General features: G+C 47.4%; 4 protein-coding genes and 1 pseudogene across 9 annotated transcripts; 3 read left to right on the top strand and 2 right to left on the bottom strand.

Annotated features, from left to right (window-relative positions):
- The first annotated feature begins 3018 nt into the window (after positions 1–3018).
- LOC144737506 (proto-oncogene tyrosine-protein kinase LCK-like) lies at positions 3019–42844 on the top strand. Of its 2 annotated transcripts, XM_078620226.1 has the most exons (11): positions 3019–4055; positions 11455–11652; positions 15611–15706; positions 17923–18159; positions 22978–23107; positions 25604–25732; positions 35150–35323; positions 37639–37712; positions 38631–38784; positions 41012–41143; positions 41646–42844. In XM_078620226.1, exons 1-11 carry the CDS (start codon positions 3939–3941, stop codon positions 41819–41821), a joined length of 1617 nt encoding a protein of 538 aa, XP_078476352.1. In that variant the 5' UTR covers positions 3019–3938; the 3' UTR covers positions 41822–42844. The 2 variants fall into 2 exon arrangements, with proteins under 2 accessions (XP_078476352.1, XP_078476360.1); XM_078620234.1 differs by lacking the exon at positions 17923–18159.
- Positions 9776–9941, bottom strand: LOC144717385 (U2 spliceosomal RNA; annotated as a pseudogene).
- Positions 42845–49301: 6457 nt separating the features above from the next.
- LOC144717355 (dual specificity tyrosine-phosphorylation-regulated kinase 4-like) lies at positions 49302–63903 on the bottom strand. The gene is made up of 11 exons (XM_078592827.1): positions 63855–63903; positions 63231–63379; positions 62097–62233; positions 61184–61324; positions 59430–59562; positions 58874–58955; positions 57429–57598; positions 56865–56925; positions 55348–55465; positions 54100–54363; positions 49302–49643 (listed from the first exon to the last, which is right to left on the bottom strand). Exons 1-11 carry the CDS (start codon positions 63901–63903, stop codon positions 49475–49477), a joined length of 1473 nt encoding a protein of 490 aa, XP_078448953.1. The 3' UTR covers positions 49302–49474.
- Positions 63904–79939: 16036 nt separating this feature from the next.
- Positions 79940–103202, top strand: PES1 (pescadillo ribosomal biogenesis factor 1). Of its 2 annotated transcripts, XM_078620217.1 has the most exons (15): positions 79940–80085; positions 82898–82977; positions 83419–83572; positions 84397–84506; positions 85090–85261; positions 85856–85945; positions 87218–87334; positions 87804–87869; positions 89629–89733; positions 91915–92045; positions 93583–93708; positions 95263–95438; positions 96190–96335; positions 99152–99316; positions 101385–103202. In XM_078620217.1, exons 1-15 carry the CDS (start codon positions 80062–80064, stop codon positions 101463–101465), a joined length of 1743 nt encoding a protein of 580 aa, XP_078476343.1. In that variant the 5' UTR covers positions 79940–80061; the 3' UTR covers positions 101466–103202. The 2 variants fall into 2 exon arrangements, with proteins under 2 accessions (XP_078476343.1, XP_078476335.1); XM_078620209.1 differs by lacking the exons at positions 99152–99316; positions 101385–103202 and adding an exon at positions 98927–98977 and having other exon boundaries at positions 79941–80085.
- A 4506-nt stretch (positions 103203–107708) lies between these two features.
- Positions 107709–119253, top strand: NDUFS8 (NADH:ubiquinone oxidoreductase core subunit S8). Of its 4 annotated transcripts, none has more exons than XM_078620184.1 (7): positions 107709–107770; positions 109128–109179; positions 110044–110106; positions 111495–111584; positions 112790–112962; positions 116688–116816; positions 118415–119253. In XM_078620184.1, the coding sequence occupies exons 2-7, from the start codon at positions 109140–109142 to the stop codon at positions 118544–118546; spliced, it is 627 nt and encodes a 208-aa protein (XP_078476310.1). In that variant the 5' UTR covers positions 107709–107770; positions 109128–109139; the 3' UTR covers positions 118547–119253. The 4 variants fall into 4 exon arrangements, with proteins under 4 accessions (XP_078476310.1, XP_078476319.1, XP_078476315.1 ...); XM_078620193.1 differs by having other exon boundaries at positions 107757–107977; XM_078620189.1 differs by having other exon boundaries at positions 107767–107829.
- The last annotated feature ends 5705 nt before the right edge of the window (positions 119254–124958 follow it).

Here is a 124958-nt window from a genome sequence, read left to right as displayed (position 1 = left end):
AAAGAGAGTTTTGCAACATTTATGCAATCCACCCAACCCTCGCTGCCTCTGCAGGATGTCAAAAACTTAACAAAAAAAATTAGGGGGGTTAAATAATTAGCGGTCACAGACATCTGGACCAATTAAGGGGCGTGCATGGTCACCACCGCGTGGCTAATGAGAGGTTTGGGTGCTTGTCAGAATGTGAATATGTATTTATACTGTAGGAATCCGATGAGCTATTAAGATGTTTTCACAGATGTCCAGTAGCTTGTGGGAAGGAAACGAAAAGGAAACGGGGGGGGGGGGGTGGGGAGATCGAACTTGGGAGGAAAAAAAACCCCACCAGGAAAAAGGGGGGGGGGGGGGTGATACTTAAAGCTCCTTGAGAGATGCAATAATCCATCGCGTCTCTGGGTCACCTGGACCGCAGCCAGCCTCCTCACCCACCGAATCCAACAAGGACCCGCTGCTATTCACGATCAGCACTTACCCTGCCAAGTACACGAACCAGGTTATACCTCTGCTGGCAATTGCCAATTCGGAGGGGGTTGAGTTACATTTACTTCCCCCTGGGGGTATCTACAAGGGAGATGATAACACATTCCTGCGGAGGGAGCTGGTAGGAACGTTGGGTTGCTCGCTCAATGGCCAGGGTCAACGGCGGCGTGGTGTATTCCGCAAATATGCCCGACTGTGAGGGCGGGCACAAGCCGGCGTGAGTAGGTTAAACGTTGAGTTTTGTAAGGGCACCACGGGGTGACCAGCCCCTCCCCACCCAGCCCCACCCCTCCCACCCCCCATCCAGCCCCACCCTCCCCACCTAGCCCCTCCCCACCCTCCCCACCCAGCCCCTCCCCACCCAGCCCCTCCCCACCCTCCCCTCTCCACCCAGCCACACCCCTCCCATTTTTGGATTCACGACGGACGGACGGACACAATAATCCCCTATAGGCTGGTGGAACCAGGTGGTTCCTACCAGTATTACGTCCTTGAGTTGGATGCACCAACTCAAGGCCATAGCTATGGAGTCAACATTAAGGGGGACCAAATATTCCAGGGGGTCTGGTGGTCGTCGTCTCCCCCCCCCCCCCCAGCCAGAAAAAAAAAATCTAAATTTGAAAACTAATTTCCTGCATAAAATATTTTTAAAAATTCACTAACACAAGAGATTGAGTTTTTATTAATTTTTTACAATGTCTACTAGTATATTGTACTAGCAGAAGTACCCGGCGTTGCCCGAGTGAAAAATATATTTCTTAATAACCTTACATATATACACAGATGGGCTGCTACCCCCCCCCCCCAGCCACGATCTCCTCGGCCGCTGTGCAGTAATATGTACGGCCTATAGTGTGGTGGGGTGTCGAGGCCTAGTACCGTGCAGAGCCTCCGGCCTCGCCTAAATGGCCCACCCGGCTGAGGCTGGGTACTGGGGCCGTTACCCCCCCCCCCCCCGCGCTACAATAATACTGTCTAATCGCTATAATTTTATTATCTACCGACCCTATAATAGTAATTGCACACATTGGGGTGGGGGGGGGAGTGAAGAGGACGTGAAACTTTGATGAATTTACCTCAGAGTCGCGTGTTAATGCGTGCGCATATTTTTAACGGGAATTAAAAATGGCGTCCACCCCGCAGCGAATGCGTCGCTACCCGTTGCCAGGAGCAACCGTCGTGGTCCGCGCCGGTCGTCCAATGAAACTGCGTATGGTCCGGCGACACACAGACAGACAGACAGACACACACACAGACAGACAGACAGATTTGCGATTTTATATATATAGATTACAACCATAACCACAATCATATGAACATAAATCTATGCATTGTTATCTGAAGACAAGTCCAGATATTGTGGCCAAGGTTTAGCAAATTGTTATTTTAATTTACATAGCATCGCAATTATTATTTAAAAAATCTTTTTACGGCAATATATTGGGGGGAGGGGGGACATTTTGAGCATATTTCATTATTGGGGGGGATGTGTCCCCCCCAAATTTTATTATAATTACGGCCTTGCACCAACTCCACCCGCATCCATCACTGACAAATGCGCCAACCAACTCCACCCGCATTCTCCTAATCGCTCTCATTCATCAACAAGCACGCCGCCGTGTCCGTCCGTCCGACGTGCATCCAAAAGTGGGAGGGGTGGGGCTGGGTGGAGAGGGGAGGGTGGGGAGGGGCTGGGTGGGGAGGGGCTGGGTGGGGAAGGTGGGGCTGGGTGGAGGGTGGGAGGGGTGGGGCTGGGTGGGGAGGGGCTGGTCACCTCGTGGTGCCCTTATAAAACTCAACGTTTAACCTACTCACGACGGCTTGTGCCCCCCCTCACAGTCGGGCATATTTGCGGAATACACTACGCCGCTGTTGACCCTGGCCATTGACCGAGCAACCCAACGTTCCTACCAGCTCCCTCCGCAGGAATGTGTTTACAGACCAAATCAGATCTTATTGGTCACCCCGTGCCCTTATAAATCTCAACGTTCATCCTGCAAAGTCCCATCACGAGAGAGAAACACAAACAAATAGACAAAAACATTGAAAATATTAAAACGGCTTTACGCCGTATGGACCTGAAAAATAAATTTCCCTGTACAAGAATACGGGTAAGGGGCCGTCCATAAATGACGTCACGCGCCTATGGGGGGGGGGTCAGACATTTGTGACGATGTGTGACAAGGGGGGGTGGGGGGGTTGAGAAATGTGACGTCACATCAAAATGCGCAACTTTAAATAAATATAAACAACACGTTCTACTTAATTAAATAGACTTCTTAATAAATGTTTTCTCCTACAACATCAGAGTGCAGCGCCACATTAAATACGCACTGCAATGACAATAGTTTAAAGCGATTTGAAGCATGTTTTATTTTGGGGGGGGGGCAGAGCTTTGTGGCGTCATATTTGAGGGGGGGGGTCTGACTTTTTGTGACGCCGTGTGACTAGGGGGGGGGGGGTCAAAAATCTTCAAAATCGCGTGACGTCATTCATGGACGGCCCCTAAACCGTCCAGGAGAGATTTCCCCCACAAATTCCACGCCTATGTGTGTGTGTGCATACAGATGCGTCGTCTATTGTGCGTGTACATGACATTGAGAATTTATTTCCGCATATACATTCTTAAGCAAATTTGTCGTGAAACAAGGAGGGGAAGAGAGGGGGGGTCGATTTTGGTGTTTCATGAAGGAGGAATGAGGAAACTGCGTCGTTCCTTAAGCGGTGCGACAGAGCGAGCTCGTGATCTGTCTGCAAGGGTCGCGCGCGTGGTGTAGAACTATTGGCTTTAGTAGAACTATTGGGTTGTTCCGACAGGCTAAAGGGGAGACGACAGAGCGAGGGAGGGTGGGATCGAGTTGATCGCAAGGCAAAGCCAGGGGTTACAGAGGTGGGGGAACAGATACACTCAGAGACGCGCATCAATTGAGGAGAAGAAAAAATCCGATGCGCACGGTTGGCCGCGTACGGTGCGAAAGAAGTTCAACGTAGCGCACTGATATAGCGCAGAGGCACGGGGTAATAATCGAGAGATAGAGAGAGATAGCGACGGAGATAGGAGGACAGCGTTTTGTTGTCAACACAAATTGAATAAGAGAACAGAGAGAGAGACGGAGAACCGGGTGGAGACAGGTAACGGGGGTAGTTGGGGGGGGGTAGAACAAAGCGGCAAAGTGAGACAGAACCAGGCAATTGTCAAGCAAGAGACAGAAGGACAACAAGGGAGAGACACGGGGAGAGCCATAGAGAGAGAGAGGGAAAGATAGAGAGAGACACACGGAAAGCGAGAGAGAAAAAAATAAAAAATTAAGAAACAAGAAAAGAGAGAGAGAGAGAATTCGAGAGAGACGTAGGCACACGGTCCGAGCAAGCGAGACTTGGCAGAGAGACACAGAAGCAGCAGGGACCCAGAGAGACACAGAAGCAGACCCCAGAGAGACAAAGTCCGGGCGGAAGCGATGGAAGGAGCTGTCCCGTGCGATTACTGCATCGGAGGATCAGCAGCAGCAGCTGCCGTGAAAACCTGCCTCACCTGCTTGACCTCGTTTTGCGAGGAGCACCTGAGACCACACAAGGTAGGGGAGGACATGCAGCAGTCACTTCATTTGAGGCTGAGTCGACCTCGACGAGGAACGGTGTTGGGGCGTGAGCGGGGATCGAACTCGGGCGCCAGCCCGGTTCGTAGCGCTGCGCGCAAATCGTTGCACCACCGCTCCTCACTCACGCACGCACGTACGCACAATCACCAGCTTTGGATTATCATCATCGGTAAGTCAAGTATTCATACTCTTAGGTTTTTTCGGTAAAGTCACGTAGGAAAAATAATAATAATAAAAATAAATAATAAAACGTAGTAGGGGGGAAATGTGTATTTATTCTTGTATTAATATTATTTTTCTATTATTTTTATTATTATTTATTTTTATTATTTATTTTTTACCTTCGTGACTTTACCGAAAAAACCTAAGAGTATGAATCCTTGCAGTCACGAAAGCTTCAAATCTAGAAAGGTAAGTCAAGTGTTTATTCAGTATTTCTACTACTATTCATTGTCTATGAATGTTTTTTTTTCAAACATATATAGGGGTTTTTCACGCGACTATTTAAAAAAATTGTTTGTAGCTTTCATTTGGCATCGATTAAAGTTCTGATTTCAATTGCGAATTGAGGCTAGTTGTAAATGACTGGCGAAGCGTCGTGCACAGATTGTAAATGTCTGTGGCTTTGCTATCCAACACACCGGTTAGTGCTGTACTAGTGACGAATTGACACGTTTCGTTTACGTGGCAAAGCTTACTCAACGGCTGTATCGGGTGGCGGCGGGTTTGACGACACATTTACATATTTACACGATCTAACCCCTTCCCCCCCCAAAAAAACCAACTGTGTTATGGATTCAATTGCGATGTTGTCTATTCTTACTCTGCTTCTTTCGGTAAAGTCACGTAGGTAGAAAAATAAAAAAAATAAAACATATATTTTTAGTTTTATTTTAAAAATATTATTTTTTTGTTTTATTTTAACAAAACAAAAATATATAATTTCTAGTTGTATTTTTCTACCTACTACCGAAAGAACCAAAGAGGATGGATTCCTGCAGTCACGAAAGCTTAAAATCTTGATAGTCTATTCTTGTTTGCCGTGCGACCCAACCCCATTACACTGGTCAAAACAAAAAAATGTTTTTTTATGGCCTGGACTTTTGCAGCTGTTTTAGACTAATTTCAGGGTGCTGATTCCAAATCTGATCTCAGATTTGCTCTATCACATCTCATTTTATGCTATCGGCATACCCCATTTTCATTGATTTTACCCGAAATGAACTCTGTCACTTATGATTGCAAGTTGTTGCGAGTCAGTGACTGTTCTTTGGTTCTTTCGGTTAAGTCACGTCTAAAGATAAAATAATAAATTAAATAATAGCATATTACGACGTTTCGATTGCAACACGTGACTTAACCGAAAGAACCAAAGAATAATTCCTGCAGTCACGTAAGCTCCAAAATTAAGATAGTCAGTGACTGCTTTAGTGTTAAAATATGGTGCTGTATTTTTAGGATAGTGTGTTTATAATATCATTTTATGTAGATATGCACATTTATTTAATATTTTTCTTCCGCAGTTTTTATTGAAAATGCAATCTTTGATATCTCAAAAATCACCTGATGTGATAGACAAAAACTGATGCCAGATTTGGAATCAGCACCTCTAAATTACCTTAAAACCGTTGGAATACCTCATGCCAGAAAAAGTGTGTTGACCAGTGTAATTATTTATAGAAAACTTAAGAAGGCCCTCCGGCCATAGTCCTGGCAAAGACCCAGTGGGCCGGTCTGTGTCAGGACATATCAAATAGAATCAAAGGAATTTAAATAAAACATTTAAATTAAGTACTGTATTAGGGGCCGTCCATAAATGACATCACGCACCTAGGGGGAGGGAGGGGGGGTCAGACATTTGTGACGATGTGTGACGATGTGGGGGGGGGGGTTTGAGAAATGTGACGTCACATCAAAATGCGCAACTTTAAATAAATATAGACAACACGTTCTACTTAATTAAATAGACTTAAATAGACTTCTTTATAAATGTTTCCTCCTACAACATCAGAGTGCAGCGCCACATTAAATACGCACTACAATGACAATAGTTTAAGGCAATTTGAAGCAAGTTTTATATTTTTTAGGGGGGGGGCAGAGCTTTGTGACGTCATATTTGAGGGGGGGGGCAGAGCTTTGTGACGTCATATTTGAGGGGGGGGGGGCAGAGCTTTGTGACGTCATATTTGAGGGGGGGGGGTCTGACTTTTTGTAACGCCGTGTGACGAAGGGGGGGGGGGGGTCAAAAATCGTCCAAAAAAATCGCGTGACGTCATTTATGGACGGCCCCTTACCTCTGATATGTCCGCCTCATTGCTTATGTAAGCTCTCAGTTTGACCCATGACAGATCGCACGGAAATTTGGGCCACTGCGTGTGTGTGTTTCACAAATGCCTGGTGGGCATTTATCGCGTTTTTGGCTTTTGGGGCACCTTCTAAAAACGTTTTAACAACCCTCGCGATATTCAAGGATTACTTGCATTGTCATCGTCGCTAACAGTGGCAGAAGCGCCGTCATCCAATACGTCAATGCACCAAATTCCATCCGCATCCATCACTGACAATGCACCAACCAACTCCACCCGCATTCTCCGAATCGTTCTCATGTATCAACAAGCACGCCGCCGTGGTCTAAAGCAGTGGTTCCCAACCTTGCTTTTGGCTACTCTACCGTACCTGTCAACCCCTGATCAATGTCCTACCTGATTATAGACCAATTCAGACGGTATTGGTCACGCCGTGCACCTGATGAATCTCAATGCTCATCCTACAAAGTAACAGAGGTGGGACAAAGTCATTGTTATGCAAGTCCAAGTCGAGTCGCAAGTCATCAAATTCATGACTCGAGTCTGACTCGAGTCCAAGTCACATGACTCGAGTCCACATCTCATAGGTGGGACAAAGTCATTGTTATGCAAGTCCAAGTCGAGTCGCAAGTCATCAAAATCATGACTCGAGTCTGACTCGAGTCCAAGTCACATGACTCGAGTCCACACCTCTGCAAAGTAACCTTCACAAGGGAGAAACACGAACAAATAGACACCACTAGTATACTCATCACTACACTCACCACTAGTACACTCACCACTAGTACACTCACCACTACACTCACCACTACTATACTCATCACCACTACACTCACCACTACACTCACCACTAGTACATTCATCACCAATACACTCACCACTACACTCACCACTACTATACTCATCACCACTACACTCGCCACTAGTACACTCATCACTACACTCACCACTACACTCACCACTAGTACACTCATCACCAATACACTCACCACTACACTCACCACTACTACACTCACCACTAGTACACTCACCACTACACTCACCACTAGTACACTCATCACCACGACACTCACCACTACACTCACCACTACTACACTCACCACTACACTCACCACTGCACTCACCACTAGTACACTCACCACTACACTCACCACTAGTACACTCATCACTACACTCACCACTACACTCACCACTAGTACACTCACCACTACACTCACCACTAGTACACTCATCACTACTACACTCACTACTACTACACTCACCCCTAGTACACTCACCACTAGTACACTCATCACCACTACACTCACCACTACACACACCATTAGTACCCTCATCACCACTACACTCACCACTACACTCACAACTAGTACACTCATCACCACTACACTCACCACTACACTCACCATTAGTACCCTCATCACCACTACACTCACCACTACACTCACCACTACACTCACCACTAGTACACTCATCACCACTACACTCACCACTACACTGACTATTAGTACACTCATAACCACTACACTCACCACTACACTGACTACTAGTACACTCATCACCACTACAATCACCACTACACTCACCACTAGTACACTCATCACCACTACACTCATCACTAGTACACTCATCACCACAACACTCACCACTACACTCACCACTAGTACACTCATCACCACTACACTCATCACTAGTACACTCATCACCACAACACTCACCACTACACTCACCACTACTACACTCACCACTACACTCACCACAAGTACACTCATCACCAATACACTCACCACTGCACTCACCACTAGTACACTCACCACTACACTCACCACTAGTACACTCATCACTACACTCACCACTACACTCACCATTAGTACCCTCATCACCACTACACTCACCACTAGTACACTCACCACTACACTTACCACTAGTACAATCATCACTACTACACTCACCACTATTACACTCACCACTACACTCACCACTAGTACACTCACCACTACTACACTCACCACTAGTACACTCATCACCACTACACTCACCACTACACTCACCATTAGTACCCTCATCACCACTACACTCACCACTACACTCACCATTAGTACCCTCATCACCACTACACTCACCACTACACTCACCACTAGTACACTCATCACCACTACACTCACCACTACACTCACAACTAGTACACTCACCACTAGTACACTCATCACCACTACACTCACCACTACACTCACCATTAGTACCCTCATCACCACTACACTCACCACTACACTCACAACTAGTACACTCATCACCACTACACTCACCACTACACTCACCATTAGTACCCTCATCACCACTACACTCACCACTACACTCACCACTACACTCACCACTAGTACACTCATCACCACTACACTCACCACTACACTGACTACTAGTACACTCATCACCACTACAATCACCACTACACTCACCATTAGTACCCTCATCACCACTACACTCACCACTACACTCACCACTACACTCACCACTAGTACACTCATCACCACTACACTCACCACTAAACTCACCACTAGTACACTCATCACCACTACACTCACCACTACACTCACCACTAGTACACTCATCACCACTACACTCACCACTAGTACATTCACCACTACAGCCGCGTATGGACCTGAAAACTCAATTTCCCTGTACAAGAATAGGGGGTAAGGGGCCGTCCATAAATGACGTCACGCACCTGGGTGGGGGGGGGGTCAGACATTTGTGACGATATGTGACGAGGGGGGAGGGGGGGTTTGAGAAATGTGACGTCACATCAAAATGCGCAACTTTAAATAAATATAGACAACACGTTCTACTTAATTAAATAGACTTTTTAAATGCATGTTTTCTCCTACAACATCAGAGTGCAGCGCCACATTAAATACGCACTACAATGACAATAGTTTAAAGCGATTTGAAGCATGTTTTATTATTTTGGGGGGGGGAGAGCTTTGTGACGTCATATTTGAGGAGGGGGGGGGTCTGACTTTTTGTGTGACGTCGTTTGACGAGGTGGGGGGGAGTAAAAAAATCGAGACTTTTGACTTTTAAAAACAACTTTTATTGCCGCCGGCAGCAACAGCACTGGAGGCGATTCCGATATAAAACACACCAAGTCACCAGCAACACAAACGAATAAACGCTACAAATTCACGCGCTGTGGCGCTAAATGCACCGCGCACAACACGAAAGAAAAGTCACGTGGTGGTGGTGTTGGTGGTGTTCATCGCGCACGCCACGGTGACGAGCGAGCGCCTCAGAAGGTGAACACGAGGGTGCTGTCCACGCTGGTACAGAGGGCTTTTCCGGCTCCCCAGCGTTCGAAGAAGTAGAGAGAGAAAGAGACAGAGAAGAGAGAGATGAGAGAGAGACAAGAGGAGAGAGAAACTGCAATACCGGGTTGATGCGCGGGGTGGACGGAGCAAGCCCCTATTCCATCTCCCTGTCCCAAAAATCTATTTAATATAAAGTAGCACAATGTGGTACGTATCAGATATTAAACGGATAAGAACAGGAGAGAGAGAGAGAACCATTCGGACGCGCCAGGAAAAACCACAGACACGCGGCTCAAAGCAGCCACGCGGTTAAGCCGGCGTCAACAATTGCCCAAGGTCTGCGGTCCTCTTTCTATGAAGGTGTTGTCGGCCAATGATATTGAGCATATCAACGTGTGGGAGGGAGGAAGCCGGAGCTGTCACAAGTGCGAGGGGTGGGGAAACGTTCCATACTGAGAAACATCCTCCTAAGGTTCAGCCTCCACTTCTCCCCGACGGTCCTCATCTTTGGATACCCGAAGGGCGACGGACCCCAACATCTTCAGGGGCCGGTCAACGTGCTCGTCGGCTATACCAAGCTCGCCATTTACAGGGCGAGGAAGGTGGCCCTGGAGGGGAAACGTCCGGCCAGCAGCCTGGGCATCTTCCGCGCTCTGGTCGGTGCCAGGGTGTGGCTGGAGTTCCGCCATGCGGCGCGGCTGACCCACACCGTGCGGGCCTTCAAGGAGCAGTGGGCGATGGAGGAGGCCGTGTGCTCGGTGGCAGATGACGGGGAGCTCTGCATGCTGATATGAGCTACCCGTCGGAGGCCGTCGGACTGCGAGAAGGGCTGCGTGCAGAACGAGAGAGAGCGAGAGTGAGCGAGAAGGGGGGTGGGGGGGTTACATAAATCAAAGTAAAAAAAATACGAAATGATGAACGAAGCAAAGTGCCGACTACACCGAGCATCTTCTTGTTTCCACTGATCGTAAAAAAAAGATGGACCAGGCAGAATCGATATTGTTGCTGTTCACGTCACTCAGAGGCAGCACCACGGATCATTTGGCTGTATCTCTGGGCATTGTTCATGTTCATATCTCAGCTCATGCTCACGTCACTTGTCATTTGAACACGTAGGCTTTCGCGACCAATATGAGTTAAATGATGACGTCACCCTGCTGCTGCTGCTCTATTTAATACCGGGAGCAAGAGCAGAGCCTCACCATTCTGGCGGAATTGCCCGACGATGCTGGATGCAATTACCAGCAAAACGTCGTACTACTGAAACAGTAAATTTCGATTTAAAGCTTTCGTGACTGCAGGGATTCATTTTCTTGGTTCTTTCGGTAAAGTCACGTAGAAGGGAAGTAATAAAATAATAAAAATAAAACATAATAAAATAATTCTCACGACGTTTCGGCCACAACGCAAGCAGCCGTCCTGCTTGCGTTGTGGCCGAAACGTCGTGAGAATTATTTTATTATGTTTTATTTTTATTATTTTATTACTTCCCTTCTACGTGACTTTACTGAAACATTGTAAATGTTGTGGTCTCACGCTTCAACACACCGGCGGGCTAAAGCAGTGAACTATTTCGTATTTTGTCAACGTGACACTTTTTTGCCGATTGGCCGTGTCGGGTGGTGGAGAGTTACGACACATTTATAAATAACGCGATCTAACCCACGCTTGTGTATCAGCTCATGTTCATGTCTCAGCTCATGTTCGTGTTCCCGATCACGCTCACGACCGCGTGTCTCCCCCCTCTGCCCTCGGCCGCCGTGACAGGAGAACGCTCTGCTACGCACGCACCAGCTGATAGAGGCGACGCGCAACGTAGCGGAGAAGCTTTGCCCGACTCACGCCCGAGTCCTCGACTTCTTCTGCGAGCGCGAGCAGCGGCCCCTGTGCCACGAGTGCTCCCTTGGCTCCGAGCACCGAACGCACCGGCACACGGCGCTGGAGGAGGCGTGCAGGGCCAAGCGGGTGAGCGGGTGTTCCACCGGCTCTGAAACACTCGACGAAAACACAGTCACCGACTCTGACACGCTCACCGACTCCGATATTGGCTCACCATACGCTCACCGACTCTGATACACTCACCCACTCTGATGCACTGACTAAATCTGATACACTCACCCACTCTGATTCAATCACCATACACTCATCAACTCCGAGAGGCTCATACTCTTTGGTTTTTCGGTAAAGTCACGTAGGTAAAAAATAATATAAATAATAATAGAAATAAAATAATAAATCACGACGTTTCGGAGGCAACGCAAGCCTCCGTCATCAGGTGGGACCGTCACAGCCAGATTTACTGTCTCAAGTGACTTTACCGAAAAACCTAAGAGTATGAATCCTTGCAGTCACGAAAGCTTCAAATCCGAGAGGCTCACCGACTCCGATCCGCTCACCATACGCTCACCAACTCCGATGCACTCAGCAACTCCGACATGTTCACCGTACACCCACCAGCTTCTATACGCTTACTGTACACTGCTAGCTACTATACACTCACCAAATCCTTTGCACTCATACGCACGTGATGGCAGCAGTATGTTGAGGAGCTAATTTCTGAATTCTCATGTCGAAGGCTTCTAGCTGCGAGGAGAGGGCTTCGGGAGTTAGAGTTCGTGCATTTTTTCTGTTCCTCTTCCATTGAAGGAGCACAGGCTGCAGTGATAATACGGTGTTTTTTCTTATTAGATCGCGTAAATATAAATATGTCGTTAAACCCACCACCACCCGACACAGCCAATTTGTAAGGTTTGTCACGTGAACAGAACATGTCAATTCCTTACTAGTACAGCGCGCTGGTGTGTTGGAGAGTTAAATCCACAACATTTGCAATCTGAGTACGATGTTCCGCCAGTAATTACAACCAGCATCATCAGGCGACAGCCAGATTTGGCTGTCGCCTGATGCTAATTCACACTCAAATTGTAAATGTTGTGGGTTTACTCTACAACATATTGGTGTTCCGAAGTAGTCACTAATTGGTATGTTTTGTTCACATGATTAACCTTTGGAACCTCATTTGCCAGAAGAAAAAATATGATAATTGTTTTTTTACCCTTTTATCTGGCAACAAAAGTGAGACCTTTTTTTACAAGGAGTCATGTTTGCATAGACCACACTACCTGCAGTCATAATGCAAAAAAAACATAACTCTGAAAATGTATGCACTGTTCTTGAAAATGAGGTTCCAATGGTGTAAATGCTTACCCCGAGCTCTCATACTCTGATGGTGCATTGTCTTTCAGTTGTGCGCCTTTTGGCGTCATCTGGTCCAACACCATGTGAGACTAGGCTCTAAGGAAAGCTGTCTCGGGTGTGGACCAATCAACTTCAAGGACAGTGCATACATTATCAGAGTTATGTTTTTTGTTTGCATTATGACTGCAGGTATTGTGGTCTATGCAAACATGACTCCTTGTAAAAAAGGTGTCAGTTTTGTTGCCAGATAAAAGGGTAAAAAACCAATTATCATGATTAACCTTACTTATTGGTTGTGTCAGGTGGGGGTGGGTTAGCGACACATTTATATATATACGTGATCAAACCCAAAACAACCTCTAATGAATAATGTTGGTCGCAAAAGCCTTCGTGTTCAACTGGGCTTCAACTGGGCTACACTGCCGCAGAGCAATGGAATAGCTGGGATGAGATACGATGTTTGGCATGTGATGGGATTTTGAGGTCTATGAACACCACGTGAATCACTCTTTGGTTCTTTCGGTAAAGTCACGTAGAAATAAAATTTAATTTAATAATAGAATACGACGTTTCGATTGCAACACAAGCAACCATCATCAGGTACAAATGAATGAGAAAACAAACATAGTGAACTTGGAAATATAATGCAATACAACACAGAGAGTTCTTCCAAAGATTGCTAATTTTGAGAGAGAGACAAAACATAGACACGGAGACACACAGACAGACACACAAGCAGAGAGAGACTCGCACAGAGACACACAGAGAGAGACACACACATAGGCACACAGAAAGACAACGTCTCTGTGTAGAGGCCTTAAATAGAGAGAGGGGGGTTGGGACAGAGGGGGAGTTGTGTGGAATTACTGCCCATAGCGGCCGGAGGAGAGAATGAACTTAAAAACAAGCACGGTAGAAAGCAAATTTAGTAAAATTAGGAAGTGTAATGCAATGCAACACAGAGAGTCGGTGAACACACAGTTAACGCATAGCCTGGTTGATTACGTTCTTCCAAAGACTGCTAAATTAGAAGTTAAGTGTGAAACAAACAAGCACGGCAAACCCTCCCCGTAATCCTCATTCTGTCTATCTGCTCAGCTACGCACTGCACTGGCAACAATGTACATGCACAGTCCAGGTTGTACTTTGATGTCATCTACATGTGACCGCAAAACAACACACTGTGGAAGAATTGGTTTTACTGGTAGGAACCTCCTGGTTACACCAGCCCACAGGGTATTATTGTGTCCGTCCGTCCGTCGTGCAGGGAGGGGCTGGGTGGGAAGGAGAGGGTGGGGAGGGTGGGGAGGGTGGGGAGGGACTGGGTGGGGAGGGTGGGGAGGGGCTTGGTGGGGAGGGACTGGGTGGGGAGGGTGGGGAGGGGCTGGGTGGGGAGGATGGGGTGGGGCTGGGTGGGGAGGGTGGGGCTGGGTGGGGAGTGGGAGGGGTGGGGCTGGGTGGGGAGGGGCTGGTCACCCCGTGGTGCCCTTATAAAACTCAACGTTTAACCTACTCACGCCGGCTTGTGCCCGCCCTCACAGTCGGCCATATTTGCGGAATACACCACGCCGCCGTTGACCCTGGCCATTGACCGAGCAACCCAACGTTCCTACCAGCTCCCTCCGCAGGAATGTGTTACCCGTTCTGGGAATAAAACAGGTGTTGAGATGTTAAAACATCAAACGGAAACCTTTTGTAAGGAATCATGTCTGCATTGACCACACATTTGTGGTGAACATGCAAACAAAAACATGCTCCGGTAATATATGCATTGTCTTTGAAACTGATTGGTCCACACCAGAGACAGCTTTCTTTAGAGCCTCGTCTCAAACGGTGTTAGACCAGAGAACGCAAACAGGCGTATGGCACAAAGAAAATACCACTATCACGGCATTCATAGCTGTGCACAAACGGTGGCCATGTGTATTGGGTGAGAGAGGTAGTCAGTCAGTCATAGGCAGGGAGGAATTGCGCAAATGGAGGGATGACATCCCGCACCGTTCGCATATACGTGGGAAGAGAACGAGAACTGGGAACCCAAGTCCAAGTTTTCGCACACTCTCTTTGCCAGTGTAACGTCAGAGTTCTTGAGGCGCACACTCAAAGAGTGGGCCTGCTCGCTCATTCAACTTACACCGACGACCCGTTTAATATGTCCACCCGTGTAAAACTTGTGTTGCACACTCGAAATGAAGGACGTGGGCAGGTGCTCCAAATCGAGGGCAGACACATTTATTGTGGTGAATAGCAATCTTGTGAAGAACAGCACCGTCACTCTGTAAAATGCAACAGCACGTGTTTTACAACCAGCATTGCTCCCGAGTCGCCATTAACCATGTGACTGGTATATCCGCGCGGTCATTCAATAACCCTGCCAGCCACCTACAGGCCCGACTCAATCATCACAAGCTGCTGTACACACATGCATTTATACACTGCACAGCACATCAGGACTTTCACAGAACCACACTTTACTCCCTTGCTGCACAAGGACATAATTAAAAGAGTAATCCATTCCTAATGTGCCACACTTGGAGTAGCCCGCACGAAACCCAGATTTGAACGCAAAATCTCAGTGGTGGCAGCTCACAGTTCTGCACCCACAACCAACCAGTCACCGAAACCCTTCAGGTTTTAAACATCACGTCGCCTCGTTGAGCGTTTCAGCTCCCAAGTTTCAGGCTCGTAGGTTATAATCCGTGTTCTGCGCGCCGTGTGGATTCAGGTGCTCGTGGAGGCAAGGGTGAGACTGGTGGATAATACTTCTGGTCTCCTGCAGCAGGAGACAGCCACGTTGAGCGAGGACCACACACACATCGTGGTATGGAACTCCCTCCAAGCCTGCGACTCGTGGGCTTGTCTGTCTTCCCACCATTCAGTTTTCAGTTTCATTTATTAGGTATAGCCCTCTTCTTGGTTCTTTCGGTAAAGTTACGTAGAAGGGAAATCATAAAATAATAAAAATAAAACATAATAAAATAATTCTCACGACGTTTCAGCAACAACGCAAGCAGCCGTCCTCAGGTGAAGAACAGGTCTGTCGGAAAGACAGCGTCTGAATGAACACCACCAGGCTTGGCAGCGTATATTTAAGCTGGGTTGGAGGGGGAAGAGCGCCTTGACAAAGGAATTTGCATATCATAGCCCTGTGAGCCATTCGGCTCTTGAATCGGGTGCAACCGCAGCAAACAAAAACATGAACAAGAAAACATCTTAAAGCGACTACGAGCAGCAGAAAAATTCCAGGAAAAAACAGCGAAATCTTCCAGAAAAAATGGCCATGTTATCTCAATAGGGTTTCATCCTTTGGGACGATAATGCTGGAGGCGGTGATGATGATCTTCGTTGTGTGAATGTTGGTAGTGTGGAGGATCGTGATTGCGATGGTGTGGATCGGTGGTTCTCAAAGTGTGGTTCCCTGGGTCACCAGTGGTCCGTGACGGTCCTCCAGGTGGTCCACGAGGCTGTGATGCAAACGCAGGTTGATTCCTTAAATAGTGACGATTCTTATACCTTCTTGGTTCTTTCGGTAAAGTCATGTAGAATGGAAATAATAAAATAATAAAAATAGAACATAATAAAATAATTCTCACGACGTTTCGGCCACAACGCAAGCAGCCGTCCTCAGGTGACAGACCTGTTCTTCACGACGTTTCGGCCACAACGCAAGCAGCCGTCCTCAGGTGACAGACCTGTTCTTCACCTGAGGACGGCTGCTTGCGTTGTGGCCGAAACGTCGTGAGAATTATTTTATTATGTTTAATCTTTATTATTTTATTATTTCCATTCTACGTGACTTTACCGAAAGAACCAAGAAGATGAATCCCTGCAGTCACGAAAGCTTTACATCGAAAGATTCTTATACCGTTTGATTCAGACGTTCATATTTTACTTTGGATATAAAAATTTTAAATCGAGTTAGGTAAACTATCCTGATTAAATTACCATAACCATAAGATCTAACCCCCCCCCCCCCCCCTGAATAAAACAACTTATAGCTGGGTTAAAAAAAAAGTGTGTGTGTTTCAGTCATATTAATAATTTTGTTTGACTGGTATTTAAACAGGGAAGTGAATGCGTTTTGTCACCAGGGGTGGGGGGGGCAGGGGGTTGGGTGGAAATGTTTGTATCGGCCGAGTGGTCCACGGGGCAAAACAGTTTGAGAAACACCGGTGTAAGCTAAGATGGTTTTCCATGATGTAGTTGATGTCCCAGGTTGAGTATTTTCGGTTGATGGGTGACCGAGCTTTTTCCTACGTAGCCCCCCCCCCCCCAGACTCTGGCACTCTCTTACACGAGATGCCAGGATTTATCCGAGTCTGTAGACAAACATCAAACTCGTCTTAACACGCATCTATACACCCCCAGTTTATTAAACTTTTAGCTCGTTAAAAAAATAGCTTTAGCACTCATTTGTATTATTTCATGAGTGTCTGCAGCTGTGTCTTGTGCAGTGCTTGGGATTTATTGATGAAAACTCTTTGTTTTTTTCGGTAAAGTCACGTAGGTCAAAAAAAAATTAAATCAAATAAAAATGAAAACAACTAATTTAAATCACAAAAATAAAATAAAAATGAAAACAACTAAATTAAATCACGACGTTTCGGAAACAACACAAGCCTCCGTCTTCAGGTGGAACCGCCACAGCAAAATTACTGCAGTGAATAAAGAGAGCTGTTAGAGACACGTGCTTATATAGGGTAAGTTGTTTTAATTTAAATGTTTTCACCTACGTGACTTTACCGAAAAAACCAAAGAGTATGCTTCCTTGCAGTGACGAGAACTTCAAATCTAAAATTCTTGATGAAAAGCACTTTAAAACCAGAATTACCATCATTATTATTAGCTCGTGGTCTAGAGCAGCCACGCTTTACGAAACGTTTTCAAATATTTTTTCGTGTGTTTAGTTTTCTTGTCACCCCCCCGCCCGCACCTCCAATTTAGCACAGTTGGCTACGTACGGTGCGAAAGAAGTTCAACATACACACAAACACGCCCAGATGCACTTTAACCGGCGTCCGTGACCTCTTCACGTAGAACCTCTCGGACCGGTACTCATCTAAGTTGTTGAGGGCGTTTGACGAGGCTCGGGCGAAGCTGTCTCGGCAAGAGGACGAGGTGATGGAGGAGCTGCGGAACGAGGCCCAGCTAGCCCTCTCCCCCATCGAGGCGGCAATGGAGGAGCACGTGTCGAGCATCGAGCGTCTCTCCTGCGTCAAGAACAGTCTCCAGGCTCTGCTCGCCTCGGAGGTTGACCCCCTCTCGTTCCTCAAGGCGAGTCGGCGAGCGTGTGTGTGAGGTCGCGTTGGGCTACTCGAGCGTGCTCTGTTCTAGATTTGAAGTTTTCGTGACTGCGAGGATTCGTGTACTCTTTGTTTTTTTCGGTAAAGTCACGTGGGTGCAAAAAGGTTTAGTGTCTAACTGTGTTGTTGGCCGACTGGTTTGCATCGCATTAGTATAGTAATTCATGCAGTCACGAAAGCTTCAATTCTAGATTAGTCTGTCACAGTTAACGCAGTCTCACTTTGCTACTCACTAATTTTCTCATTCATCTACTCACTCACCCATTTACTACTCATCCATTCACTCATTCATTCATTAATTCACTCACCTCTTGTTCACTCATATCTACTTCCTTGTCTGATCTCTCCCTCCTTTTTTTTATCAGAAGACACAGAACAATGCTCGGTGATTCAGCGCTTTGCTTCGTTCATCGTGTCGTTTTTTTGTGGATTTCATGGCCCTTTTTTGGAAATACAACCAATATAACATGAACACCATTGTGTACTCTATTCCTCGGCACAACAACACCCCCCCCCCCCCAAAAAAAAAAACCTCTCCTAAATCCCCTGCGTCAGTAACGTAAACACAGAGCAGCCTACTCTTTGGTTTTTTCGGTAAAGTCACGTAGGTGAAAACAAAATAAAAATAAAACAACTAAATTCAATCGCGACGTTTCGGAAGCAACGCGAGTATCCGTCATCAGGTTGTGACTGCTCCAGAAAAATTACTGTAGCGTATGAAGAGAGCTATTAATACCTCTCTTCATAATCTTTTCTGGAGCAGTCACAACCTGATGACGGATGCTTGTGTTGCTTCCGAAACGTCGTGATTGAATTTAATTGTTTTATTTTTATTTTATTTTGTTTTCACCTGCGTGACTTTACCGAAAAAATGATCAGTCTATAATTGTAATGGTAGGTTATTTGAACAGTGAGAGACGGAATAACAACAACAAAATCCAGAAAAACGCATGGCAAAAATGTTATAAATTGATTTGCATTTTAATGAGGGAAATGCTCTGTGTTTACGTTACTGACGCAGGGGATTAGGAAGGGTTTTTTTTTTTGGGGGGGGGGGGGTTGTTGTTGTACCTATGAATAGAGTGCACAGTGGCGTTCATGTTATATTGCTTGTATGTCCAAAAAAGGGCCATGAAATCCACAAAAAAACGACACGATAAACGAAGCAAAGTGCTGAATCACCGAGCATTGTTCCGTGTCTTCTGATAAAAAAAATGAGGGAGGGATCAGACAAGGAAGTAGATATGAGTGAACAAGAGGTGAGTGAATGAATGAATGGATGAGTGAATGGATGAGTAGTAAATGGGTGAGTGAGTAGATGAATGAGAAAATTAGTGAGTAGCAAAGTGAGACTGTGTTAACTGTCACAAACTAATCTAGAATTGAAGCTTTCATGACTGCATGAATTACTATACTAATGCGATGCAAACCAGTCGGCCAACAATACAGTTAGACACTAAACCTGGTTGACCACGCATTTCAAAAGACTGCTACATTTTGTGTTCATCTTCTGGGCTGAACACACCAACGTGAAACAGAGGATAAGGACTCGTGAACAGACACGAGGTACAAGGTAGCAGAGATACGTGATTAATTAAAATTACATTTTATTTGTGATTTATTTAAATGTTATTTTATTTCTACATACGTGACTTTACCGAAAGAACCAGTGAGCATGTTACAGACATTTTGACTGCTTGTGTTGTGGTTATTGCAAACATGATGCCTTATGTAAAGGTGTCAGTTTTTGTACCAGTTGAAAGGGTAAAAACCTATTACTATGTTACAGACTAGTTGAGTGTATCACTGCGATGTCTGCTTCGTATTTGTGGATCAGGCATTACGTCGTTAAATGTTGTATGATCTGTTCTGGATAACCACAGTCGCACACTGGAGTTTATTTTTTTTCTCATATATGCCAATTGATTTGGTTACTCTGCAAACACCGGAGGAATGTTGAACAGCAAGCACATCTTTTACAATGTTGTATGACGTTTCGCTCGAGATTGCATCCAGCATCATCAGCAGGTGCTAACAAGGCTCAGCTCTCGAGAGCTGCTTTGCTGAAACGCCAAATCAATTGGCACGTTTACTGCCACGTGACACATTTATTTGAGTGGCTCTGTTGGGTGGTGGGGAGTTTTAGTAAAACATAATTACTATACCTAAACGATATAACCCAAAAGAAAAACAAATGTTATTCACGGGAACAAAATACATAATTAAACGATAAGAACAGCCTCTGTACAGGGAATTAATGCACAAATTCGCCGATAATTAAAAAAATAAAATTACATGCATGGATCTCCCTGTCCAAGGTTTCCCATTTCCCCTTCATCCAGCCTGGTCCCCAGCCGCACTTTGATCTCTCTCCCCGTTACAAAGTCTCACCATGGCTAACTGGGGCATGTTTTCACCAACTCAGTTAAATTGGCGCCTTCACATCACACGATCTCCCCTGTCTAGGACCAGATCAGACGTGGCTTGCAACCTATTCTAGCCATGGCCAGGAATCAGACTCTGGTTTTGGGGTTCGTAGCGAAATTTGCTAACAGCTGCTGTGCCACGTGAATGGTGAGCGAGTGAACAAGAAAAGAGATATTGTTGTTTTTTCGGTAAAGTCACGTAGAAGGGAAATCATAAAATAATAAAAATATAAAACAATAACATTCTCACGACGTTTCGATTGAAACACAAGCAACCATCATCAGGTGTAAAAACCACAGCAAGAAAAAAAAACCGCCACTTTTAAAAATAAAAAAAATATTGCTGTGGTTTTCACACCTGATGATGATTGCTTTTGTTGCAATCGAAACGTCGTGAGAATTTTATTGTTTTATATTTTTATTATTTTATTATGTCCCTTCTACGTGACTTTAGCGAAAGAACCAAGAATATGAATCCCTGCAGTCACGAAAGCTTTACATCGAAAACGAAGAGAGATGCATCCTTGGAAGTACGATGGGAGTCAGAAAGATGAACAGATGAATTACAGATCATTCTAACTCATGGGCTTTCACAGGAGACACGTCGCTCAAAGAGGTTACGACCGGAGATCTAGAATAATGCCTGGAGCTCGAGACTACTCTACGGGGCGTCTGGCAAAAAAACCCATTACCAAGCTGTAGCATGTACAAAACACGTTCCTTCGAACTTGATAGGACAGCGCATTCGTGCATGACAGACAAATATGCACGACAGACAGACAAATAATCCCTGGTGGGCAGTGTGGAACCTGTTGTTCCTACCTGTAATATTTTGGCACATGTTGTGACGGGTACTGCAAGATCCGACTATGTCCAGCCAGTGCTTGCCGAGCTGCCTTGGCTTCCGATTGCCGAATGAAGACATTACGAGGTCGCACTCATTACACACAAAGTACTTGTCACAAATGAATCACAATACCTTGCTCATCTCGGCAAGGAGCATAAACCATCACGTGAACTTCAGTCATCCTCGCAGCGGCTTTTGGCTGGCCATCGAACAAAGATGGTCACCGCATCGCACGCTTCCAGACGCGCTTCCCTGGCCGTCTGGAACGTTCCTTCCTTCCGATTTTCGGAGCTATGCACTTCTAAATCGAGATGATTGAAAACTCACTTCTTTAAGACTGTTTTTCGTGTTTAGTTTGTTGTCCTTTCCCCGCACCTCCGTATGGCGCCGAGGAAGATCAACATAGAGACATATAATAACGACGGCGTGGCAGCCAAATGGAGGGAATACAGTGAGGGAAATAAGTATTTGATCCCCTGCTGATTTTGTACGTTTGCCCACTGACAAATAAATGATCAGTCTATAATTTTAATGGTAGGTTTATTTGAACAGTGAGAGACACCTGGGAGCCAGAAGTCTTTCTGATTGAGAGGGGGTCAAATACTTATTTCCCTCCTTAAAATGCGAATCAATTCATAACATTTTTGACATGCGTTTTTCTGGATTTTGTTGTTGTTATTCTGTTTCTCACTTTTCAAATAAACCTACCATTAAAATTATAGACTGATCATTTCTTTGTCAGTGGGCAAACATACAAAATCAGCAGGGGATCAAATACTTTTTCCCTCACTGTACGACCTGGAAGACTGACGAGGGAAAACAATGAATTCTAGATTTGAAGCTTTCGTGACTGCAAGGATTCATACTATTAGGTTTTTTCGGTAAAGTCACGTAGGTAAAACATTTTAATTAATGAAAGTAAAATAAAAATAAAATAAAAATCACGACGTTTCGGAAGCAACACAAGCTTCCGTCTTCAGGTGGAACCGTCACAGCACGATAGCTGTCTTACTTGATACTTTTATTGATTACATTTTTTTACCTACGTGACTTTACCGAAAAAACCTAAGAGTTTGAGAGCAATGAAATTGATTTGTTAGCGGGTGCCAGGTGGATCATTGCATTGCAGGACTTTGAGAGATGGTGATTACTTGGAGAGACCTTTGGGGCCGTCCATAAATGACGTCACGCGATTTTGGACGATATTTGACCCCCCCCCCCCATCGTCACACGGCGTCACAAAAAGTCAGACCCGCCCCCTCAAGTATGACGTCACGAAACTCTGCCCCCCCCCCCAAAATATATAAAACATGCTTCAAATCGCTTTAAACTATCGTTATTGTAGTGCGTATTGAATGTGGCGCTGCACTCTGATGTTGTAGGAGAAAACATTTATTAAGAAGTATATTTAATTAAGTAGAACGTGTTGTCTATATTTATTTAAGGGAATCGACGATATAGTTATTGAAATGTTTAAATATATAACGAATGATTGAGTGCCCTTTATTAATTGCAGATGCTGAAAGATCAAGATTTGAATGAGAGCCTGCAGACCGGCGGTACTTTCAAGAGGAGTGAGAACATTGACACAACCTTGAAGCTGATTGTGGAAAGGACACTTTCATCGCTGAACACAGTGACAGAAGGTGAGACGAGCCGGCCCGGGGCACAGGCACGGTCATTAGGAACCTTCTAAGATTCATCCAGTCCCAGTGCTACAACACAGAACCTCAGAGGGACAGCCCCAGGACTCTGACATGGCCATTGATGTACCTTCTAAGATTCATCCAGTCCCAGTGCTTCAACACAGAACCTCAGAGGTACAGCCCCAGGACTCTGGCATGGCCATTATGAACCTCCTAAGATTCATCCAGTCCCAGTGCTACAACACAACCTCAGAAGTACAGCACCCAGGACTCTGACACGGTCATTATGAACCTTCTAAGATTCATCCAGTCCCAGTGCTACAGCACAGAACCTCAGAGGGACAGCCCCCAGGACTCTGGCAAGGCCATTATGAACCTTATTAGAGTCATCCAGTCCCAGTGCTTCAACACAACCTCAGAGGGGCAGCACCTATGACTCTGACATGGCCATTAGGAACCTCATAAGATTCATCCAGTCCCAGTTCTTCAACACAAGACCTCAGAGGGACAGCCCCAGAACTCTGACATGTCATTATGAACCTTATTAGAGTCATCCAGTCCCAGTGCTTCAACACAACCTCAGAGGGGCAGCACCTAGGACTCTGAGATGGCCATTAGGAAGCTCATAAGATTCATCCAGTCCCAGTTCTACAACACAACCTCAGAGGGACAGCACCTAGGACTCTGACATGGCCATTATGAACCTCATAAGATTCATCCAGTCCCAGTGCCACAACACAGGGCCTCAGAGGTACAGCCCACAGAACTCTGACATGGCCATTAGGAATTTTCTAAGATTCATCCAGTCCCAGTGCTTCAACACAAAACCTCAGAGGTACAGCACCCAGGACTCTGACACGGTCATTATGAACCTCCTAAGATTCATCCAGTCCCAGTGCTACAACACAGCACCTCAGAGGTACAGCCCCCAGGACTCTGACATGGCCATTATGAACCTTCTAAGATTCATCCAGTCCCAGTGCTACAACACAGAACCTCAGAGGGACAGCCCCAGGACTCTGACACGGTCATTATGAACCTCCTAAGATTCATCCAGTCCCAGTGCTACAACACAAAACCTCAGAGGGATAGCCCCAGAACTCTGACATGGTCATTAGGAACCTTCTAAGATTCATCCAGTCCCAGTGCTACAACACAACCTCAGAGGGACAGCACCTAGGACTCTGACACGGCCATTGATGAACCTCATAAGATTCATTCAGTCCCAGTGCTACAACACAGGGCCTCAGAGGTACAGCCCCCAGGACTCTGATATGGCCATTATGAACCATCTAAGATTCATCCAGTCCCAGTGCTACAGCACAAAACCTCAGAGGCACAGCCCCCAGGACTCTGGCATGGCCATTATGAACCATATAAGAGTCATTCAATCCCAGTGCTACAACACAGAACCTCAGAGGGACAGCCCCAGGACTCTGACATGGCCATTATGAACCTTCTAAGATTCATCCAGGCCCAGTGCTACAACACAGAACCTCAGAAGTACAGCACCCAGGACTCTTGGCCAATATGAACCTCATGAGAGATATTATATGGTTCTTTCGGTACTACATCATGGGACCTTTTTTGCCAGCACCAAAATATGATAATAGGTATTTCCCCTTTTTTTCTGGCAACAAAACAGGTGTTAAGATTCTAGATTTGAAGCTTTCGTGACTGTAAGGATTCGTACTCTTTGGTTTTTTTCGGTAAAGTCACGTAGGTAAAAAATAAAATTATAATAATAAATGAAAATAACTAAATTAAATCACGACGTTTCGGAGGCAACAGAAGCTTCCGTCTTCAGGTGGAACCGTTACAGCCAAAATCACTGTAGTAAGTGAAGAGAGCTAATAGAGAAACGTGACTATATAGGGTAAGAGGGGGGGGGGGGCAAGGTGGGGGGAGGGGGCGTGCCGTGTGGAGTCGGGGGGGGGATGCTAAGCTGAGTTAAGCCGATTGATAACATCTATTCATTATGCAGGAGAGGTGGGGGTATTGGGGTACCATGAACAAAGGGACGGAAGTTGAATTGATGAATAGGAACGCGAAGGTAAGCTGACATGTGCTGGCTCACACTCAGTTAAGAAACTATAACACTAAACTATTTATATTTTTTTAAACTAAACAATTTTAAATTTTACCAGATAGCTATACATCTCTTTTTTTTAAAGTGACCTGGCCTAACGAAGTGGCTTATCAGGCCTACATTTATAGCAGCCCAATTCTCTGAATGCGTGTTTCTAAATGCGGAGGAAAAAACTATCGGGAAAACACGCAAACTCTAAATAGACAGGAGTAAGGGTTGGGATCAAACCCACGACCTCCTGTATACCAGGCAAGGCAGTAAACATCTCGCCACCGCGGCGCCCCAAGAGTTGGAACTAAAGCATTAACAGTAATTGTCTCAGTGCCTCGGACCATTATCAATCCTCTGAGTAAGAGTCACAAGTCCCAGTGCATGAACCCAGGTTTTTCTCACCCGTTTGCCTACAGACAGGCCCATTTCGACTCCACCCTCATCAACCAGTGACGTTACTCCTGCACCGATCCCGATGGTCCCACAGACATCTCTCACCGTACAGGACCTCCTCAAAATCGGAGCCTTCACCGACATCCACAAAGGTCAGTAGAAGGTTCACCCCCTGCCCTTGTGATCTGGAACTCTCTCTCTCTCTTCCTCCCAGCAATTCATGCTTTGGACTTAACATCCATGGGTGGATTTTTCTCCTGGTCCTCCGGTGTTTCCCTACACATTTAGAAACATGCGTTTAGAGGTATTTGGCTGCTATAACTTTCTGCATTCTAAGCCACTTCTTTGAGCTATCATTTGTGGCCAGGTCACTTCTGAAAAAAGAGCTATAGCTCAGTGGGCCTCCTCATAAAATAAATAAATTGTTTAGTTTTAAATATTTAGCCTAGGCTCAAGACCTTCCTCTACTTCCCTGCATATGTCTCTTCATGCTTAAAAAAATTGCCAATGGAAGTATCAATCTATGCCCCCTTTCTATCAGCAAACCGCCTCATCCTACGTATTCATTATATAGGTTTTGGGTCAGATGGCGTTATTTATAAATGTGTCATAACCCTCCACCACCCGACATGGCCAAACAGTAAAAAATGTGTCACGTTTTTCAAAGGACAAAATAATTCACTTCTTTAGCCCACCGGTGTATTCAAGAGAGAATCAACAGCATTTTAAAATTTGAGTACGACGTTTTGCTGATAAGACCGGAAGCAACAGGAGAGCTTCACCATTCTTGCCCGATGAAGCTGATTGTAATTACCAGCGAAACGTCGTACTCAAATTTTAAAATGCTGTTGATTCACTCTTCAACACAACGGTGGGCCAAAGAAGTGAATGATTTAGTCCGTTGATAAACGTGACACATGTTTTTACTGTTTGGCCGTGTCGGGTGGTGGAGGGTTACGACACATTTATAAATAACACCATCTGACCCAAAAACCTATATTATGAATAATATTGGTCGCGAAAGCCTACGTGTTAAATCATCCTAAGTAGTGTATCCAATAATTTGCTCATTGTACTCAGAACCGGGACTGCCTTGGCTGAGCGGCATTTCTTTGTGGTTGTGTAATGTAGTAACTCCACGGGAGACGACTTCACGGGTAACACACTCTTTATTTTATCAAACTTGGTTACAGGTGACTAACACCCACTTTGTATCTCGGGTGACAAACACCCACTTAGCTACTTGGCGACTAACGCCCACTGAGCTACTCGGATGACCAACATCCACTTAGTACTCGGGTGACAAACACCCACTTAGCTACTTGGCGACTAACGCCCACTGAGTTACTCGGATGACCAACATCCTCTTAGCTACTTGGCGACTAACGCCACTGAGCTACTCGGATGACCAACATCCACTTAGTACTCGGGTGACAAACACCCACTTAGCTACTTGGCGACTAACGCCCACTGAGCTACTCGGATGACCAACATCCACTTAGCTACTCGGCGACTAACGCCACTGAGCTACTCGGATGACCAACATCCACTTAGCTACTCGGCGACTAACGCCACTGAGCTACTCGGCTTCACTAGGTCTTCAGCTCCGTCTTCGGGTCTTCAACTGGGTAACTCTCCCCGAGTGCTCTCGCGCGTCCCCCTTTATACCCCACCTGCGGACGTCGCTGCGAGCACCCACTTATTCGACCAATCGCCGGGCGCTGGCTACGATCCTCTTTTCCCACATCTCATCGTGCCTCACCACTCACTCCGCGCCGCCTCGTCATCTGTCACTCCCGGCGCGCGCGTCCACACCACGCCCACAACGCGTGCCCAACCCCGCACCCCGCGCCGCCCCGTGATCCATCACTGTCACAGTCGGCGCACGTCAATACCACCACTACATCACCCCCTACCACATAGCTCGCAGCCGCCCCGGCTGCTACAAAAATATACAAACCCTCCCTGTGTGCCCCGTAACACAACACAACAACAAGAACAACAACTAAGCTAACAACACAACACGACGCGAACACCACCATCCGCAACCCTCAACCAATGCCACCGCGACAATAGAACAATATATACAAACCGGCGAGTGACAATAGCAATGTGTATACAAAAAAAAAAAAATGGAAATTTTTTTTTTTTCTTTCGACTCGTGCAGTGTCCCCTTTTCTTCCGAGCGTCCCTACAACGGGACATTACCCCGGCAGAGGGGAACACCGGGCGAGCTCGGTGTAGAGCACAAAAAAACCGTCCTCATGAAAATTGTTGAGACCTAGCCCGAGTCCGCCTTGCCGGTCCGTCGTACGGCACCAGACGCGGTTGAACGTCCGGTGGTGCCGGCGGTTCAGGAAGACATCGGCCAGGCATCGAGGACTCGTGCGTGCCCCGGGGTTCAGGCTCTCGACGGTCAGCAGCCGTCAAGCCCGAGGCACCTGGGGGTGGGTCAGGTGGAGACACGTGAGGATCAGCCTGCGACACCTCCCTCCCCGAGTCGACGGTCACATCACACGCCCGGTCGTCACGGCACAGAACGGGGTCACACGGTGCCGCATAGGGCTTCAGTCGGGAGGGGTGCACATACCAACGGCGTTTCCCCCATTTAATCTGTATACTCTGGGGCCGTGCAACCCGCACAATTTCCACCGGTCCCCTCCAAGGTCTCAACAACTTGGGGGACGTAGCCAACGGTGCATGTGGACAATGCAGCCAGGCCTTATCGCCTGGTTTCCAATCATGCGTATGCACCCTCCGCTCATGCAATTTCTCGTTTGCAATTTGCCGCGACCGCGAATTCAACCTTGCCCCCTCCCACGCTTCAGTCAATTTGGCGATATTAAATTTGATGTGGTCTGCCAATTTAGATTTTGCACGTGGCTGGGAAATCCCCAGTTGGACGTCCATGGCCGGATCGGCCTCCCGCCCATACATAAGAAAAAATGGGGAAAACCCTGTCGCCGCATGAGGGGCCATTCGATAGGCCGCGAGTACCCCCGGCACCTGTAAGTCCCAATCAACCTGATCGTCGCAGACCTGTTGGCACAACATAGACGTAATCGTTCTGTTCAGACGCTCAACCATCCCGTCAGTCTGCGGGTGGTAGGGGGAAGTACGCACTTTCTTTGTACCCAACAGGTCGCACACCTCGCGCAACAAAACGCTCGAAAAATTCTTCCCTTGATCCGTCAGCAAGCGTTCGGGGGCGCCCTTGTCCAACACATAACCCTGGACAAAGGCGTCCGCCACCGCCGCAGCCGACTGGTTGGCGAGCGGCCATGCCATAGGCCATCGGGTGAAGTATTCCACGCCAACCAGCAGGAACCTATTTCCCCTTGGTGTAACCGGAAAGGGCCCCAAGATGTCCAACGCTACCAATTCGTTTATACGCGAAACCTGAATGGATTGCAGCGGTGGATTAGCTGCCAATGGTGGCGGTTTCCTTTTGGCGCACCCTACGCATCCCTTAAGAATATTCGCCACGTCGTTACCCATCCCCGGCCAATAATAGTCTCGCTGGATTAGGGCGAGCGTTTTGTGAAAACCCAGATGCATGAGCCGTTCATGAGCTGCCAGAACAACCCTACCCCGCATAGCAACAGGCACAACGAGCACGTGACGCCGGGACATGTTGTCCCACCTCATCAACAGGCCCTGTCTGCACACCCAGGAACCGACCCGCGCCTCCCCTTGTTCGGGAGCGCCAACTTTCCGACGCAGCGTAAGTAGGGAGCTGTCGGACATCTGGAGGCGGCCCCACTCAATGAGGGGCAACGACAACAGCGAATCCCTCCCCGTGGGGGCGTCCTCTCCCGGGGTGTCAGTGGCGGCGAGCGCAACTCCCGGGGTGCCGGCGACCGGGGGTTTGCACCGCGCTGATCCCAACAAACATGTGCAGTCCGTGCACGGCGGCAACCGCGACAAGGCGTCCGCGTTTGAGTGCCGCAACCCCTTGCGGTAAATCGTCGTGAATTGGTAGTCTTGAAGGACCTCCAACCATCGGGACAATTGGCCCGATGGCTGCGCCACGCGCATAGCGTATTGTAGAGCCGCATGGTCCGTCCGGACCGTAAAATGACGGCCGTAAAGATACGGCCTGAATTGCTGTGTAAAAAACACAATGGCTAACAATTCACGACGAGTTACACAATAGCGTTGTTCTGCGGGGGAAAGAACCCTACTACCGTAGGCGACCACCCGTTCAACCCCCCCGACCAACTGTGAGAGCACCCCCCCGATACCCGTATTGCTGGCGTCCGTGTCAAGCAAAAACGGTTGTGTGAAATCGGGGTAACACAAGGGGGGAGCCTGCACCAAAGCGTCACGGAGGGAGCAGAACGCATCCTCCTCCTCTGCCCCCCAGTGAAACCTCACACCCTTAGCCGTCAAAGCGTGCAGGGGCTTGGCTATGGTGGCAAATTGCTTGACAAAACGACGGTAATAGGAGGCAAAACCAATGAAACTACGAACCTCCGTGACCGAGGTTGGCGTTGGCCATGAGCTGACGCAATGCGTCTTAGCAGGGTCCGTCGAGATCCCTGAACGACTCACGATATGGCCCAAATACCTGACCGATTCCCGAAGCAGAAAACATTTAGCCGGTTTAAATTTTAGCTTAGCGGAACGCATCCTGAGGAACACCGCTCTCAGTCGCTGGAGGTGCTCCTCGAAAGTCCGACTAAAGACGATAATATCGTCAAGATAAATCAAACAGGTATCCCATTGGAGGCCCGACAAAACCAATTCCATGAGTCTCTGGAACGTGGCGGGAGCGGAATGTAAGCCCATGGGCAAACGGTTGAATTCAAAAAGGCCCCCAGGTGTCCGGAAAGCAGTTTTAGGTTTAGACTCGTTATCGAGTGGCAATTGCCAAAATCCAGAAAGCAGATCGAGTGTGGAAAAAAACTGCGCTCCCGCCAAGGCATCCAGCGACTCATCCATCCTGGGGAGCGGATACGCATCCGCCATCGAGATTTTGTTTAAGCGGCGGAAATCGACACAAAACCGCAAGGACCCGTCCTGTTTCTTTACTAGGACAATAGGAGCACCCCACGGACTAGAAGAGGGCGAAATGATATCGGCCGCCAACATATCATTAACCGCCGATTGCACATGTTCCTTCTCGGCCGGGCTGAGCCGGAAGGGATTCTGACGAATAGGGGCCGCGTCCCCTGTAGCTATGTGGTGGCGCAACAGGTCAGTGCAGCCGATATCGTACTTATGTTTGCTGAACACGTCAGCAAACTCGATGAGCAAACCCCTCAATGCTCCCAATTGCACCCCGGACAAGTTAGCAGAACCCGCACACAGCGAGTCCAACCACTCAGTCCCCTCATCACTTTGAGGATGCGACTCGACAGTAAAATCTGCTTGAGCCACGAGCCGTTCCTCAACGGGCAGCGGCGCGGCGTGAGCCAGCACCGTTCCCTGCGCAATTACGGCCGGCCGCGACCCCGTATTCAGGACCATTACGAACGGCTCACTGTCCCCTCTCACCACGGTTTGAGCAACCGCTAAGTCGAGGCCCTTACTGGCTCTGTTTGACGGCCCCAACAGCACCCCCTGTGCCTCCGCACCCACCTCGAGTGGCTTCCTGAACCGAAGGGGTACTAACATTTGCGATCCCGGGGGTACCCGTACAGTGTGAGTCGCCAGCGCCTGCACCGTCGCACAAACCGTGCGCACTTTGATAGGGCTCGACAAGAAGGCAACCCGCCGACCTGACGGAAGCTCTATGCAGGCCTGATCAATAAGAATTTTGATGGGCATTTTTGACAAAAAGTCCGTACCTAGCAAACAGGGAACGGCCAGCGATGATGATACAAAAATAGGGCCCGCTAATTTAATGTCCCCAATGCAAATAGTCGCCCGAATCTGGCCGATGATCCCCAGGGATCCCCCATTCGCCGCATAAAATGGCACGTCTACTGGCAGAAGGGGTCTACTTTGGACGGGAAGAATGTTATAAATAAGGTCCGAGATGATGGTGGCCGACGCACCCGTGTCAACAAGCACCCGGACCTCAACCCCGTCAATGAACCCCGTTACCACGGACGACCCGGCTGACGCAGCCACGATCCTGTGGGCCAATTCGGACCACTCGACTGCTTGCGGGCCGCGTACGGACCCCCCTCGCCGAATTGAACCCCCGGCACCCAGCCGCGAACCCCCCACCGCGAAGCGGCGACCCGAATGTGCCGTGTTTGTGGACCGAACGTGTGAGGTGCCGCGACTTGCCGGGTTTTGTTGGGATGACTTGTGGCCCTGGTCGTCGTCCCGACGTGGTCCTGCGGCGCGCGGACGCGGGGCCCGGCACCCGGCTGCGACGTGACCCCGAAGGCCGCAGTTGTAGCAGACGACGGACGTCGTAGGTTTCGGTTGCTCCAGCTTGCGGGGCGAACGTGTGGGCGAACGACCTCCCGTTCTCCACTCCCCCGGACACGATGCAGCGAAGCCCCGCTCCTGCACCGCAGCTGGCTGAGGTTCGGCGATCGTGGCGGCCAGTGCCGCATTCCCCGGCCATTTGCAGACGACCCCCGGCTTGCGTTTGAGGACCTCGTACGCGTGAATGCTCGTGGCGATCGCCAGGGAGCAGATCTCCATCTCGTCTGCCACGTTGATGGGGACCCCCAACTCGTGGGCCAACACCAGCAGCTGCTCCGTCACCATGGCGTCCTTCCCCTCCTTATCCATGCGGGGAAAAGCCGCGTCCGCCAAGGCGAGCAGTGCCGTGCGGTAGGCTAGCGTCGTTTCCCCAGCCACCTTCCGCCGATCGTAGAACTGGTGGCGGCACGTGGAGGGCGGCCCGAACACCTTCGCCATCAGGTGTAGTGCGGCCTGGAGCGTAGAGCGGGACGACCTTGCAGCAGATGTGAAGGCTGCAAGCGCGTCGTCGTCAAGCATCGCTGGCAACGCACGCAGGGCAGTGGTGTCGGACCACCCCGACATCTCCTGATGAGCGAGGAACCTTCGTTGGAAGGCTCCCCAGTCGCCCCCATCCGCCTTGAACGCCGACAGCGCGGGCAATCTTTGCTGGAGGACCCGATCGTCGTCGACGTCGGAGAGATTTTCCCGCGCTCCGCTGGAGTTGTGTAAAATGTCGGCTCGGTTGTCAGGCGCAAAATGGAGGGCTCCGGCGCGCGCCGATGACGTGGGCTGCGCTGCGCGGAGGTGTCCGGCCACGTGGCGTCCGTCTTTCCCGCCAATCGGTGGCGGCCCCCCAAAAACGGCGGCAACTTCCAGGCTTTTGGCGCGAAGCGCCCTTTGGCGGGAATCCTCCACCGTCGCTTCCTCCACGACCCCCGCAGCCGTTTTTCCGCTCGCCGGAACGGAGATGTCGGCCAAGACAGCGGCGGCGGCGAGTAGCAACTCCGCCAAGCGGGCGTGCGCGTCCTGGAGGCCGGTGTCGGAGGCAAGCGGAGCGTCGGCCATCACCGCGAAGTGCTGCATCGGCGGCAACTCCTCGTCCTCTACTCCCGAGGTCGGTGTCCCCGGTACGCCGTCGTCATCCCGACCTCGCTCGTGGGTACGGGTAGTCTTCCTTGTGTCCATACTTCTTGAAGACAGGTTTACTTCTGACGCCAGTTGTAATGTAGTAACTCCACGGGAGACGACTTCACGGGTAACACACTCTTTATTTTATCAAACTTGGTTACAGGTGACTAACACCCACTTTGTATCTCGGGTGACAAACACCCACTTAGCTACTTGGCGACTAACGCCCACTGAGCTACTCGGATGACCAACATCCACTTAGTACTCGGGTGACAAACACCCACTTAGCTACTTGGCGACTAACGCCCACTGAGTTACTCGGATGACCAACATCCTCTTAGCTACTTGGCGACTAACGCCACTGAGCTACTCGGATGACCAACATCCACTTAGTACTCGGGTGACAAACACCCACTTAGCTACTTGGCGACTAACGCCCACTGAGCTACTCGGATGACCAACATCCACTTAGCTACTCGGCGACTAACGCCACTGAGCTACTCGGATGACCAACATCCACTTAGCTACTCGGCGACTAACGCCACTGAGCTACTCGGCTTCACTAGGTCTTCAGCTCCGTCTTCGGGTCTTCAACTGGGTAACTCTCCCCGAGTGCTCTCGCGCGTCCCCCTTTATACCCCACCTGCGGACGTCGCTGCGAGCACCCACTTATTCGACCAATCGCCGGGCGCTGGCTACGATCCTCTTTTCCCACATCTCATCGTGCCTCACCACTCACTCCGCGCCGCCTCGTCATCTGTCACTCCCGGCGCGCGCGTCCACACCACGCCCACAACGCGTGCCCAACCCCGCACCCCGCGCCGCCCCGTGATCCATCACTGTCACAGTCGGCGCACGTCAATACCACCACTACAGTTGCACAGGCAGCCATCTGAAACTCTCTCTCCCAGCACCATCATCCACCTCGAAGCAGCAAGCTCAAGACTCACCTGTTCAGCCTCTCACTTGTCCAGGCTCTCACCAGTACAACTCTCACCTGTGCAGATGCTCACCTGCCCAGGCTGTCACCTGCTGAGGCCCTCACCCATTCAGGCTCTCACCTCTTCAGGTTTTCACCTATCCAGGCTCTCACCCGTTCAGGTTTTCACCTTATTCACATGCTCACCTATCCAGGCTTTCACCTGTCCAGGCTGTCATTCAAACTGCTTTCCCTAAAACCTTCTGCTACTAGACCCCCCAGATTATATGGTCTTTCTAAAATCCATCGTTTCCACGATCAACTCACCTACCTACAAACTGGCCCGTTTTCTGTCCGATACCTTGCTTCCATTCACGGGCAAGACTACCTCAGCAGTACTTAACTCAGCTCACTTGGTCTCTCTAATCAAAGGCATTTCACTGTTCTCAGATGATTTGCTCGTCAGCTTTGATGTAGTAGTTTCTCTGTTCACAAAGGTTCCTGTACCTGACACCTTAGCAATAATTGAAGACTTAGTCCAACATGGACTGAATCCTGATGTACCTACCCTGGTTAGGCACTGCCTTACCAACACTTACTTCACCTGGAATGGTACTTGATTCAAACAAAATGAAGGTACCCCTATGGGTTCCCCCTTATCACCAGTGATAGCCAATGTTTTCATGGAGAAATTTGAAACAGATGCCATCCGGACATCCACCCTACGTCCTTCCTTGTGGAAGAGATATATAGATGACACTTTCGTAATTTGGCCACATGGCCTGCCCTATTATTATATTTTGGTACTGGCAAAGGAGGTCTAATGATTCTATATTTGAAGCTTTCGTGACTGAAAGGATTCATACTCTTGGGTTTTGTCGGTAAAGTCACGTAGGTAAAAAAATAAAAAATAATAGAAATAAAATAATAATAAATGAAAATAAATCAATTAAATCACGACGTTGCGGAGGCAACACAAGTCTCCGTCTTCAGGTGGGACCGTCACAGCTATTACTGTATCACTTGATACAGTATGAGGTCTAATGAAATGGATTGATGTGGTCACTTATCAACTGACACGTTCATCCATCCATCCACTTACTGACTCATTCACCCACTCTGTCTGGTCGACCCCCTCCCCCCACCCCCGCAGGACTGTATGAAAACCGCCAAGTGGCCATCAAGATTCGCAAAGACGGTATCACCAACGAGCAGCTGCTTGAGGAGGGGCGAATGATGGGCACCTTGCGGCACGAGCGGCTGCTTAACCTCCTTGCCATGGTCTCCGAGTCTCCTGCCACCCTCATCATGGAGTTCATGAGCAACGGTGAATGAGCAGAGCTGAAAAACGTGGTAGGGGTGGGGGGATTTCAGTGAGAGACTGCAATCAAATGCACATAAAGACAAAGATCTCCCACATAGCCTTTGCTGGATGTTGCATTTGTCTCCCCACTGCTGATATTTAATCACGACCCTAGGAGAGGCACTGGACTGGTTTGGATCTTCGCCACTGGCGTTAGACGAAAGCGGGATTCGAACCCGCTGGATTCCCTAGCTCAGTGCACGCACGACCATGCTACTGGTAATGGGAGCAGTGCAGTGCGCTAGCCGCTACACTAACCGCTCCCCTAAAAAAAAAACAAAGATCCCCTGTATAGCTTGTTACCAGACTGTAGGGGTAAGTGATGTTAGCGAGCACCTATGAAGGCCCCCAACACACACACACAAACTGCATTTCCACAACCAAACTGAGAAAATAGTATCGGCCTTTGATTCTATTACAGTCGTGTTGAGCCAAGTTAGCACCAACCGGACTGTGTGGTTCGCTGGTAGTGGGCTGCGTGGTGTACTTTGAGAAGGGAGCTGTATGGGAGCTGTATAACAAAAGGCGGTTTAATTCTAGCTTGCTTATCTACTTCTGCCATCTACATCACAAAGCTCCAGGCGTGTCCGCAGCTGCAGCGCCAGGCGTTTTCTCACTAGCTTACACCCCCCCCCCATGGCCCATCCTGGCTCCTCCCCCTCCCCTTAACCAGTATTTAAGGTCGTGTCTCTAAGAACTCTCTTCACTTGATACAGTAATTTTGCTGTGACGGTTCCACCTGAAGATGGAAGCTTGTGTTGCCTCCAAAACGTCGTGATTTAATTTTATTTATTTTCTTTTTTTTCACCTACGCGACTTTACCGAAAAAAACAAAGAGCATGGATCCTTGCAGTCACGAAAACTTCAAATCTAGAAGCTGTATGCTTGTTTGCATTCCCTATAAATTAATTGTGACATCGTGGGATCAACGTCAAAATGAAATGTGCATTGTCAGTGGCATCTCGCTCAGCTTGATACGAGGCCCATGCTTTTTCCTTAAAACTAGAATTTCTGCGCCTATTGCCGTCACCCCCACTGATGTCCTCTTTACCCCCCCCCCCCTCAATGTGTGCAGATACTACTTACTTTATTGTATGTAGGGTGTGTAGGGGGGGGGTTCACCTTCTATAACTTTTTGATTCAGGCCTTTTGAAAGGCTCTCATAATTTAGTTGACCGACAAACGGAACACCGGGCTTTTATAATAAATTGCACCACGGAAAATTTTACAAAAATTATCGAATTTGGCTTGGGATATTCCACACTAACCCTGCTACTCCAGGCATTGATTAATTGTTGTTGAGAATTGGAGGTGGTTAGGTGGTGCATCGAGGCAAAAAAAACTAGTCAGGCCCTGTCACCGTGCTCCAGTGATGTTACAGAGCCGATGTATTCAAATTTATGGAAGTGATCTGGCAGTGACATCGCTGGACAGCTATCTTGCTCTTATCTTCTTGGTTCTTTCGGTAAAGTCACGTAGAATGGAAATAATAAAATAATAAAAACAAAATAGATATCTCGCTCTTAATCTTATACTTTAAAAGTCTTGATTCTCATTAATGGAGTATCAAACTCGTGCTGGAAAGCCCAGGACACATAGGCTGGTTTGAAATCTTGGTTTCATCCTGCATTTGCGGATATCAGCCGCCTGTGATTAAACCGGGTTCTCAAGTGTTAGCGAATGTCTGTACACAAAAAAAATCCTCAAATCATCACGTTTCATTTAGTTCAGGGATTTTTTTGGAGGGTGAAATGCCAGTTGTGAGATTTACATTTTAGTTTTAACTTGCAAAGTGACAAACATTTTTTTTTACATAGCAAGGCGTTTTTTTTTTAATGGGCAGCAACTCGCACGTGTAGATAATAGGTCGCTTGAAGGGATTTCTGAAGTAGTTCTATAACATCTCCTTCCACGGGTCGTTCTCTATATATACACACATCCAAATGGATGCTTAACCTCATAACGAGACGCCAAAAGCACAGTCGAGGCACACTTTTCATCACTGCTAGCTATGAATATTTAATATCTCTCCTGATGGCAATACCGATAGTGCAATTGGGAAGGGTTAATCATTAGTTGATCAGCATGTGCTCATGTCACGTGCTTTGTGTATCCATGTATTTATTCACGTCTTTCTGTTCTCACGTCTCATTCTGTGTTTTCATATTTCTGTCTTCATATAGATGTGTATTCATATCTCTGTGACTTCATTTTTCTCCGTTCTGTATTGATGTCTCTGTGCACCCATGTCCCTCTATACTCATATCCCTGTGCAACAGGAAATCTCCTGGCCTTCCTCGAGAAGAAATCTTCCTCCAACCGTGACCGTTACTACCTCAAAATGGCTGCCGAGGTACCCTTCATTTTCTTTTTTCTTACGGCCGAGTGGACGTAGTGGCAGGACAGCTGCGATGGCCTACGCAGAAAGTCGACGCCTCAACCCAGCACGAGACGACGGTCACATCCATAGTCGGTGGTCCCAAGCCATTGGTGGAAATTCCAGATTCCCATGACGGGATGCAATGGCATTGGTGCACGTCGCCCACGTGGTAGACGTTGGGAAGCCCTCCTCAAATAACCCAGAGGGGTTTTATCAGATGATACGTAAGAAGGAATGTATGTACGTTGAACTTATTTCGCACCGTACACAGCCAACCGTGCTAATCGGAGGTGCGGGAAAAGGACAACAATCTAAACACAAAAAGCACTTCTAATAAAATGAGTTTTCAATCTAGATTTGAAAGTGCATAGCTCCAATGGCTTCCTAATATCGGGAGGAAGAGTGTTTTAGATGGCCGCAGAAAAGCATCTGAATGTGCGTGATGCAGTGACCGTCTTTGTTTGATGGTCAAGCCAAAAGCTGCTGCGAGGATGACCGGAGTTTTGCGTGATGGTTTATGCTCCTTGATGAGATCAGCCAAGGTGTTGTGGTTCGTTTGTGGCGAGCACTTTGTGTGTCATGAGTGCAACCTCAATCTATTCTTCAGCATCCGGAATTCAATCGACTGTATGTAGGAGAAGGGAAACTCCGATGTCACATTGGAGCAGACAAAGCTCGCACAATCTTTTACAGGCAGTGTCTTGTCTGGAAGTGAATCTACAATTACCAATCTGATGCTTCACTGCCATCTCCTGACCACCTCGTGTCCCACCCCTTCAACGCCTCGTGTTCCCAGGGGTATCCCAACCAAGTCCTGCTGACGAGATCGAGTGTGTTCACGCTGATTTGGTGGTGGTAGTTGGTGAGGTGATATTTTTTATGCCCTTCGAGGTGGCCGAGGGAATGCGCTTCCTGGAGGAGGAGGGCTGCGTGCACCTCGATCTTCGTGCGGCCAACATTCTTCTCGACGACGGCTTCGGCTGCAAGATCGCGGGATTCCAGCTCGTCCGCAAGCTCGTGGGCGAGGTGTATTACATCAGTGAAGGTGACGACTCAGTCCTTGTGATCATCATCATCATCGTCGTCGTCGTCGGTAGCAGCATTGCGTCGTTGCTCTGTAGATCAGGAGATTGATGAATGATCGGTCGCCATTATGACCAAAATTCCCACCGTTACCGGCACCACTATCGGCATCAGCGGCACGATCATTTGTATCTTCACAAAAACACCGCCGCCATCATCATTGTCGTCACCATCAGCAGCAGCAGCAGCAGCTGCATTAAGGGTGAATGAGTCTTTTGTTATCATTCACGGTCGCAATTTCATTCGAGAATTGTCAAAACTGTGGGGAGCGTAGTGGCCTCTAGTGGCTGCAGGGGTCACGTGGCACGATTTGATACAACAAACGAATTGGAAAAATATACTGAAAGAACCAAAGAGTAATTCCTGCAATCACAAAAGCTCCAAATCAAGTTTGGAAAAATATAGCTATGATGTACTAATCTTTAGCTTAAATAATCGATAGTAATTGATTAGTATACTCGTCTTTACACCTATTATTAATCACCAGCGTCATCATCATCAGCGGTAGCAAGCAGCATCACTGGCATCATCACAAACATCGCCACCGCGATCATCACCATTGGCCTCTGTGTGCGAGAACTTGGCATGTAACGAAGCATCAGTCAGTCTATACGGGTTCTTCAGTTACTTCCTGTGGCTACTTCCCATTCATCATCAGCAATGATCGATCCGCTGCTGGATGAAGACCTGCCTAAGCTCTTGAAACCGCGATGTACACTTTTCCCTGGTTATTCGCGAGGGATGCGTTCCGCAGATGCTCGCGAATAGCAATAAATACGTAAATAAGCTATTAAATACATGAACATTATCTAAATAACACAATAAAATAAAATAAAACGTAAAGTAAATACAAAATTATTATTAAAGTGTTAATAATACTTTCAAAATGAACTCACTTTAAATTACGATGTTGCATTACATTCTCTCTCGTCACTTGATTTCACCACTTGCTTTCTTTCTCTCTCTCTCTCGATATCATCACGTAGAGTTCCAGATGCGATTCGTGGATAGCCAAAAATCGCTATTTTACTTTACTTTTCCGAGTGTTAACATCCCCAGTTATTTTTTGGCAGTGCTCTCTTCATTGTTCAGCCAGCATTGGTATAAACATGGGCATTTTCGTTCTTTTGTCTATCATGTGTATCAGACCTCCCCTCCCCCCTCTCTGTCCATTGTGTTGGCGTGTGCAGCAGCAACCGCGCCCAAGCCGTTCGTCCATTGTTTTGGCCCCGCCCCCCTCCCTCCCACTCCCGATGCGTTGTGCTTGGCGCTCCGTGCTGTCTTTGAGCCCCGCCCCCCTCCCTCCCGATACGTTCCATTCATTGGCTACCACATTCTGATGAACTCCCCCCCCCTCTCCTCCCCCCTTCAACTTGCTTATAAGGGATTACTTCTTGAATCATTGCCTCACTTGATGCAGCTAATTCGGCTGTGACGGTCCCACCTGATGACGGAGACTTGTGTTGCCTCCGAAACGTCGTGATTTTTGTTTTTATTTTATTTTCATTAATTTTGATGTTTTACCTACGTGACTTTACCGAAAAAACCTAAGAATATGACTAAGAATATAAAAATCGCGGAACAGCAGGTTCGTGAATAACTAGGGAATAATACAATCTATGCAAAAACTGTTCCATCGCTGCTCCATCTCCACGGTAGACACCCTCTCAGCCGCGTCCCCAGTCATTTGGTGGCCGGAGTAGGTGTACGGGGAGGGATATCATCCAAAGATCTGAGGATAGATTGCAAATCTACTCGCCAGAGATCGCAAACGGGTTTTGATTCCTTACCCGTACCCGGCCGCACCAAGGTCGCAAACGGGTACCCGTACCCGGCCGTACCCGTACCCTACCCGTACCCGGCCGGGTATCGGGTAGGGTACGGGTATCGGGTACCTGATTGCGACCTCTGGGATGAAGCCATGTTGCAAGCGCGGGTGGGTTGATTCTAGGAACTTGAATTGTGAGAAGAGACAAGACGTTGGGAAATGAGTGACAAACAGTTACTCACCAGTGACTCACGGCCTACCCGTACCCGTACCCGGCCGCACCAGGGTCGCAAACGGGTATCCGTACCCGTACCCGGCCGGGTACGGGTAGCCGGGTATCGGGTAGGGTACGGGTATCGGGTACCTGATTGTGACCTCTGCTACTCGCTGCGCTACCCCTTACCTGTGTGTGTGTGTGCAGGAGACATGCTGCCCGCACGCTGGTGTGCCATCGAGACGTTCACGACCAAAGTCTGGACGTGCAAGTGTGACTCCTGGTCTTTCGGGGTGCTGCTCTTTGAGATTTACTCCGACGGCGCCCTCCCTTACAGAGGTTCAAACGGCCTGCACCGATTCACCCCCCCCCCCCCACCCCCACACTGCCATTTGAATGATCGTCGCGTTTTAGAATCATGGTTTGCCGCCGCGATTAATTACGTCATCTGAAAATTTCATCGCGTCTTTTGTCGTTTCATGTTTTTGTTTTTACCTCCCATCTCTGCACTGTTACTCCATCATGTTGAAGGTATAATTAGCGTATAACGTGCATAATTATTGATTTACACGTAATTAATATTTCACGAGCGTACAAATCGATTTCGCTACTTGCCTGACTGTTTGTTTGCCGAACTGTGGAGTGTTGTTGTCCTGCCCCCACACCTCCGATTAGCACGGTTGACTATATGTATGGTGCGAAAGAAGTTCAACATACACCTCATGAGCGCGAAATTTTGTAATAACCGTGCCTGCGACGGGAATAAAACTGTGACGACGTCTGCTTCGTGTCTCCCACCCCCCCAAACCCCCGCTCCCCCCCCACCCCCCACCCCCTGTAGGGATGACGCACAGGGAGATGCTGGAGCTGCTGAAGCAGGGAACCCGCCTAACGCGTCCAAGGGTCTGCCCTGATGCCGTGCACAGCATCATGGCCTCCTGCTGGCATGAGGACCCACTCACGCGTCCCGACTTTGACGAGATGTCCACCTCCCTGAGCTCCCTCATCCGGGCCTAAGCTCCACTTTAGGGTCGCCAACTTTTCCACTGTAATCCAAGCCTCGTATACAGGAGGCCGTGTGTTTAATTCCGACTGTGATGCCTTTATATTTGAAGTTTGCACGTACTCTCTTTCCCCGCGCTCACGTGAATTTTTCTCTGGGTCCTGTGGTTTTTCCCTCCACATTTAAAACCATGTGTTTGGAGTACTTACCTGCTATGGATTTCCACGTGACAAGCCACTTCGTTGAACTGTCAAATGTGGCCAGGTCATTTCTGGAAAAAAGAGCTATACAGCTCAGTGGGCCCTACCTGATAAAATAAAATAAAAATTTAAATAGTTTTTAATAGATGCTGGGTTTCATACCGGGTTTCATGATTAAATCAGGGTCCCAAGTCCTCTTCTTGCATTTGTTATCAGAGGTCAATATCCAAATTGCCTGACTGCTTTATTTTTGTACAGGAGCGAGTTTAAGTGATTTCCGTGAGCATTGCATGTTGAGATCGCATATACGTTAAGATGGCGTACATGATTAACAGGGGATAGAATAAGCGGCGCGTTTTCAAAACAACGTTACTGATGCAGGTGCATGCTACCCCAGAAGGAGGGGGCATTCTTCGTGGATGATTTAGAGTTCATCGCGTTACTTTAAGGCGGGTGATCATGAGGTCCTCCTCCTCTTCGAATTATGAGCTGTGTGACCCTTCCCAGGCTGGCATCCTTGCTCGCAAGCTTCACGAGTCATAATTGAAAAAGGAATCGAGAGGGACAGATTCACGTTCATTAGAATGCACAACAAATAAGTCGTGCTGCAGCTGCAGTGTGCACACCGGTCCTTTGTGTAGACCAGGGGTCGGCAACCAAAATAACAAGAAGAGCCATTTCTTTCCAATTCGGTACAAAATTCAGTATTTCAAGAGCCGCAATGCATCTGAGTACATACTGTACATACGTACATATTGTCAAGAAGCAGCCCGTAAAGAGCCGCATGCGGCTGCGGAGCCGTAGGTTGCCGACCCCTGGTGTAGACAAATTAACGAATTAGCTGTCGGACATCACATTCATTATGTATTATGTTAATATAACTAATCTATGTATAGTTATATTATGCAACTTGCATGCCGATTAGCTATAAAGTGGATGATGTTGGAATATATCTTCAGCGTTGATCCATAGTCTGCTCCGAACTCATAGTTGTATAGTTGTTCGTAAAGTGAGGAATGATTCGAATGTTGAAAGTACGTTGTAAGCCCGATGTGTGCGTGACTTTAACACATTCCTGAGGAGGGAGCTGGTAGGAACGTTGGGTTGCTCGGTCAATGGCCAGGGTCAACGGCGGCGTGGTGTATTCCGCAAATATGCCCGACTGTGAGGGCGGGCACAAGTCGGCGTGAGTAGGTTAAACGTTGAGTTTTATAAGGGCACCACGGGGTGACCAGCCCCTCCCCACGCAGCCCCACCACTCCCACCCCCCACCCAGCCCCACCCTCCCCACCCAGCTTCTCCCCACCCAGCCCTTCCCCACCCAGCCGCTCCCCACCCTCCCTCCCCACCCATCCCCTCCCTCCCTCCCTCCCCACCCAGCCCCTCCCTGCACGACGGACGGACACAATCATCTCCTGTGGGCTGGTGTAACCAGGGGGTTCCTACCAGTAATAGTGTGCTTTAAGATATATGTTGTCTTGTTAAAGGAGATGCCCCGTTCTTTATTAGTCTGTGCGCTATTCCATTTATCTTGGGAACTGGCTCGCATGTTAACGAATGCTCTCTCCCATTTCGATTTGAGTCTGTATCATTATTTGATGTTGCATCCCAAAGTACAAGAGTGACTATATTCTTGGGTCTTTCGGCAAAGTCACGTAGAAGGGAAACTATTAAATAATAAAAATGTAAAACAATAAAATGCTCACGACGTTTCGACTGCAACACAAGCAATCATCATCAGGTGTGAAAAACACGGCAAGAGAATTTTTTGAAAGTGGAGTTTTTTTTCTTTCAAATTTTATTAGGGAGCTACTGGAGCTATGCACTTTTAAATCTCGATGGCATTTTTTTAAAAATGCTTTTTGTGTTTTAGTTTGTTGTCCTTCCCCCCGCACCTCCGATTAGCGCCGTTGGCTACGTATGGTGTGAAAGAAGTTCAACATACATACAATTAACAATGTGTGTCTCCTGGTGACACTGAACCCGAGGGTCTACGATGTGAGGGGGGGGGGATTATCAAGGTTTTTTTTGAAAATAATTAATCCCACATTATTTTGTTGTTTTCGGTAAAGTCACGTAGGTAAAACATTCTAATATATTTTTTTAAAATATTTAAAGATTGCAATAATTTTTTTTAAAAAATTGTAATTCAAATAATTTCTTTTACTTTAATATTTTTTTTCTTTTTTTGCCTACGTGACTTTACCGAAAAAAACAAAAAGTATGAATCCTTGCAGTCACGAAACCTTCAAATCTAGAATTCCCACATTATTGTAAAGGATGTATCCTTTTGACAGAGCAATTTTAAAGTGCATGCCTTATACTCAACAAGTCGAATCTGAGCTGATGTGCTCAAACACTCCCTCGTTAATTGCGATGGATACGTTCCGGGGATGCTCGCGAATAGCCACTTTCCCGCATAACGATTTTGGGCTACGAAAACCCATTTCTTAAAAGAATTACCTCAAATAAATGCTCGAATAAGCTGTTTAACACGTTAAAACTATGCACCTCTCATCTCTTCATCTCACCACTTTATGTCATAATTTTATCTCACCACTTTCTCGCATCAAATTCTCTCCAAACACTCAATCTCATCACTTTCCTTCTCTCTCTGTCGTTCTTGATGGAGTGACGTAGAGTTCCAGATGCGATGCTCGGATAGCCAAATTCGTGAACAGCAATTTCGTGAATAACTTGGGAATTCTGTACTGTGAAGTATACTAAGCAATTAAACGAAACAATTGTTTTCATTTCATCAGGTAAGGCGCACTGAGCTGTATAGCTCTTTTTCAAAAGCGACCGGCCACAAATGATAGTATTGTAAAAAAAAGGTGTCAGTTTTGTTGCCAGATAAAAGGGTAAAAAACCAATTATCATATTTTGCTACTGGCAAAGGAGGTTCCAATGGTGTAAATGCTTACCCCGTGCGCTCATACTCTGATGGGGCGTTTTCTTTAAATTGTGCGCCTTCAGGCGTCATCTGGTCCAACACCATGTGAGACTAGGCTCTAAGAAAAGCTGTCTCGGGTGTGGACCAATCAATTTCAAGGACAGTGTATACATTATCAGAGTTGCGTTTTTTGTTTGCATTCCGACCGCAGGTAATGTGGTCTATGCAAACATAACTCCTTGTAAAAAAAAGGTGTCAGTTTTGTTGCCAGATTAAAGGGTAAAAAAACAATTATCACATTTTGCTACTGGCAAAGGAGGTTCCAATGGCACAAATGATAGCTCAATGAAGTGGCTTACCACGTGGGAATTTATCGCGGCCAAATACTCTCAACGCTTGTTCTTGATTATGTGGAGGGAAAAAAACCGGAGGACCCGGAGAAAAATACACGCAACCACGGGGAGACCATGAAGAAGTTTACTTTTAAGAACGTTTCCAGAGAAGAATTATTCAATTGCAATATGCTGTGGGGTGTGTGGGGTGTGTGCGTGTGGAGTGTGTGGGGTGTGTGCGTGTGGGGTGTGTGGGGTGTGTGCGTGTGGTGTGTGGGGTGTGTGCGTGTGGGGTGTGTGGGGTGTGTGCGTGTGGAGTGTGTGGGGTGTGTGCGTGTGGAGTGTGTGGGGTGTGTGCGTGTGGAGTGTGTGGGGTGTGTGCGTGTGGAGTGTGTGGGGTGTGTGCGTGTGGAGTGTGTGGGGTGTGTGCGTGTGGAGTGTGTGGGGTGTGTGCGTGTGGAGTGTGTGGGGTGTGTGCGTGTGGAGTGTGTGGGGTGTGTGCGTGTGGAGTGTGTGGGGTGTGTGCGTGTGGAGTGTGTGGGGTGTGTGCGTGTGGAGTGTGTGGGGTGTGTGCGTGTGGGGTGTGTGGGGTGTGTGCGTGTGGGGTGTGTGGGGTGTGTGCGTGTGGAGTGTGTGGGGTGTGTGCGTGTGGAGTGAGTGGGGTGTGTGCGTGTGGAGTGTGTGGGGTGTGTGCGTGTGGGGTGTGTGGGGTGTGTGCGTGTGGAGTGTGTGGGGTGTGTGCGTGTGGAGTGTGTGGGGTGTGTGCGTGTGGGGTGTGTGGGGTGTGTGGGGTGTGTGCGTGTGGGGTGTGTGCGTTGGGCGTGTGTGGGGTGTGTGCGTGTGTGGTGTGTGGTGTGTGTGCCTGTGGGGTGTGTGGGGTGTGTGCGTGTGGAGTGTGTGGGGTGTGTGAGTGTGGGGTGTGTGGGGTGTGTGCGTGTGGAGTGTGTGGGGTGTGTGCGTGTGGGGTGTGTGGGGTGTGTGCGTGTGGAGTGTGTGGGGTGTGTGCGTGTGGAGTGTGTGGGGTGTGTGCGTGTGGAGTGTGTGGGGTGTGTGCGTGTGGAGTGTGTGGGGTGTGTGCGTGTGGAGTGTGTGGGGTGTGTGCGTGTGGAGTGTGTGGGGTGTGTGCGTGTGGAGTGTGTGGGGTGTGTGCGTGTGGGGTGTGTGGGGTGTGTGCGTGTGGAGTGTGTGGGGTGTGTGCGTGTGGAGTGTGTGGGGTGTGTGCGTGTGGAGTGTGTGGGGTGTGTGCGTGTGGAGTGTGTGGGGTGTGTGCGTGTGGAGTGAGTGGGGTGTGTGCGTGTGGAGTGTGTGGGGTGTGTGCGTGTGGGGTGTGTGGGGTGTGTGTGTGTGGGGTGTGTGGGGTGTGTGCGTGTGGGGTGTGTGCGTTGGGCGTGTGTAGGGTGTGTGCGTGTGTGGTGTGTGGTGTGTGTGCCTGTGGGGTGTGTCGGGTGTGTGCGTGTGGAGTGTGTGGGGTGTGTGAGTGTGGGGTGTGTGGGGTGTGTGCGTGTGGAGTGTGTGGGGTGTGTGCATGTGGGGTGTGTGGGGTGTGTGCGTGTGAGGTGTGTTCGTGTGGAGTATGTGGAGTGTGTGGGGTGTGTGCGTGTGTGGGGTGTGTGCGTGTGGGGTGTATGGGGTGTGTGCGTGTGGACTGTGTGAGGTGTGTGCGTGTGGGGTGTGTGGGGTGTGTGCGTGTGGAGTGTGTGGGGTGTGTGCGTGTGGAGTGTGTGAGGTGTGTGCGTGTGGAGAATGTGGGGTGTGCGCGTGTGGAGTGTGTGGGGTGTGTGCGTTGGGCGTGTGTGGGGTGTGGTGTGTGTGGGGTGTTTGGGGGTGTGTGCGTGTGGGGTGTGTGGGGTGTGTGTGTGTGGAGTGTGTGGGGTGTGTGCGTGTGGGGTGTGTGTGGTGTGTGCGTGTGGGGTGTCTGGGGTGTGTGCGTGTGAGGTGTGTGGGGTGTGTGCGTGTGAGGTGTGTGGGGTGTGTGCGTGTGACGTGTGTGGGGTGTGTGCGTGTGAGGTGTGTGGGGTGTGTGCGTGTGAGGTGTGTGGGGTGTGTGCGTGTGGAGTGTGTGGGGTGTGTGCGTGTGAGGTGTGTGGGGTGTGTGCGTGTGAGGTGTGTGGGGTGTGTGCTTGTGAGGTGTGTGAGGTGTGTGCGTGTGGGGTGTGTGGGGTTTGTGCGTGTGGAGTGTGTGGGGTGTGTGCGTGTGGAGTGTATGGGGTGTGTGCGTTGGGCGTGTGTGGGGTGTGTGCGTGTGGAGTGTGTGGGGTGTGTGTGTGTGGAGTGTGTGGGGTGTGTGTGTGTGGAGTGTGTGGGGTGTGTGCGTGTGGGGTGTGTGGGGTGTGTGCCTGTTGAGTGTGTGGGGTGTGTGCGTGTGGGGTGTGTGGGATGTGTGCGTGTGGAGTGTGTGGGGTGTGTGCATGTGGAGTGTGTGCGTGTGGGGTGTGTGGGGTTTGTTCGTGTGGAGTGTGTGGGGTGTGTGCGTGTGGAGTGTGTGGGGTATGTGCGTGTGGGGTGTGTGGGGTGTGTGCGTGTGGAGTGTGTGAGGTGTGTGCGTGTGGAGTGTGTGGGGTGTGTGCGTGTGGAGTGTGTGGTGTGTGTGCGTGTGGGGTGTGTGGGGTGTGTGCGTGTGGTGTGTGTGGGGTATGTGCGTGTGGAGTGTGTGGGGTGTGTGCGTGGGGTGTGTGCGTGTGGAGTGTGTGGGGTGTGTGCGTGTGGAGTGTGTGCGTGTGGAGTGTGTGGGGTGTGTGCGTGTGGGGTGTGTGGGATGTGTGCGTGTGGGGTGTGTGCGTGTGGAGTATGTGGGGTGTGTGCGTGTGGGGTGTGTGGGGTGTGTGCGTGTGGGGTGTGTTGGGTGTGTGCACGGGGCGTGTGCGTGTGGAGTGTGTGCGTGTGGAGTGTGTGGGGTGTGTGCGTGTGGGGTGTGTGGGGTGTGTGCGTGTGGGGTGTGTGTGCGTGTGGAGTGTGTGGGGTGTGTGCGTGTGTGGTGTGTGGGGTGTGTGCGTGTGGGGTGTGTGGGGTGTGTGCGTTGGGCGTGTGTGGGGTGTGTGCGTGTGGAGTGTGTGGGGTGTGTGCGTGTGGAGTGTGTGGGGTGTGTGCGTGTGGGGTGTGTGGGGTGTGTGCGTGTGGAGTGTGTGGGGTGTGTGCGTGTGGGGTGTGTGGGGTGTGTGGGTGTGGAGTGTGTGGGGTGTGTACATGTGGAGTGTGTGCGTGTGGGGTGTGTGGGGTGTGTTCGTGTGGAGTGTGTGGGGTGTGTGCGTGTGGAGTGTGTGGGATGTGTGCGTGTGGAGTGTGTGGGGTGTGTGCGTGTGGGGTGTGGGGTGTGTGCGTGTGGAGTGTGTGGGGTGTGTGCGTGTGGGGTGTGTGGGGTGTGTGCGTGTGGAGTGTGTGGGGTGTGTGCATGTGGAGTGTGTTCGTGTGGAGTGTGTGGGGGGTGTGCGTGTGGAGTGTGTGGGGTGTGTGCGTGTGGGGTGTGTGGGGTGTTTGCGTGTGGAGTGTGTGAGGTGTGTGCGTGTGGAGTGTGTGGGGTGTGTACGTGTGGAGTGTGTGGGGTGTGTGCGTGTGGAGTGTGTGAGGTGTGTGCGTGTGGAGTGTGTGGGGTGTGTGCGTGTGGAGTGTGTGGGGTGCGTGCGTGTGGGGTGTGTGGGGTGTGTGCGTGTGGGGTGTGTGCGCGTGAGGTGCGTGGGGTGTGAGCGCGTGGGGTGTGTGTGTGTGCGTGGTGTGTGCGTGCGTGGTGTGTGTGTGTGCGTGGGGTGTGTAGAGGTGGTGTGGTGGGCGGTTCCAGGATGGCCACGTCTTGGGGTCCAGGGTCAGGTCTCCGCCTCCTCCACTCCGGTTGACGTCATCCCCCAGTGGCGTCACCTGTATTGGGCACAAACCCAGGCGAAGCATGGTTTATGAAGGGCCAGGGCACCCAAGACGAAGCGTGGTTTGTCGCTTGTATATACTGGGGTGCGCTAGTGCAGCGATTAGTGCCCTGTGCTTTGATCCCAGTGACCCGAGCTTCATTCCCGCTCACGGCCAACACTGGTGACGATTACATGAACTGGTCGTGGGCCTCCCCTAGATCAACTCAGCCTTAAACAAGTACCTGGTGTAATGTATCATAACTGTGGTGGTGGTGGCCACCCACCTTGTGACGTGCCGTGCCAGCCTTCATAGGTGCTCTCTCACAGCACTTGCCCCAACAATCTGTTAATTATTTTGGGAGATCTTTGTCTAAGTGGCAAACCGGTTCTGTGATGGAGTCTTCATTCAGCCGCAGCCGCAGCAGCAGCAGCACTTGCGGATGAAGCTGAAAAATGTCCGGAATTTCTTTCGCACATGTTCCCTTGCCGACTTGCTTCTTGAAATGACGATGACTTCTTTCTCCTTCTCATCATTCTCGTGATCTTTCTTGCCGGGACAGAGAGTGGGGGCCAACCTGGAAGAGAGACACGCGTTCGATCGTTATGCCTCGTCTGCCTTTCACACATCCCTAGGTGTACTTATGCCTTCCTACTGCAGGGTGATCCAGATGTCTTGTGACCCCCAGTTGATCACTTGAAATTTCATCGTTTTGCAATACCAAATGGGTGTGAAAACATAAATTAATAATGAAAGGGAAAAAGATCTTACTGGTCAATTAATTGGGGTTCACAAAACATCTGAACCACCCTGTACAATGCAACTCAACGGTCAAAGCATTTCCACGCTGAAAACGAGCAGTAAGGCCACTGGTGAAAATTGCGCATTCGCAAGACAGGGGCAAATCTATATTGGAAGACCAATGTTGCCGTTGACAATTTGGAATCGCGTCAGCAGAAAATTGCAGTCGTGTCTCAAGATGCTGCATGAAACGGAGGGACCAGGGAGTGGAGCACTAATGAGAGAACCAACCGGCTGGATGCAGCACAATCAAAATTGGGATTTATCAGTTTTTTTAAAATAATTTATTAGGTATAGCCCTGTGAGCCATTCGGCTCTTGAATCGTGTGCAACCGCAACAAACAAAAAACCAAAACATGAACAAGAAAACATCTTAAAGTGACTATGTGACTATGAGCAAACAGAAAAATCCAGGAAAAAACTGCAAAGTCTTCCAGAAAAAAAAGCACCGTACATCAACGCTGCGTGCAAAAATCCCAGTGGGATGCAAGTCAAACAACATCAACAACCACAAGACAACTTAGATTAAAGCCATCATTCTAACTCCGTACTACAACAAACAAACATGGCTAAACCAAAAAACTTTTCGAAATCACCAAAATAAAGCCATAAAAGCAATGTAACAGTGATCATAGGAACTGTGACCGAAATTTCACAATAAACGACATAAAAACATGCGTAATAAATTCTAGATTTGAAGCTTTCGTGACTGCAATGATTCATATTCTCAGGTTTTTTCGGTAAAGTCACGTAGGTAAAACATTAAAAGTAATGAAAGTAAAATAAAACAAAACAAAAATAAAAATAAAATTCACGACGTTTCGGAGGCAACACAAGTCTCCGTCATCAGGTGGGACCGTCACAGCCAGATTAGCTGCATCAAGTGAAGCAATGATTCAAAATGTAATCCCTTATAAGCAAGTTGAAGGGGGGGAGGAGAGGGGGGGGGGAGTTCATCAGAATGTGGTAGCCAATGAATGGAACGTATCGGGAGGGAGGGGGGTGGGAGGGGGTGGGAGGGGGAGGGAGCCAACAAAACATTTGGCGACGGCTTGGACGCGGCTGCTGCGCACGCCAACACAATGGGCAGAAAGGGGGGAGGGGAGGTCTGATACACATGATAGAACAAAGGAACGAAAATGCCCATGTTTATACCAATGCAGGCTGAAAAATGAAGAGAGTACTGTTAAAAATAACTGGGGATGTTAACACTCGGTGAAGTAAATTAAAATAGTGCCTGTCAGATAAGATGGTCTAAAAAGTGTAATTAAGTCTTTTTTGCGTGGTTAATAACATCTTTCCAGTGATTACTGAGTTTGTACCCATCATCACGGTTGAAATTATGTCTGTGTTTGTATATTTGTATGGCTTCGTGTACAAACCTTTGATGGTAGCCAGGAGGCTTGCAGAGAACCTTGGTCTCGGAAAAGACAATATCATGAGAGCCCGCCGAGTTGTAGCAATGATCGGCAACGGCCGAAGAATCAGTTCTGCCGTGTTTCAGATCTGACTTGTGCTCGCGGACACGATCAGCAACATGACGTTTTGTTTCTCCAATGTAGCAATCACCACAAATGCAACTCAATTTGTAGACTCCAGGATACTGTAAGTCAGGAACGACATCCTTCACAGATGGAATCAGATCACGGATTTTATGCACTGTGCTGAATCGGACTTGGATCTTATGTTTGTTTAGAATTTTGGAGATCTTTTTGGTCACGCCTGCTATGTATGGTAACGTGATAGTTTTGGTCGGAGTTTCATGTGGTTGTTTCTGTGTGGTGGGAGAGACAGCTTGGCGGATAGTACGGTCAGAGTATCCGTTCATCCTGAGGGCCCGATGTACATGTCTTAATTCATCAGTCAGGTGGTGTTGGTCAGAAATGCCATGGGCTCTGTGGTATAGCGTTTTGATGAGAGAATTCTTTTGAGATGGGTGGTGGTGGGAATCCGGTTTCAGGTAGGAATCTGTGTGGGTGGCTTTCCTGTAGACAGAATGTCCCAAGGATCCGTCAAGCCTCCTCTTAAACAGAATATCCAAGAATGGTAGTTTACCGTCTTTCTCCACTTCCATGGTGAATCTGATAGATGGGTGTCTAGAATTGATGTGGTCCAAGAAGTGGTTCAATGCTGGGAGGCCATGTGGCCAGATGACGAAAGTGTCATCCACATATCTCTTCCACAGGGAAGGACGCAGGGTGGATGTCTGGATGGCGTCTGATTCAAACTTTTCCATGAAAATGTTGGCTATAACTGGTGACAAGGGGGAGCCCATAGGGGTACCCTCATTCTGTTTGTAGAAGGTGCCATTCCAGGTAAAATAGGTGTTGGTGAGGCAATGCCTAACCAGCGCAGGTACATCAGAATTCAATCCCTGTTGGACTAAGTCCTCAATTATTGTTAGGGTGTCTGGTACTGGGACTTTGGTAAACAAAGATACTACATCAAAGCTGACGAGAATGTCATCAGGAGATAGTACCATGTCCTTAACCATAGAGACTAATTGGGTTGAGTTGAGTACTGCCGAAGAGGTCTTGCCTGTGAAGGGGAGCAGAGTATCTGATAGAAAACGGGCTAGTTTGTACGTCGGAGAGTTTATCGTCGACACGATGGGTCGTAGCGGGGTGCCTTCTTTATGGATTTTAGGAAGACCATAGAGTCTGGGAGGTCTTGCCGCCGATGGTTTTAGAGAGGGACGTTTGCTTGGTTCGATTAGGGAAGTCGAACTCATGATGATACTGTTGGTTTTTGTCGTTAGGCTTTTAGTGGGATCGTTTTTAATTTTGGAGTAACTCCCATCATTAAGAAGGTGCGTAATAAAGGTCGTTGAGGCGACTTCTGGAATCCGGTCTTTTATTCACTTTTCATTACAGCTCTCCTTCACGCTGCTGACCGGCAGTGTGAGAGGGATAGAGAGGGAGAGAGAGAGACGCGCAGCCACGTGACAACTTGGAGCCCCGCTCTCGCGTGGCCTCCTCCTCCGTTCGTTCCCGTTCTGACCACGTGTTGTTCGTCTCCACCCCTATTTAATACCCGGGTCACGTGGTACGTTTCCACCAATCCTGGTTAGCCTCTGTGGAATATTCCAGACTCCCTCGTAGGCTCTCGGGACCACGCCCCTGACTCATCTCCCCATTGGTTGTGGCCAAAACCAGTAGAACCAATCCTCTACTTACAGCTGTCACCTTCCCATTAAGTCAGGGCCACGCCCCTAGGCTTCCCCCCATTGGCTATGGACCAGGACCGGCAGAGCCAAATATCATGACGAGTTGTGATACGTCAGTGAGCCGGATATATCGTCACATTACACATGTACCACCAAACCCTGTAGCCATAGCTTCTCCACAATAAAAAAAAAGACCGATAGAGATTAGATATTGGCATTTGAAATGTACTGCTACATAAGGAATACTGCATCTAAACTGGACTAAAAAGAGTGACCAACGTAGAAGTAAAGAAAAAAGGTTGCACACAGAAGAAGTCCTCGTGAAGCAGCCATTGATGAGAAGGAAACTGGCACAATTTGGACACATTTAGCATAGACAACAGGACAATCAAAAGCGTGTTGTTTCGGAAAATGGAAGGAACTGAAAAGAGAGGAAGACCTAACAGAGAATGACTTGACGACGACATCATACGAGATTGGTGCCAGAAAGATATGCACTGCTTGAGCATATCTGGCACAAGACAGAGGAAAGTGGAAACAAATGGTGAAATGTGGAGTGGACACCTACAGGCAATCTACCCATGGTTCTTGATGATGATAATAAATAAAATGGATGACGGGGGTGATTAAATATTTACCGAAATATCCTCAGGATAATCGTGCACCTGACATTTTTGTTAATTGAGCAGTTCGATTTTCATAAAATATTCAACTTATACAAATATATTACCCCTACAAAACAGAATCCTCATCTTTATCATTTCCAATACAGATATTTTGTCTTTTATGATACAGAGTGTTTATCTTGGTGGTGGTAGTTTGACTGAAAGATTTACATGTACTACCCATAAATCATGGACTGTATTAACACTTCGTGGGAAATCAGCAGTGGATGTTTCGAGGAGAGATAGGTACGTGGAATTTCCCCCAGTGGGTTAGGCTTGATGATGGAGGTGAAAATTGCCAAATGCTCATTTGAACAGGTACTGTACACACTTTGTTGTGGCTTAACAATAGCACAACCAACCAAATATCCTTCAATATGGACTTGCACGCGGAGACTCACTGTTGGCTCTTGGCTGTCACAAATTCTTCAACACTGCATCCCCCGGGAGTCACCGATTCCTGGGTCCCATAGGACTGGGAGTTGTCGCCCGACAGCTGTGACTCTGCTGGAGCTGGGTCCGCCTTGAGTGACTGTGGGGCCGCCGTCTGACCAAGTGGAACGTTGATACTCGGCGCTGCAGCACTTCCCTGGACCTTCTTACTTCCCCTCACCCAGTTGTGCTCCAGGGCCTGCTCCGGTGTGAGCCGGAGTGTGGGGTCCCACCTGCCAACATGCACACGGGGATCGTCAGGGCCCGCTGTCCACATTTGTTCTGCTCACGAGGAGGGGTGGTTGAGGCACACCCAATGAATTGCCAACCGTATCCTCCATTGCATGCATGTACAGTGTGTTCTATAACGTGGTAGTTTCGTTCCTGAAGAACACCGTATTATCTTCTTGGTTCTTTCGGTAAAGTTACGTAGAAGGGAAATAATAAAATAATAAAAATAAAACATAATAAAATAATTCTCACGACGTTTCGGCCACAACGCAAGCAGCCGTCCGTTGTGGCCGAAACGTCGTGATAATTATTTTATTATGTTTTATTTGTATTATTTCATTATTTCCCTTCTACGTGACTTTACCGAAAGAACCAAGAAGATGAATCCCTGCAGTCACGAAAGCTTTAAATCGAAACACCGTATTATAGAAGCAAATCGCGTTGTTATAAATAATGTAGGTGAAAGCACAGTCCGCGATAACACGTTAGATACGTACGCAGGCTGAACAACGACTGAGGCATGTGGGTAGCATTTAGAAGCATCCAGCAGCATCCCAACCGTTTGTGATGCTATGCCGAGGCAGCCCTAAAACCGCTTATACCTATTAGCGTGACGTATTTATGTTCACTCAATCGCGTTACATCCAATTCGCAACCACGGTATAAAAATAATGCATTCCCAAATACATTCATCACGTTATATCCAATTCGCGTTGTGAAAACACGTTTTATAGGCGAACAAACTGTATGTTGAACTTCTTTAGCACCGTACAAAGCCAACCGTGCTAATCGGAGCTGTGGGGGACGGACAACAATCTAAACACGAAGGCAATTCTAAAGAAATTAGTTTTCAATCTACATTTCAAAGTGGCTTCATAATAATTGTGCTAATTAATTTAAGAATGCACAAAGCAAGAAACATTGCTCTGATATGACAAAGTGCACACAGGTGATAGTAAAGTTTTGATGGAGTAGGGGGCTCTTACTCAAGGCAGCCGCGAAGGAAGTCGAGCAACTCCCTGTCATCAGTATCCAGCAGCGACTCAAGAGGTAAACTGCTCGGGACAATGACCTTTCCGTTTACAATTGGGCGCCCATGGTCGTCTGTGTTTGTGAGGGAGAGAGAGAAAAAATTAACCCGTAAAAACAAAGTTTTTCACTATAAATCCTTTATATGCGTGGCGGCTAGAGTCCTCTCGTCCTCTGGCTTGAGATGGCTGCCACCTATGGGTCAGATGATTGTCTGCCAGCATTAAACAATTGGTAATTAAATATTTAAAAAAAAATCCCTAAACAGTGTAAAATTTAGGAAAAAAATTTTCACGAAAATTAATTGTCACGCACAACGAGTCTGTGTGGAAAATGTCAGCTCGATTGGATCACGGGAAGTGGGTTAAAAAACGACCGAAAGATTTGCACGGCCGTAAGCACGCAAGCAAGCACGCAAGCAAGCAATCAAGCGAACTTAATGTAAAGGATTTAAAAAGAAGCGTTGGACATAACTGTTGAGGAGGATTACGAGAGTGCAAAGACTGATGAAGATCAGATATTGGCACTCGAAATGTATTGCTTAAGAAGGATTACTGCTGCATTGAAGCTTGACCCAAAGAGTGACCAACGTAGAAGAAAAGACAAAAGACACCATTGGAACCTCCTTTGCCAGTAGCAAAATATGATAATTGTTTTTTTACCCTTTTATCTGGCAACAAAACTGACACCTTTTCTTGCATTGGCCACAATACCTGCAGTCGGAATGCAAACAAAAAAGACAACTCTGATAATGTATGTGTAATAAAAGACTCCGTCAGGCGATGCTGGTCTCCGTTTGTCTTTTATTCAGGTTCTTCTCCGCACCCCCACTGGCCTCCTCTCGGACCAGTGTCGCCTCGCGCGCGCCTCGCGCACGCTTCCTCTCGCGTGCCACGCATGCTCTCTCTCTCGCGTGCCCCGCACGCTCCTCCGTTAGCTCCTCTATTCCCGCACTCCACACACCGCTGGCCGACGGCGTGCTGAGGTCCTTCGGCCACGTGGCCGATGGCGCAGATCTCTCTCACCACCCAACGTGGCTCAGATTCTTAACTTCCCCGACTGCCCCGATCTCTTCTGGGCTCCCACTTATATCCATTTCCCCCACGTGACCCTGACTCCTCCCCTTCCGGATCGTCAGATCCGGCCTTCCCATACTACTCCGCTGGCTCCGCCCCCATTCACCTCGCCTCCCATTGGAGCCGAGGTGAACTGTGGCCCCTCCCACACGCCCCGCAGACCAGGTTCCGCCCCCCAATGCCCCGGGCCGTGTGATTGGACCAGAGCCTAGCAACAACCCCATTTACGCTCGCATTACATATGCACTGTCCTTCAAATTGATTGGTCCACACCCGAGACAGCTTTTCTTAGAGCCTAGTCTCACATGGTGTTGGACCAGATGACGCCAAAAGGAGCACACAGTAATGCTTGTCAAATGTGACGCTAAAAAATAGCAACCACCGTCCACTCTACTCACCCATGGTAATAGTCCAGTTGAATTTGGTCGACATCATTGATAATGGAGGGAGACCCAAGATCTGCAAAAAATTTAGTTCACATTCATTAGCTAATTTCATTGCGAGCACAGTGTACATTATAACTTTTAAAATCTACAGTATGAATTGAAAATGTATTGCACAAGTACTGCACGTGCTTTTGCATATCTTTATCCTTATATATGAATTATATAAAATCACCAAAAATTGCCTTCATAACTTGGGTCTGTCACAGAGTGGCAGGCTGTCACTGAGTTTCGCATGGTCAGTAAACCCCCAATGTAGTTCTGCTTGCCCCAATGGTAGCTGATCACATGAAGATGTCCATTCTACATATATGTATTGGCATCGGGGCACCGTTTTTATTTATTTTTTACCAAGGAATGAGTCCAGAGGATGAAGACAGCTCCATGGAATTCCGTGAATCGTACATTTAAGTCCATAACGTTCTGTATACCATTCTTAACGAAAACGAGGATACAGGCTATGGCCTGCATCGCAACTAATTCATAATGAATGCGCTTATCATTTCCTGTTTCAGGCACCTTGATGGCTCGGCCAAGCAAATCATAATATTTGCCGATGAAGAGCCTGCAGCCGAGAAAAATCTCTACAATCACGCAGCCCAGGGACCACATGTCTGCTGCGCATGTGACGAAAGGCAGCAGGAGCAGCTCAGGCGCCATGTATTGCCAAGTTCCAAAGCATCCGGCAACTGCTCACCGCACACACGTATTGGTACAATTAAGCACAGAGCATGGCTGTCTACGTACGCCGTGAAAGAAGTTCCACAAACATTCATTTCATTCGATTTACCGGTCAAGTGGTGCTGCGATAGAGCACTCGACTCACAGATTGCAAAGTTGTAAATTGAAATCCTGATTAGGAGGTGAAAAAGTTAAACACTGAATAAGTTGTTGTTTAAAGTGGTTGTACCATGGGGAAGTGGAATTTCCCCCATTGTCTCAGAGCGGTCAATACATGAATGCCACTGTTTGAAATGCTTTGACTCTTCGGGTAAGTGAGGACCCTACGAATGCACGTGTGACAGCTACATCTACACTAACTTATGCTCTTTTAGACTAAGTTTCGATGCGGTAGACCCTGGCCATTTTCAAATACCAACTGCCAGCACATAATAGGCTTCTTTGGGGTTACATCTCGTAAATATAAATGTGTCGTTAAACCCGCCACCACCCAACACAGCTAATTCGTAAGGTTTGTCAAGTAAACAAAACATGCCAATTCAGTGTTTTCCACGATTGGGAATTGAAAATGTGTTACAGGGAGTGTAGTGCAGTAAAGTCCTAATCACTATTCCACTACTCCAAAGACAAATATTCCCCATATAGCCTGTAACAGGCTGTCGGGGCAAGTGCTGTTAACGAGCCCTTATTCAGGTCGGCACGGCACACAGGAGAGAGAGGGTGGCCAGCACCATGCCTTTGTCTCCGTAGTGGCGATGTTTGCAAACTGCACGAGGTACTAATTTGAGGCTGAGGCGACCTAGAGGACGCCCAGGACCGGATCAGACAATCGTCACTGGTGTTGGTCATGAGCAGGAATTGAACCCCGTATGCCGGGTTTGAAGCGTAGCCCGCTAGCCGCTGCCCTGCCACTCCCCACTAACTCCACAAAGACAAAGATCCCCCGTATAGCCTATAACAGACGGTTGGGACAAGTGCTGTCAGCGAGCACCGATGAAGGCCGGAATGGCACGAAAGGGATGGGTGGCCAGCACCACGCCCGGCCGCCTTTGTCTCCCGAGTGGCAATATTCACACATCGAACTAGCTACTCATTTGAGATTAAGTGGACCTAGGGCCTAGGAGAGGCCCAGGACCGGTTCAGATTATCGCCACTGGTGTTGGCCATAAGCGGGAATCGAACTCCGTACGTCAGGTTCATAGCGCAGCGATCTAACAACTACACGACCGCTCCCTCCACTATTAACTCCACAGACACACCCAGACACAGGAGAAATCACTTACATGAGCTTGTAACGTTGGCACTGCTGCCAAAATCAGTGATTCTGATATTGCCGGTTTTATGGTTTTTGACAAGGATGTTTTCCTGGAAGGAAAAAAAGTTGTGGCTCTTGTAAAATGTGTTTGATGTGTACAGCTTTGAAGTATACAGGACGCAAGGTAAGACTACAATTTACATATCGGTTGAAGGTCGTTCACTCATTCATTTATTCCTTAAAAACTTGTAGTTAATGTTGACATTTGTAATTATAGCTGCATGAGTGTTGTCAATATTATTATGAATGTAAATTCGAATATTTAGCAAATCAAATGCGGTTCGCTCTGAAGAAGGCAGAGATACGCAATGTCCTACGTTTAAGCAAGGCTCGGCTATATATTTAGTGCATTTCTGAATTAGAAAATAGCGTGCATTTTAGGAGTAGCACGACAAAAGTCACGCGGTCTTAGACTTCTATGTTTGTGAGTCACGAAAGTTCGTCGTGACGACCCAGTTGGCTCAAAGCAATAATACAGAAGGATTGAATGAATGATACATTTCGGCCATTTTGCGTTCACTTACTGGCTTCAGGTCCCCGTGCACAATGGACTCCTGCTTGAGCTTGACAAGAGCCTTCAGCATGGCCTGAGTGTAGAGCCTGACTCTTGAAAGGGGAAAGTGCTTTGCATTTCTGAGCTCCTTTCTCAGGTCTTGACTACAACAAAAACAGGACACCGTGAATGGTTAGGTTGTTTTCCTCATGATCAATGCTCAGGATTGCTCAATGCGGTTAAGGCTTTTCCTCACGTAAAAAAGGCAATTCTCAACTCTGCCAGGGGAATGATGATTAAACATGGCCTGCTCATTGGGTTCAGATAAATATCATGGAGCCCCTTGAGATGGTTTGCTGTTCCACATTGGGCATGAATCCTGCTGACGGACGGGATAGGGCCTTGTGGTAGCTATCAGCTTCATTTGCAGCTTATGTCAGTTTGCTGTTTCTTTTATTTCCAATTATTATCTCATTTTAATTGGCTGTATTTTTGCACAATGCTGCCACTCAGCTCAAATGTATCCAGTAAGGCCCAGGGAGCAATTGTAAACTGTTATGTATATTATGTATATTTGGAGTTTGCATGTTCTCCCCGTGGTCGCGTGGACATTTTTCTCTGGCTCCTCTGATTTTTCCCTCCACATTTTAGAAACATGAATTGAGATTATTTATATTATTTTGCTGTGATGAATTTCCAAATAATAAGCCACTTTGTTGTGCGATAATTTGTGGCCGGGTTGCTGCTGAAAAATAAGTTAATACTTCAGTAGGCTTTGCCTGGTAGAATGGGGATGGTTTCGTTTAATTTGTATGTGTTTGGGTGATTTTTTAACATTTCTTGCACTTTGCAATACGATCATGTTTTTATATTGTTTTTTGGTGTAACGTTCTTACCCGCCCCTACTGGATATATGTATAATTACATAATCTAATTCGAATGTGCATCTCTAAGAAGCCACGAGTGTATTTTTTTATATATAAAAAAGCACTGACATAGCCTTAAAATAAATTGTTAAAGCATGCTAACATCTCAATAACCTTTCATGCCACGTAAAAAAAATCCTGTACGAATGCACTAATGTGATGGCGTTACAGATGTAATAAAGGTCCATATTCTTAGGTTTTTTCGGTAAAGTCACGTAGGTAAAAAAATTAAATTAATAAAAGTAAAATAAAAATAAAATAAAAATAAAAATCACGACGTTTCGGAGGCAACACAAGCTTCCGTCTTCAGGTGGAACCGTCACAGCACGATAGCTGTATCAAGAAGTATTAAAGGTCGTTGAAGCGACTTCTGGAATCCGGTCTTTATTTGTCTTTCATTACAACACTCCTTCACGCTGCTGACAGACAGCGTGAGAGGGATAAAAAGAGAGAGACGCGCGCAGCCACGTGGCAGCCTGGACCCCCGCTCTCGCGTGGCCCCTTCCCTTCGTTTGTTCCAGTTCCGACCACGTGTTGTTCGTCTCCACCCCTATTTAATATCCGGGTCACGTGGTACGTTTCCACCAATCCTGGTTAGCCTCTATGGAATCTTCCAGACTCCACCGTAGGCTCCCGGGACCATGCCCCTGACTCGTCTCCCCATTGGCTGTGGCTAAAGCCAGCAGAACTAATCCTCTACAAACAGCTGTCACCTTTCCATTACGTCAGGGCCACGCCCCTAGGCTTCCCCCCATTGGCTATGGACCAGGACCGGCAGAGCCAATCATCGTGACGAGTTGTAATCCGTCAACGACCCGGATATAACCTCACATTACACAGAGATGCGATTTCTTCTCACCCGACGAACTCCAAGACCATCGTAAAATGTCCCCTGAACATGAAGGTTTCGTGGAGTCTGATGATGTGGTTGTTTTCTAGATCGGCGGACTCTAGGGCTAGAATTATTTCCGGCTCGTTTTCAACGTCTATTTTCCAGGTGCTGTGGAGAAAAAAAAGTTAACAAGAATAAAATGTGATGCTGCATTGGCAGTAGTGCACAAGCACAAAAATCAACAACTCAACATATTCATTAATAACACTGACGAAACTTTTTTGGGCAATGGTCCGTCTTTGCTGGCCTCTTCTTTGCTACGGAGAGAAACCGTGAACCGATCTCGCCACACTCTAGTTATCGCACGCTTAAGAGGCATGGGGATGTACAAATACTAGGATGACACTGCCAGCAGAGCCCCCAATGACAAGGCCATATATATTCTTAGGTTTTTTCGGTAAAGTCACGTAGGTAAAAAATTAAAATTAATAAAAGTCAAATAAAAATTAAATAAAAATCACGACGTTTCGGAGGCAACACAAGCTTCCGTCTTCAGGTGGAACCGTCACAGCACGATAGCTGTATCAAAACAGGGACTGTTTTCTTGGGATTTCTCTCACTTGATACAGCTATCGTGCTTTGACGGTTCCACCTGAAGACGGAAGCTTGTGTTGCCTCCGAAACGTCGTGATTTTTATTTTATTTTTATTTTACTTTTATTAATTTTTATTTTTATTTTTTACCTACGTGACTTTACCGAAAAAACCTAAGAATATGAATCTTTGCATTCACGAAAGCTTCAAATCTAGAAGGCTATATATGCTCTAATCCCGATTTGTTCTGCTCGCATGGAAAGTAACACTCGTTAATTATCTCACATGTTATTGCTCTCGGCACACATCCAGATATAAATGTGGCTATTTCCATCATGAAATCTCACCATATGCAGTGCTGTAGCATTTTCAAGGCCACTTTTTCTTTGGTCTTGTGGTCCATGCAAAGTAGCACCTGGCCAAACGCCCCCTTGCCAAGCACCTTTAGTATCTGGTAACGGTACGCTAGGTGTTCGTTCACAACCTGCAACAAGATTAAAGAAGAGTTAATTATTCAATGCGCCCTTATTCAGTCCTCAACCATTACTCAGTTTTAAAGCGTTGCTCAATCAGTGCTCATTTAGTTATTGTTTTGAAATGTTGTATCCAAACCGATGTAACAATGTCCGAGATGCTTGTGATGTATCTGCCAGATGCCTCATACCCCACACTGGACACCACTGCCTCATGCTATGTAAAATGTGTCATAGACGGTCTTTCATCTCATATGCTTATAAGTATTCGCTCAGAGCTTAGCAGAGCGACATTAATTGTGTGTGTTCATCGGTATCTTGCTGAAGCTAACAACTCCACACGAACAATTGTTAGCAAGTATGCACATTGATGAGGATCTTTTTACAAATTTAATACATAGGCTTTGAACCAATATTATGATTCATGATTGAATTTTGGGTTATATCGCCACGAGTGTCAAATGCCAATGTGTGTCACACTTCTAATACCCTATTACAGCCAAATTGATAGAGTTTTAATGTGAACAAATGTGCCAATGTATTAATGCTTCAGCACACCGGAATGTTGGAAAGCAATCCACAACATTTAACAACTTGGTACGATGTTTCACTGCTAATTACAATCGACATCATCAGACCACACAGAGGATCCCTGATTTCAATGTTACACGAAGCTCATAATCCACCCTAAATTGCATCCGCACAAACCGTGGCAGACGTGGATACCTGATGCACAAATGGAAAATTTAAAACTCTGCAGTAGTTTGCGCTTGTGGTCATCCAGAACAGACTGTACAACATAACGATCCACAAATACAAAGCAGACATCACAGTGATATACTCCGCGACTCCAAATGCGGTTAACTGGCTTGACCGCCACCTGAATGTGAAATTGTATTGTTTCTCTGCATATACAATAGCAATGCGAAAGACAATTGCCTGGGTTGTTTGGGTTTGCAGTGGGGTGTGGACTAGTTGGAATGAACATGCACCATATTGGAGACTCACCGGAATGTAGTGGTTTTTTAAGTCGTCGTAGCCATTATTATTAACGCCATTTCTTGCACCACTAGTCTTAAAATAAAAAATATTTTCGAACTCCTGGATTTCTAGGCGTTCTAAATAAGTCATCTTCTTTCGGAATCTATCCAAGATGTCTGCACCCACACACATACACACATGCATTACTGAATGAACACATTCATATGTACCAGAATCGTAATATTTATTTTTACTAGAGGAATATGATGAGCTATAAAGCTATTTTTCACAGATGATAGGAGGGCAAAATATAGGAAAGTTATGCACATCACTTAAAAAAATATACAAATAAAGTTTAAACTATGTTTTTTTTCTTACCAGATAAAGCCCACTGAGCTATTAACATTTTTCAGTAGCGGCCAAAAATTACAACTCTAAAAAGTGGCTTATCATGTGGACATTTATAGAATCACAGAGCAACTAACGACTTATGCATGACTTCGAATGTGTGTGGTCTATTTTAACGTGTAGGACCGTTCAGGGGTTGACTCTGGCCATGTGAACTCTGGTCGAGTGAGTGTGGGATTGTCTTATAAAAGAGTGTGGCGGTAAATCATGTGGTCAAAGATGCTGAATTGAGTGGTGTAAAACCTTGCGATGTGTAGCTATTCCCTGCCTCCGAGATGACTCCAGGCGCCATAATTGCCTGCCAATCACGCACATTACAGACACATTTGGTTTTTATTTCACAAGGTAAGACCCACTGAGCTACAAAGCCCCTTTTCAGAAGCGACCCGGTCACAAATGATGGCTCAACGAAGTAGCATATCGCGTGCAAATTTACGACAGCAAAATTTTCAAAATGCATGTTTCTAAATGTGGAGGCAAAAATCGGAGAACCTGGAGAAAAATCCACGCGACCAGGGGGAGAAGATGCAAACTCCAAATATACAGCAGGCGTCAGGGTTGGGATCAAACCCACCACCTCCTGTACACCAGGCGAGGTTGTTAACATCTCGCCACCGTGGCTATGTGCAAATCGTCATTAGTAGTGGCCGTGGGCAGAAATTGAACTCGGGTCGCTGGGTTTATTGCTAAGCGTGCCAAGCGCTACACTGCCACTCCCCATGTATATGTAAACACACCCATAGACATACAGATACATGGACAGACAGATAAAAACACGGACTCAGAGACATGCGGAAAACCCTTGAATATCGTTGGGTTTATCATTCGCGGTTTCGACGTACCGCGTGTAACGTCTTTGTATATCAATTTAGCTATCGCGGGAGTTAGTTTTTGCCTTATACTGTACGAGGCAGTAGTGTATCATTGGCTGATACCATGGTGTGGGGCGGGCGAGGGACACCAGACAGTCAGTGGCACCTTAACCTTTAAAGTGAAACTATCTCACAGACATAGACAAAGACCCCCATGTAGCCTTAGGGGCCGTCCATAAATGACGTCACGCGATTTTGAACGATTTTTGACCCCCTCCCCCCTTGTCGCACGGCGTCACAAAAAGTCAGACCCCCGTCAAAGATGACGTCACAAAGCTCTGCCCCCCCCCCCCCCAAAAAAATAAAACATGTTTCAAATCGCTTTAAACTATTGTCATTGTAAAGTGCGTATTTAATGTGCCGCTGCACTCTGATGTTGTAGGAGAAAACATTTATTTAAAAAATATATTTAATTAAGTAGAACGTGTTGTCTATATTTATTTAAAGTTGTGCATTTTGTTGTGACGTCACATTTCTCAACCCCCCCCCTCGTCACACATCGTCACAAATGTCTGACCCCCCCCCAGGTGCGTGACGTCATTTATGGACGGCCCCCTTAACAGACTGTTAGAGCAAGTGGTATTTGCGAGCATCTATTAAAGCCAGCGTGCCACACGAGGAGTTGGATGGTCATCACCACGCCCGCCCTCCTTTGTCCCATTGATATAACTGCTGAGCCCAAGCTATTAATTATTTGATACCTGCATTGGCTTTCTACTGTTCGCCATCTTAATAAATGTTTTATTCTAGATTTGATTCTAGATTTGAAGCTTTCGTGACTGCAAGGATTCATACTCTTGGGTTTTTTCGGTAAAATCACGTAGATAAAAAAAAAGAAAAAATATATAAATAATTATATAAATAAATCACGACGTTTCGGAGGCAACACAAGTCTCCGTCATCAGGTGGGACCGTCACAGCTAGATTTACTATATCACTTGGTACGTCGTGATTTATTTCTATTATTATTTGTATTATATTTTTTTTTATTTACGTGACTTAACCGAAAAAATGTTTTATTGCCAGAACAGGTAAAGTTTATTTTTTACATCATTTTCATACTGGCACAAAAGTCCCAGAGATACGCCTTTGTCTCTCTCTCTCTCTTGGGGACATTTACAGTATACATCGCACCAGGTACTCATTTAAGGTTGAATCGACCTAGGGGAGGCCCATCGCCGGTTCAGATAATCGTCACTGGTGTTTGTCGCTAGCGGGAATTGTACTAGGGTGGCCGGATTTGTAGTGTAGTACGCAATCGTAGTACTATGGGTTCCCACTCAATGACAAACACAATCACCCAGTTTGGATCGTCAACATTCGTAAGTACAGTATTCAGTATTTATACTACTATTTATTGTCTTTTTGGTTCTTTCGGTAAAGTCACGTAGAAGGGAAATGATAAAATAATAAAAATAAAACATAATAAAATAATTCTCACGACGTTTCGGCCACAACGCAAGCAGCCGTCCTCAGGTGTAAAACAGGTCTGTCAGAAAGACAGCGTCTGAATTCAGACACTGTCTGTTCTTCACCTGAGGACGGCTGCTTGCGTTGTGGCCGAAACGTAGTGAGAATTATTTTATTATGTTTTTTTCTGGTATTTATTTAATTTAATTATTTCCCTTCTACGTGACTTTACCGAAAGAACCAAGAAGATGAATCCCTGCAGTCACGAAAGCTTTAAATCGATTCTAGATTTGAAGCTTTCGTGACTGCAAGGATTCATATTCTTAGGTTTTTTCGGTAAAGTCACGTAGGTAAAACATTAAAATTAATGAAAGTAAAATAAAATAAAAATCACGACGTTTCGGAGGCAACACAAGTCTCCGTCATCAGGTGGGACCGTCACAGCCAGATTTGCTGCATCAAGTGAGGCTGTGACGGTCCCACCTGATGACGGAGACTTGTGTTGCCTCCGAAACGTCGTGATTTTTATTTTATTTTACTTTCATTAATTTTAATGTTTTACCTACGTGACTTTTCCGAAAAAACCTTTAAATGGATATTTTTTGTCTATGAATGTTTTGGGTATAGGGGCTTTACATGTTTTTTGTTTCAAATTCGTTTTTTAACTTGGCTTATTGTACAGTACTTGTTTTTTAATTGCGATATGTCTATTTTGGTTGCCGTGTACCTATCACCATTATTTAGGTAAGGCTGAGGTCTTTAATATCGCGGTTTTGGCTGTTCTGGTTTTGGCTTTCGTGGCACTTTTCAAGACCATAACCCCCGCAATATTCAAGGGTCTCTGTATTTCATCACTGTCACCACCAACACTACCACCATCACAAATGTTATCACTATCACAACCTCCACAAACAGTGAAACCATCACCTTTGCCACCAACAACACACTCATATTCTTAGTTTTTTTCGGTAAAGTCAAGTAGGTAGAAAATAAAATAAATTAAATCACGACGTTTCGGGCGCAACACAAGTGCCCGTCATCAGGTGGAACCATCACAGCAAAATTGCAGACGGAAGCTTGTGTTGCCTCCGAAAACGTCGTGATTTAATTTATTTTCTTTTTTACCTACGTGACTTTACCGAAGTCACGAAAACTTCAAATCTAGAACACACTCATAATTAACTTTACATTACCATCACTTACAACACTCAACACTATCATCGAGCAGCTTCCACACCACCATCACCATTACACTCAATAGGATCAAGACAAACAGAATTGCACCATCTTCAACATCATCATCATCACTTACCTTGGATAAATCCCTCGTCGAGAAACTCCCACACACACGATGGGACAACGCTCTAAACGCTCACGACTATCATCAGCAGTATCGCCGCTGCCGTTAACCTGTCCATCATAATTTCCTGTACAATCATCTATGTTACAACCATCACTATAATCACCATCACCATCCCCAACAGCATCTAACAACACTACAAGTTCCATTGCCATCACTAACACAATTCACCAATATCACTATCACCACCTCCACAAATAATTAAACCATCACCTCTACCACCAACACCACACTCAGAATTACCATATTCAGATTACCACCACTTACAACACACAGCACGAGCATAGAGCAGCTGCAACACCACCATCACCACTACAATCAACAAGATCAAGACAATCTTGATTGAAAGCTATCGCGAATGCAGGGATTCATATTCTTGGTTCTTTCGGTAAAGTCACGTAGAAGGGAAACAATAAAATAATAAAAATATAAAACAATACAATTCTCACGACGTTTCGACTGCAACACAAGCAATCGTCATCAGGTGTGAAAAACGCAGCAAGAAAATTTTACTTTACCGAAAGAACCAAGAATAGGATCAAGACAAACAGCATCGTACTATCTTCAACATCATCATCATCACTTACCTTGCAGTGTGTCTATTAAACCACAAACGATGGGACAACGCTCTAAACGCTCGCAAGTGGCAGTCAGTAACTAGGGGGCGCTGTAACGCGAGCCGCGTGCTCTCTCCACGAAGTTAAGCGAAGAATGGCGCGCCAGGCTAGTGACGTCACTAGCGACGTCACGGCATCCGGTTTTTTTTCTCAGCGTGGAGAGTCACGTGGGCTTCCGGTAATAACCCTCGGCTTGTTACGTCACAATGCCTCGTACACATTCCCTTAGGGGCTCGTGGGTCTCGTGCGGTTTAAGTAAATCTTAATCTACCCATTAGATAATTACATAACAGTACAATTAATGTACACGTGTGATGTAGTGCGTCTATTATACGTGCTTGCATGTGTATATAATATAAATGCGAGTACATATTATGATGATGCTTGTATATATTACACGTATCAAAATAAACACAAGGATGCATACATGTGTTAAGTTATATTAATATGCCTATCCATTCAACCCCCCCCCACGCCACAATCATATGGATACTGTAATTACATTGTAGTATGTTCACCTGAAATAGCGCGGGCCGCGTGCTCTCTCCACCAAGTTCAGCGAAGAATGACGCTCAAGGCTAATGACGTCAGTGGTGACGTCACGGCATCCGTTTTCTCAGCGTGGAGGGTCACGTGGGCTCCTGGTAATAATCCTCGGCTTCTTGATACGTCACTAAATGCCTCGAGTACATTCCCATAGGAACCCGTGGGTCCCCTTGGTTTAAGTTCATCTTAATCCACCCGTTAGATAATTAGATAACAGTACAATGGATATGCACGTGTGTGATATCTATATGATGTGTGTCTATTATGCGTGCTTGCATGTGTATATAATACAAATGCGGTACATATTATGATGATGCGTGTGTGTATTACACGTATTAAAATAAACACAATCTTGAATACGTGTTAAATTATTTTAATATGCCTATACATCACCCCCCCCACCACCATCGTATGTATACTGTAATTACATTATAGTACGTGCACCTGCAATTGTTTTTGAGTGTATTAAGTATGATTAATCTGTATTACATGTAATATATTGTATGCATAGAAAGTCACTACCTCTACTAACACGACCACTATTATCATTATAGTTCCACTAAAATCATCACTATCACTACAATCACCGTCGCCACCATCACCACTACAATCAACACGATCAAGACAAACAGCATTGTACCATCTTCAACTTCATCATCACTTACCTTGTGAGTCCCATGGATTGAGATCAAACATAACAGTATGTGAAAACAGCATCGTTTAATGTGCATCTATATTATGTACATGATGTAGTGTGTATGTATTATGTACTTCCACGTGCACATAACACATATGCGGGCACGTGTTATATATGATAGGAATACACATTTTGGAACAAACGTGTTTCATTCCCTTAACATCGTTAACCTTCCTTCAAAAAATATCCTGAAGCAGATGATTAGAAATCCTCAGCCATGTATCGATAGTTCAAATGTAATGTGCAATTACTCTTAGGTTTATTCGGTAAAGTCACGTAGGTAAAGAATAATAATAAAATGAAAATAAATGAAAATAACTCAATTATTTATTTTCAAATATTTATTTTCATTTATTATTATTTTATTATTATTGTTTACCTACGTGACTTTACCGAAAAAACCTAAGAGTATGAATCCTTGCAGTCACGAAAGCTTCGAATCTAGAATTAATGTGCAATTCAATTGGGTTGTCCTAGTGTGGTCTGGGACTGTGTTGTTGTTGTTATTTTCCTGTCTTGCCAAAGCTTGCATTTGGTGTTGATTAATCGTTCGGAATGTATGTACTTATGCCTGGTGTTCAGGGAGGGCGCCCAGCTGTCGGTTGCTGGTGGTGGAGTCGGTCTGAGCGTAGACACACGTGGCCAATTACACACATCAACACCATACATGGATCTCTTCATACAAATCCACACAAAAATACAACGTTACAAAATACACATACATACACTTGGGTCCATTATGCACACATCCACGTATCCAGTACAGGAGAAACGTAAACGAATATACACGCGTGCACACACATTGAGGCTCATGACACACAGACCCATTGTACACGCACACAAATATAAACACACAGGCCAATGACAAACAACACGCACCCATGTTGTAATGGACATACATCGACACATTCATAATCAGAACATTTTTCTTACTGGATGAATCCGATGAGCTATGAAGCTCTTTTTCACAAATGTCCAGTAGAATGTTAGACACGCATGTATGTGCAGTCACAAGGCTAAACCGAACTGGGTTGGCCCAGGCTAAGTTCTGATAGCAAGCATCACTACGGGGAGGGTCAGGAATTTAACTTGGTTTGCCAAAATTACAGACAGTCCAACAACAACCGCTGCACCTTCACTGCTCCCCATAGCAATGCACGAACATACACACACACACGATGACACTACTCTGAATTAAACAGTTAAAATAGAATCATATTTAAACTGACATGACCATCTTAAGACACTTCGACTCCAATCCTGAAATGCAAGCCCTCAAAAAGGTGCTGGCGCTGTGTCTTTCAATCAGCCCCCTCACAAGTGAAAGTCCCACACCACAGCAGGTCTTGAATGTCAGCGGGTTCTGGTCGAAGGATTTAAACGGGGTCACCTGTTTCCGTCCCCCCCCCCCATTCCGCTGCCCCATTTTTGTACCCCAAAAATTGGGCTCTTCGCGCAGTTGCGCTGCCTGTTCATTCAAGTTCAAGTTCATTTATTAGGTATAGCCCTGTGAGCCATTCGGCTCTTGAATCAGGTGCAACCGCAACAAACAATAAACAAAAACATGAACAAAAAACATCTTAAAGTGAATATGTAACTGAGTGCAAACAGAAAATCCAAGAAAAGACAGCAAAATATTGCAGAAAAAAACACCGTACACCAACGCTGTGTGCAAAAATTCCAGTGGGATGCAAGTCAAACAACCAACAACAACCACAAGACAACTTAGATTAAGGCCATTAGTCTAACTCTGTACTACAACAAACAAACATGGCTAAACCAATACACTTTTCGAAATCACCCAAATAAAGCCATGAAACCAATGCTACCGCCACTGACATTCGTAGTGCTGGTGTAGCACTCTGACACAGGCATACAGCATCGGCGCCCCACGAGAACCACCACCAATCGAGACCAATAATTTATTTTCTTAATAAATGTTCCCTCTTAATCGAGATGAACGAACGGCACTTGACGGGGACCACCTTAAGCAGCTTGAGAGCAGATCCAAAACCAAGTGTCCCTCAAAAACAAGCAGGTGGGCGAGGCCTTACTCCCGTCTGCCTACCCGCCATCCTCCAAATTGGAAGCCTCGTATCGGACGGGACATAGTGAGGATGTGGTAGAGTACAGAGGGTCTCCCTGTCTCTCACCTATCACTGTCCCCCCCCCCCGGCCCACAGGTAGCTTTAACAGATGGAGCGGCCATTCAAGCGAAACATACTCGGTGGCCAATAGTGGCCGACTCAGGTACCCTGTAAAACCACTCAGGAATAACGTACAGTAAAACCTTTGATTGCGAGCATAATTCGTTCCGGAATACGTGCTTGTAATCCAAAGCACTCGTATATCAAAGCGCTCGTATATCAGTTGTGATCACGTGACGCTCGGCAGACAAAGCATATACGTACTACTCGTATTGCAAGACCTCGCTCGTTTATCAAATTAATATTTATTTTAAATATTTGCTCGTCTTTCAAAACACTCGCAGACCAAGTTACTCGCAATCCAAGGTTTTACTGTATTCCCATATTTAAATTATATTTACTTGGTTTCCCTTCATTTCCCACCTGAAGACGAGGGCTTGCGTTTGCCCCCGAAACGTCGTGATTTATTTTATTTTTCTACTTACGTGAATTTATAGAAAGAACCGAAGAGTATTATTTCGCATTGCACGTAGCCAACCATGCCAATCGTAAGCGTGGAGGAAAGACAACAAACTAAACACAAATATATGTTCTAAAACGAGTTTGCATACTAGAATTGAATGTGCATAGCTTCAGTGGCATCCTAATATCGGAAGGAAGAGTATTCCAGACGGCCGCAGAAGCGCATCTGAAAGTGCGCGATGCAGTAACCATCTTTGTTTGATGGCTAGCCAAAAGTCGCTGCGAGAATGACCGGAGTTTTTGTGATGGTTTATGCTCCTTGACGAGATCAGCCAGGTTTTGTGGTTCATTTGTGGTAAGCACTTCGTGTATAATGAATACTACGCACGCAGTCCTCGACTTGTGAACACCCGACTCACGAACATCCGCACTTACGAACCGGCTTCGATGAGATATTTTCAACATTTTACTTAAAGCGCGAACTCCCATTTGCAAACTGAACCACTGAGCTGTTTTGTTAAGCGGAGCGATCCCCCGCAAGATGTAATTAATCAGCTTCGCGCTGGGTGTGTTTGTGTGTGTGTACACGTGGACGTGTGTGTGAAAGTAAGTATGTGTGTAAGTGAGTGTGCCCCTGTGTTTGTGTTCGTGGGGAGCGGTAATGCAATGGATAGCACGCTGCACGACCCGCGTTCGATTCTCGCTCACGGCCAACACCAGTGACGATTATCTGGACCGGTCCTGGGCCTCCCCTAGGTCGACTCAGCCTCAAATGAGCACCTGGTGCGATATGTGAATATCGCCACTAGGGAGACAAAGGCGGCCGGGCGAGGCGTTGGTCACCCACCTCCTCGCGTACCGTGCCAGCCTTCATAGGTGCTCGCTAACAGCACTTGCCCCAACGGTCTGTTTAGGCTATACGGGGGGTCTTTGTCTTTGTGTGTGCGCGTGTGCCCCCGTGTGTATGTGCAATTATGGGGACTGATTGCGCTTTTTCCGACAAGCAAGACAACATCGAGACTCAAGATGAAATGAAAATAAAAGGGATTTTTTCCCTATTCTGTTACTTGACTTGATGTTTTATTTGCTGTGCAATATTTATGATGCAAATGTACAATATGTATTTGTATTTCTGAGTTTAACAATACTTCCCTTTATTGTTCAACGGTAACGCATTTTATAACACTGACCGTATTTAAATATAGTACATTACTGTGTTCCGACTTATGAATGGAACCCATTCGTAAGTCAAGGACTTGTCAGTAAATCATTATCAATACCCTTACAATATGTAGTACTGTATTCTTGTATAAAACTATCTCACAATGACCTCTTGTTCCAATGATGTCATGAAACTTTTTAATAACCATTTAAAGATGACGAACTGTATTTTAATACATTTAACACGTAGGCTTTCGCAACCAATATTTCTAATACACGTAAATGTGTCGTTAACCCACCACCACCCGGCACAGCCAATTATTAAGGTTTGTCACGTAAACAAAACGTGACAATTTGTTACGACTTCACACACCGAGAGGCACACCCACGGACAGAGAGAGACACACAGACACACACAGCGAGAGACACATATATAGAGACACACAGACAGAGAGAGACACACAGCGAGAGACACACATATAGAGAGACACACACAGACAGAGAGAGAGACACACACAGAGAGACACACAGAGAGCGAGAAACACACACAGAGAGACACAGAGAGAGAGAAACACACACACAGAGACACAGAGAGAGAGAGACACAGAGAGAGAGACACACACAGACACACATAGAGGGATACACCCATACACAGAGAGACATACACACAAAGTGACACACAGAGAGAGACACACACATACACACAAATAGACACAAGACAGAGAGACATATATGGAGACAACCACAGAGAGACACACAAACCGAGAGACACACACACAAAGACACACACAGAGAGAGAGACACACACACAACAACATCACACCTGTTTTATTGCTGAAAGGATGAAGCCTATTATTATTTTTTCATCATTTTGATACTGCCAAAAATATATAATAGAGTTATGAAGTTATTTTTCACAGAGGTCCAGTATACAGAGAAACTGGACCCCACCATACAAACCCCATTATAACAGGGCGCTTTGGTGGCGAAATATTCACTGCCTCATCTGGTATGCAGGATCACGTGGGTTAGATCCCGACCCTGATGCCTGCATGCTTTCTCCGTAGCTGCGTGGATTTTTCTCATAGTCCTCCGGGGTTTCCCTCCACATTTAGAAACAACATGCGTTCTATTTGGCTGCTATACAATTCCACATGATTAGCCACAAATGAGCTATGAAAAAGAGCTATATAATAATAGGGGTTTTCCCCTTTTTTCTGGCAACAACTGAAACCTTTTTTTACAAGGATTCATGACTGCATTAACCACAATACTTGCAGTCAAATGCAAACAAAAAAACACACTATGATAATATATGCATTGTCCTTGAAACTGATTGGGCCCCACCAAGGGATGGTTTTCTTTTGAGCCTCGACCCAATTGGTGCTCGACCAAAGCTCAAAGACAATGCACTATGAAAGTAATGAGGACTCGGGGTGATTGGTCCGCACCAGAGACAGCTTTCTTTAGAGCCCAATCCAAACAGTGTTAGACCAGAGGACGCCAAAAGACACAAAGACAAGGCACTATAACGACATGTGGTTAATGCAGACACGATTCCCTGTAAATGGTTTCTGTTTGGTGTTTTAACATCTTAACACACTTTTTTATTGCCAGAAACGGTAAACCTATTCTCTTTGGTTCTTTCGGTAAAGTCACGTAGGTATAGAAGAAAATAAATCACGACGTTTCGATCGCAACACAAGCGGTCGTCCTCAGGCGGAAAAAAAATATAATCCAGCAGTGAAACTGCTGAAAACGTCGTGATTTATTTTATTTTATACCTACGTGACTTTACCGAAAGAACCAAAGAGTATGGATTCCTGCAGTCACGAAAGCTTCAAATGAAGGTAAATCTATTCTTAGAATAAATAAATACAGATAGTCCCCGAGTTACGAGGTCCGACTTACGATATTTCGATCTTACGATAGTGATACGACAAAATTGTAAACGCAGCAGCATGCAGTAGAATATGATACGTTACGATACGTTCAATGCATGTATGATACGTAGCTTTAGCGATTTCATTTTAGGGTTACCACGATACGATGCGTTCAATGCATGTTAAAAGTTTTATAGCAGATAGGATTGTTTCCTGAAAAAACTTTCTATTAAATTGCAGTTCATAAAAATCATATAGGTAGGCTAAGAATTTACCTTGTTTTTTTTTTACTTTACATTTTACTGTGCAATACAGTATTGTAATTAATAAATACATACGGTATATAGTTTATACAGTACGGTACTGTAAATTGCTCTAATTTTGCTCAATTATCACCATTCTTTAAGACTCCTGGGTAGGCTAGGCCATCTTCGATGGGGGTTGTCGTAACGCATCTCCTTCATAAGTAGATGACTACCTGTAGTTTAATTTATCAGTCCTGTGACCTAAAATGTGACATTGCCCTAGATTTGAAGCTTTCGTGACTGTGTAGTAGGTTCAAATTAGGTGCACACACACGCAGCTTGGAGGCAACACTATTTATTAAACGGTAAGTAATATAACACTGTACATAAGGTGGTGACCACCTTCCTCAACTCACTAACACTCTGGAACACGACACAGACTGGACCAGGCAGGCAACGGCCTGCCTGGCCCAGGACGACGACTCGGGACTTGACGACCGATGATGTCTTCACTTTGGAGTACAGTACAACAGCCGCCTCGCTCTGCCTTCACACCACGCTTATATTTGGTTTCGCGTGGCTGGCTCCGCCCCGGCGTGGCTGGCTCTCTTCAGGCCACGCCTCCCTTCCCAGGACACGCCTCACTTCCCCCACCTCTGGGAGGGTCCGGATCCCTCCACCACGCGACCCCCCAGGCACCCCCTTGGGGCCCCCAGCCTTCGTACGGGCCGACACAGTAGTGACCTTTCTCTGTCACTACATCACCCCCTCCTGTATAAACACACAGCCGTCCCCGGCTGTAACACAACTGTGAAACATCGAAAATGTGTGCCTCCGAACCAACAACATCAATAAATGACCGGCGACCGATAAGAAATACAATCACGTAATATATACAGAATCGACGAGGGTAAAAGGGAACCGCATAGAAAACGGGGAATTAACAACAATTATACATGAAAACTGGCTAACCCACTTACGCTCCAGCACAGCCCCCCCACCCGTTAGAATCACGCATGCAATGACAGTCACCCGTTAGCACCCCCCCGCCTTTCCGACGTGGCGTCACAACTAGTAGCACGCGTCGGCCATATCGGGGGGGGAATTTCCATGTAACCACCCCACCGCCTTTCCGACGCGGTGTCACAACCAGTAGCACGCGTCGGCCATATCGAGAGGGGAATTTCCATGTTACCACCCCACCGCCTTTCCGACGCGGCGTCACAACCAGTAGCACGCGTCGGCCATATCGGGGGGGGAATTTCCATGTTACCACCCCACCGCCTTTCCAACGCGGCGTCACAACCAGTAGCACGCGTCGGCCATATCGGGGGGGGAATTTCCATGTTACCACCCCACCGCCTTTCCGACGCGGCGTCACAACCAGCAGCACGCGTCGGCCATATCGGTGGGATTTTAACCCAGTCTCTCTCCAAGACTCGCATCGCAGCATATAGCTGTACCGACCAAGCCGAGACGACCCATCGTTCACTCACTGCACAACATGCACCCTAACAACTGAGGGATACAGTCTCAACGTAACAGGACAACTCCACCTGAACCTTACGAATCTCCAGCCCACTGTTTCAACGCACCTCGGAGTGTCTCACTCTCCGGGCCGTCAGGTCAAGCCATCAGACACAGCATGACGGGACCACACTCTCTGAGCCATGTGAGCGCACAGCCCACTAGGCTAGACAAGCCACGGAGTGTCTCGATCTCCGGGCTGTCAGGTCAAGCTGTCAGACAGCATGACGGGACCACACTCTCTGAGCCATGTGAGCGCACAGCCCACTAGGCTAGACAAGCCACGGAGTGTCTCGATCTCCGGGCTGTCAGGTCAAGCCGTCAGCCATTGCATGACGGGACCACACTCTCCGAGCCCTGTGAGCGCACAGCCCACTAGGCTAGACATGCCACGGAGTGTTTCAATCTCCGGGCTGTCAGGTCAAGCCGTCAGCCATTGCATGACGGGACCACACTCTCTGAGCCATGTGAGCGCACAGCCCACTAGGCTAGACAAGCCACGGAGTGTCTCGATCTCCGGGCTGTCAGGTCAAGCTGTCAGACAGCATGACGGGACCACACTCTCTGAGCCATGTGAGCGCACAGCCCACTAGGCTAGACAAGCCACGGAGTGTCTCGATCTCCGGGCTGTCATGTCAAGCCGTCAGCCATTGCATGACGGGACCACACTCTCCGAGCCCTGTGAGCGCACAGCCCACTAGGCTAGACATGCCACGGAGTGTTTCAATCTCCGGGCTGTCAGGTCAAGCCGTCAGCCATTGCATGACGGGACCACAACGTTCATGTTAGACACGCAACACTCACTGGGCCATCCTGGTCAGGACCTGCGCCCCAAGATAGGTGACAGCCAGCAGCACAATTCCAAATCCCTGGCCGCATGTCACCATCACAATTTAACACCATCACAACACATACAATTTGAATTATGATCCCCCACAGAACTGATCCAATGCCGAACAGGTACGCACAATTTGTGACGATCCCGAATATTCAATGGGTCACAACAATACACCTCACATCCCGTATCCGTACACATCATCTCCGAGACTCGCATTGCAGCATGCAGCTGTACCAACCGAGTGAAGAGCAACGCAATTTGACGGCAATTAACGGAAACGGACCCCCGATCCATGTAGAACACAAGGAGCATTCTCGCACAAAAGACATCATCTGTGCAACAACGGACAGGAACCAACCAGTGAGTTTGAAACGAATCGAACCTGTCATTTCAAAATCTCCTTCAACATTAACCATGGGACTCAGGGCATTCGAATTTTGAGAGCAAAAAAACTATACACAAACCCCAAGAATCGCCAAATTGATTAATACAGTATATGCAGTATATGAAATTCGTACAGTTAATCATTTGGCGCAATGCTCCATCCAGTCCCCACATGGCAACACACACAATCAATACTCCAGACAATCCGTACATAGTAAATAATCACAAGCAAGTACCCAACATTCCATACACTGTTAACAATTCCAAGCAAAGCTCCATACGGTCTGTACCTTGGCAACAATGACGATCAAAGTTTCTTACAGTTACACGTGGCAATCACGAGCGAAACTCCATACAGTATACACGATAACAACGGCGATTTCGCAACAAAACGATGTAACAACACGAGTCATTAACACGGCAACATACAGGATATCAACGGAGCTCGGGACACCAACACGAATTAATCATTAACTACACCCAGAAGATACCGATCTCGACGCCGTATTTAACAACAACACTTGTTACAAGCAGAAACCCGCATGGTCGCCGCGTCACTTTATCACGCACACAACCGGACGAACACGCTCCGCAAACCAGCGAGTTAAAAAAAACACACGCGATCGCAACCCGGCGCACGTAAGATGGGTGAAGATTATTATTATTTTTCTTGGGGCCGGGTGCTTGTCATGTCACGACTCACCTGGCAAACTGTGAATAGCGGAGGGCGGCAAGGTGGAGCACTGGAACGGCCCGAAGAATCTTTCATGGTGAACACGGCCTGCTCTTGCAAACCCATCCACCTCTCGCGCTCGAGCAGAAGGCTGGAACTCCCCCTCTGCAGGCGTTGATGTCGGCGGGAGCGGCATTTCGGCAGCAGGAGCGGCGTTTTGGCGGGAACCGCGCCCCGACCAGCCCTCGAGTTGGCGGGAACCGCGCCCCGACCAGCCCTCGAGTTGGCGGGAGCGGCGTTTTGGCGGGAACCGCGCCACGATCAGCCCTCGAGTTGGCGGGAGCGGCGTTTTGGCGGGAACCGCGCCACGATCAGCCACCGAGTTGGCGGCCCCACCGCGTGGCCCGCATGCCTGGGCCTCCCCCCGCCAGCCCCCGCAGAGACGACGGTGTCCTCTCCCCGCGGCTCCATCGCTCCGTTCCCGATGGCGGCGAAGCAGCGGTGCGATGACAGTCCCGCCGCTCCGCGTGCAGCGCCATCTCTCTCCCTCTGTCACCGGGGCTGCCATCCCCGGGGCTGTCCGAAGGATGGTCGTCACACCATCCCCGTCGTACGAAGGCGTCCAGATGAGTTTTGTCTTTGTTTTTCGTGTGCCCATTTTACTTCCCTAGGATAACACCTAGCAATATTTATATTTCCACAACTTCTGACGCCAAATGTAGTAGGTTCAAATTAGGTGCACACACACGCAGCTTGGAGGCAACACTATTTATTAAACGGTAAGTAATATAACACTGTACATAAGGTGGTGACCACCTTCCTCAACTCACTAACACTCTGGAACACGACACAGACTGGACCAGGCAGGCAACGGCCTGCCTGGCCCAGGACGACGACTCGGGACTTGACGACCGATGATGTCTTCACTTTGGAGTACAGTACAACAGCCGCCTCGCTCTGCCTTCACACCACGCTTATATTTGGTTTCGCGTGGCTGGCTCCGCCCCGGCGTGGCTGGCTCTCTTCAGGCCACGCCTCCCTTCCCAGGACACGCCTCACTTCCCCCACCTCTGGGAGGGTCCGGATCCCTCCACCACGCGACCCCCCAGGCACCCCCTTGGGGCCCCCAGCCTTCGTACGGGCCGACACAGTAGTGACCTTTCTCTGTCACTACAACTGCAAGGATTCATACTCTTAGGTTTTGTCGGTAAAGTCACCGAGGTAATATAATACAAAAATGAACAGATAGATGAAATTTTCCCCGTAGAGGGCATTAATTATAGATTTGAAGCTTTCGTGACTGCAAGGATTCATACTCTTAGGTTTTTTCGGTAAAGTCACGTAGGTAAAATAAATAATAAAGTATAATAATAAATGAACTGATAAAAAAACCTAAAATGTGTCATTGCCCCTTTACGTGACCCAAGCAGCTTCGCAGTTGACCCCTGCGGCTCTTGACCAATTACGTGCCGAGCCCCGCCCCCCCACCCACCGCTACACCCCCCCCCATTCAACACTTGCCCACGTGTATCCGTACCCCCACGTGGAAACACGCGGCGTGTGAATTCGCGCTCGCAAATAGCTTTCACCCTCCGACTTTTAACACAAAACACGAGCAGCAAGACACGATGGGAGGACAGCCGAAGAAAAAGGTACGTTATGAACGAGATTTACCTTGCAGAAAACTGTTCGTGGTAAAGTGTAAGCGTGCCGTGTTTCGGCCCCACGGGCGCTACCGGTCTGAACTAGAGGCGGTGCCCGCTCCACAAGCGCATTGCGCGGTCGGGTTTCTAGGCGAGGCCGAGGCTTAGGCCTTTGCGGCCTTGGTTCCGTTTAAAGTTGCGCCACACTCTACGCAGTTTTCATCGATGTTTCGCTACTTGTAAGTAAGCAATTTACCGAACTTTTTAACATGTAACTGATAACTGAAGGCATTCTCCATCTCGTCTCAGCTACGTGTGTTTGACTATACTTCACCACACTGGTTTAGTGCGTTTTGGTGAAGGAGGTTCGAGGGGCTGTTCAGATATCGCTCAAACGAAACTTTTATTATTTTACCAGGTAAGGGCCACTGAGCTATAGAGTTATTTTTAAGAATCGACCTGTCCACGCATGATAGCTCAACGAAGTGCCATGTGTGTGCAAATTTATAGCAGCCAAATACTCTAATGATATTAGCCGCAGATGGGAAATTTTATATTTTGCCTGCATTCTGAATATTTGCCCAATGGCCATTGCATTAATTAAAATCTTTCCATCTGGGAGGAAACCGGAGTACGCAGAAGAAAACTCAGACTCTTACATATATAGATTCAATACTCCCTGCCTTGGCATGTCCCGGCCATCTCGCAGTACACGAGGTTCCAGATATCACTCCACTGATCCGTGGCCAGGAATGGAACTGAAGGTCCGCCTGGTTTAGCGCGAACTCGTGTACACACGCAACAAGAAAAACCCTTAGGATGTATAAAGCGACTAAATGCAGTCGTTTCTGAAGACGCTGTGAGCTCAGGGAAAACACAGCCATCTAAAGAGTTTTAAAGGTTTGGAGCGGGGAAGGAAGGGGTAGATTTTACAGGCCCTGGAGACGACAATGGAAGAAGTTGTGCAGAATAAAACTCTTTGAAGAACACGACTGCCATCGAGAGAAGGTTCACTGAACATTTTTACAATGCTTTGTTTTACGGACGATGAAATTAGAGAATATCAGAATCTTTATACTGGAGAAATCTGATGATCTGTAAAGCTCTTTTTCACACATGTCCAGTAGGGGGACGAGTTAAAAAGCTACAATCGAATTAAAACGGAATAGAGCACTTTGAAAGCTGATCATGTTCATGAAATATAGTCTGGCAGTGGGCCTAAAGATATGGATCACAAACTTCAACGAAAAGAAAATTTGAACAAAACTTAAGAAATGTGCATACCGCAGTGAAGTGCGTGCTTGGAATTACACGGAGGCACAGGAAGAGGGCCACATTGAACAGGGGAGCAAAATACAGTCCATTGTTGATTGTTACGGAAAGTTACTATACGTGCGTTTTCGTGGGAAACATCACTGGAAGGGACGGCCACCAACGAAAGAGACTTGGTGATTGGACAAAAAAAAATAGTGGGAAAATGGCCAAAAGAACGATTACCGTGGAGATGGAGCGATGATGAGATCAGCTCCTATGCAAGATTGAGGTGGAATGTGGCATCACTTTTCAGTGAGGGATGGGGTCATGGCACGGGGAGGCAGTTAACCAGCAGTGGATACGACATGGCTCATAATGAGATTTGTTTTAAGTCGTATATATTGGTGCAGTTCGTCCTGCCGAAGGAAAGGAAATTGCACGACTGCGCTCGGCACTAACAATAAGTTCATTTTGTAGCGAGAGCAATTACACATTCAGATGCTGGGGCCAGTCTCAATATGACTATTGTTGATTTATTACAATGTGGTGCTGTCCTAATTTTATCTACTTTGACGGAATTATAGGCTGATTAGATTCCCGACTTTGCAGTCCAGTATTAATATCCATTCACATGGTGCTATCACTTGTGACATTTGAAGTGTGTTCTAGTTTGGTTAAGGTTGCTAGCGTGGTTCTTTGTCATTTAGATGTTTTACTGTGGTGTATTGCAACCCAGAGGTGAGTGGTGGTGTTGACCTTAGCACATGATGCTCTAAGAATGGCCACCACCAGTGGTGAGCGATTACTGAACCCGCGCTGGGTCTCTCACCACCCTACATAAACATTTTCTGAGCTATATGGTAAAGTTCAGTGAAACAACCTCCGTGACTGACACAGCATGTCCTGCACCCAGGGCACCACGATGCCGAGATGTTAACTACATCGTCTGATATGCAGGAGGTCGTGGGTTCGATCCCGACCTTGACGCCTGTATATTTGGCGTTTGCGGCATCTCTCCATGGTTGCATGCCTTTTTTTACAGGTCGTCTGGTTTCTCCCTCCGCATTTAGAAACATGTGTTGAGAATATTTCGCTGCTTTAAATTTCCACATGATCGACCACGTTGAGCTATCATTTGTGGCCGGTTGCTTCTGAAAAAAAGCTATATAGCTCAATGGGCCTTACCTGCTAAAAATATATATATTCATCTTCTTGGTTCTTTTGGTAAAGTCACGTAGAAGGGAAGTAATAAAATAATAAAAATAAAACATAATAATTGTATTATTTATTACTTCCCTTCTACATGACTTTACCGAAAGAACCAAGAAGATGAATCCCTGCAGTCACGAAAGCTTTAAATCAAAATTTAATATATATATTAACAAAGGGTTCACAATTAATATTGTAATGAGCTGTCGTACTGTAATGTAATGTGGTGTAATGTGACCCATTGTACTGTTGTGTTTTGGTGTAGTCTTGGATGTGGATGTTAGAATGGTGTTGTGCGGTCGTGTATGGATGGGGGAGATGTGCTTGTGTTGTGAACGGCGCTGTGCTCTGTGTGCAGTACACAAGCGGCGAGGCCACGAGTTACATCACCCGCAACAAAGCTCGCAAGAAGCTCCAACTCAGCCTGCCCGACTTCCGGTGAGTGAGGTGGAGGAGTGGCGCTCGCAACAAGGGGTCAAAGTTGATTCGTCAGTCATTTAAACCTGCAACATCTGGGTGGTTTTTGATTGCTGCGCTATCTGATGGGTTGCGCAGAGAAATTCAGAAAAGTCCCTTGTTGTACCGTACTTTTATGCTTCCACATTTATGCTCCCAGTCTTCACCAACCCACACTGACCAGCTTTGTTAAATGTGCTCAAATAACCCCACAACCAACATGGTGTGGTGAGGCCCTCATCCAGCATAGGATTGACATAAAGGGATGTGGGTTTACCTGATGACCTCCAGCCCTGAAAGCCTTCGCGACTTATGTGGGCCCCAAGATGTAACTTCGCTTGAAGTGTGTCCCAGTGTGTTTCAGGCATTGCTGTATACTCAATGGCGTGTACCCCTGACCTCGTGTGTCCCTGTGTCCGCCAGGCGTCTCTGCATCCTCAAGGGCGTGTACCCTCACGAGCCACGTCACAAGAAGAAAGCGAACAAGGGCTCGACGGCACCGCGCACCTTCTACCTCGCCAAGGATGTGCGCTTCCTCCTGCACGAGCCGATCGTCGCCAAGTTCCGCGAATACAGGGTGAGGGAGATGATCGGGAGAAGTGAGTGAGTGTACGAGAGACGGGGGACGAGAGGGGTGGAGCATGTGTGGGAGACGGGGAATGTGTGTTGGTGAGAGTGTGGGAGGATTGAAACTGGGGAGACAAAGGCGGCCGGGCGTGATGCTGGCCAACCACCTCCCTCATGTACCGTGCCGGCCTTTATAGATGCTCGCTAACAGCACTTGCCCCAACAGTCTGTTAAGACTATGAGGGGGATCTTTGTCTTTGTTGTGTATGAGAGTGGTCGAGCAGCGGTTAGGGTGCGGCACTGCGAACCTGGCGATTATCTGAACCGGTCTTGGGCCTCCCATAGGTCGACTTCGCCTCAAATGAGTGCCTGGTGCGGTGTGTAAAAACATTGCCACTGGGGAGACAAAGGCGGCCGGGCCTGTTGCTGGCCACCCACCCCCTCGTGTACTGTGCTAGCCTTCATAGGTGCTCGCTAACAGCGCTTGCTCCAACAGTGTTAAGGCTATACAGGGGATCTTTGTTTTTGTGTGCGGGAGACGGGGGAGAGAGGTGGAGTATGTATGGGGGAAACGATGAGTGTGTGTTTGTGAGACAGTGGGAGTGTGTGAGAGAGGGGGGGAGGTGGGAGTGTGTGTTTGTGACACGGGGAGAGGGGCAGAGTGTGTGTGAGAGATTGGTTGTGTTTGTGAGAAAGACATGGGGAGTGTGTGTGAGAGACGGGGTGGGAGTGCGCATATTGTGTGTTGAGAAAGGGGATTGACGTTCGTGTCTCTAATTTCTGTGTCTTTGTGTCTGCATGTCTCCCCATCCCTTCATTATTTCTGTCCGTCAGGTGTTTGTGCGGAAGCTGCGCAAGGCGTACGCCAAGACGCAGTGGGGCCGAGTCGACCACCTCAAGTCCACCAAACCCACCTACAAGCTCGACCACATCATCAAGGAGAGGTGACCTGCCCTCCCTTGCCATGTGTCCTCCCTTGCCTTGCCCATGAATTATAACAATGTATCCATATCTATATGCCATCCTATGTTTATTTGTGCGTGTGTGTTCCTGTATGTCTCCCTGTGTGCCTACATGTCTTCATGTCCTTGTGTGTCTCTGAGTGCCCCGTGTCCTCGCCATGTGTCACCAAGTGCCCCGTCTCCATGTTGCCTCTGTGTCTCCTTGTGTCCCTGGTGCCCGACGTTTGTGGACATGCCGCATGACGTGTATCTGCACTTTCCTTGGGCCCTCTGTGTCTGCGTGTGTTGCCAATGTGTCCCCCTTTGCATTACTGTGTGCTTCACTCGTTTCTCTGCCCACGTGTCCACGTATCTCCCGTTGTGTCCGCGCATCCCTCTGCGTGTTGAAACGTTTCTTTCCATTTGCGCTTGTCCCAGATACTCTGGGTTGCGGACGCGCTGCGGGACGCGCTCTAAACGCTGGCCGCATGATGATGTCTCTTCTGTGTTTCTCCGTGCATCTCTGCATCGGCGTTTATATCCCGTGTGCGACTTGTGCCCCCCTGCGTGTCTATATGCATCCCAGGTACCCCACCTTTGTGGATGCCGTGCGGGACGTGGACGATGGCCTTTCCATGTGCTGCCTCTTCTCGTCGTTCCCACGCTCTGGCCGCTGCCACGTGGACTCGGTGCAGCTGTGCCGTCGCCTGTCGCTCGAATTCCATGGATACGTGGTGCAGGCGCGCGCCCTGCGCAAGGTTCGAGCTGGCCCCACAATCGCAACAATACATCATTGCACACTCAAAATAGCATGCCCAACACGGTACACTAACACAGGCAGGCTGTCGTGGCGAATGCTGTGGGCGAACATCTCTTAATGCCGGCACGCCACTCGATCGAGTGGTGTGGCCGCCGCCGCTACACCCAGCCAACTCGTCTCCACCGCACCATGTGCTAATTTATGGCCGAGTTAACCTTGGGGAGGCCGAAGACTGTGACTGGTTTGTAATTGATAACTGTGGAAATTTTCTGCGCGCATGATTCCGTGTGCTTAACACTACATCACCAGTGCTGATGTTTTCACACCACCATCATCTACTTGTTTAAGGCTTCATCAACCTCAGGGAGGCCCAGGTGGTGTATCTACCAGCGGTCTCTAGGTTAAGCCATAAGACCTAGGCCTGTCCCCGTGATCGCCTGCTAGGGAGCCTTTCACACACCTCACTTGGTCTCAAAGTGCGTATGGCCTGCCATAAGCACTGTGGTGACATCACCGCCACTTCGTGGTGAATGGTAGCTGTTGGGTGTGCTTACATGCCTGTGTTTATGTGCGTGTGTTCGTGCGTTTGCAGGTGTTCTTGTCGATAAAGGGAATTTACTTTCAGGCTGAGGTTCAGGGCCAGACGGTGACGTGGGTCATGCCCTATCCATACTCGCACAACGTGAGGACACACACACACACACACCTACTCGTTTTGTGTGTGTGAGACCGTGTTTGTGAGTGTTATAATACGAGTAAGCGCAAGTGAATGTTATTGCGTGTGTGAGAATTCAGCGTGTGAATTTGTTTGCAAGTGTGGGTGTTGGCGTGTTTTGCAGTGTATCTGGCTGTAACTCTATTGGTTTTTGGTATTTGCGTGTGTAGTGTAACGATTAGCGTGCTGCGCTACGAACCTGGCTAAGAGCCCGGGTTCGATTCCCACTCGTGGCCAACACCAGTGACGCTTTTCTGAAACTGGTTCTGGGTCTCCCATTGGTCGATTCGGCCTCAAATGAGTACCTAGTGCGATGTGTAAACATCACCACGAGTGAGACAAAGGCAGTTGGGTGTGGTGCTTTTCACCCCACGCCCCCTTGTGTGCTGTGCCGGCCTTCATAGGTGCTTACTAATAGCATTTGTTCCAATAGGCTGTTACAGGCTATATGGGACATACTCTTTGTTTTTTTCGGTAAAGTCACGTAGGTAAAAATAAAAAATAAAATAAAAAATAAATGAAAAACAACTAAATTAAATCAAATATGTATGGGATATCTCTTTGTCTTTGAGAGTGTGTGTGCATTTTCACATTGGCTGCTATACACGATAAGCGACTTGATTGGGCTATCATTTGTGGCCAGGTCACTTCTTTCTAGTAGCTATATAGCTCATTGGGCCTTACCTGGCAAAATTAAAATAGTTTTGCTTTGGGGTCAAGCAGGGTTTTGAAAGCTCTGAAGAAGGATGCACGAGGAGAACTCTGCGTCAATTGGTAGATGTTCCTGATGGGTATGCTGTTGGGTTATACTGGTAGGAACCTCCTGGTTACACCAGCCCACAGGGGATTATTGTGTCCGTCCGTCGTGCAGGGAGGGGCTGGGTGGGGAGGGGAGGGTGGGGAGGGGCTGGGTGGGGAGGGGCTGGGTGGGGAGGGTGGGGAGGGGCTGGGTAGGGAGGGGCTGGGGAGGTTAGGGCTGGGTGGGGGGGGGCTGGGTGGGGAGGGGCTGGGTGGAGAGGGGCTGGGTGGGGAGGGGCTGGTCACCCCGTGGTGCCCTTCTAAAACTCAACGTTTAACCTACTCACGCCGGCTTGTGCCCGCCCTCAGTCGTCCATATTTGCGGAATACACCACGCCGCCGTTGACCCTGGCCGTTGACCGAGCAACCCAACGTTCCTACCAGCTCCCTCCGCAGGAATGTGTTGTATGTACTTGATTTGTGTCTTGTGTGTGTGTGCAGCACCCCACAGATGTCGACTACCGCGTCATGTCCACATTCACCGAATTCTACACCTCCCTGCTCGGCTTCATCAACTACCGCCTCTACCAGAGCCTCAACCTCACCTACCCGCCCCGGGTACAGCACACCCCCTCGTTGGACATCATCGGTGCACTGCATGACCTTCCACGAAACTCATGGTCCACCCCTAAACTGCATCCGCAAAAACCATGGCAGATGCAGATACCTGATGCACAACTGGCAAATGTAAAACTCTGCAGTGTGTTCGACTGTGGTCATTCAGAATAGGGCTGCAGAACGTATAACGACACAATGCTCGCAAATACGAAGGAGACATCGCTGCAATAGACTCCGCTACTCTTGATGTGGTTATCTGGCTTGAACACCCGAATTTGAAATTGTAGTTGTTGCTCTGCATCGACATCGGCCACGCGAAAGACAAAGAGAAGTGTGCTGCAGCCCCCGGTGCCCAATCCCGGGCCAATGTTACGTTATCGGCATTTATTTCCGCGCGTTTACATCGGTGCGTGGTGTGCGCCGTACAGGCGAGGCTCTAACAGGGATCCGTCGTCTCTGTTGGGTGCAGGTGGAGGGCTCTGCTGAGGAGACTGCAGGCGGTGTGTATGCCATGGACTCGGAAGCACACCTTGAGGTGAGCGCACCCCAAAAGATCCGCCGTGTAGCCTCAACAGACTGTTGGGGCAAGTGCTGTTAGCGAGTAGCACCTATGCAGGCCGGCACGGCACACGAGGGGGTGGGTGGCCAACACCATGCCCGGCCGCCTTTGTCTCCCCAGTGGTGATGTTTACACACCACACCAGGTACTCATTTGAGGCCGAGTCGACCTAGGGGAGGACCGGTTCAGATAAACCTCACCGATGTTGGCCGTGAGTGGGAATCGAACCCGGGTCTGCAGGTTCCGCATCGCAGCGCGCTAACCGCTGCACTACCGCTCCCCACTGACCGCACACCCCGCACACGCGTACACATACACGCACACAGTGATCCACCCGTTTAGCCAGAAACGAGTTGTTGCGTGGCAAGTGCTGTTAGCGGGCAGCTGGAAGGCACATGGTGGCGCTGTACGTTTACATACAGCTCTTATAGGTACAGTAAAACCTTGGATTGCGAGTAACTTGGTCTGCGAGTGTTTTGCAAGACGAGAAAATTTTTTAAATGAATATTAATTTGCTAAACGCGCGAGGTCTTGCAATACGAGCAGTACGTGTATATGCTTTGTCTGCCAAGCGTCACGTGATCACAACTGATGTACGAGTGCTTTGGATTACAAACACGTTTCCGGAACGAATTATGCTCGCAATCCAAGGTTTACTGTATGTTGTTTGAAGGTTGCGTTGACCCCAGATCAGCTAAAATGGTCATGCCAGCAAGGTAATTGATCCACTACTGATAAGGTCAGCATTGTTACGTGATCAGATGAAACCGTGGTATGGACAGCCTCACGTGATGACCATTATTTGGTGATGCTGCTGCATTGGAAGCGGTGCACAAGCACACTTAACAAATACACATCTCAACACACTCGTCAATAGGCACTGTAGCCTTCAAAGAAAAAAATATATATATCATCGCTGTTGTTTTGGGCAATGTCCCTTAATGTGCTTCGGTTTATGTGTTGCGAAGAAAGACCATTGCCCAAAACGTTGCCCATTTTTTTTATATATACACTTCTTTTTGAAGGCTCCAGTGTTGCAGAAGACTGTGAGTTTTTACGTGAAACTAGCGTCAACTGGGATTGTGAGTTGAAACTAACCATGTTGGGGTTAGACGTTAGGAAGTGGGCCGTGGTGTGTGTAAGCACCACGACCAGCTCGCCATCCACAACTGCGATCCTTGTAATTTGAATGAACTTGCGTTGTGTTTGATGTGAGGACGACGTGTCGTCGGTGTTAATGCTGTGATGCTGCGTGGATGTGTAGAGGTTGTGATGCAGTGTTGATGCTACGATGCTGCATGGACGTAAAGGTTGTGATGCGGTGTCGATGCTGTAATGTGGTGGTGGTGTTGATGCTGTAATGTGGTGGTGGTGGTGTTGATACTCTGATGCGGTGGTGTTGATGCTGTAATGTGGTGGTTGGGTTGATGCTGTAATGTGGTGTTGATGCTGCAATGTGGTGGTGGTGTTGTTGATGCTGTGATGTGGTGGTGTTGATGCTGTGATGTAGTGGTGGTGGTGATGCTGTGATGTGGTGGTGGTGTTAATGCTGTGATGTGGTGGTGGTGTTGATGCTGTAATGTGGTGGTGGTGTTGATGCTGTAATGTGGTGGTGGTGTTGATGCTGTAATGTGGTGGTTGGGTTGATGCTGTAATGTGGCGGTGTTGATGCTGTGATGTGGTGGTGGTGGTGTTGATGCTGTAATGTGGTGGTGTTGATGCTGTGTGGATGCAGAGGATGGCCGCATTGTCTCAGTCGCTGGCCCGGATTCCCGGTTCCAGCAGTAACAGTGAGGAGGTGGCCGAGGAGGAGCGTCCAGATGAGTTCCTCGTTGAAGAAGTATGCACAGTCACACACTCGCACACTCAAACATGCACACACTCACTCACACATGTACGCACACTCACACACACCCACACACTCACACATGCACACACTCGCACACTCACACACGCACCCACTCGCACGCACGCACACTCACACACTCACACACACGCACACTCACACATGCACGCACTCATACACGCTCACACACACACACACACACTCACGCACGCACACACACACACACACTCACGCACGCACGCACTCACGCACACACACTCATGCACGCACGCACACTCACACATGCACGCACGCACACTCAAATATGCACGCACACTCACACATACACACGCTCACACACACACTCACTCGCACGCACGCACACTTACACACTCACACACACACTCACACATGCACACTCACACATGGACGCACTCACACACGCTCACACACACACACTCACGCACGCACACTCATGCACACTCACACACACTCACGCACACACACTCACGCACGCACTCACACTCATGCACGCACACACACTCATGCACGCACACACTCACACATGCACACACACTCATACATATACGCACGCACGCACTCAAAAACACTGAGCTCCCCTGTATAGGTCTAAAACAGATTGTTAGGGAAAGTGCTGTTTGCGAGCAGAAAAAGGGGGTGGTTGGCCACGCCCGGTCGCCTTTGTCTCCCCAGTGTTAATCTTTACAGACCACACCAGGTACTAATTTAGTGCCGAGTTAACCCAGGGGAGGTACAGGACCGGTTCAGATATTCGCCGCTGTTATTGGTCGTGAGCGGGAATCTTAATCCCACGGGGGGGGGGCCTCATGAAAATTTTAAATTTCAAAACGTTTCTGCTGACCAGTTTTTAAATTGTCAGAATGCATAGTGACCTGATAATAGCTATTGAGTAACAGACACCGTTTGGTAGTAAAACAAAAAAAATACTCAATGAACTAATTTATGTTAAAAGTTAATTAACAAACATGTTGCTGGCACAGGACATTTGCCGCACCTCCGATTGGTGTTGTTGGCTATGTACAGTAGAACCTCTGGTCACGACCATAATTCGTTCCATAACTTTGGTTGCAACCCGATTTGGTCGTGACTCAAACCTAATTTCCCCATTGGAATGTATACGATTAATCCGTTCCAGACTCCTACGAACTGTATGTAAATATTTTTTATTTTTAAGCACAAAAATAGTTAATTATGCCATAGAAGTCACAGTGTAATAGTAAACTAAATGTAAAAACATTGAATAACACTGAGAAAACCTTGAACAACAGAGAAAACTAACATTTCCGCGTCAAGGGTTAGAATCGTTCAACAAGATGATTGTTTCTGAGAGAGAGAGCGAGAGAATATTCGTATGAGCAATTCATGTTTCTATTGAAAGTAAGTTAACAGTAATATTTGGGTACAGTATTGTTTTTGGAAGCATTCACCGTGATATCGTATGAACGTTTACTTCACCGCATCATCGTATGAATGATGCGAGAAGAGATTAACGGGTTCTTATGGTAGCGATTTACGTACTCGGCGCTTTCGCTCTCTAAATTACGGCTTGAATGAGGGGGGAGGGGTATGACTACACTCACAAAATTAATATCTTACTAGGAATTTTATATAACAAAAGTTATATACATAATTGTTACGCTTTATGTAATTCAACAAACAAAAAAATGGCGCGGAAGGGGAAATCGGCCGCGGCTGTGTTTGATCGCCACCCGAGTTTGTGTTCGTGACCAGATTAAAAAATTTTGTGAATTTTTTGCTCGGAACCGGAATTGGTCGTGGTCAGAAGCGTTCGTGACCAGAGGGTTCTACTGTACTGCGCAAAAGAAGTTCAACATACATACAAGGGTTTTTTCCCGTCATGCACAAGTGGATTCCAGATGGATTCAAGAATCCCCATCACTATGCTGACATCTCCTAGCTGTCTTGCATCTCGAGCGTACAACACTTGGTGGTTTGCCAAATGCTCATCAGGCTCACTATTGCTAAGTTTCGGAGCTGCAGCCGGTTTGAGTGAAATCGACGTGAGAATCATCTTTTCGAATCCGAATTGAGAACTGCGATTCCCTGTGCAGCTTCTCACAATCTTTTGCCTAAACGTGTCACTGCTGCGTCTCCGTTTGTCCCCCCCGTCTGCCCCCGTGCGTGTCTGTGCAGGAAGACCGCGAGTTGTCCGAGCGACGGAAAGCAGACGCCGCTAAACAGGCGGCACTGCGTTCTCTGTTCGAGGGCACGAAGTTTTTCCTGAACAGAGAGATCCTGCGAGAGATGTTCACATTCATCATCAGGTGTGTGTGAGCGTGCGCGACTGGGGGAGCGGTAGCGGTTAGCGTGCTGCACTACGGACACGGCGACCAGAGTTCAATTCCTGCTCATGGCCAGCAATGCAAGTGACGATAATCTGAACCAAGCCTGGGCCTCCTCTAGGTCGACCCAGGTTCAAATGAGTACCTGGTTGCGTTGGAAGTTAAATGTCTTTACGTTAATGGGCTAAATGTCTAACTAACTAGACTATAAGACTATAACTGGCTGTGATGTTGTGGTGTGTGTGTCTGTCTCTCTGTGTGTGTGTGTCTCTCGGTTTGTGTGTGTCTCTCTCTGTGTGTGGGTGTGTCTTTCTGTGTGTGTCTCTTTCTGGGTGTGTCCTTTTTGTGTCTATGTGTGTGTCTCTGGGTGTGTCTCTAGGTGTGTCTCTAGGTGTGTCTCTGTGTATGTCTCTCTGTGTGTGTCTCTATGTGTGTCCCTTTGTGTGTGCGTCTCTCTCCGTGTGTCCCGGTGTCTCTCTCTCTCTCTGTGTCACTTTGTGTGTGTGTCTCTGTGTGTGGGTGTGTCTTTCTGTGTCTCTCTCTGGGTCTCTCTCTGGGTATGTCTCTTTGTGTGTGTCTCTGTCTGTGTGTGTGTCTCTCTCTGTGCGTGGGTGTGCCTCTCGGTGTGTGTCTCTCCTTCCCTCGATGTGGTGTTGACCCCCGTTTGTTTCACTCGTTTTTTACCGAGCTGGATATCTCACTAGCACAGCCACCGCTGCGTTGGTTCGTTTACATTGACATGCTAATCTCTCACGATACAATGGCCACCTCCTCAGCTCTCGCATCAACCTCAACCCCCCTTCCCCCCCTCCCCATCTCGGTTCCCATCTTTGCATTTCCCACACGCTTCAACACAATCTCTAGCCCCCCACCCTCTTTCCCGATGCGGCACCCCCCCTTCCCCCCCTCTCGGCTCTATATATAAGGACTTGTTTCAGCAGCCTGTTTCTCTCTCCCACCTGAAGACGATTGCTCGTGTGGCGATCAAAACGTTCGTGATCTATTATTTGTTTCTACCTACTTGACTTTACCCAAAGAACCAAAGAGTATGGTTGCGGTGTGTAAAAACATCGCTACTGGGTACATATAAAGGTGGTCGAGCGTTGGCGCTGGCCACCAAACCCCCTCGTGTGCCATGCCGGCCTTCATGAAGTGCTCTCAAGCAGCACCTGCCCGACAAGTCTGTTAGAGGCTATATGGGGATCTATGTCTTGTGCGCAACTGTGAATGTGACAAACACGGCAACCCGAGTTCAATTCCAGGCTTCGTTTACCGCCGGCGGTGTGTGATATCTCAACCGAGCCTTCCCGAGGTTCAACCGGCCTTAAATGAGTATCTGATGCGATATTGTATACATCAGCAGTGGGAAGACAAAGGTAGCTGGGAGTGGTGCTGGATACACCGCACCTCTCGAGGAGCGTCTGGTGCCAGCTTAAATAGTATCTCCATAAAAAACAGCACTTGCCCCCAGAAGTCTAAAAGGCTACGTGGGGGGGGATCTTTGTCTTTTTTTTCCTAGGAGCTTTGGGGGTCAGGTGTCGTGGGACTCGTCCGTGTGCATCGGGGCAACGTACCCCGAGACGGACGAGACCATCACCCACCAGCTGGTGGATCGGCCCAATGCCCCACAGACTTTCATCAACCGGTCAGTTCGCTCAACGCACACACAATCTACACACTTGCACACTAATAATGCATGCCAAGACTCGTGTTACAATACAGCTAACACGCTACGCACGTTAGACATGACCATAACGTACGCAGCCAACCGTGCTAATCGGAGGTGTGGGAAATATGCACACTAAGGCACACGTCACAATACGACTAACACACCCTACACACGTAATACACGACCATAACGCCGCAGACCTACATCAGCCGGTGAGCTCACAATACACATGACGCACAATGCATAATATACACGACATGTAATACTGGTAGGAACCTCCTGGTTACACCATCCCACAGGAGATTATTGTGTCCATCCGTCCGTCGTGCATCCAAAAATGGGAGGGGTGGGGCTGAGTGGGGAGGGTGGGGAGGGGCTGGGTGGGCTGCGTGGGGAGGGTGGGGAGGTGCTGGGTGGGGACGGGCTGGGTGGGGGGGGGTGGGGCTGGGTGGGGGGTGGGAGGGGAGGGGCTGGTCACCCCGTGGTGCCCTTATAAAACTCAACGTTTAACCTACTCACGCCGGCTTGTGGCCACCCTCAGTCGGGCATATTTGCGGAATACACCACGCCGCCGTTGACCCTGGCCATTGACCGAGCAACCCAACGTTCCTACCAGCTCCCTCCGCAGGAATGTGTTGTATACTATTCACTGCACACAGTAAACTACTTGATCAGCCCATGGGCTCACACAATGCATAATAGTACAACATAATGCACAAAATACACTCAACACACACACACAGTACACAACACAGATAGCCCCCGAGTTACGATGGTCCGACTTGCGATATTTCGATCTTACGATGGCGAAACGACAAAATAGTACAATATTTTAAGTTTCGCGCGGCAGGCAAACGCAGCAGCCGTACGAGGTACGATGCTGTACGTTGGGACGCAGCCGGGATGTACGCATCTCCCGCCTTGTGTGATGCAGAAAGGGATTGTTTCCTGAAAAAACTTTCTATTAAATTGCAGTTCATAGAGGTAGGCTAAGAATTTATCTTGGTTCTTTTTTTTACTTTACATGTTGCTGTGTAATACAGTATAGTAATTAATAAATACATACAGTATATAGTGTATACAGTACAGTACTGTAAATTGCTCTAATTTTGCTCAATGATCACCATTCTTTAAGACTCCTGGGTAGGCTAGGCAAGCTTCGACTTCCGATATTTTTGACTTACGATGGGGTCGTCGTAACGCATCTCCATCGTAAGTAGAGGACTGCCTGTACAATGCACATGACGCGATATACACACCAACACCACCCCTTGTACCAGAGGTCGCAATCGGGTACCCGATACCCGTACCCTACCCGATACCCGGCTACCCGTACCCAGCCGGGTACGGGTACCCATTTGCGACCCTGGTGTGGCCGGGTACGGGTAAGGAATCAAAACCCGTTTGCGACCTCTGCCTTGTGCCTTGCTGACCTTCATCGATGCATCTCACGAACAGCACTTGCCTCGACAGTCGTTGAAAGGCTACACGGGGGATCTTTGTCGTCGTCGTGTGTGTTTGCGTTCGTAGGTGCTACGTGCAGCCGCAGTGGGTGTGCGACTGCGTGAACGCGGGCGTGCTGCTGCCCGTGCAGGACTACTTCCCGGGAGTCTGTCTTCCCCCCCATCTCTCCCCCTTCGTCGAGGAGAAGGAGGGCGACTACGTTCCCCCGGAGAAACTCAAGCTGCTCGCCCTGCAGAGGGGAGGTGAGAGAAGGGGCGCCCCCCCGTGCACGCTTGGGGTCGCGTCACATGGTCATACGGGAACGCTGCGGGGACACGTGGGGTTACACAGGAAGACGTGGGGGATATTACAGGTTCACACAGGACGCACGGACATGGGGGGCACGTGGGGATACGCAGAGTCACACGGGAACGCACCGGTTCGCGCTGCGGGAACACGTGGGGTTACACAGGAAGACGTGGGGGATATACAGGCTCACACGGGACACACGGACATGGGGGGCACGTGGGGACACGCACGGTCAAACGGGATACACGAACATGGGGGACACGTGGGGATACGCAGGGTCACAGGGGGCCGCACTGGTTCGCGCTGCGGGGACACGTGGGGTTACACAGGAAGACGTGGGGGATATACAGGCTCACACGGGACACACGGACATGGGGGGCATGTGGGGATACGCACGGTCACACGGGACACACGGACATATGGAGATAGAAGGGTCACACGGGACACACGGACACGTGGGGATACACGGTCACACAAGGGACCCACGGGCTCACACAGCAACAGACGGGGATGCATAGGGACACATGATAGTTACACAGGAACAAGAAAGATCTTTGAGGGACGCATGGAGACGCACACGGGGACACGTGTGGGGTACACACAGAGTTGCACGTGGGTCATAGAGGGTCACACGGAGATGCGTAAGGAATATGGGGTCAAAGAGTTTCTCATCTCTCTGTCTCTCTCCCCCGAATGGCCTTGCAGATACGGGCGCAGAGGATGAGGATGAAGAGGAGGAAGTCGATGACGATGACGACGACGACGATGAGGAAGAGGACGAGGTTGACGCCGTGGAAAAGAAACAAGAGAAGAGTTTAAAGAAGGCGGAGCGCAAGAGGATCGAGAAGAAGGTGCTGTCCCGTTTGTGCATGTGTGTGCGTGTGTGTGTCTGCGTGTGTGTGTCTGCGTGTGTGTCTGCGTGTGTGCGTGCGTGTGCGTGCGTGTGCGTGCGTGAGTGTGCGTGTGTCTGCGGGGAGCGCCGCGCTACGGACCTGGCAACTCGAGGTTTAATTCCCGCTCGCGGCCAATGAACAGGATACAGCGGTGAATAAATGAACGAGTTTTTGGACTCTTAGATCGTCTTCGCCTTAAAATAAGTACTTGGTGTGATGTGTCGGCATCACTACTTGGGAGACAAAGGCAGCCGGGCATGGTGTTGGCCACCCACCACCTCGGATGTCGTCTTGGCCTTTATAGGTGCTCGTTAATAGTACTGGCCCCAACAGTCTGTTAAAGGTTATACGTGGGTATTTTGTATGAAAAATAACAAAAGATTTTACCCTTTCTGGCAACAAAACAGGAGGTGTTGAGATGTTCAAGCACCAAATAGAAACCTTTTGCAAGCAATCAACTCTGCGTTAACCACACGGTACTTGTGGTTAACATGCAGATCCCATAAAAAATATCCCATGATGTAGCCGCCCACCCCAAGCTAGATATGCTCTGATACGTTCATTGGCTTTGTGCTGTCCGCCTTTCGGCGTTCTGTGGTCTGACATTGGTGAGGCTAGGCCATTAAAGAAGGCTGTCTCCTGGTGTAGGCCAATCGGTTTCAAAGAAAATGCATATCGTAGGAAAATCAGCTTGGTTTGTTGGCATGTTCACCACAAGTATGTGTGGTACTGGTAGGAACCTCCTGGTTACACCAGCCCACAGGGGATTATTGTGTCCGTCATGCAGGGAGGGGCTGGGTGGGGAAGGAGGGGCTGGGTGGGGAGGGGAGGGTGGGGCTGGGTGGGGAGGGTGCGGGTGGGGAGGGGGGAGGGGCTGGGTGGGGAGGGTGGGGCTGGGTGGGGGGTGGGAGGGGTGGGGCTGGGTGGGGAGGGGCTGGTCACCCCGTGGTGCCCTTATAAAACTCAACGTTTAACCTACTCACGCCGGCTTGTGCCCACCCACATTCGGGCATATTTGCGGAATACACCACGCCGCCGTTGTCCCTGGCCATTGACCGAGCAACCCAACGTTCCTACCAGCTCCCTCCGCAGGAATGTGTTTAATGCAGACTTGATTCCTTGCAAAAGGCTTCTGTTTGGTGTTTAACACCTATTTTATTGCCAGAAAGGGTAAAACCTATTTATATGTTCCATGGGTATTTTGTCTTTTGGGTCCTTTGTGTCCAAACTCGGGTTGTCTTTTGCGCATGGGTGTGTGTATATACACACACGTGGTTATCTACATGTGGTCAATCCAGCTTCATCAATGGTAACTTAAAAACTATGGAAGGAAGTCCACTTCCGGTTTACCATTCTACATTAACCCGCACTGACTAGCGTGGTCAGCAACACTCAAACGTGTCCCGTGAATGGCGCCGTGAAGCCTTCATCCAGCCTTGGGCTGACGGAGGAGGGTACGATATCTGCGTGTAGACTTTTAACCAATACGTTTTCACACAACCACCGATCTGTGAACATTTGCGCCTGCCAATCTGTTGAACTAGATTCTAATTATCAATGACTTGTAATCTATAATCGATTTCATAAACAATTATCTATAAGATCTATTCACAACCACAGTTACTAAGCTCGCCAATGTGTTAGCGGGTTGTATCCTGCATCGTTTGGTATGATCACTGACGTTTTGATCCACGTGTTGGCACCATCTTCAGGAAGTGAAAAGCGCGTAGTGAAACTGTGAAACTCAAATAAACTATTTGTATTTTGCCAGGTAAGGCCCACCTGGCCACAAATGATAGCTCAACAAAGGGTAAAAAAAACTATTATCATATTTTTCTACTGGCAAAGGAGGTTCCAATGGTGTAAATGCTTACCCCGAGCTCTCATACTCTGATGGTGCATTGTCTTTGAGTTGTGCGCCTTTTGGTCTCATCTGGTCCAACACCATGTGAGACTAGGCTCTAAGAAAAGCTGTCTCGGGTGTGGACCAATCAACTTCAAGGACAGTGCATACATTATCAGAGTTGTGTGTTCTTTGTTTGCATTCCGACCCGCAGGTATTGTGGTCAATGCAAACATGACTCCTTGTAAAAAAGGTGTCAGTTTTGTTGCCAGATAAAAGGGTAAAAAACCAATTATATTTTTCTACTGGCAAAGGAGGTTCCAACGGTGAAAGTGGCTTATCATTTGGAAATGTATAGCGGTCAAATACTCTTTAAACGCACGTTTCTAAATGTGGAGGTGAGGACCCGGAGAAAAATCCTCACGACCACGGGGGAGAGAGAAGTGAAAACTCCGAATATACAAACAGGTGTTGGGGTCGGGATCGAACCCACAACCTCCTGTATACTGGACGGCACCACCATGCAAACCTCTCACGCAGTCGTGCTCTCTAGTCCTGACGTGCGTGTTTGTGCCCCCGTGTGTTTGAGCATGCTGATGTGTCTCCTCTCGTGCGTGCGTGCGTGCGTACAGGAAGATGTGTGTGTTTGTGTGCCCCCGAGTGTGTGAGCATGCTGGTGTCTCCTCTCGTGCGTGCATGCGTACAGGAAGATGTGCGTGTTTGTGTGCCCCCGAGTGTGTGAGCATGCTGGTGTCTCCTCTCGTGCGTGCGTACAGGAAGATGTGCGTGTTTGTGTGCCCCCGAGTGTGTGAGCATGCTGGTGTCTCCTCTCGTGCGTGCGTGCGTGCGTACAGGAAGATGTGCGTGTTTGTGTGCCCCCGTGTGTTTGAGCATGCTGATGTGTCTCCTCACGTGCGTGCGTGGCGTACAGGAGGATGTGCGCGTGACGGACGGGCGCCTGCGCGTGACGGACGAGGTGCGCGTGAGCGCCGAGCAGGACGCTGAAGAGAAGCGCCTGGCGCTCATGATGATGAAGAAACGTGACAAGCACCTCTACGACAAGATCATGAAGACGCGCAAACGCAAGCGCAAGGAGGTGGGGGATGCACGGCACACCCACACACACACATTGCACGCTCATACACCCGCGCACACCTATATGCGCACGGACATGCTACACTCATACTCGCACACACAACACTCATACAAAGACAAAGAACCCTCCCCCCCCCCGTATAGCCTCAACAGACTGTTGGGGCAAGTGCTGTTAGCGAGCACCTTTGAAGCCCAGCACGGCACACGAGGGGTTGGGTGGCCAACACCACGCCAAACTGCATGCATCTATATACACACACACACACACACTATATTCTCATACACAAAGATAAAGATCCCCCGTATAGCCTTAACAGACTGTAGGGGCAAGTGCTGTTAGCGAGCACCTATGAAGGCCGGAACGATACACGAGGGGGTGGGTGGCCAGCACCACGCCCGACCGCCGTTGTCTCCCCAGTGGCGATGTTTACAGACCGCACCAGGTACTCATTTCAGGCTGAGTCGACCTAGGGGAGGCCCAGGACCGGTTCAGATAATCGTCACTCGTGTTGGCCGTGAGCGGGAATCGAACCCGGGTCGCCGGGTTCATAGCGCAGCGCGCTAACCACTACACTACCGCTCATACACACATACACACACACATGCTCACATTACATTCATACACCCACGCTCACATACTACACTCGCACACCTATCCAAACACCTCTCCAAACACGCTAGGGATGTGAGATCGCATCGGTTAACCTGTGAACATCGATTGGTATTCTTACTATTCACGTATCGATTTGTGCAGGAGAGGATTTGTTATTGTGGGAGTTTCAGGGTCACCGATCCATGTGATCCTCTGTTTGTCCCATTGTCATTCCAAGCATGGGCCTATCCATGCCTCTTTACACACCTTTAAGCTCTTGCTTGTATGTCGTATGCATACAAATGTATGGCCAGATGATTCTGCGGTTCCAGTTGTCTACTTACACAATGTGAAGTTAATAAGTTTAAATTCCAGTTGGGAGTTGACTTTACCCATCCACCATCACCCCCTTTCTCTGCCATAGCAAATTAACTGTAGGTTTTCAACAAGCGAATTTCAATCGTTTTTCATGGCCGCGATGTCGTTTAAGAATCAAATGTTTGAGATTCGTTTTTGCATTTTTTGCATGCGGTCATATCACACGCGTATTGCACCCGATTGGATGGGTAACCAGGATGTAGATGGCCGTGCACCAAAATACTGTACTTCTATGCTGCCACGTCTGTGTTTCCCCCTGCCTTCACTTAACCCGCATTGAGACCAGCGTGGTGAAATATGGTAAGATCACCCTAATGACCCACGTAGTGTTGTGAGGTAGGCCCCCCCTCGCACAGCGGGAAATTGACAAGAATCACATTTGCAATATAAAATCAGCCTGCGGTCGTGATCCGATTGCGGGACAAGGAACTGAGATGAGTGTACGCCCACCGCGTCCTGTGTCAGTCCGCTCAGCCGTGTAGCTCAGAAAGTAGTCTGTCGCGTTAGAACGGTGCGTGTTCTACGTTGACAAAAGTGTTCCCGAATGGAATAACTGTGCTGTCGCAAAAGCACATTGTGTAAATACGCGTTGAGCGAAGAGTTGTACATGTACGCGTGTCCTTGGTTCTTTCGGTAAAGTCACGTAGAAGGGAAACGATAAAATAATAAAAATATAAAACATTTAATTCTCACGACGTTTCGACTGCAACACAAGCAGCAATCATCATAATCAGGTGTGAAAAACACGGCAAGAAGATTTGAAAAAAGTGGCGTTTTTTTTCTTTCAAATTTTCAAGCTGTGGTTTTCACACCTGATGATGATGATGATTGCTTGTGTTGCAGTCGAAACGTCATGAGATTTGTATTGTTTTATATTTTTATTATTTCCCTTCTACGCGACTTTACCGAAAGAACCAAGAATATGAATCCCTGCAGTCACGAAAGCTTTAAATCAAAATGTACGCATGTGTTGTTGTATGATGGCTTCGGGGCAACCTTTGCGGCATCGTATCCTTGCTCTGACGGACTGAGAGGCTCACTGCGTGGATGTCTGATTGCGTGTGCATTCTCTCTTGTCTGTGTGTGTGTTTGCGCACAGGCTAACAAACTGGTGGCCAAGCGGAAAGCCATTGACGAATCGGCCAAGGTGGCCAAAAAGCAGAAAACCAAGCAACGCTAAATGGCTCTTTAGAGCATTTGCTCTGGCCAGACAACAGTTGGACTTCCTCTCCAGCCATTGTATCATCGTCAGCATCTAACTGTGCTCAAATGCAAAGTCTTGGCTCTGTGTAACATCATTATTATTAATATTTTCTTTGCTATGCGAGTTGGCCAATGTTGAGCCATCTTCTTGAAAGAGCAGCCACACTTTTTAAAGAGCATAAGATTTCTCGGCCCTTTGTCCATCTGCTGTTCCTCTTTGTTTAAGTCATGGTGGGGGGTCTTTTACCCATACTTCGTTGCAGATTGAAGTGGGGCCAAGACTCTTTCGATATCACTTCTACGCCTTGTGGCGGGAAATCAAACCCACATCGCCGGGTTCACAACAACACCTTAACCACGGCACAACTGCTCCATGGAAGGGAAAAAAAGCACAACAGCAATTCTATTACACATTCTCCCAGGTTGTGAACTGGTGGGATTGACATGACAGCCCATCATTATCTCTCTGTTGTTCAGTAAATCAAGGCTATGTGGGAAGTTTGGCAGCAGATGTATGTTCTGAAGACAGACTGGCTCCTACCATGAGAATGTGGAAATTAAACAACTTGCCTTGTGGCTATCAACAAATATTCACCGTCTGACTTGTTTGAGACATGCTTGTTTGAGCAGGGAGATGTTTCTATTATCTCGTATACCACAGAAACATTGACACGTACACAACAATTTGAGATGCGTAGGCGTGTATTGGTTTGCACGAATACGAGGATTGATCAAAGAGTTTTGAGATTGAAATTAGTTTGAAAAGTTTCCTAGTGCCCCTTCAATTCATGGAGGCACCTGTGGTGGAGCTCGTGGTTTAAATAATCGTTGGAATGTCACAAAACCTTCCTTTGTAGAGCAGTGTTTGGCTCTGGGAACGGAAGAAAAAAAGTCAGATCAGGAAAAGATTGTGAGAGGCTAAGGATGGGAATGGCAGTGCTTGGTAAAAAAAAAAACTGGCGCACTGAAGGGCTTGTCCACCGGTGCATTATTGTGCTTAAAGTTCCACAATGAACCTTCATTTGAACATCGCTTGTGAACACCTCCCAGGTGCTGAAAAATAGTCATAGAATTCCTGGTTCACTTTGCCACTTGGTGAAATGCACCAATGCATCGTATTCAAATAAAGTAATTTGCAGAGCCATCTTTCTCAGCTTTGCAGGATCATAATCGTAGACCAGCTTTACATCGCTTTGTGGTGACTGGCATGATATACCGTTGTTTTGCTCGGCTGTCAGAAAGTTACTACGTTGGAACATCGTGGTAGACAGTGGTGACTTGTGGACACCTTTATCCAACATTGGATTGACTGGCTGGTAGTGCGATCCATACCGTGTCTTCTTCCTCCTCGGATCGGTTGATAAAACTTGGCAATCATTTGTAACGTGTTTCAAAACTGTTGCTTTTCTGTTCCGTCATTGGAAATGGAGATGCTGATATAATGAGCCGGTAGAGTCCTGCTTTGGGCATTGTGTTAGCACCTCCCATCGTGATCTGGTTCGACTTCACATCTACATTCCCATAAAACAACTTACAAACGTTCTGATTAAACTTCATACAATAGCTAATCCACACTCCTGTGTGTGTGCCGGTTTAAATATGGAGAAACGATTTTAGAATTTGAAAAAAATGTTGAATGACCGAGAAACCTGCACGGTTTGTATGTAAACTGTAATGATGCATTCGTTAAATAAAATCTATTATTTCGCTCATGCATTGAGTCATGCGTGTGTAATACGAGAGGCGGTCGTCGATTGGTGGGATAGGCTCCGCCGGTTCAGCCATCAGCCAATTAGATCGATGCGCCAAGTTCAAGGGCGGAGCTCGAGGGTTCTTGTGGGTAACCATCCAGAAGGTTCGTGAAGGGGGCGTGGCTTTAGGCGGGGCTTGGTGACGTGGGTGAAGGGTTATAAGGGGCAGCAGGAAGCAGCTCGGGGTCGGTGTGTGGAGTCTAGAGGCGAGACCACGGGCCGGAGGCTGTCTCCTTGCACGCCGTCTGCCAGCGGCGTGCGGGAACGGGGGAGCGTCAGCGAGCTGTGCGCGGAGCAACAATATCTAACGCGCGGAACGAGAGTGGAGCGGTGTCGGTGTGAAGAGAATGCGGGGAGCTGTCCAGCCAACACGTGTGTAGTGACATAGCGCTGACTGTTGGACAGCAGCAGCAACTGCAGGTGGGCACTTAGCGCACACACCGCTGAGCATCTACGCGGGTGTGCCGGACGGGCGGATGAACTGGGGCAAGGGTCATGATAGACCTCGTGTGGAAGCACCTGGAACCCTCCGGAGGGTTTGAGAAGGGAGGTGTGGCTAGGGCGGAGCAAAGTTGTGTCGAGGGAGAGCTCTCCGCTGCCAGTCGTCACTGCCGCCTTCGCCCGATCATTGCGTGGCTGGGCAGTAGTTGGCTGTCCCGGTCCACGCCGTCGGTGCAACGCGGACAGGGTCGTGTCTGGGACGAGGCGCACGGCAGCGGGGTCGTGTGTGTGAGAGAGAGGGGCCCGGATGGTGGCGTGAGCTCGGCAACAACGAATAAAGAGGGCTGAGCGGTTCGTCCTGCGACCACCTCGTCTCCGGCTGACTGTGACGCACGCACAGACGATACTGCACATGTTTGAAACCATTTTTACACGCTTTTATTTAACTCACTTCGTCTGTTGTATCCTCAAAAAAGAAATCTTTTAACTCAATTTCAACCGTATTCCCAATGTATCGACTGCAAACGTGTGTGTCTTACTGATGACAATACTATATTCTATCATTAAAAATAAGATAAAAAAAATTTAAACAATCATTTTTACGGCTCCACACTCAACTCACGTTGGCTGTAAATCACCACGGTCCCTTACGTCACGACAAGCCTCGGGGAGCCACGCCGAGGGGTGGGGGATGTGGAAAGAGGGGAGGGGCGATGGGGGAAGGGGGCAGGGGGAGGGGCAGCTCGGACAGTACATTTCATTAAAGAGTGTTTAAAAAAAAAGTATTTTAAAATGTTTTATGATTTACATGAGGTGGGTTAGAATCAACGCTACAGGCACTAGAGGCGCCAAATTTACAATATTTTATTGACATTAAACTGCGACCCTCAACAGGGGCAAACCATAATGTACCTGTGTAAAACAATAATTTGGTGGTGCTGCTGCGTTGACATTGGTGCACAACCACGATTTACAAAATTCGTCACACTGCCTTAAAACATCGGTGATTCTTGAAATAGACCTTCTAGATAGCAGGCCAGAGAGATAGAGTTCATAATGATCATACTCTCTGGTTCTTTCGGTAAAGTCACGTAGGTATAAAATAAAATAAATCACGACGTTTTGGGCGCGTCATCAGGAGGGAAAGCATGGTCTGCTGCTGAGGCAAACTGTTTTAAAAGGTTTGAAATGGGTGTAGCTCAAGGTGTCATAAAGAAGTGGGCGGGGCTAGTGATGTTAATGTGAGAAATTAGCATGTTACTGGAAGATCGGAGAGCGGCCTCTTCGACGAGGGCACGGAAGTGGCTATGTTAATGTGAGAGATTAGCATGATGTTAATGTGAGAAATTAGAGGGCACGGAAGTGGCTATGTTAATGTGAGGGATTAGCATGATGTTAATGTGAGAAATTAGAGGGCACGGAAGTGGCTATGTTAATGTGAGAGATTAGCATGTTACTGGTAGTAACCTCCTGGTTACACCAGCCCACAGGGGATTATTCTGTCCGTCCGTCGTGCATCCAAAAATGGGAGGGGTGGGGCTGGGTGGAGAGGGGCTGGGTGGGGAGGGAGGGGCTGGGTGGGGAGGGTGGGGCTGGGTGGGGAGGGGAGGGTGGGGAGGGGCTGGGTGGGGAGGGGCAGGGTGGGGAGGGTGGGGCTGGTTGGGGGGTGGGAGGGGTGGGGCTGGGTGGGGAGGGGCTGGTCACCCCGTGGTGCCCTTATAAAACTCAACGTTTAACCTACTCACGCCGGCTTGTGCCCGCCCTCACAGTCAGGCATATTTGCGGAATACACCACGCCGCCGTTGACCCTGGCCATTGACCGAGCAACCCAACGTACCTACCAGCTCCCTCCGCAGGAATGCGTTAATGTAAGATCGAAGAGTGGCCTCTACGAGGCAAGAGCATCAACGCAAGAGAACCACCACAACAGTGGCCATGCCAGTGAGACACACAGGCCATAACACAGTAGGAACCAACAATACATCGAGGTCTAAGGGTGCAGAAGTGGCCATGTTAGTGAGACCCCAGCCCGTTAATGCAAAGGCATCCCACAGGGCAATGCAACTCAGAGAGTCGGAGATAACAGCCAAACGGCAGGAAGGTTGGAAGCATCAAAGCGAGTTATGACTTTACCTGGTTAAGTCCTGCATTTGGTTTTTATTTTAAGATGTCTTCAGCCAGTTAATTCGATTTACTGATGAGTATTTATTATACGTGTGGGAGGTAAGCTGTAGCACCCGGAGAAACCCTGCGTGCTTCGTGGTGGGGGTTTGAGGGGGCAACGCTCTATCCCCGTACAGATGGAAACAGATGGCGATCTGTGCACTTGCTGTGCACTGCCTTCTCCTGGTGAGCCCAGGGTATGGCTCCTCGACAGCCACAGAAAAGGGATGTTCACTATATTTGTGTGATCCGCCAACGACCTCCACGGTAATGTATCTCATCCCCGTCTCAAAGAGGCTATGAAACCGGCCACCTGAGCTTGATTCCCGCTCACCGCCACCAACACCGGTGACGATTATACCGGTCCTGGGCCTCCCCTAGGTCGACTCGGCCTCAATCAACATCCCGGTAGGTGCCGATAAAATAAGTAATTAAAATAAAACTATTTAAACTTTTATTTTATTTTATAAGGTAAGGCCCACTGAGCTATGTAGCAGGAGGCAAATACTCTGAGTAAAGCACACTTTACATATTCTTAGGTTTTGTCGGTAAAGTCACGTAGGTACAAAATTAAAATTAATAAAAGCAAAATAAAAATAAAATAAAAATCACGACGTTTCGGAGGCAACACAAGCTTCCGACTTCAGGTGGAACCGTCACAGCACGATTGCTGTATCAAGTAAGAGAAACTCTTACTTGATACAGCTAGTCACAAAAGTTTCAAATCAGATTAACACTACCTTCACTCAAAACTGCTCTCGAGGAGTTGTACACCCATAGCTGCCACTGCTATTCAGTGGCCTAAAATAAAATGTTTTCACTCCGGATGACTGCTGCAAAGTATGATTTTTTTTATTTAGTGTACTGATTATTAAAGGTGCATTGAAAAATGTTGATACTCCTACTGATGCTCCTGCTGTTGTGGAGTGACTCATGCAGCCAGCTATGGCTGCAGGGTTTGGTGGTGCATGTTGTTTATGTCGTTTATCATGATCACAGTTACATTGCTTTTATGGCTTTATTTTGGTGATTTTGAAAAGTTTTTTTGGTTTGGCCATGTTTGCTTGTTGTAGTACGGAGTTAGAATGATGGCTTTAATCTAAGTTGTCTTGTGGTTGTTGTTGTTTGACTTGCATCCCACTGGGATTTTTGCACACAGCATTGGTGTACGGTGCTTTTTCTGCAATATTTTGCTGTCTTTTCTTGGATTTTCTGTTTGCACTTAGTTACATATTCACTTTAAGATGTTTTCTTGTCCATGTTTTTGTTTGTTGCGGTTGCACCCGATTCAAGAGCCGAATGGCTCACAGGGCTATACCTAATAAATGAACTTTAACACTTTACATTACCAGGCTACACCAGAATAGGATAATTGGTTTTTTACCCTTCTATCTGGCAACAAAACTGACACCTTTTTTACAAGGAGTCATGTTTGCATCGACCACATGGGTTGGACCCATGTGAGACTAGGCTCTAAGGAAAGCTGTCTCGGGTGTGGACCAATAAACTTCAAGGACAGTGCATACATTATCAGAGTTATGTTTTTTGTTTGCATTATGGCTGCAGGTATTGTGGTCTATGCAAACATGACTCCTTGTAAAAAAGGTGTCAGTTTTGTTGCCAGATAGAAGGGTAAAAAAACAATTATCATAATTTTTACTGGCAAATGAGGTACCAATGGTACCCCAGAATCGCTCCACCCTGAACCTGCACCATCACTTCTGCACCGGAATTGGTGCAAGTGATTCCTCACGCCGATTCACTACTGCACCGGATTCGGCGCGAGCGATTCTCCACGCCGATTAATTTCTGCACCGGAATCAGCAACGAGCGATTCTCCACACCGATTCCCTTCTGCATCAGAATCGGTGCCGCCTGCTGCCGCTCCCACAATGCACCGCGGCGCGAGTCCAGGGCGAAGTGGAAGGTGAGAAAGATGGCGTCGCCGTTGCTATCACCGCCAGGGCGACCAACATCTTTCCTGGGGTGACGGTGTGGGGGGGGTTTAAATGTCTCGCGAAGACATCGGAAGGGGCTATCCAGAGGGGTTTTACTTCGAAAGCGTCGCGATGTCGTTTCTCAAACCGCCGCTCAAAAAAAATAACGAAGCGCTCCCGGCGCGAGGCCTAAATAGGTAGGCCTCGCGCGACGCCTTCGGTGTTTCCTGAAAGCTTTGGCCGCCCGAGGCGCGAGGCGACCCCGGGAACTTGGGTCTTGGGACAGGCGCGCGGGGGGGGGGAGGCGCTAAAGTTTAAGTGCGCTGTGGCTTAAGTTGACCTCTTTTTAAAACAACGTGTTCTGCGCCTTCAGTGTCACGAGGCACGAGCGGGAGCGGTGATTGTCACGCGTTGGGTTCTTCTGCTCCGGTCTTGATCGAAGTCTCTTTGGTTTCAAGGGCAGCGATTGTTGCCAACAAAACCTCGGGAGGGTCACCAGGTGTCGCTAGAACTGTTCAGTCGTTGAAATGTCACTCCGGTAGGCAGTCTTGGGACGATTTAACAACTATATACAGGTAGTTCCCGACTTACGCCGCCGTTGACCCTGGCCATTGACCGAGCAACCCAACGTTCCTACCAGCTCGCTCCGCAGGAATGTGTTTTGCTGCGAGAGGGAGATATGTCTTTATTTAGAAAGGGGTGGTAAATGTATAATGTACGTAGATATGCAGTCCAGCCCTTTTGTCGGTCGACGGCTAGATGAGTGCCTCTAACCCACGCGACAAGTCGTTGTGAGAGCTATTTGACCATATTTCACGACACTGGCCAATGAGCGTCGAGGAAAGGTGACATCGAAGAACAGTGCTGTTCCTCTGATGAAGACGGTTGTCCCGCTGACCCATAGTAGCAGTCGATTACACCTGTTTTATGCACGGTGGTCGCCTATCGAAAACAATATCCCGGCTCAGTTTTCCTTAGCTTCTGCTAACTGATGAGATATTACACCATTCTGAGTTATTTAGTCGTAAGTCGAGATGTAGTAGAAAGTATAATGATGACAACATGCAAATAAAGATACCCATTGAATGCCCAGGACTAGTTTAGATATGGATAGAAAGACCCACAACTTTTTCAGGAAAATCCCGTGAAATTGGATACTTGACGAAAACCATACGTGAGTGGCATGTGGGTGGAAACCATAGTACCCAGAGAAAATGTGCAGATTTGCACAGATATACTCACGAATCCATTGATTTACTGCCATCTCATGGTGATGGGAGTACTCTTAACCACAGTACACCCCAGTCGTGTATTAAAACTTGCAATGGATGTGCGTGCGTGTGTCAGAAGTGTACAGGCATGGCTACACTGCGTCTGGTGTGTGCCATCTCCAAGGCTGGTAGGTTCCACCAAAGCGCAATCCACCTAGGATTTGAAGAACTACTTAATTTATTGGTATCTCAAAATGCTGGATTGTCATTCTACCATCTTGAAATCCTATCGTAGACCCGTCTGTGAGTGTCGTCAAGAAACCCCATCGGAGGCAAGTCTGTCAGTCTATTTTCAAGAAACCTCGTCATAGGCTGTCAGGCAAATATGTGAATATCGCTTCAGAGACCAGTCTACCAGTTGAGTGTCAAAGATCCCATCGGAGATTAGTTTGTTTTATTGAGACCGATGTTAGAGGCCAATATGTCAAGTATTGTCTATAGACCGCATAAAATGATGCATCAATTTGTTTTCTGTAGATCCCATATTAAAACCAGTGTATCAGTACAGTCTGTTTTCCTATAACGCGTGTTTTCATAACGTTAATTATGTACACGAGCAGATTGAAAAAAGTCTCATTGCCCTGAATCGGAATTGTTTTGATAATGGTATTAAATTCGACTTGTTTACTCTAAAGATGGTCTTCAATTCCATTGTCTACCCCTCTATTTAAGGAACGAAACAGGAGGATTTCTCCACAAATGTAGCTGTCGCCTGAGGAAGATAGTTGTAATTACTTGCGAAATGTTGTACTCAGATTTAAAATGTTGTGGCTTTTCTCTCCAACACACCGCTGTACTAGTAACGAATTGGCATGTTCTGTTTACGTGACAAACCTTCCTAATTGGCTGTGTCGGGTGGTGGCGGGTTTAACGACATATTTACGCGATCTAACCCAAAAAACCTCTTATGGATCCATTGTCTTGTTAACTAATGTGAGTGGCCCTACAGTAATTTAGTAAAGAGTGATGATGGTTGGTTTCTCTTATTGCAGCAAGGCCGCTCCCTGGAATCCTCGTCAGACCTCTAAGCCTGTCGGCAACAGCACACTCCTACAGTAAGTGTGTGAGCATGTGCGTTTGTGTGTGTTTTTGCATTTAGTGTGTGGGGAGAGGTGGTGCAGTGGTTTGCACACTCAGCTATGAACCCAGCGACTTGAGAATGATTCCTGGCTGCAGCTAACATCAGTAGCGAGTTAAATCTAAACTGGTGCTGGGCATCACCTATGTAGAATCAGCCTTAAATAAGTACCTCACACAATTGCTAAGTGAACCTCACACGATTTGATCTTGTACATCTGTGTTACCTGCCAGTGGTATTTGAATGGTGTATGACTTGAATTTTAGATCGCCTCGAATCTATTTTCTACTCCGTGTTGGCAATGTTACGATTCATATTTTATGAATGCCTTTTATTTCACCAAGGTCTTCTCTGGATCATTCTAGTAAAAAACACCTTAATGCTGAGAAATCAATCAAATCAATACTTTGAATGGTGTGTAAACATCAGGATTTTCAGTTTTGCGTGCTGTGTGCGTACAGGAAAGTAGTCCACTTTCACCACATGCGTTCCTAGTTAAAAAATAACGAATATGTGAAACATTACATCGATAAGGAAATGTTCCCTAATACATCGGCAGCGTACATGCGAAATGACGCATAATGCGGCATTTCATGGCGCGGGATTCCCGTACACACTATGTATGTTGAACTTTTTTTGCACCGTACTTAGCCAACCGTGCTAATCGAAGGACAACAAACTAAACACAAAAAGCAGCTCTAACAGCACTTGCTCCAGCAGTTTTTGTAGGTTATACAGCAGATATTTGCACTTACCCCAACACCATATGTATTCATAATAAAGTTTTTGGGTGAGATCGCGTTATTTCTAAATTTGTCATAACCCTCCACCACCCGACACGGCCAATTGGCAAAAAAGTGTCACGTTGACAAAGGACAAATAGTTCACTACTTTAGCTCACCGGTGTGTTGAAGAGTGAATCCACAGCATTTACAATATTTTTTAGTACGACGTTTTGCTGGTAATTACATCCAGCATCGTCGGGCAATTCGCCAGAAAGCCTGCGTGTTAAACTGACCATATGTATGTTATACAGGAGATATTTGATATTTGTGTGCGAGTGTGTATGCACATGCGTGTGTGGAGTTCGGTGGTTGGTAGACTGCGAGACAAATTGGTAACTTGGGTTACGTTGTTGGTAGTGATTAACCTAAGTGGCACATGATATCGTAATCTTTACTGGCATTCCACTCGGCCATCCTTAGGTTGACTCGGCCTGAAATAAACATATGGGAGCAGCGTGTAAACTTTTTCATACTGGGAAACGAACGCTGCCTGGTGTGTCGCTCATTAACACTAACACCATATGGTTGATGATGCTAAATGTTAATGCTTTTTTATGTTCTTGTGCGCATGTGTGTGCAGAATATGTGAACGCCCTTGATGAGAACATGGACTTGAAGGCTGTGACTGACAGGGCAGCACAGACGCTGATGTGGACAGAGCTGTTCCGAGGTTTATACCCCATGTACACACGCGCACACAACACCCGCATATACATCTTCACATGTACAGCCACATATGTACACACGTGTGTGCATGCACAGTTCTTTGTCAAACCACTGGGTGAGGTGTGAGTCTCCCCACAGCATACTGGCCGTAGTGGTTATTTAACCATACTTGACCACGCTGGTCAGTGTGTGTATGCATACATGTGTGTTTTTACACTTTTGTATGTGGTTGTGTGTTCTCGTGCATATGTGCATATTTATCTAATGTGATTCCCGTATACACTGGGTAGATTGGTAAACAGTCTGGAATCTTTTCAGCTATGGGCTCAGCTTTAGTCAGCGTGGCAGTCAGCACTCAGTGACACAATCATGATACTGGTAGGAACCACCTGGTTACACCAGCCCACAGGGGATTATTGTGTCCGTCCGTCGTGCATCCAAACATGGGAGGGGTGGGGCTGGGTGGAGAGGGTGGGGAGGGGCTGGGTGGGGAGGGTGGGGAGGGGCTCAGTGGGGAGGGTGGGGAGGGGCTGGGTGGGGAGGGTGGGGCTGGGTGGGGAGTAGGAGGGGTGGGGAGGGGCTGGTCACCCCGTGGTGCCCTTATAAAAATCAACGTTTAACCTACTCACGCCGGCTTGTGCCCGCCCTCACAGTCGGGCATATTTGCGGAATACACCATGCCGCCGTTGACCCTGGCCATTGACCTAGCAACCCAACGTTACTACCAGCTCCCTACGGCAGGAATGTGTAAATGGTTGTTTCTTTAAATCTGCTGAAAAGTGCTTGAAGAAGCATGGAAAGTTGCATGTTCGGGGTTGCGCTCTGATACAGAAAGAGGAATGCATGGATATACCTAAGTTAGGGACATGGTATATTGGCTGTCAAGTTAATGGGCTCGGGCAGGAAATTTTGCGCAAATGGACGATCGTTCGGACTAATGACGGAGTAGCAGCCACCGCCTTTACGAAGTGATGAAATCAGCTCAGGTGCAGGTGCATCGTCCAGGAGTGGATAGCCCACAGCCGATGATGATGATGATGATCATACCATTGTTTTCCAATAACCCTTTCTCATTCAGTGAATTTCCATGGTATGTTGGTGATCCAATTGAAATAATAGAATAATTCCTAATGAGTTTTAGTTATATTTTACCCACCGAGTTTGCATACCTCTGTGTCTGTGTGTGTGTGTTTGTGTACAAACATACAGGGCTGGCCATGACCCTAAGCTACCTGTTCCGCGAACCGGCCACCATCAACTACCCGTTTGAGAAGGGCCCCCTGAGCCCACGCTTCCGAGGGGAGCACGCCCTGCGACGATACCCATCCGGCGAGGAGCGGTGCATCGCGTGCAAGCTTTGTGAGGCCGTGTGCCCCGCGCAGGTGCCCCCCAACGCAATGATCGCAATGCATATGGAGTGACTGCGAGCGGTGCTTTGTGTACTGGACTTCGTGTTGAGTGGCACAAAAACAACGCATTCGGTGACGGGAGAGATTGTATAATGGTTTTACCCTTAAAAGGCAATGTTTATATTAGCAAAGCTTGTGCGTTTGCATGTTCACCAAAAGTACGTGTGGTTAATGCGATCTTGATAACCTTGCAAAAGGTTTCTATTTGGTGTTCGAACATCTTAACACCTATATTCTTGGTTCTTTCGGTAAAGTCACATAGAAGGGAAATAAAAAAATATATAAAACAATAAAAATTCTCACGACGTTTCGACTGCAACACAAGCAATCATCAGTTGTGAAATCCACAGCAATAAAATTTGATAAAAGTGGCGGTTTTTCCCTTCGACACCAAAAGAACCAAGAATATGAATCCCTTATTATTTGTTTCTTTCGGTTAAGTCACGTCTAAAGATAAAATAATAAATTAAATTAAATAATAGAATCCGACGTTTCGATTGCAACACAAGCAATCATCATCAGGTATAATGAAATAGCGACATAAAATCTAACCAGAAAACTATTGACAGACATATTAGCAGACAGATATCACCCAGATACATAGCGAGAGCAACACAGGTAACAGAGAGGGGTGATCGTCTCTGTGTGGTGGCCTTAAATAGACAGAGGGGGGGGCGGAGGCAGAGAGAGGGAGGAGGGTTAGAGAAAAAATTAGCATATCAATGAGTGGTCAACAGACGTGGTGCTGCGAATGCGATGGCACGGCAAGCAAGCCTGAAAATCAGGAGAAGGACACACTAAAATTAAATAACCTAGTAAAATATCGAAATGTAATGTAATACAACACAGAGGGTCGGTCAACACACAATTAACGCATAGCCTGGTTGATTACGTATTTCAAAGATTGCTAAGTTAGAATTTAAGTGTGAACAATCTAAAGAGAGGACACAGGCAGAGAAAACAAGTCGCCAGAGAGAGAGAAAAAAGATAAGCTTAAAACTTCCCCGTAGAAGTGGTTCAATCTTAATTTTAGAACTTTCGTGACTGCAGGAATTATTATTTGTTTCTTTCGGTTAAGTCACGTCTAAAGATAAAATAATAAATTAAATTAAATAATAGAATACGACGTTTCGATTGCAACACAAGCAATCATCATCAGGTATAATGAAATAGCGACATAAAATCTAACCAGAAAACTATAGACAGACATATTAGCAGACAGATATCACCCAGATACATAGCGAGAGCAACACAGGTAACAGAGAGGGGTGATCGTCTCTGTGTGGTGGCCTTAAATAGACAGAGGGGGGGGCGGAGGCAGAGAGAGGGAGGAGGGTTAGAGAAAAAATTAGCATATCAATGAGTGGTCAACAGACGTGGTGCTGCGAATGCGATGGCACGGCAAGCAAGCCTGAAAATCAGGAGAAGGACACAACACAGAGACGATCACCCCTCTCTGTTACCTGTGTTGCTCTCGCTATGTATCTGGGTGATATCTGTCTGCTAATATGTCTGTCTATAGTTTTCTGGTTAGATTTTATGTCGCTATTTCATTATACCTGATGATGATTGCTTGTGTTGCAATCGAAACGTCGTATTCTATTATTTAATTTAATTTATTATTTTATCTTTAGACGTGACTTAACCGAAAGAAACAAATAATAATTCCTGCAGTCACGAAAGTTCTAAAATTAAGATTGAACCACTTCTACGGGGAAGTTTTAAGCTTATCTTTTTTCTCTCTCTCTGGCGACTTGTTTTCTCTGCCTGTGTCCTCTCTTTAGATTGTTCACACTTAAATTCTAACTTAGCAATCTTTGAAATACGTAATCAACCAGGCTATGCGTTAATTGTGTGTTGACCGACCCTCTGTGTTGTATTACATTACATTTCGATATTTTACTAGGTTATTTAATTTTAGTGTGTCCTTCTCCTGATTTTCAGGCTTGCTTGCCGTGCCATCGCATTCGCAGCACCACGTCTGTTGACCACTCATTGATATGCTAATTTTTTCTCTAACCCTCCTCCCTCTCTCTGCCTCCGCCCCCCCCTCTGTCTATTTAAGGCCACCACACAGAGACGATCACCCCTCTTTGTTACCTGTGTTGCTCCCGCTATGTATCTGGGTGATATCTGTCTGCTAATATGTCTGTCTATAGTTTTCTGGTTAGATTTTATGTCGCTATTTCATTATACCTGATGATGATTGCTTGTGTTGCAATCGAAACGTCGTATTCTATTATTTAATTTAATTTATTATTTTATCTTTAGACGTGACTTAACCGAAAGAAACAAATAATAATTCCTGCAGTCACGAAAGTTCTAAAATTAATATGAATCCCTGCAGTCACGAAAGCTTTAAATCTTAACACCTGTTTTATTGCCAGAATGGGTAAACACCTATTCTCATTTTTTCATACTTTAAAACTGGCAAAAAAGGTCCCATTTTGTAGCTGCTCACCCAAAGCTATAAATGCTATTTTTCGTTGTAAAGCTTTTGTGACTGCAGGGATTCATATCCTTGGTTCTTTTGGTAAAGTCACGTAGAAGGGAAATAATACAATTATAAAAATAAATACCGAAAGAACCAAGAATATAAATGCTCTGTTAGTGCATTATCATTGCACTTTTCGCCTTTAGGCATTCTCTGTTTTGACACTGATGAGACTTGGCCCTAAAGAAAGCTGTCTCTGGTGTAGGACAATCAGTTTCAAAGACAATGCATTTATTCTCGATTTGAAGTTTTCGTGACTGCAAGGATCCATACTCTTTGGTTCTTTCGGTAAAGTCATGTAGGTGAAAAAATAAAAATTAATAATAAAATTTAAATAAAAATCATTTCTACATTTTAATTTTTTTTCACCTACGTGACTTTACCGAAAGAACCAAAGAGTATGAATGCATATATTGTCAGAGCATGTGTTGTTTGCATGCTCACCACAAGTACGTGTGGTTAATGCGAGCTTGGTTCCTTGACCCTGACGCCTGCTGTATATTTGGAGCTTGCGTGCCTCTCTCCCCGTGGTCGCGTGGATTTTTCTCCGGGTCCTCCGGTTTTCCCCTCCACGTTTTAGAATCAACGCGCGAGTATCGAGTGTGTGGACGCTACAAATTTCCACGTGATAAGCCACTTCGTTGAGCTATCATTTGTGGCCAGGTCTGTTCTTAAAAGCTGTGAAAGCACACAGTGTGGGCCTTACTTGATATAACAAAAAAAAAGTTTAAATAAAAATAATTAGTGGTTTATGTGTATAACTCACCTATAGCCCGTCCAAATCTGAAACATTCAAGCGAAAAGCAGACCACGACGTGATATATTCATTGCATCCATTCGTGTGCAATTTGTAAGACCGCGGTGACACAGACTTATTTCATTTGAAGGTTATATTCCCTTGTTCATCATGACGTCCTTTTTACTTTGATGTCTCAACGGCGTTACGGAGATGGTGTGACGTGAGGGTTCTGCCTTTGTAGTGAGGGTTGTGAGTTGACGCTGAGGAGTGGGGGCCTCCCTCCCCCCCCCCATGTGGAGTGATGTCACCAGCTCATGATTATTAATGAGGGGAGGGGGTCCATGTGAAGGACCCGTCCTGATCATGATTATGAATGAGGGGGGCTGGTCGACGTGGAGTGACGTCACGCGCGTTACACACAGACATTCGTGGCTCACATTAGCGATGTGTGTGTGCGTTTGTCAGGCGATCACCATTGAGGCGGAGGCACGCGCGGATGGGAGCCGCAGAACGACGCGTTATGACATCGACATGACCAAGTGCATCTACTGCGGCTTCTGCCAAGAGGCGTGCCCCGTCGACGCCATTGTGGAGGTGTCACACAAACACACGTGCACAAAGATAAAGATCCCCCGTATAAGCTTAACACACTGTTGGGGCAAGTGCTGTAAGCGAGCACCTGTCAAGGTCGGCAGGGCAACACGAGGCGGTGGTGGGTGGCCAGCACCACGCCACGCTTGCTTTGTCTCCCGAGTGGCGATGTTTACACATCGCACCAGGTATTCATTTAAGGCTGAGTCGACCTAGGGCGGCCCAGGACAGGTTCAGATAATCGTCACCGGTGTTGGCTGTGAGCGGGAATCAAACTGGGATCGCCAGGTTGGTAGCGCAGGGCGCTAATCGTTCCACTACTGCTCGCCACATACACCTACGTGTACGCACATGTAAAGGCAAACAGCCCCCCTCCCCCGTCCCTATCGCCGTACAGATGGTTGGGGTAAGTGTTGGTAGCGAGCGCCTATGAAGGCCAACAGCGTACAACGGGGTGGTGTGGGCCAGTATGGCCGTCTTGCATTCCCAGTGCTGATGTTTACACGATGCACCAGGTCCTCATTCATAAGTTGAGCCAACGTCAGGGAAGCTCAATATTGGTAAGATATTTTCCGCTGATGTTAAACATGGCTGGCAATCAAACTCGGATCACACAGCGCGGTGTGTGACGTGCTTTGCCCACCACTCCCCACAATATGTGTAGGCAAAAGCATGTTCAATGATGACAAAGATCCCCCCGTATAGTATTAACTGTCATCAAGCAACCTCTGTAGGCCAGCACTGCACACCGTGCGGTTGTTTCCATACCACACCAGGTACTCATTTAAGGCCGTCTAAGTGATGGCTAGGATAAGTTCAGATATTTGGCACCGATGTTGACCGCGAGTGGGTTATCGAGCACACGTTGCTAGGTTCGCCATGCATCAATCCACTAATGCACCACTCCCCCACCTCTACGTTTTGGCACTCGCATAGTCTCATCAACGCACGCAAATATACACCTGCACCTGAACACACAGTACACACGGAATGCGTGTAACGCGTGTATGTTTGTCCTTGTTGTGTGCGTGCGCATGCACAACTGTGCGTGTGTGTGTGTGTCCTGGAATGTTTGTTCAGGCACACGTGCTTATATTTGTGTACGGTACTTCTACGCACAATTTGATCATTTATAGCATCGCAAAAGGGGCAAATTATTGCATGCCTACTGTTTGTGTGTATATATACTTTGTGTGTTTTTAAGTCGAGGAGCATAAACTGTCACACAAACTGGATCATCCTTGCAGCGGCTTTTGGTGAACCGTCGAACAAAAACGGTCACTGCATCGCACGCTTTGTGATTCGCTGTTTGAGGCCGTCTGGAATTCTCTTCCGATATTAGCAAGCAACTGGAGCTGTGCACTTTTAAATCTCGATTGAAAACTAATGAAGAGGTGCTTTTTTGTTCTTTTCCCGCACCTGATTAGCACGGTTGTTTATGTATGGTGCGAAAGAAGTTCAACATACGTACGTTCGTGTGTGAGTCCTGGTGTCTCTGTAATTGCTTCTGTGTACTTGTTTGTGCCAACGTAGCAACACCAGTGTGCTTGTCTGCGCGTGCGTGCTTGCGTGTAATCGCGCGCTCCTTTCTGTCCCTTCAGGGCCCCAACTTCGAATACTCGACGGAGACGCACGAGGAGCTCCTGTACAACAAGGAGAAGCTGCTGAACAACGGCGACAAATGGGAAGCGGAGATTGCAAGCAACCTGCAGGCGGACTTCCTCTACCGCTGACACGGCGATGAAGCGATGCGCGATGGCGACGCGACACACGCACGACGGCACCGACACAATTCACCGCTTAGCACGGCAAAGGCAGGTTAGCAGAGGGTCAACAAAACTCGTCCCAACAATCAGAAGGTCGCAAGTTCATTCTGCTCAGGGGGAGCAACGCTGCTTCCCTGTTCTCATTGCGCGAAACTAAGGTTGAACTGAGGTTGTCCCAGGGAGAGGCTGGTCGAATTGGTCACCAACAAGGCAATGTGTGATCTACATCGTCGGTCATGGCTGCCGACAACCGATGAGAGGGGGACGCCCCAGAGCTCGTTTGATCAGTACGAGTTTTAAAATTGGAATTTTATGCAAATACAAAGGATGTTCGCAGGGTGGGTACAAGTTACAGCAATAAGACACCAATCTATATTGCCTTCCTGATGACCTGTCTGTGGTTACATAAGTTAATTTACTCAGCGATAGACACGTACGCACATCGCACACGGCACGACACGGTTGACACGATTCACAACTCAATATGCCAACAGCACAGGACACAAGTTGCTTGTGTTTGAGGTGATGAGTCTACCGAAAGCTTGTTCTAGCGCAATTATTATTTACAACTGAAATGTACAGTGATGATGAATATATATCGGAGTGATAATGTTGCTTTTGCATTGTCAACCGTCCTAGGATGAACATGCAGCCTTTGTTCACTGAACCCTCAATTGTGTCCTGTTGTCATTTGTGCGTGAATTTTCCTTTTAACATTTTGCACAATTACATTCCAGCTGTGCGCTTTAGGTCATGGAGATCTTAAGAGAGTGTAGGAGAGGGTTGGTGGGTCGTGTAGATTTGTGTAGACTGGAGGCAATCGTTAGTGGATTTTGTATAATCGTAGAGATGTGTACAAATTAAAGGCAAGGATGGATCGTGGAGATGTGTGAAACTCCCAGACCTACGAGGCTGCGAGGTGTGTTACACGAGTCCGTCTCTCCATCTTTGGGCATGGTCCCTTCGTATGCACAGTGGGAATTCTCCGAGTGCTTTGGACTCCTCCCGTAGGCCAAATAATGATGCCAGATCTTCTTTCGAAAAACATCTTTCACTCATAAAGGCATTCAGGCGAGTGGGAACGGAAAAAGTAACTTGACGTGTACAACTTGACATCCTTTGGATGAACTCAAGAAGCGTACGAATGTTCCCGTCCTTGGAAAATATGAAAATGTGAAACTACATTCACGTGTTTATTCTAGATTTGAAGCTTTCGTGACTGCAAGGATTCATACTATTAGGTTTTTTCGGTAAAGTCACGTAGGGGAAAATAAATAAGTAATAAAAATCAAAGTAATATAAATAATAGAAATAAAATAATAAACCACGACGTTTCGGAGGCAACACAAGTCTCCGTCATCAGGTGGGACCGTCACAGCTAAATTTACTGTATCAAGTGAGTAAATTTAGCTGTGACGGTCCCACCTGATGACGGAGACTTGTGTTGCCTCCGAAACGTCGTGATTTATAATAAAATTTCTATTATATTGAATATTTATTTTTACCTACGTGACTTATCGAAAACACCTAAGAGTACATTCACGTGGGTGGCGAGGAGGAGGTGCCATACCCTGAGATTATTCTGGCAACAGTACCAATGCCTCCACAAGTCAACGTTCAATGGTTTACAACATCAAGTGTATGATTTGCAATCAACATTGGCGATTATCGTCATTTTGTGTTGGGCAAGAGATGGAAAAACCAACAGGTACACCTGTAACTGCCAAATAGTATTGATAGCAACCAAGCCACATTGATGCATCATGTTGTGAAACAGGTTGTATTCCAAGGGAAGCGCGAAAAAGAGTCATGGGGCCATTCAAATTGGCATTTAGCCTCTTTCATTACACGTCTAAGCGTGTAGGTATGCTTTACAGTGATTTAGACACTTGGCATGTATGCCAATCGGTGCAGTGACATCAATTGTGGATGAAGTTAGGTCAGAATTCAAGACTTAAGGAGTTGGGGCTGATTTAACAATACATATAATAATAAGTGTTATTTGTAAGGCGCATTTCATTAAAGGATCCCAATGTGCCATTTATGGAAGGCAGGAAATAAGACAGAGCCAGCAGCGTAAATGACCAAAACTATTGGGGGAAAGGCCATTTAAAAGAGGTGAGTTGTCAGGGCAGGTTTAAATATCTCGAAAGATTCCGATTGTCTAACGAACGTGTTCCATAGTCTTGTAGCTACACTGGAAAAAAAGTCTGATCACCTCAGGAACGGAGTCTTGACCTCAGAACACTAAAGAGATCAGAATATCTCAAGGACCTCATTGGTGTATATACGTGGGTCATTTTCTGTAAGTAATATGGGGTTAATGTGGCACATTAGGAATGGACCACTCTTTTAAACATTCCTGCGGAGGGAGCTGGTAGGAACGTTTGGTTGCTCGGTCAATGGCCAGGGTCAACGGCGGCGTGGTGTATTCCGCAAATATGCCCGACTGTGAGGGCGGGCACAAGCCGGCGTGAGTAGGTTAAATGTTGAGTTTTATAAGGGCACCACGGGGTGACCAGCCCCTTCCCACCCAGCCCCACCCCCCACCCAGCCCCACCTTCCCCACCCAGCCCCACCCCTCATTTTTGGATGCACAACGGACGGACGGACACAATAATCCCCTGTGGGCTGGTGTAACCAGGAGGTTCCTACCAGTAGTGTTAAATCGCACCTGGATCTTGTGTTTGTTCATGATTTTGGGAAAAAAATTGGTGACCCCTGCCATATATGGCAAGGTGATGGTTTTGATTGGGTCCTCAGATAGCTTTACGGATTGTGTAGTCTGAATATCCATTCATCTTGAGAGCTTGGTGTACGTGTTCCAGTTCACTGGCTCGGTGATGGCGGTCGGAAATGCATCGAGCTCTATGGTGTAGAGTTTTGATGATGGAATTCTTCTGGGATGGATGGTGGTGGGAGTCAGGTTTTAGGTAGGTATCCGTATGGGTGACTTTCCTGTAGACAGTGTCCCATTGAGCCATCTGGTCTCTTTTCGATTAAAACATCAAAGAATGGTAGCTTGCCATCATTTTCCACTTCCATGGTGAATTTGATGGCTGGGTGTATGGAATTGATGTGGTTGAGGAATTGGTTCAGAGCTGGTCGGCCATGTGGCCAGATGACGAACGTGTCATCTACGTACCTCTTCCACAAGGACGGATGTAGAGTGAATGCCTGGAGATAAGGGAGAACCCATTGGGGTACCTTCAACTTGTTTGTCAAATGTTCCATTCCCGGTAAAGTAAGTGTTGGTGAGGCAGTGTCTCACCAGGGCCGGTACATCAGCATTCAGTCCTTGTTTGACCAAATCGTCAATGATTGCAATGGTGTCAGGCACACGAACTTTGGTAAACAAAGGGACAACATCGAAACTAACGAGCAATTTACCTGGATATAGTGAAAAATATGTAATTTATGAAATTATGCTAATGTAGCAAATTATGATCATTAGGCTCGGCTTCGTTGCTCGGGTTGTATTACCAATCGTGATAATACAAATGTGTCATTTTGTGAAGTTATGTAATGTTTGCGAGTATGCAAATTAGGCTCGGTTTCGTTGCTAGGGTTGTATTATCACGAGTGATAATACAATGATTCTCGCTTTAACTTTTCCCGATTATGTTTTAGTGTGTTTATTTCAGCTCTCAAAATTTAGATCTCACCGCAGGATACAGTTCTCATAATTAAGATTATTATGCACGAACTTAGGAAAGAACCACTCAGACTCTTCTGCGTTAAGCAACTTTAATATCTAAAAAACACTCAAATATGCGAACATTTATGCTCGGAATTGTCCACACAGTACTCCTGGCGATGTCCTCCTCATTGATCCGTACAATTAACCCTCGAATGGTTACGCTTGTTAAAACTGAGCAACAACGATCGGTTCATATTCATGCGACTCATTGGACAGCGATGCTTTTCACGATCGGCTAACATTTTACGCACAACCTTGGGATGACCACCCTTTTAGAAACACAAAGATAACTTTTGGAGCAATTTTATTAGTCCCGATATGTGCGTTATGTGTGTGTCGGTGTGTTGTCTTCTTTGCTGAACTTTGAGTTAAGCGGGCTCCGAGTTGAGGCGTTATGTCCACTGCTCCGTGCTCTCTCCCTGGGCTGAAGCTGCCAGCTTCGCGCAAGGCACCCTGTGGTGCCTCTCCCGCCCTTCCTCCCAGGAGGGCCTTCTGCTTGAGCTGCTGCTGGGAGCTGACACTCAATGTAGAATCACATTCCGTGATAACAAGGTAATACCCATCGCTTTCACACTCACATCCGCTGCTGTGTCCTATATATATGGGGTCGGATTTCTTGGAATTTCTCATTTCCTTGATACAGCGAGCATGCTGTGACGGTTCCACCTGAAGACGGAGGCTTGTGTTGCCTCCGAAACGTGATTTTTATTTTATTTTATTTTTTTACCTACGTGACTTTACCGAAAAAACCCAAGAATATGGATACTTCATCTGTCAGCGCCAAACTCGCACTCGGCAACACATCCCTTCTCTCATTGGTGCTCTTGCCATGCCTGGCTGATTGCGGGGCCCACCCCTGGAGCTTGCCGCAGCAAGACTCAATTTCCATTCATCCTTGTAGACTCGATCCTTTGCTGGTGTGCGGCGCCAGTCGTCCCCCCCCCCTTCTTTTCCAAGAGAGTCCTCTCCCAGTTGTCTGTATAACTCGCGCTGCTCAGAGGACACGCTCTAGATCAGGGGTAGGGAACATTTTTTCTGCCGAGGGCCATTTGGATATTTAGAACATCATTCGCAGGCCATACAAAATTACACTGGTCAAAAAAAAAAATTCTGGCCTGGACTTTTGCAGCTGTTTTAGACTAATTTCAGGGTGCCTGATTCCAAATCTGATCTCAGATTTGCTCTATCACATCTCATTTTTATGCTATCGGCATACGACATTTTCATTGATTTTACCCGAAATTAACTCTTGTCACTTATGATTGCAAGTTGTTGCGAGTCAGTGACTGCTTTAGTGTTAAGATATGGTGCTGTATTTTTAGGATAGTGTGTTTATAATATAATTTTATGTAGATATCCACATTTATTTAATATTTTTCTTCTGCAGTTTTTATTGAAAATGCAATATTTGATATTTCAAAAACCTGATGTGATAGACAAAAACTGATGCCAGATTTGGGATCAGCACCCCAACATTACCTTAAAACCGTTGGAATACCTTATGCCAATAAAAGTGTGTTGACCAGTGTTATCAACTTAAAAATTTGCCCGTTATGTTTGGTCAAACATTTAATGAACTCGCCCCTAATGCGATGGCTGGAACTGCTTCTCTTTGGACAAGGCGTGTGATGTTATCTGGTATTGACGATGTTGCTACTCGTAACTGCTTTTTCATGTTTGCTCCTAGATTTATTTAATTTCGAGTACCACCTGCGGTTGCCCCCGCTCCTGCTCTTGATCAAGGTCTATCATTCCGTGTCAGTCTCTTGATCCGCGCCTCAACTATCATTCGCTTGTGGGTTGCGGTTGAAAGGAGCACTCTTGCGAAATATTGGTTTTACCGGTTTCCCCTTGAAGGCTTGACTTTAATCGGAGCACAGTCGGAACGATTATATTATCACTCTATGATCGTAAGTGTTTGCCGTACATCGCGACCTTGCCACCGGGAATAGTAATGATACAGAGCTCTTACCCACGTTGTATTGTAATACTGCGAGGACCAGCCTTGGCGAGGTAGCCGTCCCATAATTGTGATGTGGCCGCCCGGCAAGGAAGCCGTCACCAAGTAGCAAAAAAAACAGTGGAGATCTCCAGAACAGGGCGGTGGGAAACAGACACCCTGTCTCTCAAAATAATAACTTATTTACTCAGAAAAGGCACACGAATACACCATCTTTTTTACCAGAAATAGTGAAAAGGCATGTCTGCTGTGAACATGAAGTGTGCGAGGTCATATAATGGTGAAATCTTATCTGGTGAAATGAAAATAACGAAAATATTAATTAGTTTTAGTTGATTCTAAAGGTTTTTGGGTCAGATCGCGTTATTTATAAATGTGTCGCAACCCTCCACCACCCGACACGGCCAATCAGTAAAAAATGTGTCACGTTGACAAAAGATAAATAGTTCACTACTTTAGCCCGTCGGTGTGTTGAAGAGTGATTCCACAACATTTACAATTTAAGTTGTACGACGTTTCGCTGGTAATTACATCCAGCATCTTGGGGCGATTTGCCAGAATAGTGAAGCCATCCACCTGCTTCCGGTCTTAATAGTGCAGGATGATGTCATCATTGTTGAACCCCATCAGGTTTCGAGATCAGAGGCGGGGGTGGGGGTGTATGCAATTGTGTAATAGATCAGTAATCAGACACTCAGCATGTGACTCACCTGTAAGGA

Source organism: Lampetra planeri, chromosome 3, assembly GCF_965212315.1.
Source record: "Lampetra planeri chromosome 3, kcLamPlan1.2.h2, whole genome shotgun sequence".
Lineage (NCBI taxonomy): Eukaryota > Metazoa > Chordata > Hyperoartia > Petromyzontiformes > Petromyzontidae > Lampetra > Lampetra planeri.
The sequence above is the reverse complement of the archived record's forward strand: the minus strand, read 5'-3'. Positions and strand labels throughout refer to the sequence as shown.

Coding starts and splice junctions, on each gene's coding strand:
- LOC144737506 (XM_078620226.1), top strand. CDS start 3,939: ATGGAAGGAGCTGTCCCGTGCGATTACTGCATCGGAGGATCAGCAGCA. Junction 25,733..35,149: donor CTTCACCGACATCCACAAAG/GTCAGTAGAAGG, acceptor CCACCCCCGCAG/GACTGTATGAAAACCGCCAA. Junction 41,144..41,645: donor CGGCGCCCTCCCTTACAGAG/GTTCAAACGGCC, acceptor CACCCCCTGTAG/GGATGACGCACAGGGAGATG.
- LOC144717355 (XM_078592827.1), bottom strand. CDS start 63,903: ATGGCGCCTGGAGTCATCTCGGAGGCAGGGAATAGCTACACATCGCAA. Junction 56,926..57,428: donor TGCTTGGCCGAGCCATCAAG/GTGCCTGAAACA, acceptor AATTTTTTGCAG/ATCTTGGGTCTCCCTCCATT. Junction 54,364..55,347: donor TTCCTTCGCGGCTGCCTTGA/GTAAGAGCCCCC, acceptor GCATGTTGGCAG/GTGGGACCCCACACTCCGGC.
- PES1 (XM_078620217.1), top strand. CDS start 80,062: ATGGGAGGACAGCCGAAGAAAAAG. Junction 83,573..84,396: donor CCAAGTTCCGCGAATACAGG/GTGAGGGAGATG, acceptor TCTGTCCGTCAG/GTGTTTGTGCGGAAGCTGCG. Junction 89,734..91,914: donor ATGAGTTCCTCGTTGAAGAA/GTATGCACAGTC, acceptor GTGTCTGTGCAG/GAAGACCGCGAGTTGTCCGA.
- NDUFS8 (XM_078620184.1), top strand. CDS start 109,140: ATGGCTACACTGCGTCTGGTGTGTGCCATCTCCAAGGCTG. Junction 110,107..111,494: donor GGCAACAGCACACTCCTACA/GTAAGTGTGTGA, acceptor ATGTGTGTGCAG/AATATGTGAACGCCCTTGAT. Junction 116,817..118,414: donor CCGTCGACGCCATTGTGGAG/GTGTCACACAAA, acceptor CTGTCCCTTCAG/GGCCCCAACTTCGAATACTC.